At 43.2% G+C, this 144,179-nt stretch overlaps 4 protein-coding genes, 1 long non-coding RNA gene and 1 other non-coding gene across 7 annotated transcripts; 3 read left to right on the forward strand and 3 right to left on the reverse strand.

Moving 5' to 3' along the window:
- Positions 1–48,832: 48,832 nt before the first annotated feature.
- srek1ip1 (SREK1-interacting protein 1) lies at positions 48,833–51,334 on the reverse strand. The gene is made up of 5 exons (XM_076151420.1): positions 51,228–51,334; positions 50,638–50,685; positions 50,282–50,425; positions 50,114–50,183; positions 48,833–49,957 (listed from the first exon to the last, which is right to left on the reverse strand). The coding sequence occupies exons 1-5, from the start codon at positions 51,238–51,240 to the stop codon at positions 49,720–49,722; spliced, it is 513 nt and encodes a 170-aa protein (XP_076007535.1). The 5' UTR covers positions 51,241–51,334; the 3' UTR covers positions 48,833–49,719.
- Positions 51,335–60,909: 9,575 nt separating this feature from the next.
- On the forward strand, positions 60,910–70,043 carry LOC143001585 (alkaline phosphatase-like). Its single transcript, XM_076151233.1, has 11 exons — positions 60,910–61,000; positions 61,665–61,793; positions 63,521–63,636; positions 65,322–65,496; positions 66,108–66,280; positions 66,598–66,732; positions 66,885–66,960; positions 67,723–67,857; positions 68,197–68,388; positions 68,842–68,958; positions 69,767–70,043. The coding sequence occupies exons 1-11, from the start codon at positions 60,910–60,912 to the stop codon at positions 70,036–70,038; spliced, it is 1,611 nt and encodes a 536-aa protein (XP_076007348.1). The 3' UTR covers positions 70,039–70,043.
- trnal-cag (transfer RNA leucine (anticodon CAG)) lies at positions 67,585–67,667 on the reverse strand. The gene has a single exon. It is a non-coding gene; the product is annotated as a tRNA-Leu (tRNA).
- A 2,879-nt stretch (positions 70,044–72,922) lies between the features above and the next one.
- On the forward strand, positions 72,923–77,858 carry LOC143001623 (intestinal-type alkaline phosphatase-like). The gene is made up of 11 exons (XM_076151326.1): positions 72,923–72,998; positions 73,504–73,620; positions 74,575–74,690; positions 74,838–75,012; positions 75,186–75,358; positions 75,694–75,819; positions 75,961–76,030; positions 76,519–76,657; positions 76,871–77,061; positions 77,164–77,280; positions 77,581–77,858. Exons 1-11 carry the CDS (start codon positions 72,923–72,925, stop codon positions 77,856–77,858), a joined length of 1,578 nt encoding a protein of 525 aa, XP_076007441.1.
- Positions 77,859–78,572: 714 nt separating this feature from the next.
- Positions 78,573–100,189, forward strand: LOC143001659 (uncharacterized). 2 transcript variants are annotated; one of them, XM_076151384.1, is made up of 10 exons: positions 78,573–78,930; positions 79,566–79,718; positions 80,214–80,319; positions 80,530–80,650; positions 80,753–83,230; positions 83,400–83,568; positions 84,189–84,351; positions 84,472–84,604; positions 85,011–85,195; positions 100,058–100,189. In XM_076151384.1, exons 1-9 carry the CDS (start codon positions 78,866–78,868, stop codon positions 85,175–85,177), a joined length of 3,555 nt encoding a protein of 1,184 aa, XP_076007499.1. In that variant the 5' UTR covers positions 78,573–78,865; the 3' UTR covers positions 85,178–85,195; positions 100,058–100,189. The 2 variants fall into 2 exon arrangements, with proteins under 2 accessions (XP_076007499.1, XP_076007498.1); XM_076151383.1 differs by lacking the exon at positions 100,058–100,189 and having other exon boundaries at positions 85,011–86,975.
- On the reverse strand, positions 88,534–117,526 carry LOC143001661 (uncharacterized). Its single transcript, XR_012963709.1, has 4 exons — positions 117,250–117,526; positions 104,649–104,772; positions 95,057–95,169; positions 88,534–92,353 (listed from the first exon to the last, which is right to left on the reverse strand). It is a non-coding gene; the product is annotated as an uncharacterized LOC143001661 (long non-coding RNA).
- Positions 117,527–144,179: the final 26,653 nt, after the last annotated feature.

Raw genomic sequence — 144,179 nt, forward strand, 5'->3', positions numbered from 1 at the left:
TTTCATGAGCATATGGTTACGGCGGCAATAATGACATAACATGCTGAAAGAAATGAACTTCATTTGGTTTCTGTGTTAGTTTGTGCTCGTCTGGCTAGAACTATAACAAAGCGGTAGTCCACAAGATTCTTTTTCTTTTCATTCAGGCAACATCTTTGGTGCTAAGCACTCATCGCTGTGGTGATTTTGCATTTCACTTACCAACTTTACCTGTCAGTCAAGCGCTGCGGCCTGTGCTGTGATATCTTATTCTTGGGTTGTCTGTGGATGGAGTTGAAGTTTCTGTACTCGACAGCCGTTTTGTCGTCTGCGCTCTTTTCGATGGAACTAACCCACTGCTGCTGGAAACACAAATAACATCACTTCCCCTGCACCACAGGATGCAGGGACATACAGAACCAGACACAACTGTTTAAGCTTTGATGACTTTGGAATGAATCGCCATCGTCTCATATCAGACGGGAATTGCAGCCAAGCCGAAAACACATTTTTGCGAAAAACTTAAGAAGAATAACATTAAAATCGGTAACAATAAAACTACAGTATTATAGATTCACTCTGTGTTGTCGGTTGGGAATAAAGGCTGATTTAAAAGTAACATGATATTATCGGGAAGTTTTGAGCGCCTCTGTATTTACACTGGAAGCGTTTCTACTGATCAGGAACCAGGTAGGCCTAATTGCTTACAATTGGCCACAGGTCTGAAAGATGAAGCTTAAATGATGAATGTGCAAACTGTTTCTCAGGAAGCTCTTATCGCTATTGGAGCCCATCCATCTTCTTTTACACACCCAACACCAAGTCGGCGTCAGTCAAGCCCATTTTTACATGGCGACACTGCAAATCCTCGAGGCGAAGAAAAAGATCCGTCTGTCGCCATTTCTTGCGTCTGACGAAAACACAGAGCCAAGATTCCGTTCATCCTGTCATGCTGGAACAACACCTCAATGTATCAATCATTTAGCGTGTTGGAGCTGTTTTTGTGCAGCGCTGGATGGTGTGGGTCCAGCTCGAGTCGGCCTCTGCCCCCGTGCACCAGCGCCACTCCCCTTGTTGCTCTGTTCAGGCGTTTCTGTTTTGTATCAGCTGGGTTTTCCATGTACCTGTTTCTGTGCAGCTGTGTTGTCCTCTCTGGAATCTAGTACACTGTGGGCTCTGTGGTAACATGCCTCGCAGAACTGAGCACCACTCATATTATACACGGCGTACAACATGTGGGCATACTGGCAACATTGCACACACACACACATGGTTGATAATGGTATGGTGGAAGTCACTGGTTGTGAGCGTGTGAACAGTCTCACTGTGTATTGCAATTTCACCGCAATTGTTGGAAATATTGGACATTAAAGTATTTTTTCAATGAGACACATTTCAAGTCAACATATCTTGACTTTGAATGATTCAAAGCCAGTACTGACCCTCATCTTTTTCTTCAAATAAAGATCCAAAATCTGTTATTTTCAAAGCCAAAATCATCTGGACAGGACTACCATTAATTATAATTAATCAAAATATAACTGGATAGCAGCTGATTATGTGTACAGTATGAAATCATTAAAGTTAAGAAATCCCTAACACTGATGAGCTACTCGGACCAAATTCTCCAAAAAAAAGCTTTTGGTTGAATTTTGGCAACAAAGTAATTCAATGTTGCCTGGGAGATAATAGCAGTGATCGCTTTAATCACAAAACATTCTGCATTCAGCCCTGGCACCTTCACTGACTCGCTTTGGAAAAGAGGATTTCTGATACTAAATGTTAATGATGACCAAATGATGGCCCACCCACTGCTTTAGAGTTCAAGCGTTTTCAAAGGCTCCGAGGAAATGACATGTCTGCCTTCCCTCAAACCCTTACAGAAAGTCAACATTTCCCCTGAGATAAGTGGCTGCTTTCCCACTGGGAGTGGTGAGGATTTGATTTGGGACACAAAGGACATGAACTGTATTCCTGCCAGATCTTGAATAAAGACGGCTGGTGGAGCCAAATGTCACTATGAGCCGCTTCCTGTACAGTAAACCCTATAGCCAAGGGTTGTGTCATACTCCTGTCCCAGGTTTGGCTTGTAGTGATTCACAGGAAGCAGCTGTGACAGGAAAATCAAATCTGTTAAGGTCATATATTTTAACATAAATGTGACTTATCAACCCATCGGCTTCAAACCTGATTATCGCTGCACTTTCTCATTTCGGAAACCCCAGTAGATGTTTGGCCACGGCGTTTTCAGCTCCTATAGACTTCCCCTGGTGCACACGTCAATAAGTGCTCTCCCAGTTAGTAGCTCTTGAGCGCAGCCAGCTGAGTAATGCCTCAGTAAAAGCAACGCCGCATGGTTTCCTTTCTTAGAAGATAACAAGGGGCAGGAAGAGCTCCAACAAATCCTTACACATCGGGAACCCTGACAGAGTTGAGGAGGTGGAGAACACAAGCGACTCATTTACAGCAAAGCCCGCACCCAGATGAATGACCTTTAAACTCTGTTATTTAGTTTTCCCTCCTGCTTCCTGAGACGTCCTCGTCACGAAAGCTGCTTATGTCTGTCAGATGTTTATTTTAATCTATGATGCAACATTTTGCCTCTTAAGGAATCAAGAATGCATTTATTTTTATTTTTTTCTCCAGCTTTACAATATCATTTAAATTCTAAGTCAATGATTGATCTGAAATGTTCAATATGACAAATGATCTGAAAACTCCTTCAAGCATAATCTTACTTAAAACTCATTAAGATCAAGATCAGCACTTGACTCACATGTGTAATTTAGCTTTCATAGTCCTATTTGCAATGTATGTGATGTTTACATTTTTGGTGTTGATTTAAACTAATCCAAATATTCAGATTGTATCATGCAGATTGAAGAATGACCTAAATAATCAAGAAATACAATTTTCCAATGTCCTTTCCAATTTCATTCTCCGTGTATTTTGGATCAACGTTCCTTTGTTCCTGTATTCCAGCAAATAACTTTGGGCATTAAATCTCGTAAAATCAACACCAGCACAAACCAAATCCTGTGAAGCTCCAGAAACAAAGAAAAGTGAAAATAGCCTTGAGAATTTGCAACATTGACAACTTCTGCTTAACATTTTCCCTGGTGGCCTTGCCGGGGTCAGTTTCTGCATCCAGAGTCGGTTTAATCATTTGAAAATAAACGTTTGGCTCTGTGCAGCACCTGCAGCATCATGGGTCCGAGTCTGGTCTGTCGCAGATGGAGGTTTCATGTCTGAGCGCAGCCACCACCCATGTACTGTATACCTGTTTCATATTCAGGCTTGTCTGCATGTTTAAATGTCAGCACGCTGAAAAAGTTACACAAATTGTCAAGTACACAAACAACAGTTGAGAAGGAATAAAACCCATATCAGCACTTTCTCAGTCGCAGCAATTTGTGCCTTGAGAGCCTTGAGAGGAAAAAAATCTGCACATCAGCACGAGACATTAGAGGACATAACGTCAAAAGTTGTATTGGCTTCGGATTCTGCCAGGGGAAATTTCTGCATTAAAAACAAAGCACTTTGCATTAAAAACCAATGGCCTGGACAAATATAGCCAATAAAAATGGGACTAGTCGCCTAATTTCATTGGACATCCAATTCAACCTGTGGGTTTGCTTTGTGGCGGATGAAGAACACTATTACCCGCGCAGCCACTACGTATGGAAATGGGCGCAGGCGTCGGAAGAAAGACCTGAACTATATTCAAGATAGAATCTGCCGAAGAGATGAGATATTTTAATGGAATGGGAGGGAGGAGTGCAGCTCCGGCTAACCTGCCTGTGGTGGTTTGTGCCTCGGTGAGATAAGCCAAGGAGACATAATGTTTTCCCTCCCCTCCCATGAACGCAGCATAATAGCCAGTGTTCACTTGGAGGCCATTCTGCTTCGCTCTGTGGCTTGACGCTGAATGTTGGAAAATAAATGAAATGGAGCGTTTGCAAATCACATCATAATCATCATTATTCGATCGAAGTTGCAGATGCTGCAGTTTTTTAAACATGACATTAGCGAATTGTACTATCGGAAATGTCACCAAGTCTCCGGTGAACTCTGTCCGTCAACTGAACAGGGTTTATCTCCTTGGATGAAGATACTGTAAGTTAGAAGCATTCTGTTATGTTTAATGGGGGACCATCGTCAGTAACAAGTCATTCTATCAAAAGCATCTATAAATTGTTTAACAGCAGAGATACGGTATTACTTTCACTCTCATAAAGGAGTTGGTTTGAAAAAAAAAAGGGGGGGGAGGGGTTGGGGGTCTCAGCAGACTGGTGAATTAGCTGGAAACTTCTGTTGCTTACTTTGGCGGAGGACCACTTCCTCTAGCAGTGTGTGCTGTGTCCCAGGTGTGCTGTTCTCGACCTCAGAGCTCCATATTAAAACACATGCGGCAGACCACACTGGGCAATAGTCACCAGCCACTTAAAACTTCACTCAGACTCTCTGCTAACCTTTGGGTTTTTCTCCCCCCTCTCATTGTGTTCGGAGGGAATATCATCGGCTCGCTGGTATTATAGTTAACACTGAAGTGCACCGATCATTGGGAGTTTGGGAGACATCTGTGTGAGCCTTTAACAACCTGCATTTAGCTGTGAAAAGGACAATTTCATGCTTGATTTTGATCCTCCAAGCCAGGATTACACATTGACTTTCATATTGACACATCATCCAGAGTGATGAGCGATTACAGGGGCTGTTCTCTGATCCCCCTTAGAGAAAACTAGTCTCTGACACTTAAACCCTATTTGGACGGGATTAGTTTTACATGAAGAGGTGTGGTAATGTAACAATTACCAGAGCAAATCTGTCAGTGGTTTGGTTGTGTCAGTAGCTTTTTACGGACCGCAGGCTCGCATTTGGGTAACGATTACGACGCCTTTTACCTTCTTTAAAAGGTTGCATGACCTTTATGTTATACTAGTCCCGCGTGAATTGCCATACCCGTCATTTCCTGTGGAAAATGCGTTTTCTCAAGATTTTTTATTTGTTTCTGTGAATACTGGAGGCACTAGAAGAAGTTTTTCAACCTCTATGACCTAGTTCCTGTTTACAGCATCATAGCTCGCTGGACCAATGTACACAGAGCTCTAAGAGGACCTAAGAACACCCAACACACTGAGGGTCATTACACCTGGGCACGGATATCCCATCGTTAATACGCATTCCATTTACACAAGGCACCTCTGATCTCGTCCCTAGGCTGAAGGGGGAAGTTTTGATGTGATGCACTGTTTTGATTAGCTGTGAAGTCAAACAGTTGCCCACTATTGAGTAATTAAGTCTCTCTACGTTGCCACAATCGTTCAAGAATACCAGTATGGTGTGAGGTCACTGAGTCCCTTTGCCTCCTTCCGTTTGGTTCCTTTTGAGTGAAGCTGAACCTGAACTGACAAACTCTACACAACATAGTAGGTCACCAAATCAGTGGCTAAGAACATAATGCTCTAAATGTGTACGAAATGATAAACATTCGTTCAAAGTTGAGAGACTGATCCGATTTTTCCTTTTAGAAAGCGTGTGGTTTGGTTAGAGCTTAGAAACAGCACTTATGTTGCCAATGGACACTGTGATCAGATCCAGATTTCAATGATACATGGGAGAAATTAATTGACATTAACCCTGGTCACTTGGTGTAATGTGCTCCATTGGGACTCGGCCAAGAGTGAGGGTCTGAAAAAAGAACTTATTCCTATAGACAGAGCTGCACAGTGCTGGGACTCAAACACTGGTACGAACCTGTGAAATCGAATTCTTATAGAATCTAACGTGAGAGAGATGGAGAGAGAGATGGAGAGAGAGAGTGGGTCTCCCTGACGCACTGTTTATGGAGAGTTGAGCACACTTTTTCCGTTTAAGGGCACCCATGCATGTCCGTGTGGCGCTTATGTGCAGCCCTGTCTACAGATCCAGACACACAAGCCGGACGAGCTATGATCTATGTAGAAGGTGATCAGGGAACCGAATGAATTTACCCATGAAAGTGGACAAATATCTTTTAAATGTTTCCAAAACTTGATCATTATAGAAACAACCGTGTGTCGCTCATGTACATGCTATACATCGTTTGGTCATTTTCCCTGTCAATGTTTAAATAGCTCACTGTATATGTCACAACTTTAAAAGTATGACTGAAATGTTTTTCCAGTGTTGTCATTGCCGTTGTTTACATGCAGTTATGGCTAACCAGAACTTCAAAACGATGACTTAAGCTTCGGACTTAAAGTGAATGAACATGTCTAAACTGATCATTCAAATAAGGATTGTGTACCACTATTTAGGAGCATTGATGAAGGAACACAATGCCCCAGACACAGACAGCACGTCTGTGTTTATGGTAACCATTGCTCCCATCGACTGAGTAACTAATGACTCACTGGTGTGGCAAACAATGAGGCTCACGTCTACTGCAAACGTAAACTTATGAGATAATCAAACCACCACCTCTCCATGGAACCAATATCGAGGTGTGGCTTTGGCTAGACAGCCTTTGTTTTGGAATCCCTGTCATTTGCCTCATCTTCCTTTGCCTCCAGAACATGGCACAGGTCCGTAAATGTAAAACAGAACCAGGCTTTCCCCACTGCGACCCTTCCAGGAATTCCCCTCCAAGCTTCCGTTCCTGTCGCTTATTGTCGATGCGCCTGGAAGAGGAGAAATGGCCGACTGCCTGGGCAAGCAAAGGTGCCAGCTAATGAAGTGCTTTGGGTTCTTGCTCAAGCCCACAGCAGTAACGTTGAGCTTTTAGGGGCTGCTTAAAGTTCTTATCTTTGGGTTTGCTGCTCGCCCCGGCCAACAGGAAGGGAACCGTGACACCAATTCCCTCTTCATACTCCCATGACGACAGTTTCTGCGCCTGCCATGAGGTGAACACTGCCCGTTTCCTTCCCCGAAAAACTGGAAGAAAGGTGGAAGGGCTATTTTTACCCGCTGAATGGAGCGTTGCACTGGAAGGGCCGTGTCTCTCATTGACCTGGAGTCATTGGAAAAGGAAATGCGTGCGTGTGCGTGTGTGTGTGTGTGTGTGTGGTTGAGGGACACTTTATCACAGCTTATTCAGTGGTGTGTACGAGCAGTTCACCCAGCCCACAGACTCGGCATGTATTTAGGATTTGATGACAGAGTGAAGTGACCTCAGATGTCCGAATGTGAGCCGCAGTGACGGCCACAGTTTGACACCGTAACCATCCGTCCTGTTGGCTGCAATACAACACAAGCACCTTCACTATTATTAGCAAGGCATTCATGTCCAATTAGAAAATGAGATCAGCTTTACTAAACTTTGCTCCAGAAAACTTCATAGTAACGCTTAAAATGCTGCCACATGTATTAAGTCTCAGGAATCTAAAGTTTATTTTTTCTTTTTCTATAATAATTTCATAGAATAATTTTTTTCTAAATTTTCTTTCTCATCTAATCAATAATAATCTTCACATTTTCTTTCCCTCCTTAGATGTTTTTACAAATCCAAAATTGCCTGCCTACTCAAGGATTTTGCAGTATATGAAAGTCAAATCCAACAAATAGTAAAACTTGTAAATGACTTCAGACCTCAGACGGTTAAGAAACAAGAGCTTCTGCACAACCTTTGTGCTGCATATCAATTGATCCGTAAAGACAGATGCAGCTTAACGTTGTAACCATGAAACATTTGAGCAAAGTCATCAGATGAAGGATGCACATATGTTCGTGCCAAATATAAAATCATGTTGTGGACGGATCCAAGGCTGACTCAAGGCACTCAGGAATATTCAGTGGACGTTCTAAAATAATCCGTTTGGAGTAGCTGACCCAACAAGTCATCACTTTTATGTCTAAATGCAGACGAATGAATGGAAACCAAATCATCTGGATCTAATAAAATCACTTGAATGTGCCATCTGGGGTCACACTGACCTGAGGCGTTTAATAGCTGCCTTCAGAAAAGCTCTTCACATGTGGATACTAACACGTGACATCTTGTGGAATTAATTTGTTGTTAAGAATTTATTTAGTCACAACGTAATAACGGTTGCCAGCAAACATTATAAAACTCGCTTATAGCTTCTCTATAGTTGAACTACGAAGCATTTTTCTAAATGTGAATGTAAGATTCTAGGACGTTCTGAGGAAGGTCATGAGGTTGAAATGCTGCTTACTTTACTCATCATTTTTGTTAAAGAAATATTGAACCTGAGTATTCCACCTGTTAAAATGTTATTTGCTCACTGTAGCAGGACACTGACAGTGATGTCAAGGTTTTTGCATACACACACATGTAAGTAGGACAATAATGTGTCATGTGTGTTGTCATAGAGCAAATTGCACTGGCTTGCTGGCAACACTGGATGTTGTATATACACAGCATCTAAACAAATTATTATGAAATGAAGGTGAGCCAGTTGTTTGCTAGGCTAACACATTTGCCTAAACCTTTGCCATCAAGTTCCACAAGTGAGGAGTGGAACGCTTAGAGCAGATGCAGTGATGTGCAGTGTCATGGTCATTATGACATCATTTGTACCTGTAACAATACTACATCGTAATCTTCTCCATTGGTACCATGGTAACTGTGCCTGAGAGAACGTGGTATACAGACAAACAGTAACAGTGGAGTTTACATAATAAGTCACATTTCCATGCACACAAAATCTTCAACACTCTTTATTTTGTCTTTAAATTAATCCTTGATTCTATAGTCAGAGATAAATGTTCTCTGTTATGCAGCATTTGACCTCACTGTCACAACATCTAAAGACCAGACTGTTCAAATCAACTATAGATGTGAATATAGTTCATCATCTTTTTAAATAGCTCATATCTGATATCTGAGTTTAGACTACTAGGACTACTAAGTATGTACTACTACATCCCTGCAGGCAATGACAAGGGTTTCTGAGACTGAGATAAACAAAAAATGCTGCACTGATTGCAATTACACACGCTATTGCTTTTCAAAGGAAGAAGCACAACACATATCGGGATATGTGGGAGAATGTATCAGAAATAAGCGAGGTGAGAAATGAGGCGGACATTTGGCGGAGCAGCTGTCGTCAAATATGAGTAATGATCATAAGGATATATTCTGACAGCGAAGGTTTGTATTTGAGGCATCTGTCGGTGTGCATTCTCACGTGCTCTCTGATGCGTTTGCAGCGGAAACACCAAAAATATCAAAGATGCATCCCGGCTGGCAAGAACGATGGAAAAGCCATTGCGCTGATTCGCCGCAAGAACAACAAATCATGTCCCAACTAAGTGGAACAAATAAACAGCGGCGTAGTTTTAAGGTCAAAGCTGTCTGCCGCACAGCTTCAGTCTCTTGCTCTTGTGGTTTGAGAAGCTCATCCCGGAAGAAAGACTGTGGAGATCAATACGCTTAATTAGAAATGTCCTGACAGTGAAACACACAAAACAACTGTTCAACCCTCTGACCTCTTCATGATAAAGCCTTTCAAAGTGTTGTGATTGTGCAGCCAAGTTCTTTGAAATGAGAAAGCGCCATAATTACTTCCATACCCTTCCGTCCGCTCTCACTGTTGTCAGCGGGGAACCTGCACTCCAAAAAAATCAAACTGCGTCCAAAGCGGAGTTCTTTAAAGCGAATGGAAGGCACCTAAGACTTTCTCACCAAAACAAAATCTCTCTAGACGTCTTTTAAGATGGTTCATTTCTCCCTGAGGTCCTTATCAGGGGAACTCTCAGGGCTCTCCTGCGATTACAATCTGAAGAACTTTTTTTTTTGCTGTTTCCTTGAAGCTCTTAATTGTGAGTGTAGTGACTGTTGCTCTCAAGTACCAAGAGTTCAGAGTAAATTACAGGCCTGATTAAAAAAACAAATGAGGGAAAGTCTGGCGTTTTTTTTTCTCCTTTAGATTAAGACCCCCTTGTTCTCTACAACAAGAACCTGAGATTCAACAATGATTATGAGCAAAACTGCAGACTCATAACGATTTACTAAAGACTTTTCCTTAACTGGCAGAGAGCCTAGTGTTGTTTTCCACCGGCTTTGATATCTGCTATCTTTGTTTTGTTGGTGTGTGATGGAACAGATCACCAAAGTGAACCATCACAGGGAGGGAGATCTGAGTCAGGGCAGAGACAGTAGACATGCTTGAAGAAAGGACCACCATGGATAAAGATGGATGAAATGCTGCATGTCTAATTCTGTGTGACAACTGACCATTAAAGCCACATAAAAGCGACATATGATAGGTTATAGATTGATGTAATACTTGTTCAATTTAATCAATGTGTTTCTTGCACTTTAGAGCGTTTCAAAGGTTTCAGAATAGAAACCTAAATGTCGTCATAATGACGCCAATCTCCCATCTCGCTATATTTTCCAAAATGAGATGTTGTTACCGACAGAACACAAACTCTGTCCTCTAAACAACAGAGAATAGCCGCTCTGGTCACATCAGTGTCAGATCTTTTGGCAATTTCGCCGTTTTGGGTGAACTTTACCCGCAGGCCAGCCCGTTTTGCTAAGATGTCGATTCTGACATCATATTTCATGATTTATTTCTGAAGTTCAGATGTTTCCATCAGATATAATCCTTTTCACTACTATTTGAAGCTAACGACATGTGAAGTTGTCTGGTGCAGCCTTAAAATAGAAGAAGAGAAGTAATATTATCCAAAATAAAATGGAAAAACTCAATATTGTATGACAACATCCAAACACAATAAGGTCATTTTCCACACATATTAATATACAGTGTGTCAGTAGAACTCTAGTGGAGTGGAGCCTTTTTCATAGGCGTTAATAGGTCTTGTTAAGCGTTAAAGGAGCCTGAACACAGACATTCATGTAATATCTCCTCTAATGATGTCGTCATGAGTTAACAGAAATGGTGAGATGGTTCCTCACAGCCAACGTCTGCCACACATCTGGTGTGCACGTACTTGTTGGCCGAGGAAAGGAAAGTCAGAGGTGCACTAAGTAGCTCTATCTTCCTTAAACAGGTGTTTAGAACTAATATCATTAGGCTAAACGACAGCGCGTAGGCTAATTTCTCCAATTACCAGCTCTGAAAAACGACACGCCAGTCTCCAGCTTTGCACCGCGACGTAGCTGTCGGCGACTGAGGCCATATTAGAGATGGGGCCCAATTACAGAGCAATTCACGCACATTAGTGTCTGTTTAATGCAGATGCGGCTGTAAGAGGAGAGGAAATTTGCAAAAGCAGGGGATGATGTACCATATGCTCAATCTGAACATCAAAAGGCTTGTTTGGGACACATTGGCTAATAAAATATATGAATGTGGGTTTAGCCAATGTGATGTACCATTGAGTTACAGATAGATGGAGTGCATTCTGTCCTGAGAGATATGTTTTAATACGAAGCCTACTGGCCTGCAGATGGATGGATTTCTCATGAATGCTTACGTCTACCTCTTTTCTCAACAGCTGTTACACCTGTGGCTAAGTCCCCCAAAATCCACTAGAAAGCGCGACAGCTCCTAAGTTTGCCTTTGGCTAAATGAGATCAATGCGTTTAGATGTGGAGTTGGGGGTACAGGCCTGCCTGTAATTCCTTTAAGGATGTGACCTCAGACACCAAAATGTTGGAGGCATGTTGAGCCACTTACCACTAGGCAACATCAGTAAGCGCGGACTGTTAGTGGTGAGCACATTATTAGTGCTGATAGGAAAATTAGCACTGAATCACAGAGATTTCCCTATGGACCTGTGCAACGGTGACTCATTCCAAAGTGACTGCTTCCGTTTGTGTGATGTGTGTGTGTGGGGGGGTGTTCTGTGTTTGTGTTTGGTTACCAGAAGTACAAAGGAAGCATGCAGGCTGGTCAGTCTGTCATGCTCTTCCGCGTCATGTGCATCATTCAAGAACCTCATTAGGCCAAAGGGTCTTAGAATATCTCAGGGATCTGCAGGCATTACAGGGCTCTGTAATTTGTTCCATACAAGCTCTGAAGAAGGAAATTTCTCGTTGGGCTTTCAGTCTGACTTCACTTAGTTCTCAGGTAGTGGAGTCTGTGGCTGCAGGCCAGTTGGACACAAATGGGTTTGAAACAGGTCTAATAGGTGTGCTGCGAGACGTCATTAGTTTCATAATGTTGTTTCTTTCACAATGTTACATAAGTGTACATACATGATTTTGCAAATATTTTGCAAATATTTACATGTATTTTCATATAAGTAGATGTATGTAGTTACACAATTTTATGCTTAATATATAAAGTTTTGAGCTTTTTGTGTGAATCAGGTATTTCTTCTTGGCGTTAAAGAGAGTTTTTGTTTTTTTCAAGGGTCTACCTCAGACCAGAAAAGTGGATGAAAATGGGAAAGAATCATTATGTCAGCACAGTTTTCCCTTGTAGGGGTGCTGTTTTATACAGTTGTATGTTTTATGCATGCATACTTCTACAGAGCACAGGTATTCACATATGGACTTGATGTATATCTCAAAATGTATTTCATTCATTCATCCGTCAGGTCGACAGGTCTATTTTAAGGCTCAATCATAATCATACCCAGGCTCTACTGGCATTACATGGCCTCGCTGAAATGCAGCTCTTTATCATGAGAAAACATTACCGAAGTCAGGAGAAAGAAACAATGACAAAAGTGCAAAACTGTACCAAATGTGTACTTAAGATATGAAAGCAGGTGATGATGACACGTCAAGGTGCTTTAGCAAGATTTAGGATTAAACCTTACATTTTACAGTATGTAGGTTATGTTTGTTTTCTGCTGTGAATAGGTCCTTTGTTTAATGCCTTTCACTTACACACAGAATTTAACGATACTAGATCCCTGGCTCAGCGTGTGCATATAAAGGTAACACTACTACAGAGATATTTTGCCTTTATTTGCATATTGATACCTTCAGCATCCCTGGAAATGATCATTATCAGAGAAACGGCATCTCAGGGAAGCGTTCTCCTTCAGAAAGCACTGGGGGGATTCCCTCGCCTCACTACACTTTCCCCAGCAGCCCCCCAAAAAACATACACCGCCCGCTCTTTGCTTGCTACGCACTCGGCGAGGGGTGCCTCCTTGTCGGATTTTCCACTTCTGGTACCCAAATAACAACCCCTCCTTGCAACTGCTAGAGCGCTTTTGAAGGAGTGGAAGAATGTGGCACACTCTCCAGATCTGGTGGCATTTGAGAAGCTTCCACTGCTCTGTTTACATGTTCCAATGGCACGTAGTGTAGATACGGGAAGGCCAGGGTGAAGCAGAAAAAACCCAAAAGCCACACACCACAGATTGTTAAATGAAGGGTTCTTTCCTACACCTTCATGCGAGTGTTTAGACCTTACCTGCCAGTTGTTTACGATATGTCCCACAGTTTATTTCATTTAACAAGGGATTCCGTCTTTCCCCCCACTGCAAACTGTTTCTGTTTGAATGTGTTTGCACTTTGGACAGTGTTTGTAATTCAGTCCAGCAATGGGTTTGCCCTTGATTTGCATGCAAGGAACTGAAATTTGCATGAAAATCAAAGCACACAGAATGAAAGCCACAGACAGTTTTCCTTTCACAGTTACCACAACAAGAAAATATCTTTAGTTAAGCCAAGTCCCTGACCTTTCTCTGATAACGTACCACTCCACAACAAGAATCTCCTCTAATGGTAACATTTGCTTATGGAGTAAGTATGACCAAACATGAAATACCCCCATCCAACCTACTCCCCCTGTTCTCTAGGAATGGCCATGGTGAAGACAGGATAAGATTTCTTGCGTTTTCTTGTCAGCAGTGAATAATATCTGCGTTACGGCTATCGAACCTGGCAGGCCTCTCATCGGGTTTGGACTGGAGGCTGGATTTGCTGCCGAGTCTGGTGGTGTTCAGACAGGAAAGGGTTGCCATGTTGGTTTTATCAGTTTGCTGCATGCCAGCTGTGGAGGCCTTGTTGTCTCTAGGCTTGTGTTTCATGGGCAACAGTGGCATTGAGGAAATAATGAATCAGGCTTTGAATTCATGTCTTTATGGAGGACTTTAGAGACGCTTGCTTCTTTTCGGTTAATTGGTTACAGCAAACGGAAAAAGTTGTATCCTGTTGTTGCCTGAGGCGAAATCTGTCTGTGTAGGGAGTCTTTCTTTTTGACTGTACTGTCATACATACATACATGTGGACATACAGCTGATGATGATGACCTTCATGCTTTTGTAGCTTATAGGATTTGTCTGTTTTTTTGTCTTCATCTTCTTCATTGTAAATTGTTACATCAAAGCTTGTTCCCCTTGGTGTGAAGTCTGTAGAAAAAAAGTGATACCAGCTTCTTTCTTAATAACCCATCTGAGAATAGACCCCAGTCTAAATGGAATCACCCTTTGGCTTCCAAGGGAAAGAATTTGTTGTGTCGAAATCTGTTTTTTATACGGGAAGACAAATAATCAAGTCATTAATGGTTGCCATAAAGTTGTCGGAAATTTGAACAAAACACGTGGAAAAAGCTGATTGTTGTGAGACTGTAGGAGGCTTTGTGGCTAAACAGGCCTTTAAAACCAACAAGCGTCTATAAATAGACTGAGGCTGAAGTGCAGGGAAAGCCACATTATTAGGTAAGCTTGTTTGCTCTTTAATAAATAGTTTGTTCATTATGAGGAGTCTACTATGTTCCAGCTGATTTTGTTAAATTACAACCTAGAATCCAACATAAATCTCTCTTTTAAAATAAATTCAGAAGCTAAAAACGTGCCTTCATTTATGTCTTAAGGTTATTATTGAGTTTGTGACACCGACACAAGGACTCGCTTCCTCCAGCCCTTTGATACGTGTATCTGTGAGATTGCAGCATGGCAGGTGGAGATAAAGGCAGTGAACAAGTTGATCCACCCTTACACTCATTATCTGACCATCCGGAGCACAAAGTCAGAAGGTCCTGGGTGTGACCCGGCTGCAGCAGAGGACAATGCCTTTGGACAATCAATGGACACGTGCTTGTTATCTGCTGATGCCACTTCCTTTGAGACTTGTGTTGCTTTTTTTTGTTATTGTTGCATTTAACCCTGGTGTCTTTCTCAAAGGTGGAGGTGTGGCACAATTTGAGTCTTTGTTTTATTCTCAGCTTCCATGCATTTAATCCCATGATGTGGATACAGAAATGAATCTATGAGTTTCTATTGTTGGTAGTTTGCAGCGCTTGCTGGGAGGTTTTCACAGGTATCATTAGATTTTTCACATCCAGCAGACACGACGTTGTTACGCTCACGTTAAGACATCTCTGCTTTGGCAGTGGATGAGGCAGGAACACAATATGCCAAAATTCATTTACTTGATCATGCTTAATTTCTCCCTCCTGTGGCATTTGGGCCTCGCCAAATTAAAACCATTGTGAGCCTGAATATGTGAGATGTTTCTTGTCAGGGTTTCAACAGAGAGCTGGTGGGACATGAAAGGGGAGTCCTGGGCACATTGTGGAACAGTAACAGCCCAATTTTCCATTTGAGTTCCTTGGGGCGACTGTTGACGGTGGTGTTTCCCAGTGAGCCTGTAGCACCACTCAAGCACTTGTTTTGTTTTGTTTTTGGTCTAGATATTGGAAAGAATGCGTTTCCAACACAGATGAGCCATGCCAAAGACCCCTTGATGATGCCTCGTCCTCCACAACCACTCCCAGATGCTTATTGAGTTTTACGAATACGCTTTCCTCATTATTTGGGGCTTTACCTCGTTTGGCATCACGCTGACCGTGTTCATCAAAGCACTGAAAGGAACGGGCTGCTATAATGAAATGTGGGAACGCTTCAGACGAGGCCTCTCTCTCTCTCTCTCTCTCTCTCTCTCTCTCTCTCTCTCTCTCTCTCTCTCTCTCTCTCTCTCTCTCTCTCTCTCTCTCTCTCTCTCTCTCTCTCTCTCTCTCTCTCTCTCTCTCTCTCTCTCTCTCTCTCTCTCTCTCTCTCTCTCCCTCCATGTTTGTGAGTCTAACAATGCCGTGGTGAGGAGACGTCAGTAAAAACAAAGGATAGATAGAATTGCCAGTGTTACTACTGTACAGTATATGAGCTGGTTGTTAGTATCTGAATCGATTTCCTCAACATAGAAATGGAAAGAAATGAGGGAAAAAAGTGTTCCCATTCCAAGGATTTAGAGTTTGACTTTAATGCTTTTACACAAGGCGTGTAAATCTTTGGCCCCAGGGAAATTCGATCAGGATTATTCTGATATGCTTGATGCAACACATTTTTTAAAACGTCACTGAATTGAAAATTGGACAATGAAAACGTCATTACTCACTATTGGTGGCGTACAAAGGACAGTTTTCATCGTCATCCACTGCCTTTGTAATATTATAAGATTGTTTCCACTGATTATCTTACAGGATTACAAGAAATACAAATCCATTCGATTGTAAAAGTGCCTGGATCAACAGAAGAATTCCAGGATTCCATTCAAACAGCTGCTTTTAATGATTTTTAATAAAATAGATTTGTTTTCTGTCAGCTGCTATTTTTTTATTGGGTGTGAGCCTTTGCCTCAGTACAAACTGTGCGTTTGAGCACAATATGATAAGCAGAGGTGTGAAATTTAGTGTTTTCCCATTGTTCTCACCAAATTGATTGAATATTGTGAACATAACTAATGAGGCGAATGAAGTGTGTGCAGGGAGAGATGTAAAATACAGAGTGCTGCGGGCCTACAGGGCAGGATGGGAGCCACTGATGTTGCAGGTTGTATGGCGAGTTTCCTTAGATTTTTTGATGAAGTTTGGCTTCCAGTAGGTGGCGCACTGCAATTTGCAACTGCTGAGTTCTTCAGAAATGCGAACTCATCACTAGCAGTAAACCTGAGGAAGCAGCAGTTTCTAACTTGTTTGTGACCTCGATGTAACCTGGCTCATTATTGTTTGCCAAACAGAAACAAAACGGCATTTACTGAAATAGAAATGTTGTGTATAACGGTTTAATGTTTAAAGCATTGTCTAAAAAACTACGGTAGTGTGGTTCCCCCATTTAGAAAATATCTTTTGTAATCAGTTGGTCAGTCTTGGAGCCTGTTCAGCTCAAGCGGTCTCCATTATGATCCAGATCATTGCGCTGTTTGATCTCCCCCCCAAACACACAGCACAGTGGCTCCTGACATGTACTGGGAACTGAGACTTTCACAACAAACAGGTGATTAGCATCCAAGGGGAAACAAATGGCGGACCTGATTCGGAACCATCGCCTGCACCTTATGGGGAAGATTACTGGCAGGTGAGGCCAATTGCTGAACAATGGTCCAGTCCGGGGTTTGAAGGACAGATGATTGCTGACAGATGGAAGCCTCGGAGAGCAATCAGGTGGGAGAGGAGGATGGGAGCGTGGGGGGGGGTTGGTGGGCGGAGGGCATAGCGCCGCGCTCGCTACCAGACGGATGAAAGAGCGGCATGATGTCAGCCTGACTCAGCTCGCACATCCACACTTACCGTGGCCTGAAGCGAGGCTGATGTCATGGCTTCCCTCGCTATGTGGGCCAGCGTTATGTTTCGCCTTCGGGGGAGTAGAAGGGGTCACCAAGAGCAATGAAGTAGATAAGCACAGACGGGCGCCACCAGGAGCTGCAAGCTTCAAGAGAATGCGTGCGATCAGATCAAGAGGAGCCATCCTTTACTGTGTTGCTATGGCAGAACTGTGACACAATTCTCTCTATAGATAAGAACATCATGAGAAATCAAAGTTAATTGCGTATTTACTTGTCCAGAGATTTATATTGATCTCAGCAGCCATCTAAAACCAAAAACGGTCAATCCTTTCTATGAGGTAATTATCTGTGTTCATCCTAGTGTTGATTTTGTTTGTCGCCAACCACTGGTTAACGTTTCAACTCAGGAAGTGGGGCAATGTAACAGTGAGTAGAGTAAAGCTACAGGATGTAATTAAAGTTTTACCCTGTCTTCGTCTCCTATTTAGAGAGTTTAGACCAACTGTTGGGGTAAGTGAGTGGAGGGTCTGCATATCCACTTAATGCCGCAATTATGTCATAGTCAGAAAGAGGACTGGAGGACACCAGAGTGGCCAACAGATCAAACTCTAGCGATAGAAGTTTTTCTATCTCAACATTTTTCATTTTTTTTCCATTACCAAGACCATTTGATTGTCTTAAATTTTGTATGTGATGTTAAAAAAATTAAGGATTGTGCCGTTTAAAGGGCACACAAACCCAACAGGAGCTCACAAACTAGAGCATCTAGAGTAGAATTCCTCTTTAAAATAGAGCAGGATGTCCTCACGCATCTGCTCTTGGGTGAGAGCGAGTGAGTTAGTGAGGAGTCACAGGTTCCACCATTCCACCCTAAATGTAAACTCAATATACAACTTGCAAACTGCAGTAATGACACACGACTCATCCACGCAAAAGCTTGTTTACCACATTTCGGTGAAAGACAAACTCGCTCCGTCGGCGTGCGTGACGACGCAGGTTACGACGGTGATTCACAGAGTTTCTGGGAAATGTGGCATGAAAGAAAATGAAATTACAGAAAGAAAGAGATGCAGCTATAATTAAACATTTCCATGGGAGTGTCGGTACACCTGGAATGTCTCCCCAGTGGAAGTAATACTGAAAGCCTCATCAGCACGGCGCCGTAATGATTTTAACACTGAGCTTTATTCCGGCTGTTACCATAGCAGAGTCTGGATCCATACAGCTGGCAATCATTTCAGATAGAGTGAGACAGACAGAGAGAGGGCGAGATAGTAGGGTAGAGAGAGAGAGAGAGAGAGAGAGAGAGGTAGAGTGAGACTGAGGAGAGAGAGGAAGGGAGTCCAGGGAAGCTATAACGACTATAACGACTGTACTATCGCTATTCAGGAAGAGGCTGTTACTTTGCTGACATTTCTTGCTGTGAACATGCAGCTAATGTGTTGTTAAAAAGTAAGAAGTAAGTTTAATCCAACAGAAGTGTAAAATACAACACAAAGAAGTGAATTTACTCTTCTGTTACGCTTCGCTGTTGCCAAGTTTCCCCAATTTGAAGTGATTGTCACAAATTTAATCTTAATAATTCATACAGTTGTTAAAGTATTTCAGTTGTAATTGTATCAGTTTTTCTGTTAAAAAAGATATTGATGTAAGAAAATGAATTGGAAATCAAAGAAGTATGCAAAAGGCTGATAAATGACGCAGAGAAAAGTTGTTTTTAGCTGCTCAATGTTTCATACTGACTTTCATAGCAGAGGAATGAATTCCACTCAGGCACGGCAACGCAATTCCTCAACCTTTATTTAACCAGAATGCCACTGAAATATTTTACATAATTGAATATTCTCACATAATGTGAGCAGCAGATCGACCTCCAAAGCCTGTTTGAGCATTACAGCACGAAACCCAGTGACATAATGTTGAGGTGTGACCCATTTCCCTCCACCATTTCCTTAGGCGCCACCATTTCCATTTATCCAAACAAACACAGAAGATGTCCAACGGCCAACGAATCATTTCGGAGATCAATTTATTTTTAGAAAACGATTGGCACTTACTGCACCTTTTTCCACCAAGCGAGGGGTCTGCGCTTTGCAAAATGTTTCTTTTTCTTTGCGCAGAAATGTGAGTTTCTCCTCCATCAGGCGTGCACAGGACTCACTGGCCCTGCTGTTCTGTAGCTGAGCAACATGCAAACACACAAAGCTTCATTTGTAAAGCAGACGGATCTGTTATGCGATACCCCTCCACTTTAGTCATGGTCTGGGTTCCTGGTTTTCTTATCCCCGGCAGCAGGGCAAAAATGGAAAGTATGAATTCAATTTATTGTATTTTTCAGTGTTTCTCTGCTGTAAAATCACTTTACCAGTTATTGTTCCGTTATGTATTTTTAGCACTTTAAGGAGTAGTTGTTTTCATATTAAATCCTCCTTTTCAGCTGCAGTGTAGAGCACTTTGACACGACTGCACTCAGCTGAGGAGAAGCCCTGGCTGTGATTGGCAGAAGAGTGTTTTAATGAATGCGTGAGAGATTTGATGACTTCACATGCTGCATGAGAGACTCCATTCCAATATTATCCTGTGACACATGTGATTTGCGCCGACCTTCCCCAGTATCAGCGGCCCATCGTAACATGTCAACAGAACTGTAACACCTTCGTCCCCTGGAGGAGAAGTAATGTATCAGAAAACACACACTTTCCACCAGGTATAATACATTTTACACATTTTACTTGAAATTTAGTTTTCAGAGGATATGACGACTCAAATGTCATGTTGTAGTCATTGCCATAACCAAGTACTTCAACAGTGTTTATGCACATCTGCCTGGATTTTTTAATATTAGGGGTATGTTGGCTGTTTTAATCTTGCATGCAAACTTTTTTTTCTTATGTCATTGGTCACGAAATAGACAAGACGGACAATAAATAGGCTTGTTCGACGAAAAGGTTTACAGCAATCAAAAGGCAAATTGAGACTAAAATGTTGCTTTGCTCCTCTGAACGAGGGGGCTCCATGTGTGTGTGATCCAGGTTATCTTCCTCTGTTATCGCCCCTCAAACGAATATCAAAATCTGATGATGTGGGTGTTGCACATGGGCTTGTTACAGCAGAGACATGTCAGGATCTTAGCGGCTCAGATGTGAATGTTATCCAAAAGGCCGTGCACCGAATGTGCCGTCTGATCTTTAGAGAAAAGGAAACGTTACCTCAGCCTTTCACCAGAGAAAAACACAGGCCCCGCTCAGTTGTTTACGTTTGATTTTTCATTGAAGAAGGGAAGAAAAAAGAGAGAAGGTGGTAAAAAAATGTGGAGGGGGCTCAGATGAACTAATATTTCAGTAAATGTAAAATCAGCTGGGTTTATTTTAAAGTAGCCCTCTATTTTTATAGTAATTTGTGCCGCTCATTTCATAATGTTAGTCTTGGACCCGGCTTGGTGAGAGTGTGGAGCCGCGTTAGATTAGCCATCTGCACAGTGTAAACACAGACCCATTCTGCTCTAAGAAAAGACGTGCAGGGACGGGACCATGTTGGTGCCGTCGTACTAAAGTCACATTACTGAGGCTCGACGTTCACGCCCGTCACACACACACACACACATGCACACAGCAGCACAAACCAGAGCGACGGTGGCACAGGCAGACGCGCCCCACCACCTTAAACAACCAATCATATAAGGACGGCGTACCTGCATATATAGTTCAGGCTTAAGTGCATCAAAATACCTCTAATCACAGTTCTCAGCCTGGAGAGAAGCTGAACCTGATGAGCACATGGCGAGGGCGTTGTCCATTAAAGAAAACCCCTGAGTTTTCTCAGAGCTTGCAGGGTTTGTTGAAGCTGCGTTTTAGGTGGTCCTGTGGAAAGTCAAGCACCGGAGGGCTCTCAGGGTCTGTACAGTGTTGAACTTTTTTCTTCCCTGGTGTAAAGGCTAAATGTTATTTTTCCCTCTTTTCTCTCTCTCTCACTTTTCAACTTGTTTTCCCTCACAGTCCCCTTAATGAGACATCAAAGGACAGAGAGCCGCGGCTGTGATTTGGTGTTATGTGAAGTCATTGGAATCGGAGCCCCTGGTGCTGGGTGTTGGGTGCTCGTCTGCGTCGGACATCAAGCGTGTTGAGACTTTGTTGGTGTTACAGGTGATTGTGTCGCTGCCCCGGGTGAAGGAGGTCGATCGGTTGGGTACAGACACTTAGACAAATCATTTGTTGTCTGTCAGGCTTTTAATTCAATTAATAATTCTCTCAGCTACTTCATGTTTTGTGGGAACAAATATATGAGAAGTCACCTGGAAGTTACCATCAGACAGTAATCTGTGACAAAATACAGACGCTTCAGGGTAAAATCGCATAGGAAAACACTCTCCAATGCCAAAGTGAACATATTGTATATAAATTTACTACACGCTACTGCCCACAAAACACAAAACAACCAAGTTCGGATGTGAATTTCCCAAAAATCCCGACATTGCGTAAACTCTCCTGCTGTGTCGATTTACAATCCCGGTTAATGGTTTAATGTCAGTGCAGAAGATGAGTGGGATGTCACTGAACATAGCGGTAAAGCAAATGCAGTTTCCACTTTGGTAACGTGAGATGAGGGAGCAGCCCCCCCCCCTCCCCCCTCTCTCTTCATTTCCTCTTTCTTCCTCTCATACTTGGGGAAACTTTGAAGTCCATGTTGCTGACACCACATCCTCTCTGGCCAGGAAAGGCAGTTTTCTCAGAGCGTATGTGGCGTTGGTCTGAGACAGAGGTCATTCTTCCTTTTTTTGTTTTTTGTCATTCTGACCCATTTTCCCACTGATACATGACCTCACTAACATCTACGGCCATTTCCAGGCTTTGACTATACGATGAGTATTAGAATATCTGACTAACAAAACTGTTACATTCACAGATCAAATCAATGCTCCATGAACTACATGTGTTGTGAGCACTGGAAGCTCCTAATATTATTACTGAGGAACCTGATGATTTGATTGTGCGTAGTAAACACATTCCAGACATTGTTTTGTCCTTGGCTGCTCTTTCCTGCTAAACAGGTTAAGTCACTTTATTGGTTTACGTCGCTCCATCATTTTTTGATGTCCCGACGCTGCAGAGGAGCGGCGCTGTTTTCTGTCCAGGCTGCCATCTGCTTTCATTTCTTCCACCGGTTCCTTGTGAGCTCACTGAAAGTTTGCTCAATAGAAATGTTCCTCGCTGTTAAGTAGCCTCCGTATATTTCCGAAGGAGGATGTGATGAAATGACCGAAGCAATGATCACTGCATTTGATACCGCAGTGACAGGACATCCAATCAGGGCTTGGCTGGGTGACACAAACGGAGAAGGAGCTTTGGGTTTCACAGCAGAAAACATTTATTGTGGACGCTGGTTAGCAACAGGGAGACGCCGTTTGTGTATTTGTGCTACGATGATCTCAAGGGAGGAAACTGTGAGCAATTATCACTGCTAGGTTGAAAATAATGCATTTAGCTGCAAATTCAGGTACTGTTCTTACACTGAAATGGATATTAAATTACTCAACAGTTTTCTTACACGATTACAGATGACCTAAGACGGCGGTTTGCGTAATTACTGGTGAACTGATGAAACCATCTCTTTCACAGATGGAATCCTTTCGATTGTAAACAAGCTGAGTGCAGGAAAATTGGTGTTTCTTCCTTCCATGGATATGTAATATTTTGAAAGCTTCTTTGCACGGTTATGTCATAGATTATTGCCGTGTCATGCCTGGAGGGAATCCCTGTGCATCAACTATAAAGAAAAAGTCTCCCAAAGTGCATTGACATCATGTTATGTGATTACTGACAATGTATACCTTCATATTCAGCATTAAAGGCCTGAGTGATCAGAATGATAAACAAAATGCAAAACACATGAGAGGTCATTCCTAATTTGACTTTTTTTTAATATATATATATATATAGATTTACACTACACTTCAATTATTTATTATTAGACTTTACAATTTGTTCTAATGTATTTGCTGTACACGCGCGTTAGATGACGTGTACAGCTGAGGTCACATATCAGTGGGAGTGAAGAAGGGAGGGCAGGAGAAAGCCATATATTCCTGGGTACCTGTGGAGAGGCTCTCTTCCAGCATAGAAGGGTGAATAATGGTGTCAGCTGGTTCTTTTCACCTATAAATTACAGTCATTACTGTCTGATTAATCATCATCATCATCCCTTTCCCTGTAAAGTACCATATAGGATGAGGATTAGTGGAATGTCCACTTAATGCTGATGAAACCTGCAGGTTTGTGGTTGTCGCTTCAGGTTCATAATATCATCGTGCATTTCTTTGTATTTATTCCAGTTGAGGTTCAGTATGAGGAAGAGGCACTGGTTTATAGACACAAGGTCAAACTTCCGAACTTTAATTTGTTGGGATTAAGTGTTGCATTTCACAATATGGACATTTATGCTGCTGTTAAGCTAAGGAGCATGTAGAAAGAGCAGCAGAAGAAGAAGAAGAATGAGCAAACTCAATACAGAAAGGCCTCAATCGGGTTCAGATTAAAACATTAAATCTTAAAATGCTATGTTATGTCAACTTAAAAGCCAATATGAACATTCTGTTTGTATAGTTGACCCACATGTCACTATAATTCAGGCGTTCATAGGTCAGACAGCGAGCAAACGGGGAGCAAACTGTGTATCGCTTACCATCATGTGGCTTCTGGTGTGAGATCTGATAAGTCACCACGTCTGTGTATCCTGGTCGTGTATTCTGAAGTGCTGCAGTAAAGCGATAGCACCATAAAAGAGAAACTTCTCCGGCGCAGAACTGAAGTGGGGATGATAAAAATGAAGCCGGGCAGCACAAAGAACCGCATCAAAGAGCCACTCTGACATTTACCGCCACGAGCAGCACGGTGGCACAGGGACAGCATGTTGATGCGCAGGTGCAGGCTGAGAGGATTGCCTTTGAGCAAGTCATTCATGGGAATTTGACCCTGAAAGTGAATCATCATCCATTACAATAAATGATTAGATTAGATTAGATTAGTTCATAATATGTCCGGATCATATTCAATCCCCTTTAAACGTTTCCCTCATTCGTATTCCTAATGTAAATAAAGGTAGATAAACATTTTCTCTCCAAATCCACTTTCCTCTCATCTTCCTCTGTGCTTAAGCCTCACTGTGCAGACCGCTTCACACGCCCCTCATCAAAATACGAGATGACATTATTGCATAAAGGCCCCGGAGGCTCATTGAAGTCTATTTCTCTTTCAAACACCTGCGTCTGCCGCGTCGTGTTACATTTGATCAGACATGAAAAGTTGCATCAAAAACATCGGATCTTTTTCCTCCGGAGTCGAGCGCTTTCACTAATCACTGTGTACGCAGGACAAATGATCTGATGATGGGATAGATGTGTCTGCCAACCCACGCAAAACCTTAGGTGTGTACACTGGGATCTGTTACGCACCACCCGTGAACCCCAGATGCACAAACACAGAAACAGTAACGTGATCCGCCATCTTTTCCCCACCAGGCAGATTTATGCACATAAATCATTTCCTACGCTGTGTTTTGGGGGATTTATAGCAATAATAGGCCATCTCTGCCATTCCCATCCTGTTCCCTCAGTGCAGCGCCTGGGAAAAAACCTCACAGGTCTTAACTTTTGGTCACATCGAAGTTTTCAGTTGCAACATTACCTCTTCCTAACCTTTTCCTAAGCCCCTAAAAACCTAATCATGTGTTTCCACGGAGCCTACCTGCACAATCTAAGCCGCGGGCGCTTTGAAACAGTGGCAGGCCCGTGCGTAACAATGTTTTGGAACGTGTCCACATGACCCCTTTTTGTCTGTTTGATCGTGTTGGTTTTACTGGGAGGGGCCGCTGGTAAAACACGGACACTGCTTGTACAATAATATGGTCACTGTCACGTTTAATAGAAGTCTAGGTTGTGCGTATCATTCGCAGCTGTGAGCTTCATTATTGTTTTGTCTGCAGCACATTTACGGTACATTATTATGCGCAATTCTCCAGATTTCGCAGGTTTTCTGAAGAACTTGGTGTTTGTTTTTTTTGTCCCTATCAGCTGGATGGTGTTGCTGTAGTAACCACTTTTATGTTTGGGCTGATAACTTTTGAAACATTAGTCATAGGATCAGATTTCTGCCCTGGGTTGCTTGAGTCTATCCTCGTCCATATAGGCCAGGATCCATTTGCACCTCACTAGATTAGGTTTCCCACCATTTTTAATCATTTTTTAAAGGTCAATTGTCACAAGTTTGTTCATGTAGAATATCTGGACCAAGCTTGACTTAAGTTTTCTCTTTGTTTGTTGATATTTCTTACCGTTTCGCTGCTATTGGCTGCCAAAGTTGAGTGGGCGTGGCTCATAATTAGAAGACAACTCATTTACTTCATCAACTTCAGAAAATCATCTAGTTTATTCCACAATTTTTCCCTCAACATTTGTCACAGTGGCACAAACATTCACACGTTCTGCTGTTTCAAACTCAGACACTTTGGAAAAGTAGCCACATAAACATTCAGTACACACACACACATTAGACACAAACTGTTGCAGGCTGGTGGACCACCGGCCTAAAGTTACATCATCAGGTTTTGGTGTATTTGATAAAGGGCCTTGTTATGACCACAGGTTTATTCTGAAATTAGCTGAAAGTACATAAAACCAAGTGTGTGTATATACAGTAAATGTACAAGTTACAAGAAACAGGCAACTTGATTTGATCAGCACGATATTGTGACGCACAGCTCTGGTTTACAGACGGCTTCTTCTGGAATATTAGTCTAGCACGTTGTATATTCTCATGGGTTTAAGACATCAAACTCAAATTTCACTCGTGACAAGGACTCTTTACTGATGACACAGTGCAGTGACTGTTGACGCTTTCACATTCCTACAGCAACAATGCACCGTTATGTCAAAATCCCAGTGAACTGTTGAGCCTCAATAATACAGACACTCTCCATTTCAATTTGCAAACACCGCTCCAGTGTTTATTTCCATTACACGTCCCGACACAGAAGTTAGAACACCTCTCTTTTTTGTTTCCAAGTCTGTGAGTGAAGAACAAATTGTACGTTCTCTCTGAGCGGGGGAAGATCCTCCTCCATGCTTGATGATTTTATTAGAGTTAGAGTTAGAGTTAAAGCCCTGCTGCTCTAATTAAGAGTGACTTAGAAGTAATGCGGCCAGAGAACAAGCTTTAGGTCAGCCTAACTTCACAAAGAACCAAAGGCATTTCGGTATTAACTGACACTTTTAAAATCTAAGTCTCCACATCATTAGATTGGGTTTGGGACACGTATCTGCAGAGGAGCAGCTGACAGCGACAGGACTCATACTTGAACTCTCCCTGCTGTCTTAACAGGGAGAAGGGCTCAGCCGTCTGAAGGAGAGATGTGGTAAGTAGTAACGGGGGATAACATCATCCTCCATCAACGCTCACTCTTCTTTATGGCCATCATAAATGGATACTGCACACTCATTTCCCATGAAGCACCTGCATAACCGCTCTCACATCATTCATGTGTTGATGAATAATAACAAATAAATAGCAGCTATCGGAGTGCAGTTTGGAGTTCAGCGTTTTGTCGCCCCGCCGCCGTAAACCAGTCAGAAGAGTCAGATTGATCATTTTATCTTCTCACTTTCTTTCCACCTTGAAGTACCACCTCTTCCTTTTTTATAAGACAACAGTGTGTATCACTGTTGTTGTAAGGACAAGGCTGGAACAGAACTCTTCATGCCATATAGCTCGACGAAGCATGTGAGAGATGTAAGACTTTCCAAGGTGGCTGGTGTGTCTTACTTTTATCTACTTCCTGAGACCACTGCACATTTGTACAGACTTCCAGAAGGGGAAGTGCCGGCTGGATAAGCACGGACAGCACGGAGACAGGAGGGGCATGAAGACGACGCGACCCGTTGGCTCCTCCTCTGGTCTATGAGTCATTTTGAGTTATGATAATAGCTTTCTTAAATGCTATCAGGACTTTACGCCTTTTAAGTCAAACAGCGGAATAGAAACCATTCTTCACTTGCATGCCAGTTGCCCACATTGTCAAAGCCACAACAAAACAGATGGGACATTCCTGGGCCCCTCTGAAGTCAACAGACACCACCACAGTAGTTTGGTTGGGCTGCTCAATGACATCATCGAGGAGTGTGCCCTTGTTAGTAAAAATGAGGGAGAGCAATTAGCAAGTGCAATTAACCTTTAAAAGGCTGCCCATCTGGAATGAGCGAGGATGAATAATAGTCAAGTCCCCTTTATAAATCCAAGGCATTGCCATCCGGAGATCCTCCCCAGAGACAGCTGAGGTAAATGGCTGCAAGGGCACCACCGGTGAGCATGGTGAGTCAGGAAGAGACGACGGTGCTAACTCACTCTTTGGCATTAGTGGCAGACTTTTGCAGAAACATTTTAGCATTTGAGTGAGAAGAGCACACATATCCTGTTATTATTTCCTTTTATTATTTTCTGTGCCGTATCAAATTTGTTTTTCTGACACTTTTTCTGACACTTGGGTGGGATGGCAGCTTATTTCTAAACTCAACCAACCAGGTTCAGTTAATGGATGGCTAGTGAGCAATTACATGTTTACAGGTCAGTGCTTATAGTAATCATTAGTAGAAATGCCATCCCAGCAACATTTTGAACAATCCCCAACAACTCAGAGAGAAATTCAGCCTGCAACTTATTACAAAAGTGCAGTTTGAACCTCCTACCCTTTTGAATGGCTTTGTAAAAAGGAAGTAGCAGGAGATTCAGAGGAAGGTGTTGCCCCCTGAGAGCTACATCACACCCACGGTGCCTCGCGCTGACAAATGGGGACAGTGGGATACCGTCACAGTGACGTCTGAGGGTACCGCCGGTGTGACAGCGGAGCCTACAGTGTGTGTTTGTGTTAGATAAGGGTCAGTGTGAATGCTGGGTCATTGTTATCCAGGCATTAACCCCACCACCAACACACCACCAACACCCCCCCGCAGCCAAATCAGCTGCTGCCACCCACCTGCTCAATTACCCAAGGACAAAGGGTGCAAGCATGTGAATGGAGAGAGAGAGAGAGAGAGAGAGAGAGAGAGAGAGAGAGAGAGAGAGAGAGAGAGAGAGAGAGAGAGAGAGAGAGAGAGAGAGAGAGAGAGAGAGAGAGAGAGAGAGAGAGAGAGAGAGAGAGAGAGAGAGAGAGAGAGAGAGAGAGCGAGAGAGCGAGAGAGCGAGAGAGCGTTCTTCTAATCAAGACTCATTTCATTCTGCCTGTAGGTCTGGGCAATGTTTTTGTGTGGTAACTGTTATATTATTTATTTTAACTGAACCCCCATGCATGGTAGAGTGTAGTAACTTTTGTATATGAAAATATTCATGCATATTTACAATCATAAATCTCACTGTATACAGCATATAGAAATAACTGGACAGAGCTGGAGCGAAATTAAGTACAAAGGTGTGTAACAAAGTAGGTAAGTACATTTATAAAGCAGTATATAAAGTGAGGGAATGTTGTACTTCTTTACCCGAATAAAAGTTAGAGTAAATTCATCCAATGGCTGTTGGTCAGATACGACTCACTACTTTACTTTAGATACATCTGTACATTTTACTACCAATACTTCTGTATTACAATGCATGACTGAGCCTTAGTGCTTTTACATAGAATCCTTCTGTCCCTTGCTGTTACTGTCACATTTAACTCCACATGCAGGAATAAACTCCTCTGCTCCTGACATTTCAACATTGGAACAGCAGAAATGATTTTTGCTGTCCAAATTATCTATTTTTTCTCTACAGTGAGGAGGTGTGATGGAAAGAACAATAACTGTAATTACCCGAGCTGATTGGTTTTTCATGTGTTGGCCTAATCAAACTATTCTGCCTGTTTGTGAGCAGGGCAGCCTGGCTCACAGACAAAAGACAACACCCAGCGCTCTATTTATAACTATGACGGAATGCAAATGTCCCATTCTGAAGAGCTGCCGTTTAATGGCGACTTTCACCCACACCTTCAAAGAGTATCGTATTAAACACCCACACTCCTCGTGTTTCGAGTCCACATGTTTTACGGTGTGTTGACTGAAACCTGGAGCTTCTCCTCAGGTGTCATGCTGGACCATATTTCAACCCTGTAAGAGCATAAACAGTTCTCCTCAAGCCAGTGTAATGTTTAATAGTTGCCAAGTAGCTGGTTTGGTTTAGTGCCTTTTGGATGGTTTGACAGGATTTTCGTTGGAAGGCGTGGTGTTGAATCATAGACTGAAACATCCATTGGCCTTTGCCGGATGATGCTGAGGCTCAAAGCTAATGGAGAGGGGAATAAATATCTCTGTGTAAACACGATGCGCATTAACTACTGTGATGGATTTGTATTTAATTGAAACTACTGGCAATACAAACAGCAGCGCGTCAATGCAGCGATACGAATAAATAAAGCAAAGGGGCTGTTATGTTTCTCTAAAAAGGCTGTGGAAATGAATTGCTGACGATGGCTTCATATTTCTCGCTGTATCGCTGAAACGTGTTGTGTAAGCGCTACGTGAGCAGATTATCATGAGAGTATGCTTGTGTGTGTATGTGTGTGTGATTTGTATTTGAGTAATCCATTCCAGATTTGCTCAAATCACCCTTAAGCACACCTCATCAAACCTTTTTATTTTCTTCTAGAATAGCCAGAGGAGATGCAGGATAGTGCACGTACCCTAATCTTATCCCAACCAAGGCTGGAATAGTCTAATAATCTGTGCTGCAGTGTTAAAGCAACAATTACAGATGTTATCCAAACTGTTTGATTTCCTGCCAGTTAGTATGAAATCACGATTTAAGCAAGTGTATGCCCACAAACAGAAAATATAAGATATTGATAGTAATAAGGCGCATAAGGGAAAGTTCCTTCAATCAGAGGGGCAGGACGTCAGACACGGCTGTAGGTAAAGTTTTAGTCGCATTAGCAGATGATTTTTGAAGGGTGCAGGTTTTTGAAGTCGGCTTCAAACAGATGCAACCTATCACGGAACAACTTGTGCACTGATTACCCTGAAACACACACACACACACATACATACATGCACCACACACTGAGAGAGTGGGAGAGAGTCTGCTGGAGGCGGTGGCGGAGCTTATGACCACAGGGCTGCACGACTGGATCAACCACAACAAGACAAGTGCAGTCCGTACACAGAGTTAGATCGGGTTAGACACATTAAAACACTGAATAAATACAGGAAACTTGCCACTAAAATACTACAATAAAATAATGCAGAGAAATCTTAAAGCTGATAATAACTAAAAAAAAGATATAGGTAGAATTTCCATCTTTGCTGGCAGTAACTTGTAACCTTTAGACACTGTTTCTTTAACGTATTTACTCAAACTAAACAAGGAAAAACAAAACATCTCATAGAAAATTGAATTTACTTTTGCATCTTAAGCTGTAAACATTTTATCAGTTTGGGGAATTAAAGTCTTCAAACACATGATTAATAGGAAACTCTATGTTCTCGTCTTAACTCTTCTGTTAGTATTTGGTTTAGCTAATTAAGTCTATACCAGATGGTTGATATTTACAACATGAGGATATCACAGGTAGCCTGGGGTTTCAGTGTCAGTCATGGAAAAGTAGACTTAGTTGACCTTTATACATGCCTCAGTAGCTCTTTAAACTTTCTGCTTTTCATTGTATTTACTCAAATGGCAAACCGAACCCATCTGGCACCAAATGTGGACTAAATCCAACCGTAAACTTCACTTACAAACACTGTAAGTCTGGCAGCAGCATTATTCTGGAAAGCATTTCTTCTGGAATTTTGTTTGTGTCGTCAACAAACTTTTGACATTTTTTGACAACTTTTGACGTATTTCTTTGTAGAACTTCTTCCTCAAACATGATCAATAAGATTCCTACATGAGTTTTGTTGGTAGGATATTTGCTGATCTAAGGGGAAATGCATCGAAAGTAAGTATTGTTTCATTCCAACTGGGCCACACGAAGCAGGACGATTGAAAGTGACCTCAAATACAACTTTCTTTTAAGCGATTAATGCACAGAATACCAAATATAGCTCAATATCTGATCCACAGCTTGTCACATGGGACATTTTGTCAACAGAAAAAAGGCTTTTTTATCAGACTGTTCAAACCTGTGTGTCGGCACCTGACCTCTCGGAGGATGTACTCTAGCACACGTTGTTCAGCGCTCCGACCTTAAGTTGTTTTCCTTGAAAATCAAATCCCAATTTAGGTCTTTGAGTTCTTCTTACTGAAACCACTTTGGTGTTCAACATGAGAGGTTTGATGTGGCTCCTTTTGAACACCCGAGAAGTCTGGGTGTTGTTATCTATCGAGTCTCAATGTGATCAGGGGTTTGTCACCTGTATGATGTGTTGCACAAGCAGGAGGATGTGTGTGTGTGTGTGTCCTGGGAAGCTGGGCTGCTGGTGATTGAGGGTGAAATCGCTCAGATCTTTGGGGATGATTGCGGTGGAAGATGAAGAGAGAGTAAAAAGAAGTGCACAGGAGTGGAGTTAGCAAGAGTACACCAGTGACCCTTGGCTGAGCTCTCCTGCCCACAACTCGCACCAGCGGAAACGGGGGAGGGTGGGAGAGCGCTCACAGAAAACTGCAGCAACACTGAAAGGGGAAGAGAGTGAAAGAGAGCGAGAAGCCACAGGCAGGGTGAAAGCGAAACACAGGGGAGGGGTGTGCGATGGAGAAGGAGCGAGATGGAGAGAGAGAGAGAGCGATTAGGGGTTCAGGTTTACCAAAACATGACTTAAGCAATTAGCTGTGAACAGCCCTGTCGAGGTCATCGACAAAACGGTCCGAGGAGCGGCTCCTGAAGGCAAAGCCATCGAAAATGAATTTAAGCCGCTGCATCCGATTGGCTTATTGTGAGTCTCAGGTGCCACTTCTGTCTTTCTAAAAATGGTCAAACCCTTGGCGTCATCCCTGCGAGAGTATTCAGCAACAGGAAGTATGGAAAGTATTAGATCATGGCTCAATATCCCGGCTTTCCTCTCTATGGCAAAATTAATGAATTTTCCTTCAGTTCCTTAAAACTCTCAGTCCAGTACTGCAGCGATAAGCAAGGAACTTGAAGTCAGTTTGACCCGGTTTATCCAGCTTGTTATTGTACTGAGTTTGGTTTAGTATAAATCAGAGTGTATGGAAAATTACATATAAATAACAAATAAAATACACATCCAGAGATGGACAGAATTGAAATTGTTACAAAATGTACAGTAGCATATCATCAGCATAGAGCTTTGTAATCGTAACAATAGAAGTATCACATTCCAATTCAAATTATATTATATTACTAAAGCAAATTTATTTGATATATGGACAACTTGTAAATGTAATTGATTTCAGTATTATACATTCATTCACAAAGACGTCTAGACGTCTTAGGTACGAATCCAACAACCTGCCGGCACGTTGTCGTCGCTCTTGCAGTAGTGCAGCTGGGCTCCATTATGATGTGATGTTCTTTCAAATCATTTAACACATCATTAAAGTGCTGCCACCTTCTTTCACTGCCGGGTTAAACCGACTTTAAGCGACGTAAGAACACATCATTTGTTTCCTTGTCGCTAAAAAAAACTAAGGCGCTAAGAGTCGGTATGTAGCTACATGGTTGACGTAGCCTGATTCTCAGTTGAACTTTTATAATTTGACAATAAATCGATCTAAATGTTGGCAGGTCACATGATGTAATCACCGGTTGGGATGTGATGTCAGCTATGTGTAAAATGCCAGCTGTTCTATAGAATCTAGCTGTTTAAATCGATGTGTGCTAAATTTGCTTCAATCATTTTGTTTTGACTTTCTGTGCCGTCATCTGAAAACTTGTGTTTTGGCTTTTTTCAGGGGAAGCGGCGGAGCCTTATAACAGGTTCATTTATACAATAAACAAAACCTCCCCCTGACAGAAAAGAGAGTGAAGGAGAAGAATAAAAGGCCTTTGAATCAGTGATCGATGAGGTGGCTTTCTTTCACTTCAAAGACTCTGAGAGCCGTTCAGGCAGAGTTTTGGCCCTCTCTTTTGCTCGCACGGTGGTTGAGGCGAAACACGTGATCTGCCTCCGTCCTCGCTGGAATCCCACCCCTGCTGTTACAAACAAAAACATCCAAACAATGCTACTTTTTCTAAGTCTCAACTTTTCCCTCTTTTCCCTTCCTTTTTGGCATTCGTTTTTATTAGTCGCCTTGTTTTGTACCCGAGAACCCAATGGTCCCCACCAAAAGAGGCTGGAATTCTTTTCCCCTTTTGCTTTTGTGAAGAGGTGCGTGCTGGGAATGTCTAAGGCGACTCATATCAGAGGTCGTGTAAACTCTGCCTTTAGACCGCGTGGGTTTGGCATTTTGCTTTGTGCTGTGGCTGACTGATGTGGAACATTGTGGCTCAATCACGCAGAGACTAATTTAATCGAGGATGCTAACCTAGTTTTCATGTGCTGAAGTTTACTCACGTTGAGCATGTGAATAAGGTGCAGGGACAACTTCCACCTCCAATTATGGCCAAACTGAAAGACAAAAGGCAGCCCCACAATTCAGTGTTTAGCAATGAAAAGTTACCCCTGAGCGCTTTAGGGTATTTTTCATCCGTTCATCTCTTCGTTTATCAAAGTTGGAGGTTGTGTAATTTAATACGTTATTGTCATAATCAGTCAAATAAACTACACTCGATTACCTGGTTTCTAACATGTCAACATGTATTTCTATGTTAAGTCTGTGCTTGATATGCGCTCCACTCTCCTGCTCTGTTCTGTCCCAACCTGGCAACGTGCACCACACATTTCCAACCACTAAGCAGGAGGCGAGAGGAGCGAACTTTCCTATATTTTCCTTCTAATCTTCTTCAGTTTGAAACCAAACCAAGAGTAAATGCATCACTGGAACATTGCCTCTTCGTATTGCCAGACAATGCATGCTCGGCTTTTCCTGTTGGGTGATTCAGCAACTTTAACAACTCCCATTTAAGCTCCCGGGGACAGCATCATTCAGACAGCATGCAGGTATTTCATAATCACAGGCTCTGCCATTCTGAACTCACATCCCAATTGTAAACATTGCTCGAATAGTTTTTGTATGTATCTGAATGGGGATTTTGAAGGGGGAAATTGCTGAATATAAAAAAAAAGGAAAGATTTTAACACCAAAATAGTAGCATAACACCATTTTGTGTGTGTGTGTGTGTGTGTGTGTGTGTGTGTGTGTGTGTGTGTGTGTGTGTGTGTGTGTGTGTGTGTGTGTGTGTGTGTGTGTGTGTGTGTGTGTGTGTGTGTGTGTGTGTGTGTGTGTGTGTGTGTGTGTGTGTGTGTGTGTTGTGTGTGTGTGTGTTGTGTGAGAGAGAGAGAGAGAGATCATTTTGACGTGATATCCACGGTGCTTTTGCTAGATACCTCACTTTTCAGCAGGGAATGTTAATTACCTCGGCAACCTGAACCCCCAGGCAGCAAAGTGGAGCTCCATCCAGTAACTGTGACTCAATCCAGCGAGTTGGTTTCCTCATACATAAAGATAGCACTTTATGAATATATGTATAGTAATTATTGCAACCAAAGCATAGAAGCCAAGACTTTACCCCTCTGAGCGTTTTGGAACATGTCATGAATTGCCCCCTACTGGGAATACTTTGATTATCCCTACCTATTCCATATGCTTATCCATATCTCAATGATTTTATGAAGGCTGACATTAACAAAGGTATGACTGGCATAGGTATGGTTTGATGATAACAAGAGCTGAAATGCATACATGCATCAACACCCCCCCTCCCACGGGCTGCAGCAGATCAGAGAAGCTGCATTAGGTCACTGGAAGTTGTTGTTATTCTTTACTTTCAAATTAAAACTTGCTCCATCAGCACAGATCACAGTTTAAGTGAGTTCAAGCATGATAATTGTTATTCCGTATCATTGCTGCATTAGTGTGTGTGTGTGTGTGTGTGTGTGTGTGTGTGTGTGTGTGTGTGTGTGTGTGTGTGTGTGTGTGTGTGTGTGTGTGTGTGTGTGTGTGTGTGTGTGTGTGTGTGTGTGTGTGTGTGTGTGTGTGTGCGCGCGTGTGCGTGTGCGCGCGCGCGGGGGCGAAGTTGACAAAGCTGTTTAACAAATCAAGGCTGTGGCTGCAGAAACGGAAAAGGGCCCTGCACCAAAATAGAATGCAGCCTGTATTCTATTTTATGTTTTTTTTGATGGCGATCAAAACAAATGCATGCTGAACGTTGGAATGTATGAGACACAGGTCTGGTGTCTGCATCTGACTGTTCTGCTCTGACTCACACTGCATCTCCTCCTATGGAATCAGTGTGAAAGAACCGAGCCGTTTGCTTTTAATTTTAGTCTTTTAATTACAAGCATTCATCAGGTCCTAATGCCATTCAAGCCCAAATCAGTGGAGTAAGAACAATGTGCCAACACAATGAAACCAGAGGTCAAGTGGCTTGCGTGAATAAGTCATTGTGGATAATGACACATCAAGGCCGCAGGCAGGAAGCCCATTACAGGGCGCAGCACACTTTAACAGGGTCTGGCTTCCTGTCTTATTATCATCCACACACACGTGATACGGGAGTACAGTGGAGAGTCGCACTGCTGCTCTATGTGACCTTATCCTTCACAAATTATACAATAAAGGTACTAATAAATCACAAATAATAACAATTATGCAAAAATACAATGGAGAATAATGGGATTTCTAGTCTAGTCTTCTATCCAGTATGAACTGTTGCTTTAAAAGTTACATTTCATCACTATGCTAAGGATTAGAGAAGAAGATTTGTCTGCATTTGTAACCTCAGTTTATTTAGTGATACACGAACGTAATTATACATGTCGGTGCAAAGTAGTACAAAGGAAAAGGTTGTGAATGGCGCCAAAGATGTGGTTGACAGTCATTAAGCCTGAGGTGAAGAGATCTCCACTGCATTTATCTAACCTCTTCCTCAAATCTCCTCTGATACTAAGCAGGTATGGGCACGTCTGAATGATTTCCTGTGTAAATGTTAGAGTAAACTGTTACAAGCCCTTATCTCGGCATCGTTGTGCTCTATCTTTGCTCTATTGATCAATAAATGAGGACCCACAGAGTACAAAGAGTACAAACTGTATTAAGAACTGTTCTCAGCCGCTGCCTTTTATTGCTTTTGTTTGATATGGAACATTAAATCTGTTTTCTTCACAATATCACCTTTGTTCTCTTGTTTTCATTCCTGGGGCTCGTTGACCTATATAGACTTTTGAACTGATATTGATGAAACAATACACAAGAATTGCAACTTAAAAATGAATGAGAAGTTGTGAAAATGTGAGAATTATCAGGGCGTCTTCATTGTTATGGCTCCATATCTGCTGCTAGGCTATGAGAAATACCACACCGAGGCCTTGGGAGTGAGGGAACGTCCTTTCCTTGAGCTTGGTTAGGATGGGTGCCAGTGCAGATATTGTCCAGTAGCTAAGCGCTCTGCCGAAACTGAGCTGACCCAGGAACTCCACTGACGTTATCACGGAGCCAGTTTCCAGAGCTGGAGTGGAAAATGAGGCCCTTATAACGACAAGGAGACCACACAAGAGCCCCATAGGTATTAAACTTTCCCACTCAAAATTTATTGAGTTATTTCGGTTGCAACATCGCAATTCCCAGCCTAATACGAGGCCCTAAAATAGAAACCGGTGTAGTTGCTTTAACGTAGACTCTGGCAATAAAAGCAGCTCCCTGGAGCCGCGGTGTGCTGGGGAGGTAAACGCACGCAGGGAATCCTCTGGATATTTCACTGTGACGGGGTTTCCCACCGTTCAGGAAGCAGAGAAGCTGAGCTCATGCAGGCCCCGTCTGTCTTTTGGCTGACACCTTTCTTTGGACCCTCTAAGCTTGGGCCCCGCTGAGGCTTCCCCGGGACAACTTTGAGCCAATTTTCAAATGACGCATCCCTTCCTTCTTCTTTTTCATATTGTCGGAGTTCACTCAAAGTTTTGCCCGGAGATTTATTAGTGTTTCGAGAGGTTGGAAAGCAAACAAGGCCTGTAATAAATATCTGGGCGCTGACACCGGTGCTTCAGATGTCGCACAGACACGCTGAAGAACGGTTTGCCTTCTTCCTCTCGACTTGGGCTCTTCCGAGGGGGGGATTTATGTCGGTCTTAGAGCTAGCAGTCTAATTTGAGGCTGTTAATGGCGGGACGGCAGTTGGGGAATCACCCATCGTCTCCAGCTGACAGTCCAATGGGTAATACACCGGTTACAATTAGACGGTGAACCCTAGATGAGTGTGAGACCGTATAATTACATCCGTCATCAAGAAGGCACCACTGTCCTTGTCACCTACATGGCCAGTGATGTCACTATCACAAGGGGATTTCACAAGGACATTAATATTATATCCTCCCCCAAGATGGAAGTCCCTGCTCATCTTCAGTTTGTCTGGTCATCTTCACTTCCTTCCTGACTCCAGGGCAAAGGAATGACAAATAGAAATGAGACTAAAACGATGATGATTGAACAAGTTTAGCAGCCGTTTGATTTGATCGTTTCCAAGTAACGTTTACATCCGAGTAAGTGCATCCAAACTGCAGACATAGAAATTGAGAGAAGAAACTTCCCAAATACCCAATTATCTTTAACATTGTGCAATATTGTGTTTATATCTTGGGTGTTAAACATATTTTCCCATGGCTGCAGTGAAAACCCATTTGTTCTTTAGCACTTAAGATGGAAAGCTGGACAGCAATAGGCTCCATGTTGAATATGGAGGCTCTGGGTTAATGAGCAAAGGAGGGAGGAAGGGGGGCGGGGGGCTGTTTGAACCAGGACTGGGTTCAATGTTTCAATTGTATAGGGGGGGTAAGTAAGTGGGGATCCGCGATAAGGGAGGAAATAGATGAATCGAAGCTTTAGGACAGAAATACAGTTTGCTATGAAAAGTGATATGTAAACATGAGGGATATGATTTGTTACACATAATCAGACCTCACAATCTATATCTATACGACAATTTGGTACACATTATGTCAGTTTTGCAGGTTCTTGCTGCCTTTTCCAGTTCTTTCTTGTATTTATTTCTCTCTGCTTCATCCATTTCCTTCCTGACCACCAGCGTTTCCTGCTTCTTTTTTTGCTGTCGGATCCTGTTTCCAACTTTTTCTTTTAGTTTTCCATCTTCTCACTGGCTGATTGCCTCTAGCTCATCCTTCTTTTTTAATATACAAAAAAATGGAATAGATATATCACATGGATGGACAAGGATCTGAACCCTGGTACTCTGGTATGTGAGGTCTGAGGTCTCAGTTTGTTTGAAATCGTTGTGCTCTCTTTGGAGGATTGAGGCAGCGAGAGAGAGAGAGAGAGAGAGAGAGGGAGAGAGGGGGAGAGAGAGAGAGAGAGAGAGAGAGAGAGAGAGAGAGAGAGAGAGAGAGTGCAATTAACTCATCCTGGGTATAAAAAATTGCAACATTACGAACACGCCTGTTACTGTTTGGAAGGCAAAATTCACGGAGCAGCCATCCAGGAAAGGCAATTAGAGAGCATAACCTCGTGTGAAAGTGTGTTCCAAGAACTTTATTAAGAACTTTGTTGCCTTTGAAAGGGGGGGAGGGGGTGCTTAGCTTTGGATGGCGGCCCGGGGGTTTGTGGAAAGACGCCGACTAGTACAGTCCATACAGTACCAGCCAGTAATGTGCAGTATATGTGGTAGTTTGAAGGATAATGGTTTGCACAGATTGATGTGTTAACGTGGTCTGAAGGGTCCAAGGCCAGATCTTTGGTTTTTTTTGGGGTCGTGACATTTTAATTCACATTCATGATTGAAGACTTCTGTGGTAATACTGGAAACAGCATTTTGTGTGTTGGACATCAAATTGAGAGCGACAGCAGCAGGTTTCTATCTTGTGGTTTGAGTTTTTTGTTTATGTTTGGACCACAGATTTGGACCTTAACCCTTTGATTATATCTCACTGAGCGGGATCATTACATTATAAAAGATTGAAATATGTGAGAGAGCTTTTGACATTCCTGCTTTTCTATCACGGTTGTGTCTGTGACTGTTGTTTTGCTCCCGGAAGCTGAATGAAGGATCTGACGAGTGGACAGTGTGGGAGCTGTTCTTCAGCACCAGTCCTCTTCAGCGTCTCTGTCATTTTCAAGTTACATAGTGAAGAGACGAGGCCATTTAATGGGGACTATAGAGGAACAATAAACAGTGGAGCGATTGCAGGGTAAGAAAAATATCCATTCAAATGATTTGTGTTAAGAAAGTCATCAGTCGGCTCCACTCCCCTTTGGTTTCCTCTGTATCAGCGTCTCAACTCCTCATGGTTTTGTGGTTGGAATAGATTTTGTTTACCACTGCACCAATTTGACTGATCCCCTCTTTAATCTCATCAATGTCCGGGTGTCTGCAGCAGTGTATGAAGGGAAGCTTTGTCATGCATTTCAATTAAATATTTGTCTGAAAGTCAAATGTACTTGTTTTGGAAATGTCAGCTCGCGTTATCTCCTTTAATATTGATTTCATATCACAGAGCAGCAGCCCACTTCAATAAAGTCGTCGTCTGGGCTTACAGTCTTTTACGTCTCTGTCCTTCTATCGCTCACGATCCCAACAAAGTGTGACTCAGCTGTTTGTATTGCATCACAGACAGTGCAGTCTGGGTGCTGGAGGGCGACCATGACTGCTTCTCGGTGCTGAAGGGTGTCGGGGGACCATGAACGCTGAGGCCAAAGTTGAGATGAGCTTCCTGTCTCTGTTCTGTGATTCATGAAGAGGAAGTGTCGTTAAGTTTAGAGCACCATTGGGAATTTCCCGCTCATACAAGGTGTTGGCATTAATGTTTTCCTGAGCTGCGGACTTATTATGATTATTTAGTCCAATTCTACATTTGCATATCTCTTATTCCAAGATAGAACAAAGATCTCAGCTAAACATCTACTCAGTTGTTTTACTGTAAACGTTTGCACAATTTACTACAGTGATTTGATTGCCTGAACTAACTTTCGATAAACAATCTTTGGGTATCTTCACAGACAAATATGTTTTAATATTAAAATGTTTTGTGGGTTAAAAAAAAGGCACAAGATGAATTCAACTTTTTTTCATGTCCTCTGTTTGAACTCTGACACTTGCAGCTAATAAGAAGCTCGCAGGAAAAGAGCAATGAGATATCAAAGTCACTCATGCAGACTTTCAATTCAGCCTCACTTGGTCTTGCAAAGGGAAATGATTTGACCCAGGATGGCCAGTTTGACAGATCAAAGTCAATTTCAAATGAAGGCAGTCAAATGTTTTGAGTGGAGTATCTCTCACAGAGTGTGTGTGAGTTCTCTTCAAAGTATGAGTTGGCAGCATCGCTTCCCAGGCTCAAACTGTTGCTGTGGTCCAAACAGTGACATCATCAATTTAAAATTATTTAAATTGATTTTGGGACGGCGGAATACAGAGCAGAATTCAAGGTTGACTGCTTTGGATTTACTGCAGCAACCTTTTTCCTAAACACTGCTGATGTCTGAGAGGATGAATCAACAATATCTCTTTATTTGGAATGCACCCAAAGTCTAATTCACTTACTGTGCTTTTGTTTGGGACTTCTGATGTCATCCGGTGTGGCCAAAAGGGCAAAAAAAAAAACAAGCTGAGGAGGAATGGAGTGTGTAGGAGTGTGTAGGAGTGTGTCCATGCTGGCATTGACCCTGAGAGCTCAGACATTCAGCACAATATCAGCTGTCAGCACAACAGGGTGAAAGACTACCTGCTGCCACACACACACACACACACACACACACACACACACACACACACACACACACACACACACACACACACATTCAGATAAATACACACATTCAGATAAATACACACGCATGCAACAAGCTGCACGAGCAATGGGAGCAAACATTAAACATTAAGAATCTAATGTTTGACGTAATAAGTTACCACTGCAGAAGGCACACACACACACAAACACACACACACACACACACACCAACCATCCTTTACCCCTGTCCTGTTATTCAACCTTGCCCCCGACCCCCCCTCCTCCTCACATTTCTCACGCTTTCTTGTACTCCAGTGCCGCTCCTAATGTTATGGTGACAAGAGCAGAATGGAAGCAGGAGAGTTACGTCAGTTCATATTGTTAATCAGAGATTATATAAAGAGCAGCTGCCGCACGTAAAACCAAAAGGCTGAAGAAGTACACGCGCTCCATAAAAGCTGGTTTTGTGTCGACACTTAGAGCTGCTACTACAAATTACAGATTCAAAGTGCCCCCCCCCCCTAACCGACACACACACACACACACACACACACACACACACACACACACACATACACACACATAACACACACTTCTTTCCCTCACTTGGCCACGCTGAACAATGTGATGGAAAGATTTGGCAGCGATCGTGGGCAGATGGTATCATTGTGCAGGTGACTTATCTTAAATTGGATTCATGTGTCCGAGTCAAAGGTTCAAGCATATAAATGTTGAAGGGGGGGGGAGAGAAAATCAGACTGACTGAGCCGAATAAAGAGACAAGATGAGAATGCAGAGACACGAGCAAAAACACAAAAACGGAACCAAAAACTATTCTGACTTTGGAGAGACTACTTTCCCAGACGGCACCCCACATACCCACACACACACACACACACACACAGATAGGAGTCGGGAACGCCGTGCCCCTCGCCAGGCCATGACCAATCTCCTGCACAGAACAATCAAAACAGCTGAAAACAGGCCCCCATTATAGCACCAGGCCCACCCTGCACTGATGAATGGTCATGACCTGCTACAGTGCACGCCCCCCCCAAACACACACACACACACACACACACACACACACACACACACACACACACACTCTGACAAATACCTGTAGCAGCCCACCCACCTTAACCACTGCCAGTTCTCACTCTTACATAAGTCCGGTCTGTTGCTGATGTTGATTGTTATTCCAAAGACGACATCAGCAAACTTGGCATCAGGGGAATCGTACCCCTAACCCTTCCACAACTGGGGCCACATAGTATACAAAGAAATGAAGACTCAAGCTTGTCCTGGTGAAGGAAGTGACTAATCCAAACTCAGAGGTGATGACTCAGGTGAATGAAATGGCCCTTTAAGTTACACAACGTCAGAGCAAATGAATGCATGTAAATGAGATCAGTGTGTGTAGAGGTTTACAGGTGTGTTTGCTGTTTATGATTTCCTGGCACAAGATGTTACTCTGCCTGTAAAGTGGAACCATGGCCGGGAAATTGTTCAATTTATTAGATACAATCTTGTCTGATTTGCGTGGACAAGTGTGTTGAAAGAGAAAGACACACATACACACACACACACCCACACACACACACACATGCATGCTATGTGACAATGTTTCTGAGGAATAGAAGAATCCGGGCAGTATTCACAGGAATGAATGAGTGGATAATCCTGTCAGAGTGAATTACAGTGGAAATGTTGTCCTGTGTTTAACTTGAAGCATCAGCAGCAGTGTAACAGTGTATCATGTCCAGTGTTGCTAAGAGATGATCAGTAATATGAGGATGTAGGTGATAGGTGTTGTGCCTCTGAGCCAGGCACTGTCAATGCATTTCTCCTGTTGTAGTTTCTCAGTTCTAATAGATTCAATGGACCACAGAGGAAAACAAACTCTGCAGTGAGTCAAAGGTTGTTTTCATTCGTTCGTCAATATGTTGAACTTGGAAACGGAGCGTTTGGAGACTGAGTGAGACTCTCCCTCCCTCTCTCTCTCCCTCTCCATCACCTCCACCTTCCTTCGTCATCTGACTCACTGGCTGCATGTCCCTCTCTCTCTCTCTCTCTCTCCCTCACACGCTCTTTCCTTCCCTCTCCCTTTATCGTCTCTCCATCTCCCTCTCCCCTCTCGCTCTGCTTTCCTCTGTCTCACTCCCGCTGTGAGCTGCCTTTCCTCTGTGCTACAGGCGTGGTTACAACCCAAATCCAAGGGGGAACGACTGAGAAAACATCTCTGGTTACCAGCGTCTCTGCGGCTATGTTCCTTTACCGATTTTTACCACCGGTCTGTTTGAAGTCATGAATGAAAAATGACAATACTCCAGCTCTGAACCCATAAAAACAGGTTAGTGGGAGCTGAGCAGTGGCAATGAGAAACTTCACACAAGTATTGAATGCAAGTGCCGGGCTCACAGGGAAAGCAGAAGCCCAATAAGTGTAAGTGTAAGTGTAGGGATCCCAGACAGCTGGAGCAGCACAGAATGGTCAAATCTTAACCAAATCATTCTTACTATTATTAGTCCTATTACTAATATTTATTTAAGGTTAAATATAGCGACCTAATGGAGGGTTTCAGCTCTGGCAGCCATGTTGAGGATCCGCAGGTTTGGAACAACCAATTGCATTTCAGATGTGGTAGCAATCTGTGGCAGAAACTGATAATTTAGCCTTGATAAATACAATTATTATTCACTTTTACTTATTAAGTGAGATTAGGGAAAGTCTTTATACTGAAATTTGATTTTTCCCCTTGTAACCATATGAAGACGCAGCATGTTTGGGAGTCTTGCTCGTTTCTGAAAGTAAAGTAAAGAAGTGAATTTCATATATAAAACTACCACTGGCCGAGGAAGAATTATTATATTTTTCTTTATATTTGTCTTTATTTGTGTGGATATTCTACTTACTGGCTGGGATTAGCCTTAGAATTAGCTTATTCATGTCAGCATATAAAGCAGCATTGAATTGAAAGGACAGCTTGTCACAGAAAGACTAATTGACCCTTTGAATAAAAGAGCAAAGGACTAAAGTTTCAAACACGCCCACACACACACGTATTTCCTCCCACTGCCTAATATGTGCAAATAAGATTTACTTCTCCTCTTTGTCATATTCCCTTTTTTACCTTTACACAATATTACACACATACAAACATACACACACACGACCACTTAGACAATTACAGACGTCTGCTTCTTTCTTGTGATTGTTTATGAGGACGGATATTACACTTGTTTTTGGAAGAAGAAACATTTAGATCCAGTGATGAATGAGCAGAACAAGCAAACTATAACAATGTGCTGCGATGATAGCGACCCGACCCTCCGTACATGTATGAATATCACTCTTGAGCAACATTAACGGCGTGTTTATGCGTGTTTGCAAAGGAAGGTTTGATGTCGAATGAGGGACAGAAAGGCACAGAGTGCTCATAACTGAATGTAACGTCTGTGTGCCTGTAGAGAGAAGCAATCATAACAATAATAGCTCATAAAACTGGAACCAAAGGATCGAGGCCTGACACACCTGAGGCATCACAGGGACGTACTGGGTGCTGACATCTTTCGCCACCAGAGGGCGCTTTTCCTAGGACTGGAGGCTGAGTTTTTACCTGAATATGCAACTAAGAACCCCACAAATAGGTAAAAACTCATGATATTTTAAGATAATATTGATTATTCGATGATTTTGGTAGATTACAGTTCATCCAATCTGTTGAAACACTTGATTCACAAAACAATGTCGCTGTGGTCCAATAAGAGTTTAAAAAATGCAAAATGTGCATATGGTGATTGCGTTTCACCTCCAAACGGCGGCTTTGACATTATAGAGGTGTAGGTGTTGCTGGTTTGAATCCCCAGACTGCTTTGAAATGTGATTGAGCAAACCAGAGGGTTTCTGTGTCGTGACCCTGCAAGACTCTAGGTGAGCTGATCGATGGCCCATGAAAGCTGACGGATGTTAGTGAAGTTTTGTTGAAAAAGGCCAAACAAAAGTCACAATTTATAAAGACGATGATGAATATTCTATATTTTTCATACTCGTCATCACTGAGTGGTTAGAACCGAACACCTTCAGCCTCACTCTGTGGCAAACTGACGGACCAAACAGGCGGCGACAACATCCTGAACATCGTCTGAACAAGTGACGACATCTGTATCCTCTTTTTTTGGTCTTTTGACGAGTGTTTCCATCAAAAGAAGAAGAAAACAAAGCAGCATGTAAGCCAAGACAACGTAAGGGAACAAAAAATAACCTTCTCGATCATGTTCAAACAATCAAGCGCCCCCTCCGGCCTCATTTGATGTCTTCTTCAAACAAAGGGACAGCAACCCCCCACCAGCACAAAGACGACCAACACTTTCCATATAAATGTGGGATGGAAAGAACATTAAAAACCCGAGTAAGAGCGAGCAGATGTGCCCGGAGCAGAGATGACACCATGTCCTCTGACTTAGAAACAGGAAAGCCACATGTGTCTGATGTCGGGGACGCGGAGCAGAGGAGAGCAGAGAGGAGCGACAGCGTGGTGCTGAAGCTGTTAGGGCTCTGTGTGTGTGTGTGTGTGTGTGTGTATGTGTGTGTGTTTTCTGCTGTAAGTTGTCAGCAGTGGCACTCCTGCCACCTTCTGGACCTCTGAGGGACAAAAGGATCAGGTCAGAACTGAAGATCTCCAGCACCCGGCAGTGTGTTCGTCTGAATCCACCTCCACACTGTTCACCCATCTGTCTGTGTCCTGTAAGTACATTTAGCTTAAACTTCGTAAAACTGACATAACAGGGCGAATAATAATGGAATCAAATCAACTGAATTTGATTAGAAATCTATTCTCTTAGATCTCTTAGAACTGAAAAATTAGTACTTGAAACTAATTGAACAAATATCTTACCTTCAACTACTAACACCTAAAACCATTCAGACCTCATCAGGACTTATCTGGAATACGGCGGTGGAATAAATAAAACAAGTACAGCAGCATAAATAGGCTCCAAGATTATTAGAGCATTAAGGCCTACAGGTCCCGGGTTCTGACTGACCCATATTTCAAAAGCCTGGAAACTCGTCCTCACCACCACCAACTCCACAAGAAGCCCCGGTCCAACACAGGTTAGCCGTAGCGGGTCTACTGATCGTGATCCAACGCGATCACGTGCTAATTCCCTGGTGAAAGCCACCCAGTCAGCCCAGCGAGCCCTCAAAACCTCAAGGTTTATATGAACAAGCTCCACTCTGAACGGGAACCCAGGAACTAGGCCGGTAATAACAGACCTCTGGAAAAAAGGTTTCGACCAAAGAGAGAGAGAGAGAGAGCGGTGAACACAAACTCACCCCGTTCGCCCCCTCGTTTTCTCTCCCTGCAGGTTTTTTTTTACGGGGGAGAACGTCGAACGCGCTTCCTGTGAAGCCGCGTCGGATTTATTGCAGCCTTGAACGGCCCGGGGTCACGCAGGCCGCTGTCTACTTACGCTAGAGGTCATTTACGTCCGTTAGGTTTTCTTTCTTGGGGCCGGGAGAGGAAGAGAGGAGCGAAATCTAAGATGCAGAAAGTAAATTGGTAGCAAATGTATAGCCTCCGACTCGCCCCTGGGCCCTAATGCGTTTCTCGAGTGTTCTGCTCGCCGCGCTCCCTGATGCGGGGACGGCTTGCCTCTGAAATAATATTTCAACAGTGGTTACAGACGCAAAACCGGCGCCATCTCTCAGCTTGGGTTGTTCCCACCAAAGTGCAGCATAAGGGATTTTCATTTTATTTCTGGGAAGATATTATGCTTTGCTGTGTAGTGGTGGTGGCCTTAAGGTTAGAGAAGCAGGCGTGTGACCAGAGGGTTGCAGGTTTGAATTCCCAGGCTGAATGGGAAAACAGAATGAGTAATGCTACCACTGAGGTGCCTTTGAGCACAACGTGAAACTGTGCCGTGTTTGTCTCCAGTTGGAAGGTGTGCACTGGCTACCAGTAGGATAATGCGGTCGTACTGGGCCGCACCAAGGTTGGATGAATGTGACTGTGTGAATGTGAAGCAGGGCGTTGCTGGAAAAAAAGAGCATGTGTGTTCAAATCCCTGGATAAATAAAGGTTAAAAACAGAATATCTGTGCAGAGGCTACCAGGCTGCCCACACAAGACTGGAACCCAACTACTAAAGTCATACAAACAAATTGAAAAACACACCTAATGTTGCTAAGAGATCATTTATCGCTCTGGAGCAGCCATTCAGGTCGGCCATTTTGCAGTCACGCTGGAGATCGATGTCCTCTAGCTGTGTGCACGGAGGCTGAATCGCCTTCGCTCGGCTGCTGAGCTCTCTAAAACATGACTTTGTCCATCTAATTTTCATTTAAATGGCTCAGCGGAGTCCCATTTTCTCTCTGCAGCCCAACAGGCTCAATAAAAGCCAATGAGCTGATGAAAAACAGGAGAACCTATCTGTCGTCTCATGCAAACAGCATATGGTTCGCTCAGTGTGGCTGCACATGGCAGCACTCCTCCCACTCCATTTTCTCCTCTGCATTGAGTTGAGTCCTCTTACCATCTGGGCAATTGTGAAGTTTTTGCACTCAAGTTTCTTTTGTTTGTTCGTACACTCACACAGCCTTAAGTGTGTGAAACAGCTTAACAGTTTAAAATGAAAAGTGCAGCACATCAAAGCTTGCAGTGACGAATTAAAGCTAAGAATGCTAAATGTTTGACCTCGAGAGCCATTTTGTCAGGAGACGGACTTGCAGAAGAGCCGACGTCTCCTCCAAACAGAGCCGGACGCCTTTCAGACTCTTTTGGACATCAGATATCAGACACAACACCATGTAGAGACAATCCCCACCTTCTGATCTACCTGACTGTCTTTGCTCGGCTGTCAGCAGTTGGGTGAAGGTTGTTTTCAAGACAAATTTGATGAATCCGCCCTCTGGACCTCCGACGATAAGGAGCAGTATCAGTCTTCGTCTCTGGCTCTGATCGGCAGTCATGCGTGTAGCTGTCAGGGCGCTGCAGATGTCTGAAAGATAACCCCCCCCCCCTTCCCCAAGGCAAAGTGAAATTAATGGCGCTATTATAAACACCTGTCACACAACCCATATCGAACAAAGCACAAGGGCTTCTAGGAAACACCCACCCTGTTTGGGATGTTCTCTGGCTCCTTGTTTCAGTTTTAATGTCTCGGTTTGGACACTTCATGACTGCAGGGCTCCGAGTGGTAAAAATGGAGGTGGACTGATCGGTGTGTGTGTGTCTGTGAATTAATTAGGCCTTTGAACTCGCTTGAAATGTGTGTAAGTGGTTTCAGCAAGGCCGTGATAAACAAGTCTATCTCTTTGTTTATGAAATTCCTCCAGCACATTAATCCTCTAAGTGAGATTGATGTTTGACAGTTTCCATCAATGAGTGGAGCCAACGTGATGGACGGCAGCTTGTCTCCTCGCCATTATTTGGCAAATCAAATGTGCGCCAGGCGTCTTCTGAACACTCCTCCAAGTCTGTCCGTCTGTCCCGTCTCTCTGTCTGCCTGTTAAACTTCATCAGTTCAGGTGGTATAGCAGCATTATTAATTGCAACCTTGAGGGGATGAAGTGGAGTCTGGGTATTCACGCTTTGACCACTAGATGGAGTAAAAAGGCTTTTTTAATAGATGCAGAGAGGGTGAGCGTGTGTGCTGTGATCTTAGTATCGTCCCCTGGGGTGTGTAAATAGATTAAGTTTCTCACAAAATCCACAACAAACTCATCAGGTTGTGTGTAGTATTTCATTGTAGAATCTCACATTTGCTCACAATGTGTCATTTTAGTTTCACTTGGCTGGTTGAACCTTGGACCGAAGCAGGCTGAGCACATTTTAGGTCCGTTGCTGCCCTCTACAGGTCAGAGGACAATATCGCCTGTACTGCCAACTTCACCTGTATCATAATTACAATTTGAAACATCACACTCAGTACATAAATGATTGCTGTAGATGTTTTATGAAAAGAGAAAGGAAAAGTTATTTGGCTGTGGCTTCAAGTTGGACTTTGAGCCCCACAGGCCAGCAGTCTCACCTTTTTAACTATTCTGGACCCAATATTAAGATATGACCCACTTGTCAAACAGCTAAGAACTTCTTGGTGCGGAGCAGATTGAGGTCAACACTCCAAACATATCAGAATAAAAACTTTCCTGTTACTTGTGAGTAAGTACGATTGGCGGGTGTTGCAATTTGTTAACATTTAATCCTTTAAATGTTTGATACAGATGGATGGAAAGTTCCTGAGAGAAACATTTAAAACAAAGATTACCTGCACCAAAATGGCGACCGTGACGACATTGGATGTGCGCCGCCTAAACTCTGGCCTGAGACAAGGAAACCAAATGTTTCCGCAGGTTGTGTTTACAATGTTTTCAAAGAGCCGAAGGGCAATAGGATTTGGTCAAAATTCTCAGGCGTAACAATAATCCCTGTCCTCCTTTACGTTGTTTAACTTGTATACACGTATTCACTTCCTTTCCCATCGACAGACGTGATTTCCGCGTTTGTCTGTGTGATACGCGATGATGTCATCTATCTCGTGCGGCGTCACAAAAGCAAATTTCACGAGCAAGAAAATACGTAGGAATGCTGAGCGAAGCTAAGCGCCGCAGAGATTTTAGTCACTGTCAGAAGACGAGCTGGAGCTGGAGGAGGAAGACTCTTCTTTCCTCTTCTTCTGTTTCTTCTTCTGAGTCTTCCCTTGTTCCCTTTTGTTCTTTTTGCTTTTCTTCTTCTGGCTTTTCTGTTTTTTCTTCTTTTTCATGTCCTCTTCCTCGTCGTCGGAAGAGGAGGAGGACCTGCTGTGCTTCTTTTTCTTCTTTGAGACCTCTTCGTCGCTCGATGAGGAGTCCGATCTGGGCAAGAGAGAAGAGTTGAGCTCTTTGTTTGCTTAGTTTCTATACAGTGATGGTGACATCCTCTGGTCACATCATGTCATTACAAATACAAACAAAACACAAACAAACTCGCATCAATTCCAGTACTAATAACAGTAAATTAAGCAAGTTTACCTCTTTCTTGATTTTCTCTCTCTGCTTTTCCTCCGTTTGTGTTTCTCTTTTCTTCCGCTGTCATTGGCACCTACGACACACAAACAAACAGCTCCATCAAGCATAAATCTCATTGTAACAAGACATGGCGAGAAGCGACAACACGGTGTGATGACGTCGCACACTGACCACTGCGTCCCAGCTTTGTGTTGCTTAGAGCCAAAGGCGTGTCGTCCTCGCTCTCCTCCGTGCTGGTGCTGCTCACGTCCAGCACGATGTCCTTCTGTGGGTCCACTCTGACAAAGTTTCGACACTCGAACGTCAAGTGGCCGGCTGGGTAAAAATGAGGCAAAACAGGGGAATGTCACAGCAAAGAAGCGGGGAAATAGGCAACAGTAACAAACAAAAACAAAGTGGCCAAACATTGGACACGTATCTCATTTGTATTAATACCACTTTAAATTATACCTACAATTTAAAACAGACTCTAAATTCTATCAAACCCAACCGAAACTATAAACATATCAAATCTGTCATATACTCACGATAGCCACATTTCTTGCACCCAGCTCTGATGTTGTCTTTATTAGGACCTGGTAGATATTTAAAAGAGTAAACAATGAGTTAATAACATGTAAATCATACAACTCAGGTGTTATTGTAAACTGTCTACAGCTGATAATATATATTATTACTGTTTTATATTCTGCCTTCACTGCTATAAACTCATGTTATAGTTTTATTCAAATTTGTCCAAACGTTTTATTTGTACATATTTGCGCCACGAATTAAATAATAGAATAGTAATAATAGTGCGCGGTAAGAAGCAAACATCCGGTATGATTTGTTGTTTATATATCACAGAAGAACGTGAAGTTACTTTCTGAGTAAAACCAGGCAGTATGTTTTATTTGTATTATAGGCGAAAGGTTTATCTGGACTTGTGCTTTATTAATAATAAATGTATTAATATCCGCATTGATTCGATTAACCTGCAAAAGTTGTTTGGTCTGTGTACGTAATGCAAACGTTAGCACGCCGTTGTGAAAACGTCACTCAGATGAGTTTTAGATTTGATATCAAACGAAGACTTTGTACAACAAAACTTCAGAAACTGCAAAAATTATATATTTACCCGGAGCAGCCATTTGTAGAGGAAAGATTGAACAAGCAGGTGAAGAAACTGCTGGTAGCTAATGGGCTAGCGCGCTTAAACTGAATCCCCCTCCGTGTCCTCCCTCAAAATAGCGCCGGCTGGAAACAACGCGTAGGAACTAAACAAAGGGGCAAACAAATACGTTCAACTACTCTAGTAATTTGTTTTTATCTCATCAATTTACCATTACTAATTCTTATTCAAACGTCAACACACATGTGCCGATATATTTGAACATTTCCTAGTGTGTGCTGTTTATAGAGTGTTTAAAATGAAGCCAATGTGAGCCTTCATTTAAAACGTCTGTAATTAGTAAATGCTGATGGAAACAACATGAGCTGAGCAAGCAATCAGCTGTGCTTGACAAAGAGGTCTGGGGAAAATTCAGTGGTTCTTTTAATAAGATCTAGATCCAGACTTCACAGAATGGAGTAGTTTAACAACAGACCGCTCTTTATTAGATAACACAGTTGTTTTTATGCCGTTCTGACCCAATGATCTGGTCTCATCGTGAAATTGTGGTTGTGAAAGATTGTTCAAAGAGGTATCTGTGATATACTGGCTCCTTAGATGAAATAAGCCACCCTACAATGAATACTGTACATTCTGCATTACTCTTACTGACATGTCCTGGTGTCCATTTAATGTTATGCAGGATGTGTACCTGAGTAAGCAGTATAGTATGTGTAGTATGGGACAATGTGTGTGAAAACGCTCAGACCATCACAGGAACATCTGAAAATCAGTTTAGTACAGGGGTCTGTAATAACTACCTGAATTATCTTCATGAGCTATATGTGGGTAAGTATACATTATGTTTGGCTAAATACTAAGTGTTGATAGGAAATAACGTTTGAACCATGCCAGACTTCTTTCCTAGAAGAGCCAGTTGTGGTTTTTGTTTCGGGGGTTAATTGAAGGCAGTTAGAGTCAGACTGGCAGAAGGAAAATTTCAACAGATGTGGGGCCCCCAGACGTGCTCTCATCATCGTGTCTGTGACACACACACACACACACACACACACCAATCTTGGGCTGTATGACAGTATTGTATTCCGTCAGAGTTAAATATTTAATTGACTTTATAAAACTAAAATAAGAGTTGTCAGTGTTAAACGATCAGATGATGATGATATGTGAGGCCATGATAGGGAAGCCGACAGTTGTGATGTTACATTCAGTGAGGGGACTTTGAACTGCTTCACCTCACCTTGTCCTTTTTCATCACATGACTTCACTCTGTTTTAGAGACAGTTGCTGTCATCTCCAGCTATTATACAAGCTGTGCTTATAGTGGGCGTCAACACAATATTGTCATCTGTCACTGGTTTTGTTAAAGAAATGATGTCGAATGTAATATTTTGTGACAATTTTCTTCTGTATTGGGGAGTGAAGGAGTTATTATGTACTGCATATGCAAAGCAATGTACACAGCCATGTTCTTCCTTGTATCATCCATAGGATAGGTCAAATAAGCAATGAATGTGATCAAAATAAGCATCAACAGCTTGTTTCACTGTTCTTGACTCAAATAATTACATTATTTCTGTGTTACTCGGTAGTTTGCACAAGAGGATATTTCTAACAGTTTTCTCCCTTTTGGTAACACAAATGTATTTTTTCTTTGTCTGTATTAACTGTTGGTTTCCGTTTATTGATGAATACTGCAAACTATTTGTTTCAGTTGCAATTTCCAGTCAAGCACAATATCCTGTCCCATATGAAAACTGAACATGAACATATCTGTTTCAACTAAAAGCCTTTCTCTCTATCTGTATCACACTAGAATGAGCTGAACTGATTCATGCATATCTGGGTTCACTGCTAAGACACATCGATTATTTAACAGGGCTAGATACAGTGCAAAGTAGCTCACTTTATCACTGTGTCAGCTTATCGCCTCAGGTGAAAGATTAAACTGTAGTATCTGTCACACAGCCGTGTCGCTGCTCTGGGAATTCTGAGCTGGAGAGAAACATTGACTTCACTCCTCAGCCAGCAGAAGGTGCCAGGAGAACCAAGTCATTTTAAAAACACCCAAATTCTGTATCATATGCTCCAGTTGTGAGGAAGAAAACTAACTTGGGGCGAAAGCAGGAAGTTTTTTTTGCAAAGCCTGCTCAGAAAACAGTGTGTAGACCATATTTAGCTTTTATAGTGAGTCTTGTCAGTCCAATAACACCAACACAGCGGAGGAAATTCAAACAAAAGTCTGTGTAGGATGAGGGAAGTGTCTGCTGGCTGCCACTGTAATGAACTATATATATCATAGTTTATGTAATACACTTTAATATGAGTATGAGAAGCTGCTGAAACTCTTCCAGATGTCCAGGTTTCCCCACTGTATAATATAATGAACCTATTCTTTGTCAAGTTCAGCTGCAATTCCATTCAATTGTTTTCATAGAATCAAAGAGTTTGCTAATCTACACTAGCAACATTTGTCCTCTCTTTCATGCATTTAAAGAAATCCCTTCTCTCGATTTTACCTTTTTAACACCCAGACACATCATGGCCTCTATAGATTTCGCCCTCTGTTAAAGTCTCACTCACTATAACCAGCAGAGGGCACATGTATTTGTGTGAAGTAATGACCCTTATACCAGCGAGTTTCCAATAAGAAATAAACATTACCACTATGTTTGACATGTTAAAACACCTCTGCACACATGTCTCAACATGGGGTTTATTATGCTTCTTCTACACATCCTTAGCAACGGAATAAATAGACATTAATGTAGCCGTACTCAGTTTTCCATTTTATAATTTACAGCCACTGTGAGTCAGTTACAACAGGAAATGTTTAGTTGTTTACAACAAACAAAAAGCATCTTGTTAAAGTCTCACTTCTCAGTTTGCGTGTCAACGTGTAATACACTGTTTTGTGTAATCGGTGTAGTGGCAGTGTGGATACAATTGGTGTGGATCTCTTGATTTTGTGCATGCTGTGTGTGTGTGTGTGTGTGTGTGTGTGTGTGTGTGTGTGTGTGTGTGTGTCCAGGCATCGATTAAATGCAACCCTGATCTGTATGCTTTATGCGGGCACGTCATGTGGCATTCTGCTATTGAAAAGTACAATTCTGATTGTGAAAACAAACAGAAAATGAACATGAAGTCTAACTCTAATTTGATTTAACTTGAGTTTATTTGATTTGAAAACCTGAAAGTGTTTCCTTTCCATTCATACCATATAATCTTCTCCCTTTTATCTCTGTTGCCTAATGGAGAAAACATTTCCCGTTGCAGTTACTTACTAGCTGTTGAGGGAGCTGATATATTCCTTGAAACCCTTGTAAATGACTAATGTGTTTACACACGGCACACTGGGTGGTCCAGGGCAAGTCTTAAGAAAAGCCTCTCGCGTGCTGTGTTGGTAATCTGTGCATGAATGATGCTTAAATTCCCAAATTGTAAATGTGAATGAATAGCGGGGAGCTGCATGAATGAAAGAGGCAGTCGGTCTCTCAGCAGTTCCCTGTTAGCTGGAAACGGGCTCAGTCTGGTCAGCACCTGGCAGACTCTGAGGTCACAGTGGAGGATGTTTTTGGACGGAGGCCCTCCTGGCCCCAGCATGGCTTGCTGGGTAAATAAACCTATGTCTGACCTCAAGCGCCAGTCACGGAGAATCCCAGTCTCACCACCTGACACAACGATCCTCCCACAAGCACGAGCATCACGCCTGGGTGGTCATTCAGGAAACGGGAGCGCTTTGGCCTCCCGTCAGAAATTAAAATAAAACCACCAGGAAGACCCGTGAGATTGCTTTTTTTACGCTGTTGCTTCACACACTTTAGACTTTCTGACATATTAAATGTGGTCTTTCCTGCTTGCATTTGCTCGCTCTCGCAGACTAAAATGCAAACAGCTGTGTGGTTGTTTTCTGCACATTGTTCTTTGGTAATTCCCTGTTGTTTCGGCCTGTTCCTAGCCAAGGCCATGCCATCATGGAGCAAACTGACACCTGGAATTGAAGCGTTCTGAGTAATTCTCCCTTATGCGGCAGGAGTGTGGTTGCTCTTCCTCACCCTCGCTGTCTCCCTCCGTCCCTCCCCCACCCCGGCTCTCTTTCTCTACCTCGTTTCCGTGCATGTTTGATTGCTTCCATAATGAGGCCTCTTTGATGTGGAGGATAACTAGTGTAAGCACGGCGGAGAGGAATGGCAGGCAGGTAAACCATGATTGTAAAGGTTGATTAGAACTTGTTTTCCCAGAATATGAATTCTTCCCTTTCAATTCTTTCCAGATTGGTTTTCAGCCATTTATGTTGCTCGGTAGTGTGAGTGTGTGTGACTGTCTCTTATCCATCTACGCACTGATTTCCTGAAAGCTTTTGCTCTACTTTCACTGCTGTAAAAGCCAACTTGGACGTTTCTAACAGTACACTACAAAGCGGGAGCCAGTGTGAGCAGTTGACAGACACGTATTCACTAAGGCTCAGAGCGAGGAAAGACTTTGATTTGATGCATCGTGGAGGAAGAAGATGGGCAGCGTGCGGAGAGAAATGGGCCTGACTCTTCCATTTGATGGATATGTCTGAGGCGCACTGGTAAAAAGGTGAGTGCTGGTGGTGGTGCAGTGTGTATACGCGTGTGTGTTTTGTGAATAAGAGCTCCCTCCCTCCCTGACCCTCCTCTTGTGCCTCTGACTGAAACAAAAGATGCACGCCAAGGCTACAAAACAGTAGTGGAGGGAAAATAAGTTTTTGTTTTACAGCGGTCATTTATTACCTCCCTGGATAGCTCGGAGGTGAGAAACTTCGCCAGCCATTGTTGTGGAAGGAAGAATCAGTTCAGAAAAGAAGAAGAAGAGTAAGACGAAGAAGGCATATCACGATGATACTGTTGCTAAGCTGCATTTTCCTCACTGCATGTGGCTGCTCAGGTAAGTCAGAAAATTTGCATTTGTGATGTCACACAGAGAGGGAAAGTTACTGAATCAACCACACACACGAAACATCATCTTTAATTCTCACAGTCAAATGAATTTAGCTTGTGTTTTACTTTTCTGTACTTTTTTCACATCATAAGAAAATGAAGACACACACACACACACACACACACACACACACACACACACACACACACACACACTGTTTCTCTGTCTCACCCACATTACACACTCTGGTCTCGTTTATTTACGCTTGCTGTCTCTCTGTCTCTCTCTCTGTTTCACTCTCTCCTTCTCCTTCTCCGTCTCTCCCTCTCTCTCTCTCTCTCTCTCTCTCTCCCTCTCTGTCTCTCTCTCTCTCCCTCTGTCACTCTCTCTGACTCTCTCCCTCCTGCTCTCTCTCTCTGTCTCCCTCTCTCTGACTCTCTCCCTCTCTGTCTCTCTCTCCCTGTCTGCCTCTCCCTCTCCCTCTCTCTCTCTTTCTCCCTCTCTCCATCACACGCGCACTCACACTTCAGTCTAACCCAGTGTTTCCTTTATGAGAACAATTAAACTGTCGTGGGGCCTCTTCTCAGCACTGTCAGTCTGTTTGATGTGGAGGTATCAGTCTCTTGCTGGCTGTAGCTGCTGTGAGCAGTGGTGAGTTGGGACGATGGTCCCTTGGAACTTCTTTTATCACTACCCCTCCTGTTAAGCTGAGTGCCAGTAGTAAAAAGCTTTTATGACTGTCCACCCATTTGTTACAACAGGGCATCTCAGTCAGTAGCGTACAAACAGTGTTACGTCATTTATGATGCCTCCTTAAACTCCTCTGTTTTCATTTTCATCTGCCTCTTTTTTGGTAGATGTCCCTTCCTTTCCTTTTAGCTTTCAACATATTGATCTCATAATTGAAATCAAAACATATTGACTGTTTATGATGCTAAGGGTGAGTTTAACTTACCCCACTTTTCTAGCAAAGGTCTTTTATCTCAACAAAGGACATCTCAACTTTCTCAACTTTCTCTCTTGCTCCAAGGAAGTTTAGTTGTTGCATTGTTTAACCACAACCCCTAAAGCCTTTATCACAAGCAGCATTACAAAGGTAGGCTAGCTAGCATGTACATACGCTAGCTCACCTGCCTACCGTTAGCTGTTTTGTTTGAATTGACGTTTGACCTGAATTAAGAATATAAGATTTCCGAAATATACACAATTTCTACATCTAGTACATGCACTGACCTCCAAATTTGAAACATGGAATACTATGGATTTTTGTTCATGTACAGACATGTTGGCAACCACTGACCTGTGCTGTTATAGTTTTTTACTGTTGTAGAGTCTTTCTCCAACATTTCTATGCCGACTACAATGCCTGGTTCTCTGCCATCTACAAGATAAATACATACACGCACCCTTCATGACATCTAAGGCTCATGACTAATATCTTCAGCCAAAGTGCTCTCTCACAAATTCCTTGAAAACATCGTTTGGAAGTCAAACATTTGGTTTGAACTTTGAAATCGTAGCTGTGCGGTCTGCTGCCACCCACATGTAGAACCTCACTTTGACGGCCTGAACCCAAACATTTCCCTCCACGAGTTGTAATCAAGATACAAAATGTGTCTAGCCACTGTAATTTATACAACCTATGAGTGATGGGGAGCCGAACAAGGGGAGGAAAACATTTAGAATTTACTTTAAGGAGAGTCTGACACATAATCCAGTTGCTTGAATGAGGGAGTGTTTGGGTGCATGTGGAGAGGGGGGGTCTCAAGTGTGTAACCTGAGTGTGTTTCCATACTCTTAAAAAACATAAATGACTTTAAGGGTCTTTACATTTCAAACATAAAGGTTCCCACACAAAAGGAACATGACACCCTTTCATATGATGGATATTATGAATCGCAAACAAAATAGGCAGTTGATAATTCTTATTTGGCGTGATTTTTTTTCTTCGTTATTGTTGAAATACATGATTTAACATTTGATTTAAATATATTGATTATCAATTATATGCTTTGAGGAAACAGGAGGATGTGTGCAGACATGAACATATAAATCTAAACTCAGCTCCCACCCAACAGAATCCTTTAAACCCTAAATCTTATTCACCTTTTTGATGAATCACAATACAGACAAATAATCAGTATTGATCTCACATAAACATATTGACTGAGAGCACCTTTGAGTGAAACAAAAAGGAAACCACAATATACACCCCCATCCTCAATCAGCAGCTTTTGTCCGAATCCAGACTGAAATTCGAGTTCATCTAGAACAGGAAAAGACATCTGACCACAGCCTGACTGGCTTTACTTTTATTTTTTCTAAAGGAATGTGATCTGTAGTTGTTAGAGGATTTGATGAGAGAGGGAAAATGGCAAGACAGCTAGAGCTCTTTTGAATTCATTACAATGATGAAAGAATGTCAACATATATAAGTAAAGAAGGGAAAAAACGCTGCTAAAGAGTACCGTAATTTTCGGACTATAAGCCGCGCCTTTTCCCCCATTTTTCGACCCTGAGGTTTATATAACGGTGCGGCTAATCTATGGATTTTTACAGCTAACGGCCACTAGGGGAATTCCTAAATCTATGGATTTTACAGGTTACAGTCCTCCGGAAGGCGGCCGTGTACTGCACCTTAGCCTAAAAGATGAAGACGATGATTAATGACTTTTCTGGTAGGCTGATTACCGTATATTTTAAGCAGCCGTGTTACTGCAACTTTAGCCTTACGCGCTTACTGTCGTGTTACAGGCACTTTATTTTGCACTTTTAAGTAAACATTTAATTTAGCCTTTGACATTGCCTCGTCAAGCGCTGTAAGCTTTGTTTTTTGTTATGGTACTACTGTAGGCTACAATGTAGATCAGTGGTTTTCAATCTTTTTCATGCCAAGGACCACTGCTGTAGATCACTGCCGGTAAGTTTGAAAGTTGAAAAGTTTGTGTGTCTGAAACGCTATGTGATACAGTACAGTTTACACAGCATAGCACATGTTCTGTAGCTACTATTGCACTAAATGGTAACACTTGAAAACGTTATGCAAATATGCAACTTGTTTGTTGAAATGTTAATAAATGGGAGCTTCCTCTAACAGCCGCCTCTTTCCCGACAATCCCCTCTGTGCACGAACCCTTACATATGGTAATTAAACAGTAAAAAACCGGCGGTTTATAGTCCAGTGCGGTTTATATATGTACACATCACTCAATTTAGCTTCTGCGGCTTATAGTCAGGTGCGTCTTATAGTCCGAAAATTACGGTAAAAGATGGGAGGTCAAGGAAAGGTTCATTCAGTTTTAAAGCAAATCCAGATTAGAATACGCATCCAGGAATTTCTTTCCTTCTTGAACATTGCACGATAAGCTATTTGAAAACATTTTTGTCAAAGAGATTTGGAGGGTTGTGATGAAATTTGGTGAATAAGAATTAGAGATTAAAATTAGACAGAAACTTCTTCACTTTCTTCAACACTGCAAAGTAGGACATTGGTTGGTATTTTCTGGTTTCTGGTTAATGCTGGACGAATGCTCCAAACTGAGTACTGAAACAGCCTTTGGCTGTTGACACTTGCCACGGAGGAAAGCAAATTGACTTTTCCCAACAGCTTTTCTTGCTTTTGCATACTGCCACTGGTATCCTTATTCATGTGAGGCCTCTTTACCCGGGATGCTGCTATGATTTTATTGGAGTCTTGATTAGGCACATGTGACTAACTGCAAACCCCTGTTGGCAATGGGTGAGTGGTTTGTGGAAATCAGAGGTCTTCTACAGCTCTACACTGCAACGAGATTCAGCCTCGTAGGCTCGTGAGGCGAGAGCCATTCACCGTGAATTTGATTCTTCTGGCCATGTGGAATAAAGTTGGCCCAGCTCACCTCATTTCACACATTAACTGTTGTGTTTGCGTAAAAGAGACATTTTCATTCTGCAGGCAGTCTCCACTACCTCACAGAAGAAAAATGCTATCCCCGCTCCACTTCCCACGGAAAATCCAGCCAAGTTGACTTGGTAAGAGAGAGAAAATATTGGGGTCTTTTAAATGCAAAGATTCAGAGCAGGGAAATGGAAATATGACCATCTTCCTGACATGAAAAGCAGAACACATAATGACTCAATCATGATATTCTCAAGAATAGGTCGGAACTCATTCCCTGTCTCCCCTTGGACTGTTTTTTCAGGGCATGGGGGAAGAAAAATGGATAGATGAAACCGTTGTGATTTGTATTTTGATGAATGCCAACATAAATTGGGTAGCTATTTTTTTCTCCCTGTTAAAATGACTGCTGCATTGGTGAATCATTCAACATTTACCACATCAAAGGACCATTCAGAATTCTATCATACGCACATCAGAGTGGAGAGGAGAAGCCAGAGACAAGAGAGAAAGAGATGAATTAAAGTAACCCTTAAAAAAACACAATCACACAAAAAAAAAACAATAAAAAGGGGGTGTTGCATATTCTGGAATCATAGTGAGTAGAGGGGCTGTGATGCTACAGTGCTCTTGTGTGGTCCTTTCTCTCTCTCTCTCTCTCTCTCTCTCTCCTGGTTCTTCCCCCTTCTCTCACTTTCTCGCTTGCCTCTTTTGTGGCTCTGAGCCTATGAGCTGGCATGGGCCCTTCCTTATAACACACCCAGCAGGGCTTTAAAAAGCAGGGCTGGAGGTCTCAGCAGCCACAAACCCTCCCTGCCGGTGCCTCAGTCTCACTCTCTCTCTGTCTGTGTCGTGCTCTCAAAGTCAGCTGTGACAACTTCTCCGGCTCTTTGGTTAGTCACATTAGACATGCAGATGTCACAGTACTGGGCCCCAAAACTGCTCCTCTTCCTGGGCCTGGTCCTGCTGGTCCTGGACCCAGCTGTTTCAAAGAACCAAGGTGAGGAGGATGATGATTATTGTTGCCTCTGGTGGGGGTATTAGTAACATTTTTGTGGGAAGAATGAACACAGAGACTCAAACAGGTAACCAAAGGAGTTGGTAAAGGGTGAGTTTTGCATGATGGGAAAGGTTGATGTGTGTGAGCAGAGTTTGTTTGTTTTAACTGCACTGGATTATAATTAAAAGTAAGTGAAAGCTCAGGTATGCAGGTGTAGAGATGAAAATGTTAGGGCTGGTGTCGGTGCACACCACTGTGTGGGTGTTTTTGCCTGTGTCTACCTGTGTGTGTATTGTGGGGTAGACTGTTTGTCCTTCCATTTTTAGGTGGAATATTCAACACACAAAAAAACAGTGTGGGTTCAAGCCCACCGTGTGTGATTTTCAAACATGTTGACCTTTTCAGAGAAACCCGTTTGTCTCGTCTTGTCCCTAGGGCCAAATATATTCAAAAGGTGTCAGAGAAGAGCCGGTAGCAAGGCGTGAATAGACAGGCACAGACAAATACAGTATATTTGGTTTGACTATTTGCTACCTGAGCCTGCACCCTTCTACACATGGAAACATCTACAGAAGAAATTACTGTCACATACAGTACCTGTGCAATCTGTGAATCCACACACACTCACTGATCTCGTTGGCCACCTGTTTGTGTTTCTATGCAGCAGCACAGTATGAGCTGGAGAAGGAGCCGGCCTACTGGGATACTCAGGCCAGGGCAACGCTGGATGCTGCGCTGAAGCTCCGACCTCGGGAGCATCGGGCCAAGAACCTCATCCTGTTCCTAGGCGATGGTAGGTGACAGAGTTTTACAGTTAATTTACAGTACATGCAAATATAGAAACATACTAACTGATAAACATGACCTTGTATCTGACAAAAGATTATTACTGTCTGACGATTATTTCGAATAGTTCATCCATGTAAAGTATGATGGAGCATCATAAAATACATTAAGGTTGGTTCTATACTGAGAAATAGGTAATGCTCACAATCTAGTTGAGTAAATAAACTTTTGTATCCACCCTCACATGTTGCTGCTCTGTATGCTCCATGTTCATCATATTGTATCATCCCTTCTGCAATACACTTAAAATGGAGGAAAATAGCAAAAAGCACGAGATGTAACCAACAATATAATGAAGAATGTTCGGCCAAGTGTCATGTTGACGTCATAACATCATTAAGGAATCAACTCCACCACACGCATAATGCTGACACTTGTGGTGCTGAAAGTCTAATATTGTCTTCCTTGCATCCAAAACAGCCGAATACGTAAACCAAGGCAATGCTCATGTGTCACTGAGTCACAGTGTCGGCTTTGTGCTGAGAGTGGACTGAGGGAAAACAGTTTTGACATTGGACCAGTGGGCTAATAGTGGCCATGAAATATGGCATTGTGTGTGCAGGAGCTCAGGGGGTTGGGTTAGCATTTGGCTGTCACCTGGTAGATCCCCTGCCGATGTGACATCTGTACATGTGGCCTCTTTTTGCATCCTGGTCCTCACTGTCTAGCAGAGGGATGACTGCTTCATTTTGAAGAAACTTTCCATCTGGATCAGATTTAATTGGAGGATGTTTCCTACAAATAATTGTCTTGTGTGGTGCGTTTAAATCTGATGAGACTGTAAATACTCGTTTTTGCAAGTGAAGCCTTTTTAAATGAACATCCCGTTCTACCAAAATCGCTGCTCTTAATCAGACCTACTTAATAACATTGGTGGTTCTGGCTGAACCTTCATTGTGTATTGCTCAGAGATCAACTTTTAAGGGATAATGAAGTGCAACACAGTGAGAGGGCTTCTTAAAATAATGTCAGGGATGTGATCCAAAGAGGAGTGGATCAAGGGGAGAGGAAAATGGGCACTCAGAGTGTTGTCTTAGAGAAACCGATATAGCGTGGCAAAATAAAGCATGCAGTATTTATTTTACGCTGTTTGAGTCGAATAACTGAAATGTGAAGTATTCTCCAAAGTGAAATATCCCCTGCACAGTAAATTTCTTAGTGCGACATATTTGATATACCGTGATGGAATAAAATCCTAAGAGAGTCAGTCAGTACATTTACATGCACCTTCAAACATCGATGATACTGCGATGAAGGCAATAAATCAGCTTTCTCAAACGTCAATGGGCAGACTCGCCTCATGCTGCGATTACTCGGAGAACGACAGGATCTTATTGCACTGTGGTGTACAATTTATGACACCCTCAGACTTCAGCATCAGCTCTCAGACATCAGACAGAACAGCATCACTCCTCAGCAAGTCACTGCATCAGACAAACATACTTCAGGGCAAATTACGATGGCGTTTCCAGTTAGGGGGATTCAAAGTAAGAGCACAGCCTCCAATTATTCAAAAATACGGTTTCGACATAACTGGTTCAATAATTGGTTTAGACATGTCGTGACAGACAGCACTTTAAACTTATAATTAACAGTATCTAATTCAGGTAACACTGGGGGCGGGGCCTATCAATAACCTGTTGTTGTTGTTGTTGTTTCGTCTGTCCTCTCCAGGCATGGGTGTGTCCACGGTGACGGCAGCTCGAATCCTGCGAGGTCAGATGGAGGGCGGGTCAGGGGAAGAGAGTGAACTGGCCATAGACACCTTCCCATACTTGGCCCTGTCTAAGGTGAGATTACAACACATACAAACATTCAGCATGGACTACAGTACAATTTCCGATTTGCGAGAGCCAGTATTATTACATCAAAGCGTTTCAGTTGTTTGTTTTATGCATATTTTAATCCATGTCGCTGTCTAGGCTCTCCTGAGTACAATTTTCCATCTACTTGCATGAATGCACCATTAAAACTCTATTGCATGAGTGTTACATTTTAAAAGCTTGCATTCTTGGTTTCTTTTTCTCCCTCCCCTGTCACTTTCAGAGAGTAAGTCTCTGGGATTCATCATTTACTCATGAATACACATTCCCGGTTAGAGTTTTCCATCCAATTTGATATTTGAAGTACAATTTTGTGGTATCTTTTTCGCCTCATCCTTCCTGTGAATAAGCAATCTCTCCAGCCGCACGCCCTTGCACTACATCAAATGCTTGCATATCCTTTCTTTTGATTTGGTAGCTAAAATGCAACTGAAGCAGAATCAGCATGGAAACGTGTTGAGTAAAAGCTTTCATTATATGGTTATTCGATTAGGTCATATATCATCATATATAGCATCATATATGCACTGAAAAAGAAAATCAATGTATTTTGATTCATACTCTAGAGGAAAAAGCCCTCACTTTCCAAATGCTACATATGCCCTATCACAGACACACACATAGACACAGACACACATGTGCTTGTGTGTGAGAATGGGTAAAGTGTGACAGCTGGGGAAACAGAAGAATCAAAGACTGCAAAACAAAAACAAAGGGAGAACAGGGATGTGCAGTGATGAATACCTACACATAATATGGGTATATGGGGGGTCTTTGGCTAAATCTATGTGTGTGTGTGTGTGTGTGTGTGTGTGTGTGTCTCTCTTAAACACTTAACACTCTCTTAACATGTTGCATCTTGCTTTATTTTATATACACTACTGCTCTTTTTTCCCACCATCCCACTCTGCCTCAAACGTTGTGTGGGAAAAGACTTACGAGAGATTTCAGGGCTTTAACTGAAACCAAAACTGTTAATGAAAACGTTTGACTTTGTGGTGAAAGCAGGAAACTGTGAAAAAAAAGATTTAACATCAGACAAAAGTTTGAGCTCAAGTGTTTTAGAGGTTTCTGAATTTCCGACGTGTGTGTTCCAGTCTACCTCAGGTAAATCTGATAAGACGCAACATTCCCAGAAAAGTGCCGCAGCGGTTTCTTTAGAATTCGTCAAACAATAACTGAGTCATTTACAATGATGCAAGAAGGAACACTGCCAAGTCAAACTTGATCTGCGTATCTGAGTGATAACAGTTTTATTGGAAGGTGGTCTTGGCTAATTATAGTGTACAAAGACTAGAGCAATGATGCAAATACAAAATGACTTCCAATTCCATGACATATCCAGGTAAAAGATTGTTAGACTTCCCCCTTTATCTAAGAGAGTAAGATGAAGATATTTCAAAAATAAGTTGCTGTTTTGGAGTTGCTGTTTAATCTATAACATCTGTTTGCACTGCTCACGTCAGAAGATTCAAATCACCATGCTCCAATATCTGCTTTTAAAAACCAAACACCAAGCTAACACCGCAGCTAGAATCCCCCCTGAACATTTCCTGTCATGACTGGATGAAACAAACCTCATGTACTGTGGATCTTCTACAGAAAGTCTGATTTGGTCTCTCTCTAACTGTGACTTCTGTTGTCCTCCACAGACCTACAGTGTGGACAGGCAGGTGTCGGACAGTGCTTGCACAGCCACCGCCTACCACTGTGGCGTCAAAGCTAACGCTAAGACTGTAGGCCTCAGCGCCAACGCAGTGGCCTACGAGTGTAACACCACCTTTGGCAACGAGGTCTACTCGGTACTACGACGTGCAAAAGCACAAGGTACAAACACGAACACAAGGTGTGATGTGTAATGGAAAATTCAGTTGGGTTGATCCGCATTCGTATCTTGTGAAATGTAACAACCAGCTACGTGGGAATAAGGGAATAAAACAATCATCTGATAAGCTTTACCTCAGCTACTTGAATATCAGTGATTATAGGTCAATGTTCAAGATATATAAAATTAGCATGTATTCGCTTGTTTTTACACTCATGTGACATTTCTCTTTTGTGTCTGTCTGTGTAGCTCTGACAGTAGCTTCTATGTGTCACTGTAATGATAAGTCACACAGATTACCACTTATTTTAGTTGCTTGTTGCATCAATAAAGGATAGGAGTTTGTTGACAGTTTGCCCCAGTAGTTGTACGTCAAGGTGAAACCCAGAAGGTCACCTAGACTAACTTGCTAAGCTAATATCCACAAAACAAAGATAAGCTTTATGTACAGTCCTGACCTCCTAGACCGGGCTTTATGTTACACACCAAGAAACACTGTGGAACAGTTACCACCATACTAAACTTATTGGCTGATTGTATTTAATGCTTCAACACTGTGTCTGTTCTCGTAGAGGTTTGTGTTTGATTTTTTCTTTTCCGGTGTATCGGTCAGGTAAATCCGTCGGCATAGTGACCACTACCCGTGTCCAGCACGCCTCCCCGGCCGCTGCCTATGCCCACTCTGTCAGCCGCAGCTGGTACAGCGATTCCGACCTCCCTCTTAGCGCCCGCAGGCAGGGCTGCGTGGACATCGCCACGCAACTCGTCACCAACGTTGACATTGATGTGTGTAAGAAGTAGGCTGAGCTGTTTGACACCTGAAATGTGATGGTCACTACAAATTCAGACATTGAATGAATTTGTATGCATGTTGTATCTATGTAGCCACTTTCCTGCTTGAATTTCAGGATACCCTGTTTCAATTTTAGCGATCTAATTAGAGACGGATTTACACACACGGTGCAAGATGAATACAGTTAACTCCAGGGGAAGGAAGAAAAAAAAACTGCTGCATTATTCATCGTTGCTGCAGCATCGTTCCTCAAGTTTAATGACAGTTACTCTCATTAAAATCATTACATTCTGTCTGATGTTCCTGTAAGGTGATTCTGGGAGGAGGGAGGATGTACATGACACCCAAAGGCACCCCGGATCCTGAGTACCCCACCTCCAACTCTCGCAAAGGGGATCGCATCGACAAGAGGAATCTCATTGATGTGTGGCTGAAGGCGAAGGCAGTAGGTTATTTAACATGGCTTAAATAACTATAGTAACCCATTGACTATAGCGTCAATATTGAATATTCATGAACAGTAAGTGTGCCTGGAGATGCAGTATGGTGGTTAATACTGAGTAAATAAATGCTTCTGTCCTCCGGTTTGTATTTCAGGACAAGACGTCTCACTATGTTTGGCACAGGAGGCAGTTTGATGGAATTAACGTGAAAACTACTGACCGGCTCATGGGTACGTACAATACACAGCCGGTTTTTGTAGATAGGCTTACACCTTACAAATAAGGGCGATAAGCAGGCATGCACACTCAAGTAATACACACAAACACCATATCTCTTTGACGCACTGCTGCCATGCACACACCTTCTGTTTCTGCTTGAGGCGTTGAGGTGTGGACAGATGTACGTCTTATCTTAGTTACGAAACCTCCATAACAAATCGCAAAGCAGAGGATCGCCTTTAGAGCCAAGAAGTCATGAAGGTACATCGTAAATTCACAGTTGCCAGGTATTATCACACTTTATGGCAGCAATAAAAGCCTTCAGCATTGATGATGAGTATGATGGTAATGCTGGTTGTATCAGATGCTGCTGTTGGAAACACAAAACAAGTATTCAGAGTCATTATCATTACATTCTTGCTTTCATCAGATGCCATATCATCCAAAATCTCTTTCAAAAGAAGAAGAAATGGTAACATGGAAACATGTCATGATGCAAACATGTCATCTGAAATTTGTTTTGCGTGCCCCTCTTACATATCACAACATTTCACATGGGGACTCGAGCTGGCGACCCTCAGGTTCCCAAGCTGATTCCCTATGGACTGAACCACCGCCGCCCCAAAAAGGTTCTCTGTCAGAAGTGGGATTTGAACCCACGCCTCCAGGGGAGACTGCGACCTGAACGCAGCGCCTTAGACCGCTCGGCCATCCTGACATACTATGTAATTGGGTTTGATCTAATCAATTTGGTTTCCTTCTTGTGCTCCCAGGTCTGTTTGAGCCAAAGGACATGAGATTTGAGGTTTTCCGCAACAGCACACGTGACCCCTCCATTGTAGAGATGACAGAGAAGGCCATCCAAATCCTCAAGAAGAATCCCAAAGGATACTTCCTTTTTGTGGAAGATGAGTACCTACGACAATCCTCCACAGCTCCTCTGTGCTCCAGTAAAACTGATGGCAGTTTTACCACAAGCATGTTTATTAGCATTGTTAAGAGGTTTTCCCAGTCATTTGTGAACCTGAAGCTATTCAAACCTGTTCAAAAGTCAATGTAGACTATAGACTTTATTCAGTCATTAGTGGTTGTTGTGCAAATGTATGGCCATCAAGCTATCTGTCTCTGTCCTTAAGCAAAAAACATTAAGAAGATCCACAACAGAATGGCTATTGTATCACTGTTAAAGTGAGAATAGGTCCAGTGTTTTGGCTCACGTAATTCAATCTCCTGTGGTCCTTTATTACGAGGAAGAATTGATCACGGCCACCACGACGGCATCGCCAAGCTGGCCCTGACAGAAGCTGTGATGTTTGACCGAGCCATTCAGCGTGCCTCACAGCTGACCAGAGAGTCGGATACACTCACTGTGGTCACCGCTGATCACTCCCACGTCTTCACCTTTGGCGGTAGCACACCACGAGGGAATCCCATTTTTGGTAGGGTCCAAAACACAGAATTTGAATGGAGGCCTGAAGTCGAATCACAATGAAATACAGAATGAAAGCAAAATTGAATAAGTACTTGTGGTGTAAAACAAAACCATCATTGGTACATGCAACTACACCTCGAAAAGTATCTGTATTTTAGTATTGTCTGGCTCTTAAACAGTTTTCTATTGCCAATGCCAAATATTTTATTGTGGAAAATCTGCTTAACCTTAAAATGCAAATAACGTCATAACTAACTGAATGATAAAGCATAAGATATTGAAATTTGAATTTTTTTCTCCTGCTCCTTCACAATTGGGAGACTGAACTTGAGACATCAATTTTAAGTATTTTCCACTTCAACATTGTCTTTGTCCCTCTTTCTCAATGTTTATTGTCATTATTTTGAATGTTTGAATACTTCTTTTCATTCATGTTGGCCACCATGTTTTTGTCTGTCAGGTCTGGCCCCTAAGAAAGCAGATGACCGCATGCCTTTCACCAGCATCCTGTATGCCAACGGCCCTGGTTATGTACATATAAACGGAACCAGAGGGAACATCACAATGGTGGATTACTGTAAGTAGGAACTAATGCGTTTCAGATGTAGCGCTAGTGTGCGATGATGTGTGTACCCACGAGGAGAACTGATGTGGTTATGGATGAGTCATGCGTGTGTGTGGGGTATGGTTTCACAACAGCAGAGATTAAATATGATGTAGCTTTCGATGTGTTCTGTTGAACACACAGGCCTCAGTGTGTATATGTGACTGTACTTATCTTGGCTATTTGTGTTTCTTTGTGGAACACTGGTCACCGAGGTTCCACTTCCACCTACTCCTGTTCTGCACCATTCGCTTTAGTCATTGCATGAATGTGTATACTGTATAATGGAAAGGCCTCTATCCTGGCATGGATCACCTTTTAAAATCAGCAGTTTGCTGTTTGCAGATGAATTGGGTTTGGCTTGTGCTTTGACCCCAATGGTTGTGTTTTAAATGTGCAAACTAGACCCATCTGGCACCCCCGGTACATCTAAGCAAAGATGTAATTACAAGTAAAGAATTCATTTCCATCAAGGAATCTGAACCACTGGAACATTCAGCCTCTATACTCTGGTGAAGGCATTGGGGTTGGAACACAATGATCAAACGTTTTTCACATCAGCTGCTTAATCGAAGAAAATGCAAAATCCTTATTGTTTTCCATTTAAATTTGACATGGGATTGGCTTAGTGAAGATCCAGCAAATAGGCAAGTGACAGTGACTTCAGCGTCTTCCCTCATTAACGCTTAATGATCCAAATGTAATTGCTCTGAATGAATCTCTTCAATCGCCGTTGGTATGGTGACACTCTTTTCTCCACACTCTGCATGCCTCTGTGTAGACGATGAGGAGTACATGCAGCAAGCCGCCGTCCCATTGGATGCTGAGACGCACGGCGGGGAGGATGTGGCCATCTACGCCAAAGGCCCCATGGCTCACTTATTTCACGGAGTCAAAGAGCAGAACTATGTGGCCCACGTCATGGCCTACGCTGCCTGCTTGGAGCCCTACAAGGACTGTCCCCCCCATACTCGTGCCTCTGCCGGGTGTGTGAACACGCTGGCCAGCCCGTTTTTAGGGTTGCTCAGCCTTCTGTGGCTGCTATTTAGATGACCACAAACACACTCACACATGTAAATTGTATACACAAATATATGGACGCTTAATGAACTCCATCCATGCAAATGCACTCTCTGTGTACACACATAGTAGCAAGTCAACCAAATATGTTTGTATGTGCAGATAGACATACACATCAATGCACACATACACCCAGGCTGATGATAAACAATCAAGACGCAGCAGCATGCATGAAAAAATGCAGATATGATCATACATGAAGTATCTTTCTCACACGCACACACGATGCCTAAGCAGGCAGGCGGAAGGAAATTCATTCGTACATAAGCATTCACTTCAGGATCGCACTATGAAGCTGCTGCTTTTATGGAGCCATCAGCAGATATTTATAAGGACTATTTCCAACCAAATTCATGTCCTACACTACATGAAAGGCATTGAGATCCCTCAAGGTGCATATCAGTAATGATTCAATAGACTTTAAAAGTAATAAAACACATCAGTCATTTTGATAGAGCAGGTATTTCCATGTTCTCAATCTATCCCATCATCAAAGATCATTGAAAAAATCCAAGTCACAAATGCTGCAAGTTCCCTTTAGTAATGTATAGTTTGTGCATTATAAAAGTTATATATATATACTGTATATACATATATGCTGTATAGCTAAGCTCCATATTGGAGTGAGTGAGAAGAAAACTATATTTCTTTCATGCTCCCTTCATCTTGAATTCACGAGTATTGGCTCTTCTCCAATTGTGTATTTTATGTATTCTCTTCAAATCTCTCAACTCCCCTTTGTATCCTTTATCCATCTTTATTTATTCAATACAATTTGTTGCAACTGCATCACACTACACCAATCTCCTGGTGCCAATGCCAAACATTAGTTTCACTCCTCACTGCTGCCAGCATCAAGACTCCATCTAGACGCTGATGATCAGGGAGGTTTATCGCTGAATTGTAGAGATCATTCCAATGATCAGACAAATACAGGAACAACATTAACAACAATGAGCCATGCTGCAATGAGAGCAGACCATAAGAATCTCATGTTCTGTGGAGTGGAACGTTTTGTGTGTTTTTATTTCGACCTCATTGGTAAAAAATCAGAAAATCTGTTTCTCCAAGACTGTGTAGGATTTATAGAAAGTATCACCCATTTAGATTGTCTAACATGAATGTATTTTGTAAGCAAATACTGTAAATGTATTTTTATACTGTATTTTTCCAAGTGTTTAAAAAAAGTTTTTTCTTGTTGACTCAATCCTCCAACTCACTTGATTATTGATTAATTTACACTTTGACACTACACAGTCCCTCTTAATCCAAAACAGCAGTAAGCCATGGTTTAAAAAGTAAAACTTATGTTTATACCAACATCTACAGCTTTATTCATGTTGTCACTGAATGATTTATAACAACTTAATTATTTATTATAACACTATTTGTACCTCCTCAAACGCCCACATTCTAATCTCCTCTCAGATGACCAAGATAAGACACGATCAAGTCCTCATTAGAGTGGACAGATTGATATCCAGGTCAAAGGCTGTTTTGTAATAGTTAATTATGAACACAGAGGCTACACGCAGTCGAAACGCACTCAGGGTCACATCGTCACATTCCTATAAGTTTTAAGTATTACCTTAAGGTGAAATATGTTTGCGCTACATTTCTATGATTTTACTGTTCTGAATTTTGTTTAACAATAGGTGTCACTGCTGTACTCAAACTGAAATTTAATTTTTGAAAACTCCTCTCACAGTTTTTGTCGATGTCCTATAACACATCCATCAGGGCATATGGACATAAAACAGATGTGACCTTACAGGACGGTCTGTTGAAATCACTAAACCAATCACAGCAGCAGTATTGAGGGTTTTTAACCTCGAAAACAACACCGAGACAGGCCCACCTGCATACACAGAGACACATAATATCCATTCATAATGGTTCCACTTGTAAAAACAGTAGAAAAACACTGGTTGCTTGGATACTGTATGAGCTGTAGAGCTTTAAAAAGGTGCAACATAGTATATGCCCACTTCCATACAAAAGTGTGGTCATTATTATAATGGCTATTACACATTAGTCAGTACAGGTGTTTCTGGGTAATGTTTCTGGGATTGTGGTCAATATTACAGCTATATTTGTACTTCTCCAAGCCGGGAAGTAATAAAAACAAACATTAAACTGATAATGAACTCATTTGGAAGAAAAGCAGCGTGGTCGGTTAATTAGTCTAACAAATAGGCTTAGACATCAAGAATGTACTGTATCATATCCCAGCCAAAGGCATTTAGACCATATCAAGAAATATTTGTAATGCTGAGTACTACGGAACAGAATAATCTAAGTTAATATTTGTCTGAGGAAGTACTTGCTGACAGCAGCCTTTTTGCAGCTGGAATTCACAAAAGGGTTTCAGCTGAATATGATTAAAGCTGCAATGAACTTCTAGGCCAGATGTTTTGACACAAGGAATCTTCCAAGAAACATTTACACATTTGCTTCACCGTATGTGTGAAGTCATCTAATTCTGATTTAATGAACAGTAAATGGTTATATACTTTGAAATGTGACAGTGACTTGCAGGCCATGTTGTGTGCTGCCTCATCAACACCCTTCGAGAAATATTGGAGAAGAAGTGAAGAAGAGGGGAAATACAAAGACTATGTTTTTTTCCGGATGGCAATGTGCATAATCCTGACTTTGCTCCTGCCCTTTGTTTGTGTGTTAGTGTGTGTGTGATCACGCGTGTGTGTATGTGTCCTAAATAACCTCTTGCTCACGTTGTAAGCCTCCTCCGTGTTGCCCTTTGCTCCCTTGGTGCAGTTATAAACAGACTGTACCATTAGGACCAACTATTACTACTTATTTACATTTCATTAACACACATACACACACACACACCATGGCCACCAGACAAAAGCTCATTTTTACTGGATTACTTCTTTTCATATCAGTGCAGTGGACGATTTCTTTTCCTCGTATCCCAGGTAAGGATAGGTCACATATTGCCAATGATGTATTCATGCACATGTTAACTTTCAAAGAGAAAAGTAGCTCATTTGTAGCGGCACGACACAAATGGCTGCTGAAGCTGAAGGATATACTGTAAATATTCTTCATACAATAACAAACAATATGGACAAAATAGAAGCAATGGAGTAAGGACACAAAATCTGTCTATCCCTTGTTCTTATGTCTTATATCTTATTTTCCTGACACATCTTCACACTTGTGTATGATCATTGTAGCATCGCAGTTAGATGTTTGGGCCATTATGCCCTCGACCATCACTTTCTTATTTTGCATAGCTCTTATAAATACTATTGTAAGTATTTAAGTTTATTACTCCCATGTTGCAGGTCACATAGGATCATAGATCTGTGTCAGCTAGAGGGCTTAGCTAAAGATGTTATAGTTTATAACATGTCTGATAAGCTTTTACTGAAAGGTGAATGAGTCTCATTGTCTCTTTTGTCTCCTTAGAGGAAGAGCTGCATGCCAGTTACTGGAACAACAAGGGGAGACAGGCCTTGCACACTGCCCTGAGTATACAGCCCAATATTCACCAAGCCAAGAACCTCATCCTCTTCATAGGGGACGGTGAGTCTGACCAAAAAGCTTTTTCCGCTGATTTAAGTTCAAATGAATTGTTCAACATTTTCCTAACTGCAGTTCAGTTTGTTTGAAAGCAAGATGATACAAACTTTGGGGTTTTGGGGGCAACAATTTTGGTACTGAGTCACTCCTGGGATCAGCTAACCACCATCGTCTGGTGGTTAGCTGAGAATACCATTAACTACTCTTTGTAAAGGTGTCAAAATGAATATAGGGTAAGCCACCATATGTGTCAATGCACGTTTCAGGTTATTTTCTCCTATCTGTTCTCGTATCTTCACTGCCACGAGTGCAAACAAGGTCAAACAAGATCTTTGACTTCAAAGTCATAAAATCTAATCACCTGAACTGCTTATCCAACACACAAAAATGGCTCTTTTATAACCGGGTTATGTGACTGTATATAAAATGACCAGTTTTGTGAAGTAATGGACTATGTCTTTCTTCCTTACGAGATAACTAAAGCCTTATCAATGGCACCAAACTGTAAAAACAGATCAGTCACAGCTGTTTATTGCCTATTAAACTCTACGATCCCATAGCAATTATCTGACAATATATTATACAGCCTCAACAGCTCAAATGAGACAATTATATATGAATTATAGATTTGTGGTTTCTAGTTAAAGCAGTATCCACCCGACAAACACGTGCTGAAGGAGGATCCTAGGTTTTATCACCATATGAGCCATGGGCCGCACCACAGCAAAAGACACATTTGTGCATTGTAGTTTTTATTGTAAAAGACCCAGGGGCAATGACAACTGCAACGTTAACCTTTAAATGCTGGTAATTATGATAACTGATGTATCTTCAAAAATAGGCAATTTCTCTCCATGAATTTGGAATCCATTACATATAATGTCATTGCAGAGAATAAACATTCCCAAAACAATGTGTTATGTTATGTAACATTTAGGTGTGTCCTCATGTTCCCAGGTATGGGTGTGACAACAGTGACTGCCACCCGGATCCTCAAAGGTCAGATGGCAGGAAAGCCTGGAGAGGAGACCAGTCTGGTCATGGATACCTTCCCTTACATGGCACTGTCAAAGGTCAGTCAAAGGTCACACTGTCACCTGATCTGTCACCTGTCTGGCAAACAGAAATGTGTATTTAAACAGGAAATATGACAATTTGATGCATTGAGTCACTTATTATGTGCACTAATGTGGCATTAAAATATGTGATGATGGCTGCAGACATACAACGTGGACCAGCAGATGCCAGACAGTGCAGGTACTGGCACAGCATACACATGTGGAGTGAAGGCCAACTACGGCACCTTGGGTGTCAGTGCCGCCGTCCCATATGGTAACTGCAGTGCCTCCATTGGTAACGAGGTCATCTCTGTTCTGCACCGGGCCAAACAAGCAGGTAGTACACTTAGGCTTGGATTTGCTCTTTCATTGTTTGAGATGTTCCTTGTTGTATGCCTGTTACCAAAAACAACCTGGCTCATTCCTTGTGAGTCTAAAGTCAAATGTTGATGATCTTAATGAGGTATAACAAATCACTTAAAATCCCCTTATTCCACCTCTGTCTTGAAGGAAAATCAGTGGGAATTGTCACCACCACTCGAGTTCAGCATGCGTCTCCTGCTGCAAACTACGCTCACAGCGCCAAGAGGGGCTGGTACGCAGACTCTGACCTCACCTCAGAGGCTGTCCAAAACGGCTGTCGTGACATCGCCTACCAGTTGGTTCACAACACAGAGATAGATGTAAGCCTAAGATTGATTGGTAGTGCATCTACGGTGGATTAAAAGATCTTTAGATGCCATTGCCAGTAAAATGAATCATTGATGAAAATTATATAAGCATGGATTATGGCAATAACTTTATTCAAAGTGCAAAGATACGAAAGTAAGTTTTTATCTAAGATGTAACCGCAGTAGCCTGGATTCAACCATGATGTTTACATGAGATGTGTTCATAAGTGGCAATTCACTAAAACAGTGTGTGTGAGGCAACAGCATGGTTTAAACATTATCATCTAGCAGCGCATAAAATATCAAAAAAATGTTCAAGTGTATGACGTTCATGTCTCTCAACGCAGGTCATTCTTGGTGGAGGTCGTAAATACATGAATCCCTCAACCACGACAGACCCAGAGTATTCCAGCTTGAGAGGAGAACGGAATGATGGGGTGAATCTCATTGCAGAGTGGCTTAAGAACAAAAAGGTAACATCTATAGGGAATATACTGATTTTTTTATAAACAAAATCTTATTCATTTACTGTACACTTGTTAGCTGAAAATATGAGAGTCCCTTATTACATTTCTTACATTTCTCACCTTTATTTTTTTATTCATGGTCTCCAGCGTGCACATTATGTCTGGAACAAGAAGCAGCTTGATGCTATCAATACTAAAAAGACAGACTTCCTGATGGGTAAGAATTTAATAGAATTGGTTTAATTTACTCCCTCCAGTTAATGTAAAACATCACACAACAGCTTTGTCACTATACAGAGAAGTAGACCTCAATTTAAAGGACAAACCATATAGAGTGGAGTCACACATGCATCAATATGCCAATATACTTGACACATGGAATTGAGTAAAACTACTTAACATTTGGTGGTGATGGCTTCTCAAATATCAAGTTGCAATAGCTTCTGATGCAGATTTGTGACTGTAACCATACATTTTAATAGATTTTATGACAGGGGCTTATGTTAATACTTAATTTGATGCACCATTCCTTCTGATAAACTGAAAATGTGACTATGAAAATTCAATACCTCTCTGTCGGTGGAATATGTCATTAATATCCCCAAAGAGTGATTTATTTTAACTTTAACCACACATGAGGTATTTGAGGTAAAAACACATCAACCATCGTTCAACCATACCTTTCTTATTTGTCCGTACATTTAGGTCTCTTTGAGCCAGGAGACTGCCGCTACGAGATCGAACGTAATCCAGCCACAGAGCCCTCCCTGACTGAGATGATGGAGACAGCTATCAAGATTCTAAGCAAGAACCCCAAGGGATTTTACCTGTTTGTGGAAGATAAGTGTCAATGGCCTACATATGAGGCATACACTACATACACTGACTAAACAATCACTGTACTTATGTCATTCATTTAGGTTCTGAATAGGTGAATGGTATTTTGTTTTCTATATTTTGGAGTCATCATGGATATCAGATTCGCAGTTGCTGGTTGATATACTCTGTATTACTTCCATTGTGTTTATGTGTCACTGGCTTTATTTTGGACTTTAAGGGGGAGAATTGACCATGGTCATCATGGAGGGAGGGCCATAAAGGCTCTGACTGAGGCTGTAGAGTTTGACCGGGCAATCGGACGGGCATCTGAACTCACCAGCGAGCTGGACACCCTGTCTGTGGTCTCTGCTGACCACTCCCATGTCTTTGCCTTTGGAGGACATTCCTATAGAGGAAACCCTGTTTTAGGTAAAATTCACCCTCGGCATGTGATTACAGATGAATGCAGATATGACCGTGTGAAGTTTCATCGATGATCTGATGGACACAAGTCTTTCCTGTGTTTTACAGGGCTTTCACGGTCAACCGCTAAGGACAAGAAGCGCTTCACCACTGCTGTCTATGGAAACGGACCAGGATACCAGATTGCCAATGGAACTCGCCCTGATGTCAATGAATCAATTGCATGTAAGTCAACCTTAGAGAAGTTAATGTAATATATTGGCGCCATCTTCTGGTGTAACAAGATCCCTACAAGAAGTACATTTTAAGTTTAAGTTTAAAGTCACAGTTCTTTAAGGCAAGTACACTATTTTTTTGTAATCATACCAAACATACAGAGAGCTTAGAGAAGTTTAGGCCCGTAGAAAATAGGATCATCAATTTGACAGTATTCCTGTTGTTTTGTCCAGCCAGGCTAATGTACTAGAAACATCTATGTAGGGTGCAAGCTATTCTAATCCTCATTTCCCCTCCCCTTTCCCGCAGCGGATAAAGAATATCGTCAGCAGGCTACTGTCCCTCTCGATTCAGAGACCCACGGCATTGAGGATGTAGCCATATTTGCCAAAGGTCCCATGTCACACTTATTCCATGGTGTGCAGGAGCAGAGTTACATAGCCCATGTCATGGCTTACGCTGCCTGTCTGGAGCCCTACGACAACTGCAAACTCCCCCCTCCCAGTCACGCTGGATCCATCCATCCCAGCCTGCTGCTCACCCTCATGGGCCTATTTATCACCCTCCTCTCTCTCCCAATTGTCTGACGCTGTCGTGTGGTTGTGATTTGTAATTATTGTAATATTAAATTCCAGATGTCTTATTATCCCACTGCAGGGCTGAGAAAAAAGAAAAGTGTCCCGTTCTAATGATGTGAAGTTCAGCTAACCTTGTTGTAAAATATAAGCAATACTGCCCGTACATGGATCTTGACCTTTAGTCCGGAGTCAGGTGACCGACTCTCTCAACAATGTACATTTTTTTTTATATGAAATAGGCTTGTAGTTGTTTAGAAGTGTTTGAAATAAAGAAGTGATATCCTATTGAAATTAGTCAAGAATGTATTAGAGCCAGCCACAGCCCACGTTTGTTTGCCATAAACACATTTAAATGTGAATATCACTATACAAAACAAACAAGTGGTCTTCTTCTCTTCATTTTCTTCTTCTCCTTTGCATGGTAACAGAAATATACAATTATATCGTATGAGTTATTCATGAAACTAAAAATGTAAAAGTATACAATGTTAGAATGAAGAAAGATTTGGAATTGTTTATTTATTCAGGTTACAAAATATGCAAATATGTCTATATGGTTTGCAATAAAAACACACACGCGCGCGCGCGCACACACTCTGGGAAAGTAAAGTCGCATTTGATTGGTTCACGGAGGAGCATCATCCAATCACATTGCGTCTTAGTTGGTGCTTCCGCCAATCGTAAACAAAGAGGAGGGTCAAGGCGCTTGGAGGGAATTTTGACCACAATGGCCTCGTCGCGTCTCTGAAAACGAAACAATGATTACGTCGATACAGGATTTAACATCTGATGCGTGTTTTAACAAAACTTCTTTTGGGGGAGCTAAAGTAATATAGGGAAGATCATTTATTTTATAATTTCCTATATGTGCAATGAAATCCTACTTGAAATTCGCTAATTAGCCCTAAGTAGCTAACATCGGGTTATAGTTTGACGGGTGCCGTAAATAATGTAAACGCGAGTAAAACAGATAGATAGATAGATAGATCTATCTATCTATTAGATAACTGGTAATCATGGAACGAAGAACGAGGAGACTCGAAAACGAGCTGTGTCGAGCCGTGAAGGACGGAGAACCCAGGTAATGTGTTGCCCTCTACCCGGGTTTAGTCCAGACATGTCCGGGTACAAAGACGCGACGGCACCGGTACCGACTAATATAGACCACGCGGACTGATATCGTCATTGTATTTGATAATTATTGTTAATAGTAAAGGTTCATCATTCTACTATTGCTAGTTTCTCCTTTGTTTGCTTCACGTTGTTTATTTACTTTGTGAGGTGATAACATGTGACTTTCCGTTTGTTTTGTTGGATATTCAGCTTCATATTGGGATTTCTTTGCTGTTCCCACATTAAACATCAATTGTTTGTAGCTGATGTGACATACATATTGCGTCATTTTGCGTGTTGTGTCATTATTTTAACATAGTTCGGTCAACATGTATGTACAAACCTCACATTTGTATCTACAGAAAATTCAGTCAAATAGTTCGGAATTTGTGTTTGGTAGATTATTTCTCCGTTGTAACAATACTTCTTGGCAATACATTTTATAGCGTTGGAAAGCCTGTTGTTCCTTACAAATGGGGAACCCTTTAAAAGGGAACTAAACAAACACACAATCAAACACAAATTTCCGTACTTTTTGTTTGATGTTTATGTAATACAGTTTACCTCTGTTATGGGCTCTAACCGATGTGTCATCCTTGGCAGATGTGTGCAGCTGCTTCTGTCCCAAGGTGCACAGCCTGACTGTGTAGGGGGCAGAGGGGTGGCTGCTGTCCACCTGGCTGCTGGCAGAGAGACTGAGAAGAACACACGCTGCCTGAAGCTGTTACTGCAGCATGGAGCCGACCCCAACATCAGGTAAGGGTGTATTGTATTTAAAACACTTTATTTTTATATACTGAGGAAGTACTGCAAATTATAATAGTGTCAGTGTCTACAAAGCATATTCAGAGGGTTGGAGAGAGGCGTTTGTGTGTCTGCTCTGTTTTTGAGGTGCAGTGCAAACTCCAGTGGATACAGGAATGTCCAGTGTTTATCAAAGGCAATAAATAATGGTGTCAAAGAAGAACTCGCAAAATAAGTTTGTGGGATGTGATAAGGCTGAGTCTTACATTGATCGAACCCATTCAGTCACTCTTGGGACCGGCTCGGTTTACTTGTACTCTGCTTTTTGAATTACTCGAGAGATAAGCAGTGTGGGAGGGGAACCAGCTAGATCTGGCTCAGCCACAGAGGAAAGCACAAAGGAAAACAAACGTGTTGTTTAATATTCCACGCCACACTGGCCTCCAAAATGTCAGCGGCCTGACATCAATACACAAATAGTCTGATGTCTTAATGCATTTTTCAAAGGTCATCAGAGGGCCTGACTCCTCTTCACATTGCTGCAGTGTGGGGATGTTTTCAAAACCTGAAACTACTTCTAACGAATGGAGGGAACCCCAACATTAAAGATCAGGTAAGAGCTGTTTGAGCATTATTAACCCTTTTTTCACAATCAAATGATAATCCATAATTACGCGTAAACGAATGTGTCATGTCCGTAGTGCACAGAGAAATGAACTAGTTAAACATACACAAATATATAATTATCAACTCATGTAACACTCGTGTAACAATTTTGAATGTTGACATTGAAGGCAGTTTGTTTTGGCCTTGATTCATGCAGGAGGGGAATACAGCACGGCAGCTTGCAGAGCAACAGGAGAACCGCAAATGTGCCCAGCTCCTTCAGGAGTACCAGGCCTCCTCAGTGGACGCAGAAGAGGAGTTGCCTCGATTTCAATACTGTAAGACAGATTTGGAGTACAAAGTTCATATTTTAAACTGGACTTGAGGGTCTTGAGAAAAGGATCCTAACCGAACATTTGTCTTTTTCTTTTTCTCCACAGCTGTATATTCAGACCAGACGGACACATCCGGCTACCCTGAATCAGACTCGAGCTTCAGTTCACACTCGTCCATGCTAAGTGACTTTGGTGACGGCGTGTTAAGCAGCACAAGGCGGTCCTCATTTTTCAACCTCTCTGCCATTCATGAAAGACCAAGTTGCAGAGGAGGATCTTATCAAAGACTTTATGATGTGGACAATAGGAGGAATCAGGGCGACTGGAACGCAGCCTCGGCCTGGTCAGCTGAGGGCCCCTCCATACTTTCAAGCACTCGTATGTCGGCAGTTGGATCTGGACATCCACTGCCAATTCTTAAGGAGGATAATTTGTTTATTGATGACTGCTTGACATCAACACTAAATAAATATCCTGCTAACCCCAACGTTGGAATCTCTCCCTCCCGTAGAGACACTCTCCCGGCATTTCCCTCCAGGCGAGCCAGCAGGAAGAGTGTGAGCTTCCGGGACGTGGATGAATATTTCCCTGTTTTCAGCCCCGGCTCTCCCAAGCGGCAACCTGTTCTTGAAGCCAGCCAGTGCCCCGACACCTTGCCCTTTGACCTCACGGATTACTCTAGCTTCTTTGATTCCGAACGCATGGCAACTGTTTTACAAAGGCAGGGCATCGACGTCACGTCACCGGATAATGTTTACGTTTTTTGCAGGGAGAGCAGTGAGAGCGCAGAGGAGGTAATGGAGAAAACAGTCATCAGTCCTTTGTCACTGGAAGATAATGACATAGAAAGCGAAAACGTAAAAGAGTGTCAGGTAAATTTACCCCAACAGCCGGCCTGTAACTCTGGGGGCAGCAGCAGCAGCAGTCAGTACAGCAGCTGTGACAGTGATCATTACACCAGCGCTCTGGATGCCACCACACACCACAGACTGCTCTCCTCTCCTGCACTAAACCCACAATGTGTCACATCTGACGACAATATACACATGAACACTAATACTGATTTTGCATCTGCGAGGCGAGATGGGAATTTCCAGCTTTCGCAAACTGAACCCCAGGGAGATTCAAGTCTCGAAAGTGTCGATAATTCACCAGATACGGATCATAAACGGGCCTTATCTAATCTAAAAACTCCAAACAATCATGTTCTTGAATCCTCTAGGGATTCTAAAGAAACTGAGGATGCTTCAAGTGAAACTGGTAATGACGAGGTGACCGCAGGATCACAAACCCCAGCAGCTGTAGCATTAAATGAAGATCTCGTCCTCCCGTTGACACCGAGCCCTTTTGTAACGGGCAGGACTCGCTCAAGGTTGAGTCGCTGCTCGCTGAGAACAAGCAAACCCCCTGATAGTCTCTTCTCCACGTCTTCTTTGTTCGAGGAAACGCTACCAACACCGCTCCGAACACGCCGCCAAACCCCCAGGTCTCAGAGAAGCGATGAAGACTTTTACAACTCACCCCTCAGACCTTGTTACACACCATCCTACACAGAGAGTAGTACCACAAATGGAGAGCACTTTGCTTCAGAGTGCGCAGACACACAGCCCAGCACTCTCACAGCTAGTTCATGTACTAGTGAGAGCGAGAGCCAAGCGGATACTTTGATCCTACCCAAAGGTCTAACTGACTCGGTTTGTGAAACACAGACTTTGTCCGACACAATCGTACTGGAGAAAAACCAGGACTCTTCGATAGATGCTTATGAAAGAAACCTTCAGGAGATTGTTCAGGCAATGCGAGCGCAGAGACTTGAAGGCAGGGATTTTCTGACTGATGATCTGACAAGTGCCGATGAGGCAACAACAAAGGGAATGAACGATGCCCCTGAACTGGCCCGACCGGACAACCTAAACAATGGAGACACCTGGCTCACCGAGGAAGGTGACTCTCAACCAGAATCTGTGTATTCCTCGTCCAGCTCCAGCTATTTTTCCCCTAGGAAGTCCAGGGAGAGCTCTGACCCGTCCACCCCAGGCACCGGATGCACGCCGAGGTACAGCATGAGCAGACTGTCCGGCTGCCGCAGGCCACAGCACCTTGCTAACCTGTCTTACACCCCTGGCGGACGCCCACTTCTTCAGGATCTGGACGAGCCAGTGGAGTACCTCTACACGGACATAGAACAAGGCCACGAGCTGATCGAGGTGCACGTCCCGCCTACGGCCAACACCTCTCTCAGCTCCAGCATGAGTACCTCCAGCAGCGACGAGACCGTCCTTTACGACTGGCGTTCCATGTGCAGCGACAGGACCGACGGGGGAAAAGAGAACCAGAAACCCCAGAAGGCGCCACGGGTAGAGGAGAAGGACGCCAAAGAGGTCATTCCGCAGGTCTCCTTGCCAGAGACCTCTGGAATAACCGACAAGGAGCTGAGGTGCAGGCTGCTGGAGCTTGGCGAGAGTCCAGGCCCCATCAGCAGCCGCACCAGGCCCACGTATATGCGAAGGCTCTGCCGCCTGTTGCAGGAGTCCAAATCCCAGTTGCCACAACACCGCAAGCTGTCTGACCAATCACACACAGGTAAGAGGTTTCTGATAAAGGTCATGATTACACTCTGTTTACCTGAGCTAGAGTCTATGATTATGTAATGATAGTGATACTTCCAAGGAGCTATGAGTTGTGTGTATGTGTAAGGATGTTGTGCGTTTCACCGCTGACCTAGGTTATTTGTTTTTCTTTCTTTCTCCAGATTCGGGTTATAGTCCGGAATTGGGGCGAGCCCTGCAGACCTTTCAGTTGCCCAATTGCCACACCGACGAGCAGGCTCTGTGCCAACAGTTTGACCAACCGGATCAGAACAGGAAGTGGAGGGAGGGAATCATCAAGTCCAGCTTCAACTACCTGCTGCTCGACCCAAGGTCAGCTCCTGAACTGTTATAGACTGTAGAAATGTAGGAAACACGACTGTCTGTAAAGAGGGGCGTGGCATCTGTACATGGGATGCAAACACATACACACATACATCCCGACCTACAAAGTACCTTGGTTGGTTGTTTTTTCCCCAAAATGCACGAGGGACATCAGTGAAGCAGACAAACGCAAGAAACACATCCACTAAATTGCAAGCGGTGCTTAGCGGTGAGATATTTCTAAGCTCACCTCCCCAAATGTGTTTATAATTTATTACCGTTATTTCCGTTATCACATCTTTTATGAGGGGAAACTCATCTAAAACTAAACCGAGAGAGCAGCTGCTTTAGCGGATTTCTGGAGTTTGGTAGACATTTGCTTCAGCAGCCTGTAACCGTTGTATGTTTTTCCAACATGAATTGACTGGCTGTTCCTCCGTCTGTATTCTATCACAGTCGACATTTTTGTTTTAATTTTATCGTCAAGTCAGTCCCCCGGTGTCTTATTTTTAGAGATGTGTTGACGTTCCCTGGTGAAGTTGTTAACGAAGCAAATCTCCGTGATACGTACGAACAACTTTCGCCCTTGTCGTTTAATCAAAAGGACCCTTGTTCTTCCTCTCCCGCAGGGTGACGAAAAACCTCCCATTCCGCAGTCACACCATGAGTCCACATGAGTGTTTTCAGAGTTTTGTTGGTGCCATATTTTATGTGGGCAAAGGAAAGCGGTCCCGTCCGTACAGCCATCTGTACGAGGCTCTGGAGTACCACAAAGGGGACAAGACCTCTAAGGTAAGGCAGTGAGCCTCAGGCACAAGCTGCCATAACAGCTTGTTTTCACAGGGTTATAGCAAAAAAAGTGTAAGTGTGACTGTAATGTATGAACGGCCGTCCTGCTCCTCTCCGTTTCAGAAACTGTCCCGCAAAGTGCAGCACATCCTTCAGGTGTGGAGCGCCGAGCAGGGCGTCATCTCCCTGCACTGCTTCCAGAATGTCATTCCAGTGGAGGCTTACACACGAGAGGCCTGCATGGTGGAAGCTATGGGTGAGTGAGGGCAGTGATAGGACGGGGGTTCCTATAAACACAGGCTAATAGATGTGTAGAGAAAATGGGATGGGATATAATAGGTAAATGGGATTTTTCTCCTTTGATTTTGGCGGAAAATTTGATTGAGGAAGGGGCAAAATTTAAGACAAATTTGGGGTCGGGACCAGATTTTAGTAGTTCTGTTGATGCAAATAATCATCATGATTTAATGTATTTGGATAGATTGTATCACCTGTGTTACCTAAGTGTGAACTCCACACTGTTGCCTCACATAAACTCAAATTTTATTTATCCCTCCACACTTAACTCAAAGATCTTTGAACACAGATACTTTGATGGTTCAGTTGTGACTTGTCTCGCTCCGGCTGATCCATAACGTTAATCCTCCCAACCAATCTCCCAGGTTTGAAGGTGCTGACCAATCAGAAACGAGGGGACTACTACGGCGTGGTGTCCACCTGGCAGGCCAAGAGGAAGCGGGAGCTGGGCGTCCACCTGCTCTACCGGGCCATGCAGATCTTTCTGGCCGAGGGCGAGAGACAGCTCAGACCGGCAGACATCAGACAGTAGCGACCTCTGCTGTATCCGGTATGAGCTGCAGCACACAGGGGAACACACCACTATCAACCACTTGGTTTTTTAAGGGTCAAATCAAACCAGGGTCACAATGAACCACGGATGAATAGGTTTTAAAACGGTTTTCCAGTTTAAGTATTGAACTCCGGTTTATTTTCCCCCCGGCAAGATTGAGATTTTCTGGCCTCGTCACATCCTCCAGTTACATTTAAATCCTTTATAACTGCTGGTTAATTTCGTTGGTTAATTTCGTTTTCATTGTTCCGTCGTGTTTTGCCATTCAAAGCGTGGTAAGACGGAGCAGCCGGCTGTCTGTTTTGCGTTTATCCTTTTAAGATTTAAATGTGTGCGCAGTTCATGTAGAGGCTGGAAATTCATTTCTTTAACACTTTTGATTTTTTTTTGGCAAAATGTGTGTGGAGAAGAAAAGAATCATGATCCCACATAGATTTAAAAATTGAATTTTGTACGGTGTAAATGAAGTGGTTCACACTGAGAAAGAAGCAAAGTGGGCGAATGAAAAACATTTTATGCAAATCAAGTGAAATTTCTGCAGGTCTTTTTCTCAGAAGTTGCAACAAATAAGCATTTCAAAGTCATTCCTTCTCAGTGGGGCATTTCCCCCCAGACTGCTGTACTAACTAATGACTGCTTCAAATTGATCCAGCACCATATTCAGAGGTCTTAGGCAACATCAAATTCCGAAGTCGGTGCATAATGTCTTACAACATCATATCCCAGGAAGCATGGCGCTACATTTTAATCAAGCTTGGCAGTGAATAAAATTACTGCCTCAGTGTTAAAGGTGCAATCAAACAGATGCTGTGGACTTTAGCAGAGGTTGGTGTTTTTGTCTGCGCCGTCACACACACGCACACACACACACCAGCAGCTGACGGGATATCAGGGTTAAAACCCCTCATGTAGTGTGCGTTTAAAGAAGCATTAAGTCAGTGACACGTGGGTTGCGACAGTTAGTATACGCACAACTCTTTGAAAGAGTCAAAATCTGTGAAAATGTGATATTTTGAGTTTTCAGTAGTACATGAGCAACACAGGATTCCTTGATGAAAGATGCAAGTGCAACGCTGTACATAATAAAGGAAGTAGCTTGTCTGTCTATAGGTTTGCCCCTGCTAGTACTACCAAAATGGTTTTACTTGGCGTCTAAGACCAACAATGAGCAACAAAAAAAAAATGTGTTTAGCGGTAAGTGATCGCACGTGATGACTCAGCACTTTAAGAGTAGAAAGGTTGTATTTTATCTAGATGGTCAAGTTGGCTCATTAATACACTACTAACTACGAAATATGAAGTTCACTCAACTGTTTGAATTACTCTCCAATTTGTCCAAATGTTGTATCTCACAATCCTATTTTAGACGCTTCAGTGATCAGGACACAAAAGTCCTAGTTCCATTATTTGTCTTGTCAGAATATTCAACTGAACTGGAAACACGCATATTTATTATTCCACAACATGACGTTTGAATTTGAAGTACAGAAAAAAACTGAAATATAAGCTGTTTCATAAAATGTATATATTTTTTAATGTGGTACTATTTTTTAGTATAAAACTATTTGAATGTTTAGAGTAAATTTTCATAGTAAATAAATTCCCTTGTTTGACGTGTGATCCTCATTGTCCTCATGTTCTTTGAAGAGAAAACACAAGCATTTGTCACAAAAATCCAAATTCTCCCTGTGTTGCTGTGCCAGTTACTGCTGCTTTGTCTGTTTTTGCTCCCTTGACTTTGTGTTGATGTAATTGTAGTAAAGATGGCGGAGTACAACTTGGGTCTGGTTGGGTCTTTGGTCTCTTTGGTGTCCCTCTAGTGGACGGATGAAGTCATACATTCTTTTCACCAGTCTACTTCATCTCTTCATGCATTCACCAATCTCCATCCTTTGACTTTTTGATGAATTAGTGTTGGATAAGTGTCTATTTCATGACTTAAATCAGTGAGTTATGATAAAATCCCCAAACAGTGAGTTCATTTCCATTGTCTGTAGTTTTTATATAGTATACAATTATTTTGGAAACACTGCTCTTCAGTTACCGTCACCATGACTCATTCAGTTACATAGATCAACAACTTCTGGTTGTGGTGAGCCAGTATATTCTTGCGAACTTATTGTGTTACATAGATTCTAAAAACTGCTGTTATCAAGCGTCCTTACTGGCAGGGCTGTGTACGTCACCACAATAGCTGCTCTCATATGTTTCACAATTTAGAGTCTGGAAGAATAAAGGTCCAATACAGAACTGTACTCGTGTTAAATTCATGTCCTTTTAAAAAAAAAAAGAAAAATTAAGTTAAATTGAATTAAGTCATCAGACAAGGCAGGATGATTTAATAGGTGTACCTAATTATTGGTAACCGATGAGTGGAGTAACTATCCAAAATTCTATCTAAATGAATCTGTCCTTTTTTTTTTCTTTCTCATTCATCATAGTACCTAACTTATTGCACTTCTACTCTAGCCCTAGTTATGCTCTTAGCTGTTGGTTTAGGAAGGAAATGCGCTTACGATTTCTTGTGACCTGAAGTTCTTTTATCTACCTTTGTTGAACACACTTATTGTAAGTCGCTTTGGATAAAAGCGTCTGCTAAATGACCGTAATGTAATGTAATGTAATGCTGTCGATCTCAGTTTTGGCTTTATGACACTATTTATGACACCATTTTCCAATAAACCAATAACGTTGCGTCAATCTGGTCATACAGTGTTTGTAAAGCAGTATGAATAGTTACATTTTTATTTAATATAATGTAATAGTACAATTCTGACTGGATGAGATAGTATTACACTGTTTCCTGTAGAAATCAGCACTTAAATCTAGCTTTGAAAGTCATTTTTAATTGTGTTTTTAGCATTCAGATTATACCAAACACTAAGAGGACATCATGGATGGAAGAAAACTATAAAATAATTGCCATGTTAAATAATTTACAGATGATTCTGTAGTCTTAAACTAATTAATTGTGAATATATCATATTGCTGGCATGTAAGTTTATTCTAACTATCCTTTAATAACTTCATTATAGCTATCCCATAACCATTTATACATGGTGGTTTAATTTAATTTAATTTAGATCATTAAGTTGGAGACATTTAAAAAGATGCTCATAATACAGTGAGTGAAACTACTTGACTAAATATGTTTTACAATTTAATGTTCTGCATTCTAAAACAGAATAAAAGCCAAAAGTCTGAACCAAAGTTTTTTTTTATCCAATAGAAAAGATTTAAGATTATGAGTCACTCTAAAAACACATTTAAAATGTACAAACTCAAAAATAACTCAATACATTTATAAAAACAACAAGACTCACACTTCTACTGAGGTGGGTTCAAATTTATTTAATGAAGTGCAACAAACCAATCCGAGTGCAGTATTACAACATCTGGGAATACTCAGTAAAATCTTTTACTTTAAATCAAATATGTTCTCCATCATTTGAGATCGTTGGATAACTACAACATTTAAACATCAACAACATTAATTTAGCTGACATCCCAGACGACTAAATTATAAAATCATTACTGTTAAATCCTCTATTTTGGAATTATTACATTAAAACTAATTTCTTGACAAACAAGCATCAATTTTATGTTTATCATACTTACACTTTATCTGCCGCGTCTTGCAACCTTGACTTTGGATACGAAATCATTCATCGTAACCCTTGATAACTATTTGTATAAGGTTATTTATCTTTACTTGGCCTTTCCCTGTTGCTGCAGCCGCATTACAGCCCCTCCACACTCGCCAGCATGATCCAGATGCGATCTGAATGACCTCTTGCGCATGCATGTAGCTGGTGGGAGGCGAGAGAGGGCGACAGGCGCAGAAATAAATAATGTCATCAGCATATCGTGACGCTATTCCTTGTGACAGTCAGCCGAAAATCTGGGACACAGTTGCATTCATCGTTCAGTGAGCTCTTCCACAAAGTTAAACCCACCGACAGCAATGAATGTTGATTGTGACCTTTGTTGTGGTTTGGAGGCTGGAAGTTGTTTTTCTTCTTTTTAATTTGATTCACATGAGATGTTCGGCTGCAAAGAAGGCTACTTTGGTTGAATGCGGCGCGAGGGTCGGTGTTCTTCTTCTTCTTCTTCTTCTCCTCCTCCTTCTGTTCAGGCAACACAACTGTGCATCTTTATTTTCCCACTGGGTCACCAATGCCAATGCCCTGCCACAGGGTACAATCAACGGTCGATGGTTTTTTCAAATGAGCCTAAACTCACCGACAGCGTTGAATGTTCACTGGGGCGAGCGTGAACCTGATGGTGAGTAGGGATGACAGTCTGCTTAGACATGCAGAGGGGGCGAGTGTTCTCTATGGGCACAGAAGCTTTTAATTCTCCCCCACACTCCCATCCATCTCAAAATATACCTTTCATTCTCCCAGCAAGAGACACTCAATATGTCACAAGTGTTGATGATGTTTCCTCGGTTTTTAGCTTATCAGATAACTGTAAAGCTTTAACGAGCGGATAAAAGCCTTCCGTTTGCATATCCATTTACATTATCCGTCTTAAATCATAACACCTGGAGAAGCCCGTAAAACAGTCAAAAGAATAGGGTTTGTTAGAACAAGCACACAGATGCCTGGGAAGGTTCTCATTCATCAAAAAGTCGCTTTTAACCTTCACTGTGCGCATTTCCATAATATAAAAAAGAAATTCTATTCATTCCAGGCATCAAACATGTTGCAATGACCAAATGGAATTTATAATGCGTGTGTGTGTGTCGCTCAAAAGAAGCAGAATTGACATCGCTCCATCTCGTGTTAAATTGTAACAGTAATGTCTTATGGTCATCTGTTGTGTGCCTGTGTGTGTGCAATCAGCTTTAGGCGTTTCCCTCTACTCACCAGTCTGACACGGTACAGGAACGTTTTATTTTTGCAGCAAGTAGCAGTTAGTAAGGGGAAGTCATTTTGAAACTCCTGACTCATAGCGGGTATTGGTAAACATAGCACCTGGGTGAAGGCTCCGGCTGGTCTACATGCGCTGTACTAAAACACGGCGGCATGGCATGTAGACAGCAGCGTGCGTCGACGACTAAAAATGCAAGGTGGAGGACGCGGAAACCTGCTCGTTGTGACTGACAACTCACTAAGATCAATAGTATCTGATGTTTTCCCTATGATTCAGCGTTTTCAAACTGATGGCTACGATGGCAGATGTTGCTCATCGCGAGAAATCACTCAGCAGCTTTTGAGACGGGCGCAATTCGAGAAATCCTTCTGGAGTCCTGTGGCAGCGGTGATTCGGGATGTGGTCGCCAATAAACACTGTGATGTGCCACTTTTGTAAAGCACAGTAGGGAGTGACTAAGATGTGGATTTCTCATCTACCGCATGATTCATTCCATCATGAGAGACTGCTGCGTTTAAAAATACAGCACCGAGACTCCGGCAGTCTAAACTGTTGATGAAAACAAGAGTTAACAAACCGGCATTAACGTTTTTACTCAACCGAGTGTAAGACTAAAAGAACAGTCCTTGCTCCGAGGGACTCCGCTAACGTGGCCTCTCCGCTCTTCCGCAAAAAGCGATTTGAGTGACAGTGTTGGAATTGACAGAAGTGGATGCAGAGGAGCGTTGCTATATATATATATAAGGTCTTCTTTGGCCTCGGGATGAGGGGGGAAAAAAATATCTGGGACATGCAAACGAAAGAGAAAAAGGCCCTGAGCTTGACAATGTGGCCCTAATCTGAATGACAGGGCCTCAAACCAGCCCGGTCGGCGGCGGCGGGGGGGTTGGATGACGAGGGGGTGTGCTAAGAGGAGAAATGAAGGAGAAGTGAGTAAGGAGGCAGGCCGGGGTGTCCTCCCTTCAAACACGCTTGGCCTTAATGGCACGGACAGCTCTGACATTTAACCAGCGAATCATTTTTTAGATAAGTGGATTGTGCGGTTGGCTCGAGAATTGTGAACTTGTAAAACTTTCTTCTTTTGGCATTCTTTAAATGTAGCCTGAAAAAAAACAGACAGATGACCTTAAATATAGCCTGAAATAAGGGAGTAAGCGTAATGCTGATGTGCCAACCTGGTGACACAAGCAAAAACAATCATGGAGCGAAAAGTAAAGGAGGTGTGTGAGTCAGGAGGAGGCGGCGGTGTGACATGTTGTCGCCGCTGTAATTTTTCAATGCTGAATGACGCCGTTGATGAATCGCACTTATATTTAGCAAATGGAAACAATTCAAAAGTTTTTAGTCTTCAAATACGATGTCAGAGCTGCTCAGGCTTCAGGCGCGGTGACGACGAGGAAACTGGCAGAACAGGTTTGAGTAATGGATACTGTCAAAAGTTTCAAAATGACACGTAAAGCCCCGACCTGTCAAAACAGCCGCGTAATTCCAGAAAGACAAACGATTCAAAGGGCGATCACGTTACTGTTAAATGACAAAAGAGCCGTCTGTGCCTGTGTATCACGCTGGTGTGTGAATATGCAGTTCCTTTTTCTATTTTTCAAGGATATCCTTTCATCGGCAAAGGTTATCCAGGATTCCGGGGCCCAAACCTGTGGCCCAACCGGAGGAGAGGACATTTTAGGACAATCTAGACAATCGCTAGTCTTTGTTCTCCCGTCTTCGTGTTCCCGCCCCTCTCCATATTAAACTCTGCAAGTTAAGATTTGGATTTGAAGTACAATTTCACTATTTAACTAGGGGGGGAAAATCTACCAAGCCAATTAAAAATAGTAACTAATCAAAATGATACAAATCTAAACTAAAGCTTTGAAAATAAACTGAAACCTTTCTCACAAACACAAAATAAAGGTTGGTATCCTTTTTTACTATAAGCTCATTTTGGAAATATTGCTTCACGTGACATTAGTGTGAATTGAATTCTTGCAAAAATGTTTAAGAGGCTTTGGCGCGTCTCTCACACACTCGCTCTGTCAGGAGGGGAAGGAAATTCCTTGGCGAGTTGTTGCTCCCTGCCTGCAGGTACAGACCGGCCTCCTGTGTCTGGCTGTCTGCAGATATCACACCGCAACGTGATCTGTTTAGCTGCCTGCCTTAATGCTCACCTGCTTGTGTCTGCGAATGTGTGTGTGTGTGCGTGTGGGGGTTAGAGAGTGCGTCTTCCTCTTCTTCCGTCTCCTCACAGCTGGAAAGGCGTCTCTCGCTTCAGCTGGTGCCCTGCAATTACAGACATATGATGACAGATGGACTTTTACTACACTGGCAACATATTTAGAAAGCCATGAGCTACTGGTCTGCTTGCGAAACACGCAGGCACGCACGCACACACACACAAACACACACACTTTAGCACTAGACAAGCTGGATTTTGAATGAATGCAGCTGATTACAGTAATCTGGGCCGTGTAGGCAGGATTGAGCGTGCTCGCAAACAGTTTTGAATGTCGAACCCACACTCACAGTCCAGCTAAAGGAGCCAGCCTTGTTCGAAAGGTGTAACAGTCACGAGTGGCGGCGTTGGAGCTGGCAAGGGCCAAAGTTTATTTGCTGATAAAAAGAAGCCAACGAAGGTGGCGAGAGAAAGGAGGCGCAGTGAATCTCTAAATCAGAGTACGAAGGAAGATGAAGAATTTTCAGTTTTGACAAACGCGGAGTTGAGGTGTGATGCAGCAGACAGTACTTTTATGACCGAACGAGTCAAAACAAAACTGGAGCCTTGGCCTTTTTGTACACATAAAGCGTGGTTCGTTGAGTCACAGCAGAGGTGCCAGATGATTACAGGGGAGGAGAAGTGAAGAAGACAAAGTGTGACATCGGCAGAGCTAAAACAGAGCCGAGTGTTTGTAAGAATTTACCAACGCCAACAAGTTTCATTACAACTTGACTACACCTGATCCTGAGCTTGGATTGATTGGCTGGTGCTTTAAATGACTAGCATGTGTCAAGTGGTGTATTTTTATTTTTGTATTTTTTTCTCTGTGTTTGTGTGCGCGTGTGTGTTTGTGTTTTCATCATCAGGTTGTCAATGTCCTGATGAATACAGGCAGACGTGTAACAACCTCGCTCACAAACACCCGCACACAATTGAAAGGAGGTCTGAGACCAGCTGGAGGTGGTCTCCTGCCAAGCCTGCAGGCGGTCTGACTTGTAGCCGTCGTCATCACACACACTAATCGGAACTGACAGGGCAAACGCATAGACACACACACATACACGCACACAGTTGGGGGGGGGTAAAAATTCATCTTGGAAGTGAAATCAATATTTTAAGGCCAGCCTGCTATCCTCAATATTTTATAATGCATAGCTCTTGCCACATGTGACGCGGTGACATCTTGCAGCTGTTTTTGTCTGCCGGCACGAGAGGTTGAATGTTTTGCAGCGTGCGATGCGAAAGGAGACGCGGCGGAGAAGAGAAGCAGAGGTGGATGTGGCACAATTGGATGCAGATGCGCAGCAGCAGCGGCATGGAATGATGTCATGCGACGGAGCGAGCGAGCGAGGTGGACTTGGGGGGAGAAGAGCGAGAAGTTAATTATATGGAACAGGCAAAGGGAGGGGCAGAGAGGAGAAAGAGGAGGGGCCCCTGTCTCTCAGAGGGGGGGAGGCAGAGAGAGAGAGAGAGAGAGAGACTGCAGGGCTCCAAATAATAACCGTCCCTGTCATTACCCTCGCCCCAGCCGAGCCGCCACTCTGCCCGTTTCCTCCTCCGAACACGCTCGTTCCCCCATATTGTTTACAGTGTGCTACCAAACGGGAACATCGATAGACAGCGTCCATTAGCAGAGCAAGTACCTTTCCTTTTCCCTGACGCCCAAGTGCTTTAATAGCCGCCGCCGCCGCGCACGTGTTCTGTCACGCTGCGCTGCGGCCAAACCGTTAACGAAGGCGGCTGCGTGCAGGCAAAGGACGGAACTGATGGAGTGTGTGATTACAGCTGGTTAGCATATAGTGAATGGTTAGAGTCGCTGCTTGGGCGACTCTATCATTTAACCCACAGCTAGAAAACGGGAGGACGGCGTATTAAAGTAGGTTTAAGGTAAAATTCATTGTTTTAATTTAGCCGACATCTTAGTGGTTTAAGAATCACTGCTGGGATGGTTGGATGTTTAATTAATGAGGTCTGAGCCTGCGGTTGGCGGTGTTCTTTCTTCTTCGGTTTAAGAGAGCCAAGTTGTTCTGGTTTCTTCAAACAATAACCCACATATGGATCCACTAACCCCCCCCCTCCCCCCCGCCCCCTAAATCTAATCAAATCTTAAATAAATTCATAAAAGTAGCTGATCCCTCTTCGAGCTGCATTAATACCTCGTTAACCTCATTCGGAGAGTCATTGTAACTGTGGATGCAAATTAACGCGGGTCCAGACAGCTTTAATGAACGGCAAAATAACAACCCACCCCCCCTCTCTCTCTCTCTCTCTCCCCCCCCCCCCCCCCTCCTTCACTGCCCCACATGCAAAACAGCATATTCAGAAATGAGATCAAGAGAAGGAGGGATGAGAAATGCAAATACTCCCTTTGAGGAAGGGTGCCGGGAATTGTGGGAAGGGCCCAGGTTCGTTGGGTTAAATTTGGGTTTGTGGGTTGTGCGGCACGGCTGTGAGACGCGACTCCTGGAGAATAACATTAACCTAGATTGGTTTTGACCGATACAAGTAACGGAAAAACGAAAGCAGGCATTACGACGGCGTGAACTGATATCCGACATTTTGACGAAAGACACAAGCTTCCACCAAACAAAAATCGAATATTTATACAGATTCTTACTGGAATCTACAAAATGTATCTGATGTATGACTGCCAACATTGATTCGTTCGACACGTAGAGGAAAAACAATGCGGTTAATGAGTTTGGTTTCCCGCAACAAACACTATTATTACACATCCACCCCCGACTCGGTGGTCTTGGGATTCTTACCGTAAGAGGTGTTGGTGTGTGTGTGCGTGCATGTGCCTGTGGCAGAGTGGTGGTAGACCGCAGACAGACTCCAAGGTGCCGTGTGTGCGTGTGAGCCTCCTTCATGTCTGGACCTGGGCAGAAAATGGAGGAGACAACAAAAAAGGCAGGGGATAAATTCAGGTGTCATTTGGTTAAAACCGTGTTATTAAAGTCGTCACGCTAAGGAGCCGGCTGCGTCACACACACACACACACACACACACACACAGATTGGCAGGCGTGCACATGCAGACATACAAGTACTCTCCTCACACATTACATGCCGCCATTTCCAAATAATGTTTTTATAGCGGTGCAATTTGTCCTCTGTTACTCGTTAACAACACCGACTGATGTGTGCAGCATTATTAGACATAATAAGTCTAATTCAGCTTCTCCTGATCCCTCCTAAAAGAAGGCGCACGATCGTATACATAAAACAAACCCACTCACAGGCCAATTCATATAAACACCCTGGGTGGTCTTGGGGAAACAATGACAAGGAGCTGTAGCGTGTGTGTACATTAACTCCGTATTCATCTTGAAATGTGGAGTGGGGGGTGGGACATGAATGTACAGTGTGTGTGGTGAAACAAATGATTAAAAGGCCGGGAATTAGCCTCTGAAGTCTTTTCCAACCCTTGTAAATTAAGATCTTTTTGATTTATGGTGCAGTTTTTTTTAGGTGGTGCATGTATGTATGTGTGTGTGTGTGGGGGGGGTCTCCTGTGTCGTTTCGTGGCCCGTTTCAGCTTATAGACAGTACTGACTGAAGCACATTGGTTCCTGACAGCACGTTGAAGTGGCAGTGATGTTCAAAGACACATTGGACACATTAATTATCAGAAAGTAATTTTCAGGTGTTGACATCTTTGTGTGAGCAGATGGAAATTCTAAACAATGCAAACATGTGCGATAATGGTACCTTCCTGGTTAAACCACTATTTACAAAGACCTAGATAGAATTATAATCAAATACTTTTGACATGGAAGTCGTTTTTAACAGCAACCAAACTTAATTTCAGTCTGATTGTTTGTTGTTTGACATGCAGTTTAATTGATTTACAGCACAACTTATCAATTATTGAGTGAGTGATTGATTGGTGGATTAGATAGGTAGGTATTTGTTATTGGAATGGAATCAAGTTTTATCGGAAGTCGTCAATTGGTAATGGCGTCTCAAACGGCCTGTCAAGATTCAAACATGCATCTGACTTATTTTCTTTCTTAACGTCTTTGCTCTTTCGTGTCCAATCAGATTTGTCCTTTCACAGGCTCCTGTCGTGCTGCGTCCTCTCTCCTCTTGACTCGTGAGCCATTTAGTTTCTCAATGTAGCAAAAAAAGAATGAGTCATGCTGTGCGCTCTTTAACAACTGTAGGTTCACTTGTGGTCAATCAGCATGTTCAAGTTCCTCAAAGAAAAATATTCATGGACCATTCTTTAAAAAAAAGGTCCCTGAGCGGCTTCCTACATGGCCCCCTTTTCCTTTAGATTAGGGAGTCATTTAGGTCTTGGCATGCTGTGTAAGTACTAAAGTAGTGCTATTTCTGCAGACAGCAAGAGTTCAGCTTTGGATCTCAAATCTGGTCTTAAATTACAGGTTTGTGTCTCGACAATCAGACTTTAGTATACATAGTAGTGTTTCTTCCATCTTACATGCAGGGAAATGAGTCTTTGTATTATTGAAAGCTTTGAAACCAATACCCCCAAAAAAATAAAAGCGGGTTTCCATAAATCGGAGGAGGAGGAGAAAATGTCTGGGAATTTAGCGCAGCGTAATCTGAAAGCCCGGGTTTGCAAATGAGAGACGAGGAACAAAATCGCTCCATAAAGGTTCTTCAAAGGTGGCGCGCTAAAATAGGCTCGCCGGTAAAATATGGTTCCCCTGAATTCTTCTGAGCCGGCTCTACGTTCACACAGACAGAACAATGATTGACCTTGGCTGGATGAAAAATTGCCTCGATTGTTCATACTTCACTTTGATGTTAAATACAGCGAAACGGGGCAGCACAGGAAAGCTGCTTGCCACGGCCCGAAAGAGAAATTAAACCTTTTATACTGCCTAAGAACTCCACCCCCTCCTCCTCCTCCTCCCCCTCCTCCTCCTCCTCCTCAAGTTCCTCTCTGTTCAATTGCCAGCATCTGCCAGGCTATACATGCAATTTACTATTTCGGTCTTGCAGAGCTAACGTACCTTTTCAGCGACTACAATTTCCTGCGATATTTTCCTTCTTCCCAACAATTTCTTTATTCTTTACAACCTCCTGCGTCAATTACTCTGCTTTCTAGATCTTTATACTCTCTCTCTCTCTCTCTCTCTGTGTCTCTCTCTCCCTCTCTCTCTCTGTCTGGTTTTCTCATCCCTCTCTCTGCTCCAGTAAGCAGACTTTGCAGAGACCATGGAGGGCACTTCCATCATTAAGGTCCCGGCACGGAGTCGCCAATTTATATTCTCATTAACAGATTCATGTGCTGCTCACGACATAAAAAAAAAAAGAAAAAGAGAGAGAGAGAGAGAGAGAGAAAAAAAAAAGTAGCCCGGGACCACCCACGTGTTTATGCTGCCTCAAAACAAAAATCCAACAATAAAGATCTGTGTTCTCCCTGCCAGCCAAATGAGCCAATTCACACAAATGGAAAAAGGAGAAGTTGCAAATTAACCGAGCGGACGCTTGCCGGTTTGATGGCGCGCGGGGTGTTTATGCGTTAACGAGAAGATGCTATTAATCAGGTTTGACGGCTTGAAAAAGCAAAATCCATTGTTGTGGATGTGAATGGGTATGCAAATTTGACTTTTGTTTTTGTAAAAAAGGAAATAATGGGAGTATTAGTTAAAATCTATTTGATCACGTCGCTGTGAAGTCGCTGGCTCGGGCTTTTTTTTTACGCCACTCTGTGTTCGCTCGCGGCTCAAATGTGTGGGCTGACGCAGGAGTTTCATTCTCACAGTTGACTCGATACAAAGAACACAATCCATTTGAGCTAAAGACGGCAAAGTGGCGAAATTAAGACCAAGGCAATGGTCAATGAGTCAATCGGTCATTATGAGTAATGTGCCGGGGCAGAGGAAACACTGAGTCGGTCACAAGAGCTTAATTGTGGCAAAAGCAGGTGACTCTCTCCTCTCTGCTGACCCCTACAGAGGGCGTGCGGGGTCAAACACGTAAACCCGGACAAAGGTCATGAACAAACACCCTCGGAATATTTCAGGTGAATTCTGTACTGGTGGTCCTTGCGTGACTCAATTGGCCCAGAATGACACCGACATTACGAGAGTTAGAGTCTCATTTCCCAGCAGGGCCACCCAGGTTTACAATGTCTACAACTCTATACGCCGAGACGCTGACCAGGAAATAGAAACGCCTGCACAATCTAATGCAATAAAACAGCCCCCGGAAAAGACCCGAGCGGAATCAAATCCTGTCTGACACAAAAGGGGGAGACAGAGCTGTTGCACTGGATCGCATTAGGATTGTACAGGTGTTTCTGTTTTTCCGGTCAAAGTGCATTTCTGTTTTGACGAGAAGATAAAAAACTACCCCGAAAAATTACGATTCTAGGGATTTTTTTTACTAAAGAGTCAATATAAAACTGACAAACCCTTTTCAATGTAACAGTTCATGTAAATAAACACAAAGCCTTTTTCATTCATCATTCAACTGAGGCATTGCACGAAACCCTTCAGATGTTTGTTTGACGGCTTCAAGATGGTGGCATCGCTTGTTCTCCTTCATAAGATGAGCGACACACACGCGCACACACACTCACACACATATTAATGCGCCTCTATGCCTGTCAAGTGTGTGCGCGCCATCTGCTTTGATGCGTTCCACTCGTTTCTCACCTGCTGCTGCCTTCTCCTTACTTACTTACTCACTTACTTACTTAACCTTTGCGTCCGAACACGGTAAATATACAAATAGCTTCGCCGTGTTGGGATACATCGGCGCTTGAACTCATTTGCCTGTTTGTAATAAAAACTAGCACAGACATGTAGAGCTAGACCACCCAGAGTAGTTATCCAAACACCCTCCTTACTCGACAAAACGTCACTAGTCTTAATTGTATCCATCCTCTGGGCGTGTCTTCCTGCTTAAAAGACATCTGAGGCAACTCCCCTCCCCACCGACAGAGACCACAAACCTCACCCAGGCCTTATAGAACGACCAATCCGGGGGGAACGCTTTGACCTTAAATAGACACGAGCCTACGGGATATTTTAACCGTCGGGTACCGTTCGCTGAGGTTACACGGGCAATCTGATTTAATAGTTTATTGCCCGATTATCTCCTCCAACACCCCGAGGCTTGTAAATGATCCGAGACTTTAAAAGTTCTAGCAGGAGTGTTTTTGATAACAAAATCTGCAGGATGTAAAAAATCAAGAGGGCCAATCGTTTAGCATATCAAAAGAGGTGGGAATATCAAAACCTGCATAAAACAAGGCGCTTAGATGAAAGGCTAGGGGAAGAGAACGCACGCACTAACACACACACACACAAGAGCACTGTAATAAGGGCGCATTTGCTTAAGGGAGGAGGTTGTGACTGTCGTGTTCTTTTTCATGATCTGTAATTTTCAAGCTGGTAATGTGAGGGGGGAACCGAGTCGTGGTGTGCACATGCAGAGAAAGAGAGAGAGAGAGAGAGACAAAGAGAAAGATTCTACACAGACAGGACCCCAGCAACTATCTGCCACACAAATCCTCCCCTAGCTTTGATCCTCTACCCACTTCTCTCTGTCTCTCTTTCTCTCTCTGCGGTTCTGTTTTCAGGCAAACAACTGTGATATGCAGCTCAAACACAATGAGCCTCTAAGGACCCCCAGAATTAGGACTCTCACAAACCTCTGCAAAAGCAAGAAAAGCGGGGGAAACAAACATGCCAATACGTGTTAGAAAAGGTTTCAAAAAAACAAGTATGAGTACGACGGCCCATCATTTATGTCCTCTTCTTTCTTTTCCGTCCTAATGTTTTAAAGTGCTGCCCTCCAGGGATCCAGGGGGTTAATCTGCTTCTGCTGTATTTGATCTGCGATGCTATCGAAGGCCATTTGTTCCAAGCAGCGAGCCTAATGACCCTGAGCCGATGCTTCGGCGTTTGGCCGGGAACTCGGAGGAAAGGAAGGTAAGTAACCCATATATTCTCCGGAGGGCTGAGCTAATGAGAGCGAATGGGAATGCAAGCTACGGTTCATCATCTGCTTAGGACCTAGACAGCATTGCTGTCATCGTCCCGAATGCACACTCACACACAGACACACACACATACACACACAAAACCTATTAGGAAACGCAACCTTCCTCTTCTCTTCTTGTCGCGTAATTTTTCTCCTGTCTTGTTAATTAAACCTATTAGGTGTAGCATTTTGTCCTCAATACGTCAATACTACATTAATTCTCAGATATTAGTATTACTCCTGCAAACACGTCGGACTACTGCGGAAGACACTGACACTCTCCACTGAATTTAACCTTCTGGGTGGATTTAGACTATCTACTGGACGGCTTTACTGCAGCACAAACGTGCCAGGCAGAACATACAAGTACTCACACATAGGGATAAGGATAAGGTGCGACTGTGCACACACACGCACACCCTGTCACATTAGTGAATTCTGCCATGATGGGGAAGCAGCAGGGTTCCACTCCTTCCCCTTTATTTGATTCAAGTTGAGCCGGGCTGCCGCTTTCCTTTCTGGCACGCATATGGATTTTATGTGTGGATGTGGAAAAACAGAATGGCTAGAGGAATAAGTACCCGTCTGCTCCGTGTGTGTGTGTGTGTGTATAGGTGTGTGCGTGTGCGTGTTGGTAATACCTCCAATGGCAGCCTAATGATAGGTCTTATCGACACCCAGCAGTGAATGCAGGCCTTTGTCTCCTCTCGGGATGCATTATGTAAAGCTTAGGGGGCTTCCTTTGGCGCCCTTTCATTCCCTCACCCACTGATAAGCCCGGCACAAAAATGCAGCTGTTACACAGAAAGTTTGGACACAATACAAACCCCCGAGCAATTCATCGTCATTGGAACGTTTTGAAATCATTTCTGTACTGTACACAATGAGTATTTAACTTGTTTTCAATGGGAATTCAGTAAAACACCATGAGTGTAGGGGAAACTTCTCCTGCGAGTAGAATCCTGGTTTAAACTCTACGATTCTACTTCGGGAGGCCATTTATAACAGCGATCCAACCCGTCCACGGGCCTAATAGAGCGCTAACTCTGACAAATGCCTAAAATGCTGGGAGCATTCCAATTGAATCTGGACGTCTGCTCGCGCTAAATTTATGGAATGATCTGCTTGGTTACGTTTCATTTGTCGAGACGTCCTAATCATTTTGTGAAACTACGCGTCAACGTGTGCGAAATTAGTTAAGTCTTATTTTGGAACTAAACTTCATATGAATGGCTCGTCTGCGCCAAGTACATCTGCAGCAATGTGGGATCATAGTTTACAGGCAGTTTTTGTTATTTTTTCCACTTTCCAGATTGTAAAAAAAGACCTTTTCCCTTCAAGTGAAGTCTTTACTGGGTTTATTTGAGTGTTTGAGGTCAGGGCAGGGTCCCTTAGAAAAGCAGTTTATGAAATGAAAATGTTTTCTTTTCCAGTGATGGCAACCTTTTACTTTTTGCATTTGCGAGAGATCAGCATACAGCTCCACCGTGGCCAATTGTATGGTCATTTCCAGCTTAGTCATTAAAATCTCCTCCCTCTCTCTCTCTCTCTCCCTCTAATGCCCTCTTTATTCCAATGTGTTCTTTCTCCACCTTATTTTCAAGTGTATTATAGTTAGAAGTCATATATTCTTTGATTCTGTTAAACTCTGTGTCTGTATTTTCCCAGCCTTTCTCCTTCACCTTTGTTTCCCGGCTGCGTCGCCCTAAGGGGATCATTATTGCGCAAGAACAAACTCCTTTCCCCTTGTCCCTCTTTTTCTTTGCGTCGCACCTCTCTGGATGCTACTTCTCGACTTTACTCTCGAGCGAAAGAACAATAAGAAGCATTCAGACGCAGGCCTTCCTTTTAAAAACGCTGTCTGTGTGCCTGTGCGTTGCTGGCATTGCAATTCCACAGTCGGTCCCCGAGGCCAGGCGGTGAGGATTTAGAGGCCTCATTTAGTAGGCAGGTAGGGTCAAGTCTCCCCCCTCGATCCCATCCCATCCTTCGCCGCAATTAGAGAGAGGGCAGGAAGTGCAGTACTTTATGGCCTTATAAAGACATTAGAGGCATCTCTCCATCAGCCCACCCCCCTCCCCTTCTGCACGCTCTCTCTCCTCAACTCCGTCTTGCCATCTTTGAAATCTTCCCTGCCCACCTCCTTCTTTGTCTGTTTCTATTTTTCTATCTATGCCTGCGTGTCCATTAATCGTTCCGACATCCATCTCTCTATGCGTTCGTCCATCCATCACAGGACTTCCTCGGCTCCAAACGCAATAATAAGCTCTCCCTCTCATCTCTAATCCTCTGATGATTGATTGGTGTCTTTGCTGAAAGGGAGAAATGGCTTTTGAGAAATTAACACTGTTGTCCGACACTTCCGCTGTACGGACGCAAACGGTCCATTTTCAGCGCGGGTCCATCAGGCTTCTTTGGCAGCTACTCAACTGCTGTTTTTTTTTTCTCACACCATTGTAAACCGACATTAGGTGTGAGCGTGAAGCCACAATTACGCGCTCTGTCCCCTATTCCTGCCGTGAGTCAATACGACTTGACGGAAGGACTCATTTGCTTGTCGTTTTGCTGTATGTGTTTTTTGAAATATGAAACTGTGTGACAGACTGTGACACAGGGCGTGCAACTCCGCCCACGTACGCACAAAAGGACAGCCAAAGCGAACCCGCCGCACTTCTTCAGTCCTGCGGCCTTTATAAGCCAGCTTAGACAGACTCGGCTGCTCCTGAAAGACCTTCTGCCACCAGTTGCGGCGGGCAGACACACTTGACAGAGGAAAGCATGAAAGAAAGAGCAACGGCATGTCAGGCTACTCGCATGTAACATCCTCACCTACTTCCTGTCTTTCTTCCTCAGACTAAGCTTGCACCATTTTCGCCAATTCCTTAAACAATGGGGTTTTATGTGGTGTAACCAACCCCCGACTGACACGCAGTCAAATGACGATAAATAAGAGGATATGGGGCCCTGCAAATATGAATTAAAGACAAATTCCTTTCAGACCAACTACATCTTGTCTAATTCGGGTGATTGGGACCTTACTGGTTTTGTTTCATTTCTCGGAAGAAACAAAAAGACACTGTGTTCCGGAGAAGTAAATTGAATTGTACTGGGCATGGTTAAGATAAATTCAATATATGCTGTCTTATCCATTTTACTGGCATGATGGGAAGCCTAGTGCTCACAAAAGCTGTAAACTGTGCTCAACATCAGTCACAGGTCCATTAACTTTACCAATTAAATTCCTTTCTGTTGCACTACTTAACCTACGGCCAACGAAATCCAAACACGTATATTTTTAGAGTTTTAAAAGCTTCTGGGGTGTTTCAGGAAGAAGGGGCAAAAGGAGAGAGAAAGGAGAAGCACCTGGAAGGAGCAAAACCACGTTGACTGGAAATGCAACCAAAAACACACAGCGGGGGAAGTTGATTCACACACAAACGCCCCTGATTTGACAAAGTACCACTTTAGAAAGCCTAAATAACAGAGTTAGGACAATGGGGGTCAGTGGGGGTGAAAGAGAACACTGGGTTCTGTTCCCAAAAGGCAAAACAAAAAAACAAAAAACAACACAACCCTAAAGAATAATCAGGAAAGGTGGAAGGTTGAAGGGAAAGAGAGTCTCATCAGGAGGAAGGATGACAAGAACTGAGAAAAACAACTTTTTTTTTCCTCCCTTCTCACTGCCGCTCCTCTTTAACCACCCCCTATCTATATATAGTGACAGCCATTTTGACCATGGCCGCATGGTAGAAAATGATTTACTGCTGCTTTCAGCCACTCTGAGAGAAAGGAGGGGGGGGGGACAGATTACTCTGAGAGACTTCACTTTGGGAAACGCTGAAACGGTTGAGACAATGCGGTGGCTCGTCTCCCAGTTTTGCTTGTGTGTTTTGTCTTTTGGCCACATTAAGATTCTCCAAAGTAATCTGTCCACCGCCTCCCCCCGTGTCCCTGAAATGTTGGACTTGTCTTTTTTGTTCTCCCCCCCTCCTTTTCCTTTAGACACTGTGGAGGCGCACTTTACATTCACGAGCTAGACGTTGTTCCCTATCCTGACAAACTAGAGACTGGAAAGAGAGAGAGAGAGAGACTTAAACTCGAGCCGTGTAGTTGTAAAGACAATGGAAAAAGTTGAGGATGCAGCCGGAAACTGTGTATGCGATGGTGTGTTCTCCACCTGGCGGTTGTGGCTTTCTGCCAGAGACACAAACACATAACACAAAAAAAAAAGACAGGCGTGCGAACACCATCGACCGACTACACACAAACACTGCCGGACATACAGGTGACTCACGCAGCCAGGTGGAGGGCCAACTGAGGATAGACACACACAAACACACACACACACACCATTAGACAATGCACAACCCTGGGGCAATGCAAGAGCTCTTACCTCTCTTTCATCGCCCTCGTCTCTTTCTTGTTACACTCTGCTCAGGGGAGTTTCGGCTTCCTTTGCCTCCCCTCTGCGGTGAAGCGCTCGTTCTCGTCTCTCTCGTTCCCTTAGATTCAAGGACCTGAAAGGCAGAAAGATGCAGAGAGGAAAGAACCGTAAAGACGCCGTCTGATTGTGAGGATGGAGACATCTCCATGTGGCAGACAGGAAATACTTGAACCCTTAAAAGTTGTGATGTCACAGTGGAAAAGTTCCTCCATTACAAAGTCAAAGGCATGTATTCAGAATTTTATATCCAGGAGAGACGCGTTTGAAGTCAAGTCTAGTAATGTTTCAAGGTATTCAATGTGAAAATGTGTCACAAACTTAGAATGAGACATTTCCCCAGATCTGATGAAGCTCATGTCAGATTTGATCAACCTTACTCTTGCAACTTAACTCCCATTAAACTCAACACCGGCTCAGTTCTCGACTGAATGTTCCAAGTGACTTCACACTTTGAGGCACAGATGGCTTTCAACTAAGAACGCTCCCATGAAGACATTGTCCTTGTGCGACCTGTCTGTTTCAGTTTCCTGCTCAGACAGAGGCGGAGATCGCTCTCGTAATGCTGGGCGTAAAGCAGTACGTACCAATATAAAAGTTCAAAGTCAATATAAATCTTGTTTTGCTGCAGTCCATCAAAAGGAACGGCTTAAAGACACACACAGACTTGGCGGAAAAATGTGAATAATGTGGAAATATCTGAAGCAGCCAGTGGTATATTTGCCGAGTAGAGAGAGATTGCTCAATGGAACCGAGAATCAAGTTCACTCTGCGGTCAGGGAACGCTGAATGGCAGAAAAAAATGAGCAAAATAATGATTGTTATGTCCCAGTAAGGCAGCGTGATTGCCATTTACAGCTCGCATACCTGCGTTGGCCTGTAACAATGTCAGTTTGTTGTTGGCATAGACGAAGTTGAGATGTAATTGCACTGTTCGCAGAATGGCTTTATCAGATGCACACTCTTCATAAATTGACGGGGGGCTTACAGTGCAGTCTTGAAATTGCTAACAGCTGTGACAGCCCTCTCTCTCTCACACACACACACACACACACACACCAACTCAGTTTCATTTGCAGTGTACAGCTGCACAGATAAAGGATGATGGTTAAGCAAACATTGTACAATGGCCAGCAAACAATAAGCCACCACCAACCCACCCCCCAACTCTATTCACAGACACACACAGACACACACACACATACATCAATTGCAGCATTGCTACCACTGTGTGTGTGTGTGTGTGTCTGTGTGTGTGTGTGCCTGCGTAAGAAAACAGTGAAAGGATGCGTGTGAAAAACTGAATGGCACTGCATGTCTTCTTTCTTACCCTGAATACAACAGACACCCCTGCACCCCTCCCATCAGTTTTAATCTCTGTGATGATAAACCTGCCCAGTCCCTCACACGCACACACCCTCCGTCAGTCCCCCCCCCCGCCTCACACTCCCCACCTTGCACCCACCAAGCCTGGGTGGACCCTCCCCAAAAACCCCAGTGAGGCAGCAACAGTGCTCCTTTGTTTGTTCCCTCGTCTCTTCGTGCCCCCTCACCCCGTCCCCGGCCGATGCTAGTTGGCGGGGAGGGGGGTGGGGGGGTCGAAATGCCTCAACAGGAGCGGTGGAAGAGAGGAAGGGAGGGAAAGAAGATAGAATTGTGGAGGGGTGGTGACTCCGGGGTCTTACAGTCAATTTTTTTTTCTGTGTACTTTTTTCATTCCTCTCACATTCATTTCTGCACTTTCTGTCCATTCAGCATTACACAAGGGGCTTCTAAATGTGTGTGTGTGTGTGTGTGGTGGGGGCTTGTTAAAGAGGGGGGGGCTCACAACCTTGGTGAACCCAGTTGGTGAACAAGTTGCCTGGGAGTCGCAGAATGTCCTTTTAGACCATTTCTGGTTTTGGAGCAGGAATCTAAATTTACACACCAAAGAAAAATATGAAAAAAAAGCAAAACCAAGTAAAACTCTGAGAGAACGAACATTAAAAACAGCTTTTACATTCATACGACTCCGAAATGATGTGGCGTGATATTCCGACGGGGCGACTTGTAAAAATAGCCTTTAAGTACACAACTTGTAATTTCTCATTTATGCAAAGAAAAACACCGGACTTGCCCATTGAGGTTAGCGGAGATATAATTTTAGCCGTTTCGTTCTGGTACCCATGCAAGCACAGCAAACCCAGATCCCTAATAGCATAAATACTGCTCTTGTAATGGTGCCTAAGGCGAGTCTCATTTGAAAGTGAGAGAGACGGCACAGCAGAGCCTCTTCCTCTCAGCCAAACACACACACAAACACACACCCCGACAGCTAAAAGGCAATCGGATCATTAACCCCGACTAATCTACTAACATTATGTTTATAAAAATGACTTTCCAGTGTAAGCGCCCGCATAGCCAAACCAAACAAATTCATTCAGATGGTCTCCAACACGACCTGGTGCGTTTGTGAGCTATGGTGACAGGTGTGTGCGTCATTTAAAGCGCTAATGTTTGTGTCGCATTTGTAGGAATGTGTTTACAGTGGTGTGTCATGGCTGCCGGCACGCTGCGTGACAGACTGAGAACACGACAGAGGCAGGGGGAAAAAAAACTGTCTGTGTGCGAGTGTGTGTGTGCAAGTGTGTGTGAGTGAGTGAGTGATGCAGCTCAGCCTTGATCTAGACTCCTGCCTCTCTCTCAGACGCCCCGCCGAGCCGGCTTCATTAATCAATAGGACAGATGAAGACAGACCCATGCCGCGCTGCCAGGAAAAACAGTAGCTTGTGTCCCACTGTGTGTGTGTGTGTATACGTGTGCGTGTAGGCGAGTGTGTGACGAGGGCGAGCGTGTGCTTGGGGAGGACGTGGCAGGCATGATGCAAAATTCCAAGCCTCCTTACCCACACAGAGATCGTCCTCATGCGGTTTGCTTTCTTTCTTGTACTACCAGAAAGTCGGACTACATTGGAGAGGTGGTTCTCATCGACAGACTGAAGTGTGTGTGTTTATGTGCGAGCTTTAATTAAATTCAAACAATGTTCACCTCTTGAAGACTATAGCTAATAAGAAGTCAATAATTAGTAGTACAAGTCAAAGAGAGATCACACAGAGGATTAAGCAGGGTTTATGTTTGGATTCTTCTCCTTCGCCTATAGAATAGTATCGTATAGTAACACCTGACCAAAGAAACACCAAAGTGCATGTTAAACCTTGGCAAACTTAATCCAGGAAAACTCAACACACACACACACACAAACACACACACACACACACACACACACACACACACACACACACACACAGAGCCAATAATGTGTCAATGAAGAAGAAATGTGTCAAGGGCTTATTTAAAAAGAAAAAGAAAATAATTTGAATACACCTTCAGGCAGAGGCAAATCAAATGGAAAATACTTGAAAGAGAGAAGAAGAAAAGAAACTTGCAGCAGAGGAAGGTTCACCATTTGAAACACAGACGTCTTGTGTCAATTAAAAAGTCTCTGAGGCGCCGTGATCACAGAAAGAGAAGAACAGCCAAAGCTGACAGGCAGAACAGTGTTGAGTCAGGTGTGAGGGGCCTGTTCCTGCCTCATTTGTTCTAAAGTGACCAAAAATAGCTTGTTCGGTGTCATCAAAAAACTCCTCTACCTGGCGTCGTCACTCATCTGCACAGTAGGAATGTCTGCCCTTGGAGCGTGCGTGTTACAAGCATTGTCCTGTACGTTGTTAAACGTGAACATGATACCATTAGTCACCGGCGTGTACCTTTTGTGAGTCAGAATTAGCAGCGACTTTGACTTGAGAAAAGCTCAGACGGAGAAACAATAGCGAGTTCCCACGGCCACAGCGCCGCTCTGCTTTACACACAGGCTGAAAAACCATTTGTGGTGGTAAGTTTCTCAGAAATGATGGCTAAGTTAGAGAGGCTTGGCCCTGTTATAGACTTAATTTGGATGTGTGTGCACGCATGTGTGTGTGTGTGTGTTTCAAATCAAATATAACTGAATTCAGTCACAGTTGAAGCTCATACTGTATGATAGTGAATTTTATTTTCCACTACTAATTCTAAAGGAGAAGTATTGGCATACAGTTGTTAATAAAACCATTCATTTTAATCAGACGACCGAAGTGCGGCGAACCCAAGCGCAAAAATCAATTTCACAATTTCGAGCGACGTAATTACAACCGCTATTTTTTTTCGCGCAGAAACAGTAGGCTGGTCCATCTTGGTTTATTTTGTCACCGGCAATGAGGAATGCGTGTCATTTCCTGGAGCTGCAAATGGCCCAGATGACTTGTATTCAATGCCACAGAAAGCATTTCTCCCAGCAGCGCCCTGCCGCCCCTCCACCGCAGCAGCCGTTATCAGTCACTGAGAGGTTTCTACCTCCTCGCTTATATGGTGAGACTGTTCTGTTTGTTTTCAATGTAACATGTGATATTTGGCTGGGGCTCAGTACCCTCTTTGTTAGCCATTGTGTGGACATGAATGAATCTTTCTTCTGAATTTCATACTGAGATGTACTGTGTGAAACCATAGAACGACCTTTGAGTGAGTGAGTGTATAGGGACTAGAAATAAGGGCGGATACATAAACTAATGATACTAGCAGGAGTATTGACTAACTATCACGGGGTACTTTTACACTTTTACTACAGTATATCACTCATCTTGTTTATGTGCCTGCTGAGCCAACTATTAATTCATTTACCCACAATCCTGCTCAGTTCCTTCCTGTTTCAGTTAACAACGTAAACATGCATATGTCAGTGTGGGAAGCATTTACGATTCAGGAATGATTTGTAAGTTAGGGATTTTTTTCTAAGTCCGACTGGGAATTGAACAAGCTGTGTGCGTCTGCTGTTCCAAGTTGGAAATGCCGTGGCGAAATCTGAGCCATTTCACACACTTTAGATTTTTATTGTCAACGCAAACAAGAGGCTACAATGTGTTCTGATCACGTGAGGCTGCAGTGGGGGGAAAATTCTCTCCCGCTTCTGCCACGGATTTGTCTTTTTGTGCCAGAGTGGAAATTGATTGAGCTCTTATTTTGATGGGGGAGAACTTGCAGCGAAACCTATAGATGCGTCTGCTGAGGGAGGCTGTGAAGTGCTGCACGGCTTTGTTTGATATTTAACAGGATTACTCACTCGGTTGTAAAGCGGTTCTGGACGAGGCTCGGCTGATGAATGGGGCGTGGCACGGAAAGAACCCATGAAGCAAATAAACAAATAAAGCGTTTCTTTCTCTATAGGCCAGTGTATTATTAGAAACAGGATTGTTGGCGTGCATCCTTATTTGTTGCTGTTTTCCATTGCAGAACAATTTAGTTCCGTCTATAAATATTGTAGCTGGCATTTATTTGCAGAAATATGACAAATATATAATGAATGGGCATAGAAATGTGACTCACCCGTGTGTTTCAAGTGTTCATTTTCCAGTAGAATGTAAGGTGGGTGTTCCATCTATCCTTAAAACAGGTATAAATAGTATAAAAACTATTAATTTTCACCCCTGCCTTAAAAAACGAAGCCAGACATGAACCTCCATGTCGGCTCCTGCTGTGAGATGCCCTGATTGGATAGGCACATTGTGTTATTTGACACTGTACCAACGCCTTGCACTCAGACAAAGGAGCCGGTGCAGGCCTCGAGGGGGCAGATGACAAACACTCCCAAAACCGTGGCAAGACATAATCCGACCCCCGCCCCACCCGCACCCCCCCGCCCGCACTCACCCACCCTACAACGAATGCAGGGGGGAATTATTCAGAGCGTATTAGGGAGGTGAAGGGGGCCAGGCACTCAGGGACTCTCCTCACTTGGCTGTCCTAATCAACTGACACAACACCTCCAGAGGCAGACTCTCCCCTCCTTGCCCCCTCCTTTTCCCGCCTTGGGACCCACCCCACCCCCCCCAGTCCCCCTAACTGCCTAAACCATGACCCAGGCGCATCCAAGAGCATTTACAAGGGTGGGCACTGACCAAAATGAACAGCCACCCCAGGGAGCTGTAGTTTAATTGTCCATCTTCTCGGTCCAGATTAAACAAGCTTGAGCACATTCAAGTATCCATACACCCCCCACGCCCCTCCACACACACACACCACCACCACCACTGCCACCACCATCACACACACACATACACAACAGCTTTCAACAGACTGGCACGTTCCATAGAGCATGCCATTGATGCAGAATGATGAGCGAGACCCCATTGTCTCATTATATTGTCTTCAATTAGGCAGGAGATGATGGGAGACAATGAGAAGCGCATTTGTAATCATGAGCCTCCCAAACTCACGCTGGGAAACAGAACTTCATTATGCCCAATGGTCCCTCGTCGACAATAAAAACTGCAAATTTGCGGTTTGGCGGTTTGGTTCTTGCTGCAGGAGATTCGAGCACAAATGGGTCGGAAAACAGTGAGTTACGAGAAAACGCCGAAGGGGGTTCGGAAAACTGAAGCGAACATCAGGTAAGCGGAGAAATCCTCCGCCTTTGTCTGCAAATCTTCAACCCGTGGCTTCCATTCACTGAGATGTCATCATATGCCAACTGACTACACTGTTTTTGAAGTTCGGCAACAGTCAGAACCAGGTGTTCCTCCAGATAAGGCAGCGGGGGTTGATTATAATACTCGGAAGAGGAACAAGAGAGGGAATTTTTTGACACCGCTTCTCGGGGATTAATATATAGGAGTCGAGCGTCGCTGAGATTCCTTTTCATCTTCGCCACATAAATGTTGCAACAGCTTAGCTCGGAGAACGGAAGCTCGGGCAGCGCCGGTGTCAGTTCAGAAGTCGTTCGCAGGGAAAATGAGACTTCTTTGAGACAAGACGCAAGAGAAACTCAAGAGCACATTCGCTGCGTTTACCTGGAGAGCATTCAGCTGAAAAATGACTCCCAACCCGACATTCTCCCCGCCTTTTGTCGCCTACTCCTTCATTTAAATCATATTCCGCCGTGGCTGTTAGGCTTTGATAGAACCACCCGACCGGACAAAAAACGCTTTCATAAAATTGTGCAAATGATTTCTTTCAAATGCGATCATGGCAGCATTGTTCCCCCATCCCTGACCCCCGCACCCCCTTCTTCCCTCTCTCCTCCTGGCACAAAGAGCTAATCTGAGACAAACACTCGCCGCGGCTTTGACACATTGTCAAACCTGAACTGAGGTGATTTTACGTTCTTTAAATCATGTAAGCGAAGCATGAGGTAAACCCCCCCCCCCAAAAACAACCATCCTCCGTGTGCAGGATAGCAGAGGGAATAGAGGAATGGCGGCGTATTTCTCGCTGCAGGGAGAAAACATGATGTGCCCCTTTAGCACATCCATCCGTTTAGCCGCTTCCCTCGCACGCGTCCAAAGAAGGAGCCGGTGGGCGCTGAGATGTTTTGGTTTTGCCCATTTGCAGATGAAATCCATCTGTAATCAGTGCCAGCGGGAGGGAGATCTATCGAGGCGACCTGCCCCGGGGCTGAACAACCGCTTCTGCAAGGCCCCGGATCCCTTATCTGATTCCACCAGATGGGGCAATTTGATGGCCATGCCAGCTAGAGCTTTTGATTTTCTTTTTTTCTTTTTGAACCATATCCCTCTGCTTTCACGCAGCTTTATTGATCGCAGACAGAGCTCATTTTGTTCCTCGGCTAGGAGGAGTTCTTTTGGAGAACACCCTGTTTGTAATGTGATCACCCAGATGAGGATGACACAGAGGTGGACGGACACTAATCCTCTTTGCCCCCCAAGTCTCCGGCATTGTCTCTGGTCATTTTTTGTTGATCATCCTCGTCGAGTTTCTTATCGCCAGAGGGGGAAGCCGACTCCCCCCTCTTCTTCACGATTTGAGTAGAGTCTAATCCACACTTAAGTACTGTTTTGTGAAGAGGAATAACTAAGGCTGGTGTGAGTTGTAGCTAAATTAAAGCTGAATATTTAACATCTAACCCACAGAAACGCTCTAGTTTATTCATCCATTCCCACTTTGCCTAACTGACACTTCACATATTACAGAAGCCGTTTGACCTTTCAGTTGAATTGATTTTCGGATAAGGCTTGAACGTTTTTGACCAGAGGCTTAATGTTAAACACGCCGATCGACCTCGGCGGGCTTATCGCATTTCTCCGCGTCTGCACAGTTTACAAAGCAACAGTATTCGCACTATGGAGCATCTGCCTCGTCACTCCGACCCAGATGGCGCCGCAAAGTGGGAAAATTGGTTCATTAACCTTACAGCGCTTTAACCGCTGGGCCATGTAGAAGTTTTGTTACAATTGGGTTTTCCTGAATTCTATTATCAGCCATTAATGGCGTCAGCAAACTTTTGCTAATGGCCTGAGGTGGTTCACTGTGGTGTTATCAAACACTGGAGTAATTATATATGACATCCCTCTGATTAACGCTCCTGTGATTATTACGGCTTGTCAGTGCTTTCTTTCCTTTAAATATAGTATCCATATTCATGTTTAGGGGGGGGAGGAAAGGAGAAGTCCCACCCACCCACGCACCCACCCACCCAAACAACCAGGCTAGAGTCTTTACCCCGGAACAACACAATGGCGCGAAGGAGGAGGGGGTTAAATGTGAAAAGGATCTACGTTTTCATGCAGCACCCTCCCCCCTTCCCCCCCTTCCGTCTCCCCCAGTGTGCGTTCAGAGTGTGTGAAAAATTAGCTTGTAGTGCGTGTCAGTGTGTGTGTGTGTGTGTGTGTGAGAGCTGCCAGCAGTGAGGGCTTGCACCTGGAGCGGGGAGGAGCATTGGAAAGGGTCAAAGGTCACCCGGCCGACTAAACAGGATTGGCGCTCTTCTCCTGGGGGCCAGACGACCCCTGTGGCAGAGCCGCTCAACATGAACCCATTGGTCGCCGCCTGCTCTGTCCTTCTCTCCTTCCTATCCCCTCGTTCACCTCCTTTTGGAGAGGCGTAGTAATCCATAACCCACTCAAGTATGAGCGGCTCAATTATCCCTCCCGTTCAACCATTTTCTCCCCTCGCATGGAGATTCAAAAACAATTAACCTCTTCACGGCTGGGGACTTTTCCCAAGAAAGGTTACTGTGGTAATTGAATGACTCCGCCATTTACATTCCTGACCATGACTTCACTCCTTCACGCATAAATCTGGTTACTGAAATCCTAATCGGTGGCTTTGTGATTGTCCCATGTTGTTATTATGGGGGACATGGAGGCATTATTTTTCATTTCCAACCGGATTTGACGGGATAATATGGGAATGTTTACACGCCGCCCCTGTGACCTAGTTAAACTTCACAGGAATTCACATGGCTTGTGATCGAACACGCTGACAGCTGAGGAGGTTACAGAAGCTGAAATGATCATTATTCTTACATCCAACTACTAGACTAACTCACACCAAGCTACAGCGCATCCCCCCTCCCCTACATCCTCAGCCTTCCATAAAACGTTCTCTCCTCTCCCCCTTCGTTATGGAGGGGCCTCCTATTCATCTCCAGGTAGAAAGCCTCAAAGTGTAGGGAGGGAAGAACAGCTTGTTGCTCCCATTGAGCTTTTTATTGCTTCCCTCTTCAAAGGGTAGTGACAGAGGAAGAGACATCCTCGGTCTCCTTGATGCCATGATACAGAGTCAGCTTGGGAGAATACACACGCACACACAAACAAACAAGCGAGCAGGTTTTTCTAGAGAGGAGCTTTGCTGATTTCCCTCACTCGTTCTTCAAAGCGTCTGATCTGGGACGATTACATTTTTCGCGGGGGGGTTGGGGGGGATGGAGCAAGGTTCCAGCTGTGAGGGGATAATCTTCCAACAACCTCCAATTTATCAAAAACGGACACATCACGCTAAGATAAACAGCCAAATATGTGTGAAAACTGATAGCTACTCTCCGCTTTAAAGAGATAATAAAAGCAGTGTGAAAGACGTTACACGCAAAACGTACTTATTCCAATTTTCGCCACTCTTGTCGGGGCAGAAATGTCAAACAAAGACTCCACTCCACGCAGCCATTTTCCATGAAGCCAGCTAGCTTATTATCCAACAAACCCCAGTACCAGCGAGATGATGTAATCCCGAGCTAACACGCATAAGAGAAGACAAAGACGCACGCTGCTCAGAGGGAAACGCTCAAACAAATGTGTCCCTCTTAGACGTTTTACCTTTTAAACTGCCTCCTCTAATTAGTCTTTTGTGTTTGCTTGGCTTCAGGAGGGACAACAACTGAAAGTAGCTCAGCATCAACATTGAGGTGCAGGCAGTGTGAGTGTGTGTGTGTGTGTGTGTGAGGGCCTTGACTAAGACCGTCAGTACGCTCAAATATAAGTCACGATTATTCTGTTTTCATTCATTAGACTCTTTGGATTTAGCTTCCATTCATTCCTAACGGGATGTAATTTTTAAATGTCAATCGAATTCCAAAGCATCAAACTTCACTGAGCAAAAACTTGCTAAACTAAAAAAAAAAATGGAATATGAGCCAAGTCAACCAGCCAACAGAGATATAGATCAGTCAATACACAGCTTTCAAACTGAGCCAGGTAACACCGAACATAAACCTCAGATGATTGTAGGAAAGAGAATTTCAGGCGCCGCGCCATCCCTCCATTAAAGCAGAAGCTCACCAGAATAGCATAGCTCAAATCTCACTCGCTCGCTCACACACACACACACACACACACAGATACGCTGAAGAAGCCTTTGATGTTTCCCCATGATGTGTGTGTGTGTGTGTGCGTGTTGCGGCTGTGTGAATCACTCACACTCCAGCCAGGATCCATACTGGCTACACGGCGGCAGCAGTATGGAACTGCACCCCCTGCCACACACATACATATGCGCTCACTCGCACACACACACACACACACACACACACACAAACTCATAAACAACATAGCATGTATCTCTTGCTTGATTGAGGCTGGAGGAGGAGGAAAGAGGGCAGGGCCAGGCCAACAGGAAGACAGGAAAAGAGAGGAAAAAAGATGGAGAAGAAGAAAGAAAGAAAAAGAAAGAAAGAAAGAAAGAAAGGAGAACTAAAATAACTGGCAGCATTCCAGACAGGCGAGAACTTTGCTTGATCATTATGTCTAGCCTTCAGGTGTCTGGGATCGGGACGGCTGTGTGCGGTAGTTAGATGGTGGTGGGAGGATTTGGTGGTGTGTGTGTGTGTGAGGCTGGGGGGGGGGGGGGGGGGGGGGAGATAACACAGCAGCCAGACAAAGAGGGAAGAAGAGAGCAGCTACATACCACCAGCATCAAGGAGGGGACGGGTGGGAGCGAGGAGGGAGAGCAGGGTTATAAAAATTTGATTAGACGGATCTTTCGCCCAAGTGACTTTCTGTGTTGGGGTTCGCTTTTTACCGTCTCTTTTTTTTTCTTCTTCTTCTTTCCAGTCGTCGTCGTCCCCCCCCCCTCCTCCTCCTCCACCACCACCCCACCCCTCCCTTCTCCTTCTTCTTCTTCTTCTTCAGAGCGCCGCCTCAGAGAACGGAGCAGACAGATTTTATAGGTCCTAATTAAAGCCATCTGAAGGTTTTCAAAACATCAAATGGCCCCGGTCCCCCCACTACTCACCCACCCACCCACACACTCACACACACACTCACACACACGCACACACTCTTTCCCTCTGATTGTGCAGAAATCGTGGAACACATTTTTTTTTTTTTTTTTCGCTGACTCCCACATGGATTTTTTTATTCACCCTTTTTTTTTATTCCCTCCAACTCCTCACATCAACCAAATCTCTATCAGTAAAAAGGGGCAGAATGAATGACATGACCCCAAGGGAGTGTCTGTAAATGTCTGTGGAATGCACTATCCAGGGATCATCGGTGAAGCAACACACACACAAGCTCAAATGTCTTCCTCCGAGCTTGACCACAGACTTAAAGACCGTTTTTTTTCTTCTTTCTTTAGTTTTTTTATGTTATTTTTTTTTCTCTTTAGTCCCACACTGCATTAGAAATGTCACATAAGGTTACAGCAGATCCTCCCTTATCCTGTCTGGCAGGCTGGAGAGAGAAGCTGCAGCCCTTTTTAGTGCGCTTCAAGTACTCCATTTTTCTCCTCTCCCCCTCTCCCGTCTCCCCTCTTGCCCTCCCCACCTCACCCCATTCCCCCCCGCCCCTCGACCCCCCCTCTAATTGTCCTCATTGAGCCGTGTGGACCGGTTGCACTGGCTGCCAGCCGGGGTCAACGGGTTTACCGGCAGCTTTTTTATCTATATTGCATGCTATGGCGCTGCGCGTAGACACACACACACACACACACGCACACACAGCCACAATGAGGACGTTCAGCAGACGCTCACAAAGAGCGCAGACAGCGCAGCGTGCACACACACACAATCGAGGCACAAAAAAAAGTTCAATCTGACATTTGTTGTTGTTGATTAAAGATAAACAGGCTATTTTACACATTTCATTCTCCTTTGATTTTTAAACGGAGCAAACGCTGCGAAATTGCAATGAGTCACGTTGTGCTATGGAATTAAAACGATACTCAATTAGATAACGACATTAGTGTGTATCTCTACTCGGGATCAATGAGTATGTGATAAAAATTCTACAAAAATATAACGTCGCCTACTTACGATTGATTTCAATAACTTCTGGGCGTTTTCGTCTCGCCCCCGGCGGCGGTATGGAGACGGAAAAACTCCCGTCTGGTCCGGCGGAGAGGCGTCATGTTCTCCGCACCGGGGGGATGCGCCGGCTTCCAGCTCGGGGAGGCGAGGAGGCGAAAGTTTCGTTCCGTATCGCCGGGTCGATTGTTCGTCGGTTCGCCGGGACGTCTGATCCCGTCGGGTGTCAGGTCTTCAGTGATGCCTGGACTCGCCGGGATTGAGCGCTGAGAGGAGAGGGGAGCGCACAGAAAGGCGTCATGTGAGCCGGGCAGCTGGCGCGTCATTGGCCAGGCGGGGATGAACATGATAAGGCTCCTCTGTGCGCCATTGGCCCAGGATGGGAGCGGAGGCGCCTCCTCACTCGCTTGTGCGCAAGAATGTGAGTGCAGCTCACTGTTCATAATTTTCAGCACCCAAAGAGAGGGGGGGGAGAGAAAATGAGAGAAAGAGAGAATGGGGGGATGATAAAGTGGCAAATTGCTCCAAACAGCTTATGCAACACGGGGGGCAGCAAGGAGACATTGGCGAGGAGACTTGGTAAGACAACGTATAGGTCATATTGTCTAAATGGGACAGAATTGAGTGCAGAGAAATGTAAAATATGACGTAAATCACCAGAATGTTGATCTATTTTAAAAGTCAACACAGGTGCAAGAGAGATGAACATGAATGTAGTTTCCATGTCAGCTTAATGATCATTTTTATTACATCTTATCAGTCACAACTCACTCTTCAACTTTGTTAGAGACATCATACGTTGCTGCCAAACAGTGCTACAGTAATGTCAAGCTTTATTGCCAAATATGTCAACGTGTGATCCCTCTGCTCTGAGAGCAGCAGTGACATCTCTCATTCTAAGAACAAGAGTACAGAGAACAAGAGCATTTCATTTCACACACCTAGTCATACTGATCAGCAATCCTATGTTAGTGACACCCTACTTATCAGTCATTACAGTTACAGCTCAAATGTAAGAAACTGGTTGAAGTAATGCAAACGATAAGGCAAAACTAAATACAAAACATCACACACAAAGATATTTCCAGCGACATACTCGTCTCCCACTTGCAGGTGTGATATTACGGCGTGTTTTCGGTGCGTTTGCATCAGCGTGAAGAGAGAACCAGCATTTTTTATTTTTTTTGCACTTTCCCCCCTCATAATGAGTTCTTAATCCATTATTTATGAGAGCGAGAGCTAATTGAAAGGAGGGGATACAACCCGTAAGGTTCTGTGGCGGAACGATACATCAAGGAGAGCCCTTGATGTTTCTCTTTGTGTTGTGTAGAAACAATGGGAACACGATGGTGTCTGCACATTTAAGCCACTGTGTACCCTTTTTTTTGTATTTTGCACATTGATTTCATACAGAGTTGGACTTCACACGAGAGTCACAGGACATAAAAGAACACTGTCTGTCTCTCCCTGGTTCTTTGGAGTGTTAAGGCAGAGGAACTGGTGCTAGTCTATGGGTGGGAAATAGAGCGCATGTAATGTGGAGCGCGCATCCTCCCCTGCTCAGGCCGCTGCATTAAATCAATATTACGCAAAGCTTTCTCTTGTTTTCACATTCACTTGACTGCTGCCGCGATGCCGCAAGGGTCGACCAGCCGCTCCCCTATTTTTGTGGCACTTGCTCCCCTCCCCCCCTCTCTTCCCCTTCCTCCTTCTCCTCCTCCTCCTCCTTCTTCTTCACTTCACTTCACAGCAGACGCCCTCATTTTGATGGCTCCAAGGCGATGTGCCCATCCCATTTGTCTCACACGTTAAAAGGGATGCGGCAGGAATAAGGCAACACGTTATCTTGACACAAAACATTATCTCCGCTTTGCTCCACCAAAACCGTGAAACAATGATTATTAACGTGCTTGAGGAGCATGTTCAGGGGTTTTCGAGGCTTGCCACCAAGCGTAGGGAGCATGAAATATATGTCTCAATGCACCTACTGCACTTTTATTTTGAATTTTCTTACTCAATAGAACGCTTCCCCTTTTTTTTGCCACTTGTGAGTACTTTCGGTACTGAGCGTCCCCCCTGGGGGAGTTTGGCTAACGGCATTATGACTGGACGTGTGACTGTATCATTTTTACCAGAAACCAACCTTGCACTTCCTTTTCTAGATTTTAAAAACCCTGCCGCGCTGCATCATCTCGGTGTACGATACCGATTTGCAATCATATGCACACACACACACACGCTCGCACACACACACACACACACACACACACACACACACCACACAACCATCGTTATGAAAGCAAAATCCAGCCTCTGCAAAATAGGTCATACACTGCAGTCACTTTATCTCAGCAAACGTATTGTGCCTGTGTGAGTGGAAGACATGCGCATGTGTGATTACACTTCAAAGGCAAGACTTCAATATTAAAGCGATGCACTGGGTGTCTCTGCTAGAACAGGACCGAAGCAAGTCTAGTTACTATTCAATGTTTTCGGGGATTGCGAGCCTGTACGGTATACCGTTAGCCCCAAGCATCGCAATGTCACTTTATCTTTAATACCTTCAGCCAGCCAAGAGGAAGGTAGTTCTGAAATAACCTTGAGTCGCCGCATTTTTTTATTGTACCGCAGTGCCTGGTGCATCATTTATGACCGTGATTTGAAGCGAGATTTGGATTTTCTGTCGTCTTCTTACACATTTTTGGAGTAAGTTATCAAAAATCACTTATCGTGAGTTTGGTGATTCGGATTCTGAACAAAGAGAAAACAAAACAAAAACCACCGCCAAGCACGCTCTTGCAGATTCAGTATATTCCCATTGTGATCTGCGGGGATCAAAGCCATGTCAGTCAAAGAGAAGAAGACAGCTCTGTGCAGCCGTCTTACGGACACACTGCAGTGTGAGATAATCTGCAGTGTGTTCCAGCCCTATATTTAGACCAGTGTTTGGTGAACACTTAGTATAATTCTCTGAGACGAAAGGAGCTTTGCGAAGCTGTTAACCTGATCACTTTGATTCTCATTTGGTGTTTTACAGCTGTGCATTCCAAAAAAAACACCTGTTCTTGCTTCTGTTGTTTTTTAAAATGCTTCCCCATTCTGACAAGGACATGACGGAGAGAAGAAATGATGGAACAGTGTGAATGTGGGCAGGTGGTTGATTCTTGTCGCTGCTCTCCAGTGAGAATTGATATTGTTTTTAAAATGTCTTCCCAGATACTGGGGAGCGTTGGTTTGAAAGGTGCCCTCATTGTCATTGTCAGCTGTATCGTCAGGCACTCCTCTGTTGTCATCATGTTCATCATCATCATCATCACATACTTTAACATCACACTGATTGTTTCCTTGTGAATACGCAGGATGGAAGGCAATAATGGAATAACACCTGGTGTTATTCAGTACCATTTATTCTCCAGGGAGTAATGTCAGTTTGTGTGTGTGTGTGTGTGTGTGTGTGTGTGTGTGTGTGTGTGTGTGTGTGTGTGTGTGTGTGTGTGTGTGTGTGTGTGTGTGTGTGTGTGTGTGTGTGTGTGTGTGTGTGTGTGTACCAAATGCTCTGATCTGGTCCAGGTGGGGCAGAGGGAGTTGGTCACACTGAAAGCCTTTACCTCCATCTGCTGCATGGCCTGCACAAACACCCACACACACACACACACGTTTACACACACATTCAGGATGGACTGTCTGGTTCAAAAGCTTGTCCCTAAAGCATTATATGCTATACGCTTTGGCCACAGACACACTCCACACTAGGGGCCTGTGTGGCATCTGCCTCCCAGCTCCCAAAGCCAAAGCGTGGGGCCGAGGGAGGGGCCTGTGGCCGCGATAAGCTCTTCCTCCTCTGGTCACCGCTACGCTGTGGGGACCGGACAGGCCTGGAGCCTCAGCTGAGCACCACTGATAAAATCCACATGAATGTATGTGTGTGAGCGTGTGTGTGTGTGTGTTGACAAAGAAAGTAGATGTGTGTCTGTGTGGGTGGTTGGTTGCATGCACGGATGCACACGTGTGCGTCCCTGAAAACAGCCAAATATCATAGCTATTCAAAAAAGCACGTCCCTAAAGTATTAGAAGTTCCACAGTTTGGTGCCAAGTAGTCACAAGTGTGTGCAGATGTGTTCCTGTTCTAACAATGCCACTGTTCTCGTTTGTTCTAATTCGTACAAAAGAGAGAGACAACCCTAAAATGTCAGTGAATGAGCCACTCTTGTGATTTCAGCTGTTTCTAAATGTCTTAAATAGAGTCACATTATGTTAACAGGGTAATCTCAATGATGATATTCTCACAAAGAACCTGAAACCATGAATCTACATAAAAACAAATATCTAAACCCAACATGCAATTTGGCACCATTTAAAGGGAAACCGCAAGAGAGCGGAGCGAGGAAACCTCGTTAGACTGGAGCCTTAATGCAAATGACAGGAAGCGTTTAATAAGGACAATACGTTACACTTGCTACATTTGACAATGACTTTCAACGACATCAACGCGGCGACCAGAATGGTGCTCATTATAGTATTTTTTGCGTGTCCTCGTTTGCTGCCTCATTTTAATTGCTGTCCTGCTAACAGCAAATCAATCATTTCTCGTTCATTCGCTCCAATTCATTGTTTGTTTAACGCCAGCGTAATGTAGTCGCTTTCCCTAATGATATAACATGCTCTCTCTTTGTTCAACCGCACTGACCTTATCATTCCAACATGTCATATTAGAATACTCATTTACCCGTCATGTTAAGAGTCATCTCACGTAACGAGCCAGCCCAGGCAAATTAAATTAATTCTGGGCTACTTTTAATCGCGTTGATGTATAACAGTGCATGACAAAAAGGTCTGGATGACGATAGAAGATTTAATTGGTGACATTTCTTTTTTTAAGGGGAAGGTTAGAAGGAATCATTCTTGAAGCTATTACACCCAATGAAGATCAGGAGGTGTTCGTATTCTCTGTTGTATTAGTGTGAATTCATTTTATTTTAGATTGGAATCTATTGTGAGTGAGTGAGTGAGTGAGTGAGTGAGAGAGAGCAGGATGACACAAGAGCCATAGATAGATAGATAGATAGATAGATAGATAGATAGATAGATAGATGCATAGATAGATGCATAGATAGATAGATAGATAGATAGATCCCTAGTTTCCTTCTTTACCCCATTTTTACTGTATGTATATATTCTTTAGTGTTTGTATGTCTAGCATTTCGTTTATACAGCACTTCTGAACAAACGTATGATGTAACCTCGTCTAACGGCACCTCGTACACATGTATGACAGTGATGTTCCCTTTGAGTCTGGAGAGAAGTTAGTCAACGTTCCGGCGTACAGTGATGTGTTCTGAAATTGTCACCAATAATAACCAGTGTGCGGTATGAAATACTGTGTGGAGAGGTTTAAGGGTATTTGCAGATGCGTGTATATAAATACCAACACAATAATCCAAGCTTGATAAGAAATCACATTTACCAGCTGAAACCAAGCAGATCCTGTCAGAAAATGCATAAATCCATTTCTTTCCCAACTATGAAATGTAATGCCACCAAGCCACGTATCTACAACTCTGCAGTGTTTCCTCCTATATGACCTTGCTGATACTAAAGGGCAGTGTCGCATATAATACATGGATATATTTTTTTTTCAGGAGAAGCGCAGTAATAAATCTGTAACATAGACAGTGATGATTGTTCAGTACATCACATCACCGGGGCGACGTGGCTCAGGGTGGTAGAGCGGTTGTCGGAATGTCCCCGGTTCAATTGTGAATGCCTGTCGAAGTGTTGTTGAGCAACTCACCTCACTGCTGCTAATGTGCAGGTTGGTTCCTTGTCTGTATGGGACGCCCCTGCCATCAGTGTGTGAATGGGTGAATGTGAGGTCTGTAAAGCAGGATAACGGATAAAAAGAGCTTAGTAAGCACAATCCATTTAGCAGACTGAAACAAACCCCATGTCTCAACTATTCCACCATTCTCCACCATGGCAAGGTGTCAAATTTCAAATTCCCCATTAGCCATATTACGTAGATGATAAATTGCGTTGAGATTACAAAGACACATAGACACAAACACAAGTGGCAGCGCTATAAACACATTCACACTTCAACTGGGTCCGATGGACAGAAGGAATAGACGATGGCCTTAACCTCACATTGAAACCTTTATTGGGGAAGCTATAGGCATTTCTGGCCGCCTCATCCAGAGTGCTTGTTTTACAGGTCTGGCCCCACTAACCACTCTAAAATATGAGGTAAGGATCATGATTACAGCTCCATGACAAACATATTCTCACTTCCTACACAGGACAATAGAACTAGAACACCTGCCCATGTCACTAATCACTAATCCATCGTCTGTTAAGAGATTTTTGCATGCGAACACAATCAGGAAACATAATAGGAGAATGTATGAGCTCCATCTAAATGAATGTAGGGCAGCAGTTTGGATGGCACCAGCATCAGCCTGTAAACTGTTAATCTCAGTTTACATATATCAATATTTTACAATGCGACACTTGGAACACTTTGAAGCTCTGCGCCCTGTTTGTGTTCCCCTATATTGTTTGTCGCACAGATTGCATCAATTGAAATTCCTACACACTGATTCCCTTTGATGATTCCCTGAATGGGAGCCAAGGATCTTTGTCACAAATCATCACATACTTCCCTTTGCACATTTCACTCTCTGCACGCTTTAACTGCTGCTTTGATGAACGTAGACACAATAGAAGTCCAAACCTTTAACAGTGTAGAAGGTTGTTCCATCCAGCAGAGAAATCGCTCGGGGAGGTAAAAGAAAAAGAACCGAGGTTGTTCCCATGTAGGCTATTAGATTGTAGAGGGCTATGGTCCGCAAACTGGCTTGTTAAGAAACGATGTACATTTAGTTCTACAGTGCATCATTTAAGAAATCATTATCTGCAGTAAGCTGTAGGGAGAATGCACGAAGGAGCACTTATCCAAGGTTTACACAGGGCTCTAGTTTAGAACTCCATACAGTGGAATGATGAATTGCAACTGTTACAGCCTGGTGGTGAGACTCGCTATGATAAAAGAAGAATACCTTGAACAAACCGTAACTTGTCGTCTGCGCCTGTGTGTGTGTGTGTGTGTGTGTGTGTGTGTGTGTGTGTGTGTGTGTGTGTGTGTGTGTGTGTGTGTGTGTGTGTCACCCTCAGAGTTACAGCATGTGTTTTGACATGGGAGAGAGGGAGTCAGAGTCTGAGAGTGAAATATACAGAGATCCAGGTCAGCTGTGAGGCCTCAGCTGGAGTGGAGGGCTACACCTGTCAGCGCCCGGGGGCCCCTCTCTCTCTCCCTCTCTCTCTCTCTCTCTCTCTCTTTCTGTCCAGCTGGACATGCAGGAGCCTCTCACCGCCCCCCCCCCCCCCCCCCCCCCCCTCCCTCCCTTCCAATCAGCCTCCACCTCCATGATCCAGGCCAGTTCAGCCCAGCCATGCGTGGCCATCTCTGGGAATTCATTCCGGATGCTTCCTGTTCATTGCATCCACTCCTCCCTCTCTCTTCATTCTCTGTCTGTCACTTCAACCCCCAGTGCACCACCCCCATGTCTTGCTCTAAATTATCACACAACACATGCCTATTCTCTCACACAAATTGAATTACACTGGGCTTTTTAAACACAGTATACAACATAACATCTCTGTACATAGACAGGGATGATCCACATAAGCATATACACTCATAACTCTGATTTGTCTGGATTCTGAATTGATAAAAAATATATAAAACACATATTTCCTCTGGTTTTAAATGTGGATATTGCTTTGATCACCAGTATTAGCCTGAACTCAAACCCTCTCCAGTCAGGAGACCACAGGCCAGGCTACAAATAGCAGCTTAATTTGTTGGGATAGACGGTGGCAAAGATATTCAGGGGTTTCCTCTCTCTTCTGCGAATTTTCCAGTCTGTGGTAGACACCAAAGAACACTCCGTCCCAAAACTCTCCCGGCTCCTGCTGTGCAGCCGAGCCCTTTCAGCAGAGTCAGCGGAGACAACAGCTGCACATATCAACATGCTACTACAAGTTCACAAGTCTTTATTCTGATGTTATCTTTGTGTCATATTATCTCAAGCCGTGCCAGTGCTGTGACACTTTAAGGCTACAGTTGTGTTTCTGTATTACTGGGTCGTTCATTGATCTGGCCTGTGGAGAAATTCTAGGCTTGTACGGATTCCTAGACTCAACAGATGTTAGCTCCCTGGCCTGGTCATAGTTACACAGCACACACACACACACACTCCAAAACCACTCCTGCTGCAGCCTCCTGAAACTAAATCAGATTTGATGTGGTTTCTATCTTTACTGCACATCAACTAGTAAACAATATCGTGTAAAGAATGAAATCGTTTCAGCTCAGACATAACAACAACAGATTATACTTGTGACTCCAAATGCAAAAGCAAAACAATTAATTGGTTTCTGGTTAGAATACAACAACTCAATGGATTACAAAGGAGAAAGCTGCTTATGTAACATGTCAATTTATCATCACCACATACACACACACATCCACACACACACACACACACACACACACACACACACAAATTCTGAAACTAAACCAATAAATCAACCCTAAAAGGAAACAGTACAGCTGATCCGTCACTTTAAGAGCAGCCTGCCAGCAAAACAAACACTGTTACTAAGAATCCAAACAAACACAATAATAATCACTTCATCAACATGGTCATGTTTTGTGAAAATGAAAGATTTTCAGGGACTCTGTTTTGGTCCTTGGTGCACAAGCTTGAAAGTATAGTTCAATTATAAATGAATTATATACAAACGTGTAAATTGGCAATTAGTTTAGTTTGAATATTTCTGCGGCCGTCTTCACTGAATCTGAAATTAACAATCACAGAATAAAGACAGAGTGCATGGTCCAATGCTCCATATCTGGTCGTTAATGACAACTGCTATGGTTTGTTATCCACGTCTTCTCGCATTGAAAACAACCACTTTTCACCCGGCCTCATAAACTAAAGCCCAGGCGCTTTCCTAGATTCCTGAAAGGTGCACGCGTGTAAAAACCTGCCATTTAACCCTCAACCCAAATCTCCATTTTGTCCTGCAGCAAGACAGAACTGAAGGTTGAATAATAGCCATCTTATTCTCCCGCTGCACTCACTCCACATCCTATCGTACATTCCCACTGCTGAATTATTCAACTGTTTGTACCTGTGAGGCAAGTAGGCCTGTTAAGGGCTTCCCCAGTAGGATCTATAATTAAAAATAATGCAACATGAAAGTGCATAAGAAATGAGTTCAGGGGCTGCAGGAGTCATTCAGACGTCCTCCTAGTTGGATATGCTCGGTTCTCGGGTTTGCTTTTTTTTATTTTATAGCCTTTTCAGCTTTGGATACTGTAATGAATTGTATTTGCATGGTTGCTGGATGCTGTGGAGTCAGTGGTCGTGTGTGTTTGCTATCAGCGGTTGACATTTACAGGCCGATAAGATTATGTCATGTTTGATTACACTATTATTGCCTTGCTGTTCTCTAAATACATAGTATTACACCCAACAGGGCCCCTGTCTGTTATAGTATGTTTGTTTTTTTTCTCCCCCCTTTAACAGCTCAATCACGGGGCTTTTCAAAGCTCACATTCAGGCATAATCCTGCTGTGCAGTTAGAAATATGACCATAACAAAACCGTTTACAAGCTCTCTAAATTGACCATTTGGGATACATAAAACCCAGCGTTCGTCCATTGTTCCCAGCATGCGTCCAGCTCTCCCAGAGATAGATGCATGCAGTTACCTCCACTGCACAAAAATGTATACATTGCCAAAACTTAGGAGAAAGAATTGCTTGGAGTCAACACAAAAAAAGAAATCACTTTAATTCAGGACACAAAAACTGCCTGTTACTGTGTCCAATCAAGCTGTGGAGAAGTGGACAGTTGTGTGGAAGGCCCTAACCTAATGCACACACACACACACACACACACACACACTGGAGCAGGATCCTCGCATCTGTCCAAATATGAACATTAATATCTCCACCTTGCAGGCGGCTGAGGGGAGGGAAGGCTTAGTGGCTCGCTCACTTTCTTCCCTCACTGGCTGTGAAGTGGAGACTGAGGTGTCAGGAGTTTTTTTTCAATCTCTCTCTCTCTGCCTCTCTCTCTCTCTCTCTCTCCCTCCCTCTCTCTGTCTTTTCCCCGAGTATGTCTCTATAGTGGTTGAGTCTGTGCTTTGCAGGGAACACTGTGAGCAGCTGATAAGAGGCTGAAAGCAGATATATACATCCTGGAGTGAGCTGCAGATACACAGTCAGGGAGACAGTAAACAGATCACATACATTACGTTCCTTGGATTTACATGTGACATATGATACACAGCACAGCACGCCATTAGGTGAAATCTGGCTAACTTGCAGGTTTTTTATGCCTAAAGCACGGGGGCCGTTAATGTTTGCAGGGATGAATTTGAACAATGAAAAAAAGCAAACCGACGTATGATGGCGCTCCCCGGCTCTCATTTTCTGCTCCTACACAAATTGTATTGACCTTTCCATCACATTTGCGCCAAAGAAAATAAAAAAAAATCCGTCAACAGGAAACATAAAAAAATGAGTGTTTATTTCCTCCGGCAATGTGCTGGGAATATTTAAAGAGCTGCTCCCCCCAGACAAGCTTTTATATCGTCCCCTTTATAAAGACCCAGCAATTACTCTGGTTTGCTGACACCCTGAATACCAATACAACAATGCCTCGTCTTTCCCTCCCAAATCACCCCCCCCCCCCCACAAATACACACACACACACACACACACACACACACACACACACACACACACACACACACACACACACACACACATCTCACTACCGCCCTCCTCACCCCCACACACCTCTCTCCTTCCCCTCCTTAAACACAAAGTTGCCCGTGGTTGCCATAGCTACCACGGGAGTTCATAAATCCAGGCGCGGAGGGACTCTTCATTGCCTGAAAATCATCAGGAGGATTTTTTTTGTTGTGGAGTGGTGGCTCTGTATGTATGTGTGTGTGTGTGTGTGTGTGTGTGTGTGTGTGGGACATACAATGTCACTGTAGATTTGAGATGAAGAAGGTTGGAGGGAGGAGGAGAGCAAACCCGGACCCTCTCCTTCGCCATGTGCCCCGCCGAAACAGATGGCACCGCGTGGCTCCGCCATGCCACCGCGGTCGCCTTCTGAGCCCCGGCTGCCATAAGGAGGCAGGTTAGTGAGAGATTTGGGGTGACAGAGTTTGGCGAGGGCTACAAAGAGAGATGCAGAGAGGGAGAAAGCCCTCTGTGCTGTGGGCTGACATAAAGGTAAGCTGCTGTTGTGCTCCTGTCGCTGTGATTTAGCGCCCGCGTGGTACAAGAAGTGAAAAGTAGAAACAGCTTTTGGGGCTCGGGGTCTTTGAGCGACACCATACTGAGGTGTGTGTGTGTGTAACCTAGTTCAACGACCAGGCCTTAAAATAAAGACCTTATACTGTCCAATCATCAAGTTAACACTTCCAACTGAATAAAAACATACATATTAAGGAAAACCAATAACTCTGCATCATGGCTCTTTATTTTAATGGAGTTTGTTACATTGCTTTTAAAAAACAAATATGAAAAACCCAAACAAACCCAAAGTGTCAAACTGCTCTGAGCTCCTTTGCTGCTTTGTACACTGTGTGCTCAAACACACAAATACCTTTCTCTCTTCTAATGTTGTAGATTTACTGATTTCTGTTCCAGATTATACTTCCTTATTAGAGTTTTGGCTGCATAAATGGCTGTATGTATTTTTTCAAATCCTTATTTTAATCTGAAAGTGAAATCCCAAGAAAAAAAGAGGTGGAGCTACACAAATCTTACAGGAAGCTGTAAGATTTTTAAGGATTATATCTTAATTTGTATGAAATACAAACATACGCCAAACATTCCTGACTTCTGGATCACACACACACTCCATTTGTTACATAAAAAGCCCGAGTGTGATGTCTGGCCAAGAGCACTCGGAGCTTTATTTTGAAATACGGTTGATGTTTTGTCTCGCATTATCAGCGGAACATAAAATATTGATCCTGACCAATCAAATTCGCCGTCACATTCCGTGCCAGGAGACGGCAGGCCGGTGGGAACATTGTGTCCCGGCCCGAGGATGGGGGGGTGGGGGTGTGGGTGTGGGTGTGGTTCAGGGCGGAGGGGCGGTGGGTGCGTTCAGGGAGGGGTGGGGGTCAGCTGCCTGGATGCTTCTGCACGCACGGCAACATGCTGGACCCATCTCTCTCTCTCTCTCTCTCTCTCTCTCTCTGGCTGTGTTACGTGCATGCAAACACACTCCTGCACACATTAGCCTTCCATTCACATGTATCAAACCCATGTGCAGTCATGCCTTGTACACACACACACACTCTAACAACATAATCACTCTCAAACACAACACACAAAACTAGCCTTCGATGTACGCCTTCACACACACACACACACACACACACAGACACACACACACACGCCGGCCCCTCTCCGTCCATGGCCTGGAAGAATGAATGGAGCCAGTGTGCAGTGAGGCAGCCAGCAGACAAGGGCAGGGCTGGGGTTTTTGGGGTGTGTGTGTGTGTGTGTGTGTGTGTGTGTGTGTTGGATGGGGCTGACGCGGGGGTGTAGAGGGCTTGGAAATGTGGGAAGATTAAGGGAGGGGCCCTGGCCTATACGTCTGAAGTGCATTTAAGTAAATAGACAGAGTCACAAATAGAATCTGAGGCCTTTTGGAAGTCATGACAAAGTGGGAGATCTGTGGTCAAATCCACAAAGTCCTCTTAGGCTGCCCCGCTTGATCCTTCTGGACCAATTTAGAAATCAATTATTAAAATTCCACGCTACATTTGCACGCTTGCTTAAAAGAAGCACTAAACGGATTCATTTTACTGCTTTAACCCAAAGTCATGATTTGTAGAAGTTAGTAATTACTTTTACAGTGTTGTTCCCAAAAAGCCCTAAATGTGTGAAACTGTTTATTGAACTAAGATTTGAAGTTATGAGACTGGAATGAATCTGTCACAGTGTCGCCTCTACTCCAACATTTAACTGCTGTGTCAGTTTCTTACTTCGACTGTCACTCTTGTCCAAAGTGATTTATAGTGAATGAGCAGGTGAGTTGAGGCGCAAGCATTTTGCTCAAGGACACTTCAGCAGCATACTCCAAGATCGTAAAGTGATGTTTTAGTACTTTCCTATGATTTATTAAAAATGAGTCCTTCTAATCTTTCTGAAGCATAGTTCTGATAAAGTCACACTGTGAGACATCAACATGGAGGAAATGCAGACTATTTAAATTGTGTAACTTCCCTTCAGTCACATTCGTTTCCTTCAATCTAACGTATTGATTTTTGTAGTTATTCAGTAGTAGTAGTGTATTAGTAGTCAGTCATTTTAACCACAGACCTTCATTCAAGGTCCTTAATGTAAATCGGGTTTATTAATCCTAAAATTGGATTTTCAGAGCAATTCAAGGGCTCAAAATTCACAAATCCCCCTCGACAGATGATGGGTAAGTATGCCTTCAGCTCAAGTTCGAAAAAATGATGGTGTCCCCTGATGAGATGGTGCAGGTTTCTTTGCTGCACGGTGGGTGTAAAGGTTGCAATCAATCACTGAAGAACAGCTATATTTTCTCACTCATGGGCCGACATCAAAGGTGTTCTATCATCATCAATGCACATTTCGGCGCTCTGTTATTATTTTGAGGGGGATGAAGATGTGCAAAGGCCCTGCGAGGCAGATGAGGGAGGGGCCTGGTGTCTGTCACCGTGGGAAAATTGTGTCTACAATCAAATTCTGGGTTTCCAACTTGTACCAACCACTTGGAGGAGGATGTGGTTGAAATTTTTTCCAAACTGCACGCACCTTCACATGTGTGCCAGAGCTGTTTCTCTTTAATCTTTCAGGTAAGTTAGACAAAACTCCTACGTTCATAGACAATGGTTTTCTTTGACACAGAAGTGCCAGTAACAGGGAAAAACACTCACTTTTCAAGTCATAAAGAAGCTTTGTTGGCTTTGTTACACAGCATAGTTAGTAGCCTTTTAATTCACTACAAGTGAAGGACAGAACATAACCTTTATCTATTCAGACATCTATGCATCTATGCAACTTCTTAAGGAGGCGGGTGTCAGATCCATTTGCCCCGCTGCTTCCTATCCTCCATTTTTCTGCCATCATGGTTCATCGTTTCACTAACTGCTCTTTTCTTCCTTTTTACTCATCATTTGCTTCTCAGAGAAACAGATGTGAATGAGCGTGCGTTTGTGTGTGTGTATATGTGCACGCCTATGGTGTGTGTACACAAATGAGCGTGCAGCTAGCGTGGGTTTGCGTGTAGCATATGTGTGTGCTTCGGCGTGCATGTACATAAAAGATGTGTGCGTTGGGCTGTGAGTGTGTCTTTGTAAACCCAGAGGGCCTGGCTGACTCCAGTCTCCAACATGGCTGCTGTAAATCAGTGGGAGAAAGAGCTAAGTTAATTGCACGGGCGTTTATGAAGGAGAAAGCCTTGATTTACTCCAAAAGCTTTACATCTCCCCTGTGGATGTGGGGTGATGAAAGGATTGGAGGAAAGGGGGAGGGAGGAGTGGTGGGTGGTGGGGACAGGGAGAGAACATCGGGGTGTGAACAAAGTTCACTTGCAGCATGTTAGATAGATAAGCTGATTGGTAAACTCGATAGTGGACAGATATGTATCTATTGCCCTGGGAGGAATTATTAAATTTGATAGAAGTCGTGGGGGTGGAACACTTACATATATAGGACACATTTATGGAGTGCACCAGTGAAAACAGGAAGTATATGCTAACTAGTTTATCCTTTATGTTAATACTGTGAAACATATCCAAGGCATGTAATGGGTCAACTGCTGCATAATTTAGGCTTCCAGCCTCACAAAAGTTGATATTTACTTATCTATACTAACAAATGTCCTATAGAGGCTGGAACGTTTTGAAGCAAGCAGCACTTAGGAGCAAACAACTTCACAAAAAAGCCACCAACTATAGAAAAGAATAAAGAAAGAATAGAAACAGAAAAAAGAAAGAAACAAATAAGTAAGTACTTTACATTCTGTTTTGTGAGACTTTATTTGACCTATTTTCCACTGCATGTAGGCACTAACTACTTTTAGTGTTACTCACTATTTAGTGATACTTTCGCTACTGCATGTTCTTGTGTCAGTATTTAAAGAGAGAGCGTGACTGAGGCCACACCCTTTGTTCAGTCTGCAGCCTGCACTGTGGGTTAAAACTGAATCATATAATCACACACTTCAAAATGATGTGTGTTCTCCTTTTACAATAGATTGTGCGTTTCCTATTGATTAAGCTGTCAAAGTCTGGGCTACAACTTTATCTGCTCTTTGATAATCACTTACTTTGTGAATATTTGGCTGCAATTACTGAACGGAAAATTGAGCTAATTAGAAGTGGTATCAAACTTAAACTGATCTCCACAAAGAAGCCACATTGAAGGAGCATGAAGAGTTCCCATACTTGCTGAACATCTGGTTTATCCACATACGGACAGATTAGCACTTAACCCCACTTCTTCCCTTTCCTCCACATTTAGCAGCGCCAACTAATGTCTAGCTCACTAACTTCTTTCCTGTGTGATGCTATCAAGGTTTCGACTGCTTTTTTGGCAGCTGCATGCATACAGCCCACAGCGACACGCACGCACACACACACACACCCACGCACAGTGAGTGAAGTGGGAGGTGGAAGCGGTAAGCAGCCGTTGAAGCCGTGGTTTTGAAGGTAGGCCTATGTGGCCGATGATGGGAAACAGTCGTTACAGTGGAGGAACTGCAGCTACGATGAAGGAGGAAAGAGTAATGGAGAAGTAAGAAGTTACACTACGAACCGTGTAAGAGCAAAGGCGAGTAACAATGTGAAAGAGAAAGCCTTCCTCTCACCACACATTTTACCACATGGCTTCAAAATTAAACACAACAAATGAAATCTGCTGGTTCTCTTACTTAAGATAGTGTAAATGAGCACTTCTCTCCTTTATACCCAAGCAGTCACATCACAAGCAGCGCAAATGTGACCAAAGTTCCATCAAATTCAACTTTGACCTGCTTGCCAGTGACTTTTCAAATGCACAACCAATGAGAGAATCTCTGTATGCGATGCAAAGAGAAGTGAAAGCTCCGATTCTACTGCCGATCACATGTGAGCACCCAAACACTGTCACCAGCATGAAGTCACTGTCTGTTCTTGTGCCACACCAGCTGTCAGTAGGGAACGAACATTTGTGCTTGTTGTCGTTCTGCTTACATTAAAACTATGATTATGCTTCAAACATCGTGTAAGCATTTTGATTACAATTAGAAACTAAGTAATGGTTAAATGTTAAGAAACAGTCTGGTGTTTGTAGAAATAACATACATTTGTTTGTTTATCTCCTTCATCTCTGTGTGTATGAACGTACATATTAGGGATGCGTGTAGCGTAATAATATCAAAGACTGGTGTCATGGAAACAGGTTAGCTAACGTCTTTCAAAAGTGAAAATAAAAAAGACAGAGTTCTAAAGTTCTAATCTTGTATTTCCCTGAATGCAGAAGTGGTCATTTAAAGAAACCATGGAAGCAGCTGACTCCTCTGCTGCTTAACACTACAGTAAAGTGGCGAGTCTCCATGCTTACGTAGATTGTGGGAACAAGAGTCAACATACTACATAAAGTGATCTGGCAGTTTGCAAGGTCAGGATTTTGCAACATTTTAATCTTCCTCTTTGAGGCAGACAGGAAGCATCTTACATTTTTCTTGAATATGTCTCACACAAACACCAAGGTGACCCCATTCCATGAGATAGGGCTGCCTCTGGATGTCAACAAGTACAATGCATCTTACACCCTTTGAATGTATACCGTATGTTGACAATGCTGAAGCCATAAACATCTGTCATTCAACTGCAACTTTGAAGTCCTTCCTGGCTGCTTGTTTTCATACCAGGTGATGTTAAAGCATAAATGTAAAGTAGAACGCTCTGTGGAATCGTCCTGACAGGATGACAGGGACGCTATAAAAAGAAGCTATCAAGTAAGAAACAGGCGATGTCTTTGATAAAAGTGCACTGAGCTACTTATTTTCAGACAGATCAGTGGAAATAGCTAACGTTAGCTGGCTAGTTAGCACTGATTAACACTAACGCAAGCTAGCAAGGGACCTTAAATGAAGTGGAGAGGACAGGACAGAGGACTGCAGAGACAAACCAGACGTCCCCATTTTCCTGACACGGCCCCGTTTCTTTGGAGGCTTGTGGGCCACCCGGCTGTGATCGTGATTGGTTAAAGCTTTGCACGTCGTGATGCGAAAGTGCTGCCGGTGGGGAACAATTTCAGGTCAATTTGATTCACTTGTGTTGAACCGGCGTCAGAATTTTGAGCACCCTTTATGTGCCCTTATTTTCCTATTCACCACTGTTTTCCTGAAGTGTTGCCAGCCATTGTGAGTGCAAAAAAAATGGCCTCCGTTTGTCACTATTGCGTTTTGTGGGAACTTAACAACAGAATTTTCCCTTTTCTTCCTTCCCAGGATGATTGAACCCGGCGATGTTCAAGGTTCTGAGGGTGAAAGAAGCTTCTTTGGCTGAGCCCAGCAATTCCAATTTACAGAGAAAAACATTTCTGCAACATCACAGAAACATAATCCGCATCACTGGTGGCAGAAAGCAATTAGGGCTCCTAATCCAAAAAGTTACTTATATGTATTAATTCCCAAGTCTATCAGTAAATTCTGTACTTCATAAATATAAACTATAAAGTCCATTGCAGGATCATTATTTTGTCAACCTTACATCATTACTTCCTCGGATTTTGCTCCTTTCAGAACAGAACTCGTCAAATCCCTCTTTTATATATGACACCGTGGCCTCTTTAGAGAAATCTCCAAGCCTTCCTCCTCTGCTAAGCGCTCCGCGTTACCAGGTGCTTGAATCCCTTTAGTTTTACTCCATAGGGGATTTGAACGGCATGAATATGGATGTGACGATGATGAACCCAGCGATGAAGGTAGTTTGGTCTTCCTTCAGATAAGCACTAATCGCATTTGCAGACCGTGGCGGCAGAGCTACGTGTAAACTTGGCCAGCGGCAGTACGCGGATGGGGGGTGCAGTGAAGGTGATGGTGTGTGTGTGTTGATGAGTTGGTGGAATCGGTGCAGCCTTGAAACATTCTCTCTCTCTCAACAGAAGATGATCTCTGTGGGGGTTGGTGGGGGACATTATATGAGCACACGTAATCCCAAACTAGGGATTGATCCCTTGACGCCTCCTTCCTCTCTCTCTCTCTCTCCTTTCTTCTTCTTCTTCACTCCTCTTCCCCGCCACTCTCCGCTCTCTTGTATGCCGCTGAACATTGCTGGGTGCTGACGAGGCAGCAGGATGAGGGGGTTTATAATTAGCTCATGTCTCCTCATTCATATTCAAATTTCACATCTAATCTGAATGCAGTTTCCCAACAAGGAAATGGGGATTGGTTTAGCCTGTTCTCACATCAAAAAGACGTGACAGGTCACATCACCTAGCAACAAAGTAAATCACATCTCATCTTCATTTGATTGTTGGCACTTATTATAATACATATACTGTATTGACCGAACTGGGGGTTACTCTATGGTAAGATGCATCACAGTAGAAGCTGAAATATCTACCCCGACAACCCTTTGTGTTCCTCTACCACATCCCATAATACTCTCTGGGTACTTAACGTATTGATGAGCAGGGTCAAATTTCTTCCTCAGAGTTCCATTCATCTGCTAGCACTTTAATATAACAAAGATCTAGGGAGTTACATTTGAAATATTGGAAATAATAAGATCCACATTTTTTGACCCTTGCTGGTTGTTTTATGTGGGACTGAACATCTGAAATCTAGCCAGATCTGCCTGAACACTAAGATAACTTCACAGAGACCCGTTAGAGAAACGCTGAGAACTCACATGTTACAAGTCAAACTAACAGAACTCAATCTGAACCTAATGGATCCCGTAGAATAACAGCATATCTCATACCTAGCTAACACGTATTCAAGCTAACCATGTTGTTGTATATGCTACTAGCCATGCTAATTGGGACATTTCTGACCAATGAGCAGAGCAAATGTTCTTACATTATATTTTAGTTTATGTGAAAATGTTCTGTGTGAGACCAAACTGAACAAAGTGCGTATTGATGTAAATATTTTTAAAACCCAATTTTCAAATTACCAAGGGCCTCTTCAACAATACATCGCACACTTATTGAAATTTGTTGAAAAGTAATCATAGTCCAAACACTTTCATCCCTGCGTTATCTTAATCCTGAACAGTGTGGCGTATTCCGTGCTGATATCAGGGGCATTTTATTCAGCCGGGTGCATGCGGCTGAGGCAGCGGCTGTGTCACAAGGATGCACTGAAGCCTACTTGACGTGTGTATAAAAAAACGTTGTGCTCACTCACCTCAGGGTGTGTGGTGCATCGGCGGCGTATGGCCTACATGCTCGCTCAAGCAGAATGCGATGTAGCCTCTGCCTCTCTGGCACTGCAACACACAGTCTGTCGTCTCTCTCACACGGGCCTCTGTCCTTATGAAAATTCACGTTTGCTTGTTTTCCGATTGAAAATCACACAGTAGCCAACTGGGCGGCTATCTGTATGTATTGGTGTCAATGGCAGTGTGTGATGTATATGATTTTTAATTCTTTAGCTGAAACCATAGACCAGAGCAACTGCACGCTCCATTTGAACAAGCTTCCATTTGGACAATAAAGTTAGTAAAGCTACCGCTAAGAGACAGACGACATGCTTGTGTTGCTGCAATGAAGTTGAAAGATGATGAAGATGAAAACCAAATAGTAAGGAAACAAGAGGTCTGAATAAATAATACGTAGGTGCGTTTTTAGTTCAAAACCGGAGCCTTTTAGCGTCTGGAGAGAGAACATACGGGGGAGAATAGTGGGATTCAGGGACATGAATTATTTCTCTAAAGGCAGAGTCCACTCTATTTGACTGTTATTTTATATATGAAAGCAGCAAGTACATTACTCTATTCTTATATTTTCAGTTTTCTGTTTAAATAAGATTTCTTTTTCATGTTCTTTTTTGAGGACATGATATTAGCCTTTTATCCATTTGCTTAATTAAGAGACACTGATAAATTGTAATAAGGGTCACAGGCGAGGATGTGTGTGCAAATAACTGCAAAGAATTTTGATTATTTAGATCACCAGAGTATGTAGGAACATTTCAGTGTCTCTTCATTTCCTGTGATAAACAGCTGAGAAATTGTGTGCACTTAATTCTTTAGCAAGGATATGGTTTTAATGGAAATCTACATTTTCTACTATTGTATATGAAGAATCACCATGTGGTTCACCATGTGGTTTCCAAACCAAAATGTGAATTGGTCAAAATGCAACCATTTTTTTTATAATAATACCTCCTAGATTGGTTCTTTGTGCTCTAAGATCTTAATTCTGTCCAATTTTGCCAAACAAAAGAGTTTAAATATTCAGTCAGCAGGCAGGTGATGGCATCAAGCTGCTGATTAACAGCCTCGATCACTACACAGGTGTTCATCGTGATAGTAATCAATAAAAGGCCTCACTGAAATGTTGAGGTTTTTGCCACAGATGCTTTGAGAGTTAAGAGATGGTGCTATTGGCATGCAGACTGCATGAACAGAGCTTTTGAAGAGAAGTGGGGGCATATTCCACAGGCTACAATCAGCAATTTGGTCAATTCAATGTGAAGAGGATGGGTTGCATTGCATGAGGCAAATGGCAGTCACACAAGATACTGATGGGTGCTCATGCTATCTTCTTTTTTGGAGCACTAACAATGCATGACTGTATCCCCAATCAGATGAAGTCATTAGATAGGTGCTTAATGAATCTATTTCAGTAGACTGATTTATGTTTATTAGTTTTGAACTCTAACATCTTTCAAATTGTGAATTGTTGCATTTATATTGTTCAGGGTAAATGAAGCATGGAGACACAAGTGAAATGTCACGTTTCGCTTATTAGGCTTTTTATTGTCCTTGAGCTAGACACAAACGTCTCCCCGCACCTCATTTGGAAAATCATAATAAAATCTTTGATTCAAAAAAGTTGGATCACATTAGCACAATTCTTTCTACAGCTTCAGATATCTGGAGTTTGTCACGAAGCGTCTCAAACTATTTCATTGACACGAAGCACGCAGCCTGTCACAGTGTACTATTGGTTCAGGTTTGAGAGCCGCATAACAAAAAAAAACCCTGCATGGTACTGAAGCTGCTGTCTGACATGACCGGTGCCAGCTTACATCTCATTCAACCACTGATCGACAGCAACGACATTTCATGGTTGTCAGGCATTCGTCGTCAGTGCTCTGTCTTAAGCTTGACCTGTCACCGCGTCCCTCTCCAATAACACATTTCAATTGTTTTAGTTTATCTTTCCTGTCATTTATAGATTTGGATATTTGTCATTTTTCCAGTTTAATAAATGTCTATGAGCAGATTTGGTCACAATAGCGATGTAGTTCATGTGTAGGACAACCAGAACAGTAGATTCTCGTCTTTATTGTCCTTACTGCTCTTTACTACTCAGTTCACCTTTGACTGGATGATGTCAACTTTCATGTCAAGGAACCACTGTGTAAAATACCAGTGATGATCAGTCTTCAAGGTGGATTTTTATCCCCTCAAGCACATTTTATCCCCTCACTGTCTTACACACACAATAAGCAGCAGAGCGACAACAGTCCATGAAAGTTGCATCACATTGGTTATTGTCTGTCTTTACTGAAAGTACATACATTTTATCGTCTCATGAAATAAGTCAAAAGATAAAAGGTGTGCTTGGTAGAATGTGATCGAAATCGGAAACCCTGATCCTCGACAGCCAGTGTATTTACATGCACCTAATATACAAAAGTACAAATGCGGTCAAGCTGTATGTAACTTGATAGGATTCTCTCAGTATGCTTGATGCATTCCCGAGGAGGAAATGCACATGGAGGTAGCACACTGCGATTAAGATGTTTACATGCCTGAATAAATCGAATTACAACCACATAATCCAGAACTGTTCCCCGGAGTAAACATACTTTGTTTGTGTCGATTTTGATTTACTGCCTTAATCGCAGTAGGATCAAGTGATGGTAACTGTATGCAGTGTGACAAAGACACCACATGTGTCTAGTTGCTTCATATTGCTGTGCTTAGCTTGAGTGTTAAGCATATCTGGTCATTGACAGGAGTATGTTAGTCATAGCGCAGTTGATAAGAAGTATTTACTGTCCATTTACTGTGAAATGCATGTTTTTCTGCACTGCATTTTGATAGGGGTGTAATTATAGGAGATGTATAGGCAAAATTGGTAACATTCTTCCAGTTACACGGCCCCGTTTTAGCATTTGGGCTCGCCGATGTCACATCTGTGATTCATACCCGAGGCTCCCTGATTACTGATTCATTTGTAGCCGGCTCGTCTGATCTGCTGTACACGGATCACAGGATAATTGGGCACTGCCAATTATTTTGATGCATCGCATGTGATAAGGAAGAGGTTGATTCTGCCCCCTGTTCCTCCAGCCAAACAATGTGAATCAATATCCACAGAGCTCGGGTCATTATGAAGATGCTGCCTATCTGCCTGCTTGACTGAAAAAAGGATTGTGCCTGAAGTGAAGGTGGAGGAAGCTTGCAATTCATGTTTATTTGATCAAATTCTCATCCATTTAGTTCATGCATTAAAGGAATATTTTGAGAGGACAGTGACAACAACAGAAGCTTTGTCAACATCACAGTGGAGTGCTGACAACACAATGGCATGTATTATATTTAGATTTTAAGAGTGCATAGCCACTGGAATTGCACAGACCACAATAATGCAATTAGTTCCAGGGATGGGTGATGCCAGGCCTTCAGTCAACTGATTTTAAGGATGAAGAATTAAAGGATGAATCTCATTTCTTCGTGCTCAGATGCCAAAAATAAGTAGCTGACTCTCCTGCGCTTGTGTTAAGTAAACCTTTGCATTTCCACATCGCAATTGAGGTGAGATTTTTTGAATTTGTCACGTTATACTGCACGCAAATGAAATGTCAAATCATTATTTAGCCTGTGCAAATTTGGAATTGGAAGTGTGTGAATCCAAAATAACACAAATGTTCACAATCATACTGGCGTTGTTCTCTCAACACATCCTCTGTCTTTCTATTCTTTCTCTCTTCAGGGAGTCTATTGTCGGTAATGGTGTGTAAGTTCATTGTTTGAACACCTCTACCAAAAAATGTTCTCTATCGTAATTTGACCCATCAGATTGTGTTTTACTGATTCCATCTGAACAGAGGGCGCTTGAAACTCATACGCTGCACCTACAATCCCTGTCACTTTTCCTCAGCGATAGTTTATTACAGTGTGTGTGTTTATACTGTCCACTATAAACTATGTGGCAGTGCCATATCGAGATGACACACAAGCCGAGCCCTATGTCACAAAGACAGTGCCGTTTTTCCTCTGCGTGTCTGCCGTCCTGCAGCAGACTTAATGGAGTGTGTCTTCTCGGCTTCGGGAGTCGACCCCCTCCCCTGTTAATGCAGTGACAGAGGAGCACAGGAGCGGCCGGGCGGGTGAAGACAGCCCATCGCCTCTCAATGGGTGACTGACTCAAAGAATTCCATCCTGAACAGTAATAACACAGCATCAGTAGTTTGGGAAGCTGCACCATGGTGGCATCGGTAAAGCTACTCTGTGCTCAGAATCTTACAGAATCTAATCTGTACAACCAGAATGTCCTATTTTCTTACCCCAGTCCTAATGAAATATTGCTGCACTTTCACTTAAAAGAGTGCAAGTTCTCTGATCAGTTCCTCCAGGGAGGGAGGGAGGGAGGGAGGGAGAGAGAGAGAGCTCAGCTTTTAAGCAGATGTGTATGAGAGAGGATTTTAAATGTACTAGAGTGTGTTAATTACGTGCCATGGCAGGCAACTGCTTACAATAAATTAGGTTTACAGTCATTTATCATAAGCAGTTGGGGCTTTTTGATCAGTTCGCCGAGCTCTCGTTGTCTCTGGCACTTTTGCGTTGCGAAATGTGTGCAGTGCTCTCGCTCGCCAGCAAACACACCCTGGGATTAATAGACGGGGATTCTGCGATTGATCGACATGCCGTCACGGTAACATCCCCCAGGTGTCAAGGGAGGAAAAAAGAAAGAAAAGACCAAGAAGAAAAAACACTAACATTACAGGAATCTTGTTTAGTATTGTTATTATGTTGTCGACGACGAGGGCGTTAGAAGTGTCTCACGTGACCTATCTCACTGAATGCTAATTTGATGTAATCAGTGACATCGGGCGCCTGTTAGATAACCACGGAGTCGGATGAAACGAGTTGGAAGAACGTTGTATGAGGGCGGACTAAGTATAGATTCTTTTTTTTTCTTTGTTTAATAGTGTTTGTGTGAGTTTTCAGCGGCCCAGCCGTCACAAAGGATGCAGCGGTTATTAACAGTTATCAGCTGTGGGTTTTGTTCTCTCTGATAGCTTAAGTGGATAAACGGAGGGAAACAATTAGCTGGAGTGTGCAGTGTCTCATTATTTTCTGTCATATTTTGGACATTCACTTAGGGATGTAATCATATCAGCTTCTCCAGCATTTTTTTTCATTGTCTCACACATTTTCTCGGGCTCGCCTCCTTTTTTCCAAATTCATTCTGCTTGGTGTTGCCTTCTTTATCCACCGCCGCCATCTTTCATTGATCCTGTTGTCTTGTGCATCCTGTCGTCTTGTATTCTCCCATCTTCCCTTGTACTTGTTTTCATGCATTCCTTGATCCAGCACCAGCTTCTTCTGGCTTCTGGTTTGATCCATCTGGTATTCTCGTCAGTCAGCTCAACTTCGTCCATCTTCTCCTTTGTCCATCTTCTCCTTTGTCCATCTTCTCGTATTCTCGTGGCCTTTGAGCCTTCGTGATCTTCTTCTCCTGATCTCATCTTGTTTGCTGCCCAACCCTCAACCCTCACATCAATTCTTCAACATATTCTTACAATTATATATACACTAAACTACACACTTGCCATGTGGCAGACCTGAGTTCAAATCCTGCTGAGTTTTACCACAATTATGTTCATAGTTAAGTTCAGAAATGTGTCTGAGTGGAATAATATTATCATTAGCAGACAGAATATATCCACACAGGATGTACTTACACAAATGAGTCCTCAATTATGACTTACAATTTTACATCTAACATTATATGTACATGCGTGTATGAGTACAGAAGACAGGATGTGAAGCCCCCCCAAGCCGCGCTCTGACAGAATGAGAGACTGATTGAGCCAGCTGCAACCTGTAATAATCTCCACTTTTCAGAACCAAATCCATGTCCTCAGTTTTGTGTTTGCCGTTTTTTTATGGCGGTCACTTGAACCGACGCCAGCCACTGAAACTTTACACTGGAGGAAAAATATCTATAGTGAAAACCAGACTTGATTTCTTGGCCTCAATCCAAGCCTTGTTATATCTTTATGGACACATCAAATAAAATCCGTAACCACAGAAAATGTATGGAATTTATATATATAGTCTCCGCTTTCCACCCAAGCTGGGCTAGGCCGGGTCTCTCTGGTTGGTTAATTGAAACCCTGTCAGTTCCCATGCAAAGGTTTCCATTTGAGTAGGAGACACAGTAAAAGAAGAAGTGAGCTGAAATCAGAAAAAAAAAAATGCCTACACACGAAGGCTCCGACTATCAAAGCAGCCAGGGAAGATATATAGCACAGCGCCTCTGGGATGATCACTGTCTGAATTAGATAGAGGTACACTCTCTGAAAACTCTGCCTAATTCCAAACCAATCCCTCGGCTTCCATTTCAAAGCTTAAAAGTTGATATCATTTGCTGATTTTTCTAAGGCCTGGTAAGAGATGGGAGAACAAAAAAACGAGTTAACCAAGAGTCTGAATAAGATATATAAACAATTGATTTAGTTCATCAAAAGCCCAGCTCTCAATGCAAAGCAATTGGAAGTCAACAAGGCCCATGGGAAAAAAGGTCTCGGATTCATTTTGGAAGTGGGCCCGCAGTACCTTTGTGCGTTGTTGGCAAGGAGAAGTCGCCCCCCCGGCTATAAGGCAGAAGCACTCTTGCCTTTCCTTTGAGATGCTGCCTGTTGTTGCCGTCTATTTGTGTGGGTAGGGAAGCATGTTAGTGACTCAGGCAGACAGTTGTAATTAAGGCCAGCTTCTCAGCCGGGTGAGCAGCAGGAGATAATACTGATGTGCACAAACTCCTCCCCCACTTCTCATACACACACACAGAGAAATGGACAACTTCTTTGACACACACTGTTAGTAGCCGTACACAGTAGCATGTGCAGAAGATGAAAGCATGAGACAATCTCTGTAATGAATTGAACAAGTAGGACACCACTCATTAGAGATGCATTTGTGTACACAAGGACGTGAGGCGATTCATTATTTCCAGCTTCGTGAATTCTGCCACAAGTTGGCAGAATCATAAAGATATTTTCAATATGGAGCATTCAAGATCTTTGTAGCAGTTAGTGGAGGTGGATGCACACCAAAATGAGGTAATAAACATTTGCTGCAAATCACTTCTGCTGTCCTCTGTGTCTTTTATAATGGCAGCGCACGAAGATGAAAAGAACTTCAAATTTGATGGTCACAATATGAAAAGCAAGAGGAAAGTGCATCAATGTCCTTAAGTGCCCAAAGCAGATGGAGACATAACACTCAGTGGGATAAATAATGTCAACAAGGTGCAGTACCCAATACAAATATCTACTTTGTGTTATCATATCTACCTCACTTACATCATCATATATATTTCTCTATTGCCATCACCAAGATTCCCCAAAAAGTTCCATCCAAAGCAAAGATGAAGCAGCAACTCAAGCATGTTAGCTGCCATGTCCT

Source organism: Genypterus blacodes, unplaced genomic scaffold, assembly GCF_046128005.1.
Source record: "Genypterus blacodes isolate CSIRO-AG114 ecotype Tasmania unplaced genomic scaffold, CSIRO-AGI_Gbla_v1 ptg000054l_1, whole genome shotgun sequence".
Taxonomy (NCBI): domain Eukaryota; kingdom Metazoa; phylum Chordata; class Actinopteri; order Ophidiiformes; family Ophidiidae; genus Genypterus; species Genypterus blacodes.

Coding starts and splice junctions, on each gene's coding strand:
- srek1ip1 (XM_076151420.1), bottom strand. Junction 50,426..50,637: donor GTGCAAGAAATGTGGCTATC/GTGAGTATATGA, acceptor ATTTTTACCCAG/CCGGCCACTTGACGTTCGAG. Junction 50,184..50,281: donor CACAAAGCTGGGACGCAGTG/GTCAGTGTGCGA, acceptor TGTGTGTCGTAG/GTGCCAATGACAGCGGAAGA.
- LOC143001585 (XM_076151233.1), top strand. CDS start 60,910: ATGCAGATGTCACAGTACTGGGCCCCAAAACTGCTCCTCTTCCTGGGC. Junction 61,001..61,664: donor AGCTGTTTCAAAGAACCAAG/GTGAGGAGGATG, acceptor GTTTCTATGCAG/CAGCACAGTATGAGCTGGAG. Junction 66,733..66,884: donor TGTGGCTGAAGGCGAAGGCA/GTAGGTTATTTA, acceptor TTTGTATTTCAG/GACAAGACGTCTCACTATGT.
- LOC143001623 (XM_076151326.1), top strand. CDS start 72,923: ATGGCCACCAGACAAAAGCTCATTTTTACTGGATTACTTCTTTTCATA. Junction 75,359..75,693: donor TTCACAACACAGAGATAGAT/GTAAGCCTAAGA, acceptor CTCTCAACGCAG/GTCATTCTTGGTGGAGGTCG. Junction 76,658..76,870: donor TACCTGTTTGTGGAAGATAA/GTGTCAATGGCC, acceptor TTGGACTTTAAG/GGGGAGAATTGACCATGGTC.
- LOC143001659 (XM_076151384.1), top strand. CDS start 78,866: ATGGAACGAAGAACGAGGAGACTCGAAAACGAGCTGTGTCGAGCCGTG. Junction 80,651..80,752: donor GTTGCCTCGATTTCAATACT/GTAAGACAGATT, acceptor TTTTCTCCACAG/CTGTATATTCAGACCAGACG. Junction 84,605..85,010: donor CTGCATGGTGGAAGCTATGG/GTGAGTGAGGGC, acceptor CCAATCTCCCAG/GTTTGAAGGTGCTGACCAAT.